This window comes from Trachypithecus francoisi, unplaced genomic scaffold (assembly GCF_009764315.1).
Source record: "Trachypithecus francoisi isolate TF-2019V2 unplaced genomic scaffold, Tfra_2.0 Lachesis_group12, whole genome shotgun sequence".
Classification (NCBI taxonomy): domain Eukaryota; kingdom Metazoa; phylum Chordata; class Mammalia; order Primates; family Cercopithecidae; genus Trachypithecus; species Trachypithecus francoisi.
In genome coordinates, this window is record NW_022681457.1 from 51,847,491 (window position 1) to 51,991,669 (window position 144,179).

Below are 144,179 nucleotides of genomic sequence, written 5' to 3' on the forward strand. Positions count from 1 at the left end.
ATTCAACCCTCCCCAACCCCAGCGCCAAGTCTTAATAGCAGAGTTTTAGTCGACTGGATCGACTCCTTCGCCCAGGACGGGTGAAGGTTCCTGAGCTTGCCTCGCAGTTGATTGGCAGCTGCGCCTGCCCGGCACCGAACCCTGCCCAGGTGGGCGCTTGACAAAGCATTACGGCGATGGTGATGTAGGCTGCCGTTCTTCCCCTCCCAAGCACCTGCTTGGCATCTGGCAGTCGCTCGCTGCCAGTCTCCAACCCTGGGCCACCTCCCTCGCCACACAGACCCGGTCCGGTCAGGCGCTGCAGGGCGACCGGAGAAAGTGCTCACAATCACATGGAGGCCCGGGCCCGCCCCATTGGCTGCGGCCGGGCCAGTCGCGGCGCTCGCTGGCTGCGGTTGGTCCCAGAGCTGCAGCGCCTGCACTGGCCCGGAGTCCATGTTACGCTTTGTCTAATTCCCTTCGTTACAGAGTCATGTGCTGCTGCTCCCGTCGCCGCTGCTGCCGCTGCCGCCGCCCGTGGTGCCCCGGGTCCTCCGCCGCGCTTCGAGGTGGCAACCGCGGGCGGGGTCGCGGGAGCAGGGTACAGGGCGCAGCGCGCCTTCGCCGCCCCGGCGCGTCCCGGTGCAGCCGCCGCCCGCCGCGGGTGATGCCGCCACCTCCGGCCTCAGCATAAGCCGTGGCTCGGCGGCCGAGCTGCCCCCCAAGGTTGGTGCGCACCTCTCCCGGGAGGGGCTGGGGGCTGCGAGGGAAGGCGACGCGCAGGTGGAGCCGCGCCGAGCCGAAGCGCGCAACCCTGGCGCAGGCGCCGCGGCCCGAGCTGAGGTTGCGGCCGGGAACTCATTCGGGGACGTCCGAGGGTCGCGAGGAGGTGGTAGCGAGCGGAGTGGGCTCCCGTTTGCTGCCCCCAGGGCCTGGGAGATTGTTCCGCTTTCTGCAGTCTGAGCGTCGGTCGCTTCGGCCCCGGGCTGCTAGCCCTGCGGGAGGGGAGTGCGGCTGCCTGGCTCCTGGACCCCTCGCGCGCGTTCCCTTCTCTTGCCTCCCTCCGCCCAATCCGAAAGGCGGGGAGAGGTGGTTTCGGCTCCGCTGGTTCCTCCCGGAGGTGGGTGTTTGGTGTCTGGCCTTGCTGCCCCGGTGTCTATAAGGTGAGCTCTTTAACTTCTCCAGAATCGCCTCCCCTTCGCTTCCTTCCTGTGCCGGGTGGGCTGCGCTTGGAGCCCAGCGGGCGGGGGAGGGAGGTGAAGGCCGGCGCCCCGCCCCCCGCGCCTGTGGGAGGGAGGTGGGGGCCCGCAGGTGCACCCAGCCGGCCGCGGGCCATCTCCGGGTTGGGTACCGGTATAATCCGCTTCTAGCTTGTTTGGAGGCGTGGGCTCTTGGGAGCGGGACTTCTGCTCAAATCCTGTCCAGGGGCTTGGAAAGGAGGAGAATTGGGGGTGGTTGCCAGGAGGACCAGCACCTCCGGTTACTAGAGGGTTTATAGGGGCCTTCTCCTTTCCGTCGCCCTTTACTAGGGAGTATCCCTTGCAGATAAATTGAGATTTTTTGATTTCTTAAAAAGCCAGCTGCAGTGAAGAAGAACTGCTGCAGGTCGAGGGGAAGAGAGGTAGGTCCTTGCTGGAGAGGGAGACGTGGGCTCTGAGGTCCCAGGAGCACGCAGTTGGGGTGAGTGTGGCCGAAAGTGTAGAGGTAGGGTTGTGGGAAAGAAACAGCCAAGGTGAGAGGGAGGGCGCACTCAGGATGTAGTCGGAGAGATGGGGAATAGGTACGGGGGAGTCCTAGCGGAATGTGGGGCCCAGCTGGAGCCACTTGGGCTTATATTTGGCTCCTCGTTGCCTCGCAGATTTCCTGCTCTTGGATCTTGAAAAATATTTTTTGTTGGACAAAGAAAACTATGAGGACATATTTTGGAAGAGAGATAGGACTGAAGAGCTGACTTCTGGAAACTTTCCTTGGCAGCTTTGGTAGTAAAACTCCGTTCAGGCAGCGTTTATTGAGCACCTATTACGTGGTTTGTACTGGACTTTGGAAGAGTCTGGACAGGCAGGGAATTCCCGTTTGCAGTAATGGTGAGGGCTGTCTACCTTATAAACAACCAAGGGGCCCCTCCCAGTGCCAAGAATGAGAGTGATTCAGACCTTCCTCGCCAAAGCATCTGGGACCTCTGCTTCTTACCTGTGGGAAGAACCCTGCACCACATCCCGTAAATGGGGTGTTCAGGCAGCATTTATTTTTACAGTCCAAAAATAGTGACCAAACACCTACTGTCAGCTAGGTCAGAGTTGGGGTTCTTGCTTCACCTGTCTTGACACCAACTAACTAAATCCCTGTTAAGATCCAAGTGCAAGATGGGGAAGAATCTGAGATGAAAATTAGGTGTTTAAAACAGGGGTCACGAAAGTTAATTTGGGGTGTTTGATCTCTGTAGGTTACTTATGGAGCCCCCCATAAAATGATTAGGTAATCTATGGAGCCAGGGAAAAATTCCACAATCTTGAATTGGCACAGTTTATTTACATATTTGAACACTTTGTATTAGATTTGTCTCGTTTTTATTTAGGGTGTGTGTGTGCGTGTTGATTAAAACCTAACAGATTAGAAGGTTGGAGAGGAAACTGTCCTTAGATGACCCAGCCTTCCATTACCATGTGGAGTAGCATATGATGCAACAGTTAAAGTATTGAGCCATATTCATATTGTTTTCTCCCTGCTGTGTTTTCCAGCATTTAAAAAACGTGGTAAAAACTTGGCCCCTTTTTTTCTCAAAATCGCTAAAGTTTAATGGAGAAAAAAGAAAAAAACTAGGCCCCCTTTTCCCTTAATTTTTATATTATGCAGAGTTTTTAAAAAATAATTTTAGAAAATTCTGATGTGTTTGTCATGTCCAAATAGTTAAATTGTTTTGGTAGCTATAGTTTGGAAATTAGACTTGATTCCTTTCTCAGTACTGCAGACAAAATAGCTATTAAAGTCAAAAGTTTGTCAAAACTTTGTAATCATGATTATTATGTTGTTGAAGTGGTAGCTTGTAAAGGATTTCAGTTATTTTTAATTGCAGCTGGTGTTTGACATTCTAAGAAACACCAGTTAATATTTGTTGAGTGCCAGCAGGAAGCAGAGAACTGGAGTGGGTGCTGTGGGATCTTAACAAGGCAGGAGAGGATTCTCGTAGTAATCACAGAGAGCAGATAAGACAGGCACACATGAGGATGCCAGCAGAAGCAGATAGTTATAGTTGTCTAAGAATCCAGGGTGTGTGGAACCAGATGAAAGTGTATGAAGTATGTTGAGGGAGGAGTGGAAATCTGAATTGACTTTTGACAGTGGTCAGGGAGGTGGAACAGAATATATGACTAATAAAGGAGGGTAGAGGGAACCTAGTTAGTGAAAAACTTAACCACAAGTCAGTGGTGTTAATCATTTGCCTCAAGACCAGTGGCTCTCAAAAGTAGGCAGTTTTGCTTCTCAGCAGACCTTGAGGAATGTTGGAGACATTTATGGTTATCATAGCTAGGCGGCAGGTGCTGCTGTCATCTAGTGGCTAGAGGACAGGGATGCTACATAAGCATCCTACTGTGCACAGGACATCAACCCCCTTCCTCCTAAACAAAGAATGATCCTGTCCAAAATGGCGATAGTGCCTGCCCTTACATCTCAGAATAGGTCTTGAAGGGAGGTGGTTCTTGACATGGGAGGAATAATAACATTGAGCTTAGGGAGCTGATGTGGGAGACTTCTGTGATCAGGTCTGGTGTGAGTAGGGTCTGGGCAAATCCTTATTGAAAGAAAGGGGCAGTTTGGAGGGAGATCATAGCAGATGAACACAGTATGATAGTGGAGTAAGTTGAGAATCATAGAATCAGAATTGGCATTTTAGAGGGGCCCTGTCCAATTTATTGATTTTAATAAATTCTTTCCCTTTCTAGGTAACCTTTGTTTAAATAACCCCAGGAACTGTGGACTTCTTCTCCTGAAGACAGGTTATTACACCTTTGGACTGTTTGTTGTATTATTACTTGAGCTGAAGGCTGTCTCCTTGAATTTTTTTTTCCAATGATTTTATTCTTTTGGAGCTGCCTACTCCCTTTGAATGCACCAAGAGAATATGATGTCCCCTTACCCCCAGTTGGTTTTCCTAATGCCAGCTAGTCCCAATTCTTTTCACAGTCATTTATTGGAATGTGGTTTCTCGGTATCTTCTCAGTTTATCAGCATCTCACATGGAGAATCAGGAATTGAATATGTAATTGAGATGTGATCTGGCCAACAGAGAGTACAGTACGACGGCTGTCTGCTGAGACCTAGGCATAAATGTCTACTTACTGCACCTTAAGCTTACAACTGCCTTTGATTTTCTTAGGCAGTGCTGAGCACCAACTTCTTTATTAGATAATCATGTTTTGGATAGTCAAAACCCCCAGATATTTGCTCTGTAAGCTGTTGCATCCTGTATTTCTTCGGCAGATTTTTTTTGGAGAAGTTTTTGTTGTTGTTCCTTCTCAATGTTATCCTATTTATTTTGATCCAATCTTCTAGCCTTTGACATTTTTGAATTTATGTCTTCTAATTATATCAGAAAGGAATGGAGGATGACTTTGTTGAAAATGGTAGTCAGTTAGTACTATGTAAAACTCAGTAGTTTGGGGGCACTGTTGGTCTTGTGTGAGAGCTGGGATCACTGAGTGATGGAGGTGAGTTCTAGGGCTAATTAGCCCTTATTTTGGGGGCTTTTGAGAAATAAATGCCAGGCCACATGGCATTTAGCTCTTGAAATGTTTGCACCTGTGGTACCATTTTGAAATTGTTCGAGTCTGTTGCAAGCTTCTGAAATCTGAATTCCTTCCTCTGGGTCTTTGTAGTTCTGTTTATGTATCTGGAAGAGAGTTTCTAATGTTTTGTGCAAATCTGAAGCTTGTGGGGTTAGAGTTGCTTTTGAAAATTGTGAGAAGGTAGGATAACTGGCAAAAATCAACTATGGACTTGGTTCCCACTCAGGCTAAGCTTTGTTTTCTTTTTTGCTAATATGCCTCAAATGTTTAGTGATAGAATTATATTTAGGGAAGGAGAGAGGAATGAGGTTTAGAAACAAACCTTTTTCTCAGAGCTTGGCTTTAACTTGTCATTGATGTAAGTTCATACTTGATCTTACAGTCTTCACTGCAAAGACATTAGGAAATTACCATTCCCAGATGTCTTCTGAAGCTGGCAGGCAAGAAATCCCGGGTAACTTAGTGCCAAGTTCTCCAAATACTCTAGCTCTATCCAATGAACTAGATTTAATAAATTACTTGATTTGGGTGGTAGCTATTTCACAGTGTTGAAGGAGAGCTAGAGGAAGATTTCAAATCTCATGGCCAATGTGTGTGACCTCTTTGTGATGAACATCCATTGTGCCCCAATCCTCTGTTAGTGTGTTGGCTGTCCAGATGGTGCAGTCTACTTGGTTTCCCTTCTCTACCAGTCCATATGGGAAACCTCTTTATCTCCTCTGGAGATGAAGGATAATCCAATGAAAAGAAAAGATGGCTTCTGAATATTTGAGGTTTTTTTTGAGGGGAAAAGTATTGCTGTCCTTTTATATTTTCGAAGGCTGTGTCGAAGTTGAAGTCTTAGAATTAAGGATGCAGTTGTGTCATTTTGAATAGAAAGACTATTATAGCTGGAAGGGATTAACCCTTAAATTTTATAGTTGAGCATATCCAGGCACAGGGAGGTGATGTGATTAGCTTAAGTTTACACATATAGTGACAGAGTAGGCATTAGAATCTGTCTGCCTTAAAGACCAACAATAAAGGCTAAGGATCAGGATTTCTCCTCTGCTTAGAGGTGTGTAAACAGTGGGGTCCCTTGGGTCTTATTTATATAATTGATCTAAAAGAAGGAGCACACGGTGGAATTTCTAAGTTTGCAGATGACAGCTTTTCTGGATTATGAAAGGTCTAACCACTGGGGATTTGCTCCAGGGAAATCACACTAGGATGTATTAGTCATCAGAAGATTTGCAGGTGAGTTTCTTGTTGGCTAATAGGTGGTTGGGTATTAAGGGGGAAATTATAGAATTTTCATAGAATGGTGTTTTGTTGGATAAACTCAGGGAAGGGCTTTGAAAATACCTTCATGTTGTTGTCCTGACTTGCTGTTGCAGAAAAACAAAAACCATGAAATGCTAGGCTTCATCAAAAAGATTCTGGGGCTGGGCATGGTGGCTCACTCCTGTAATCCCATCAGTTTGGGAGGCTGAGGTGGGCGGATCACCTAAGGTCAGGAATTTGTGACCAGCCTGGCCAACATGGTGAAACCCCATCTCTACTAAAAATTAAAAAATTAACCGGTTGTGGTGGTGGTGCCTGTAATCCCAGCTACTCTGGAGGTTGAGGCAGGAGAATCACTTGAACTCGGTCGGCGGAGTTTTCAGTGAGCTGAGATCATGCCATTGCACTCCAGCCTGGGCGACAGAGTGAGACTCTGTCTCAAAAAATAAAAAAAAAAGGTTTTGGAAAAAAAAACCAAAACGGAAAATACAGTCTTAATTGAGTTTTCACACTGTGTTTTTTCCCCAAAGTCATGGGCACCTAACCTTCAGAAAGACACTCGAGCTGGAATGACCATTGTAATGATACCTGGAATATTTGGACATTGCTGTTAGAATGTAAGCTTCATGAGGACAGGGTCCTTGCTCATCTGTTTCTCTGATAGAAATATTAGGATTTCTAGCACCTGGAAAGAGTCATCTGAGAGGAGATGGCATGGAGGCCTGTGAAGCCACAAGGATAGGGCCATAGGCAGCCTTGGTAGTTCACTTTATTCTAATAAGTCCGAGTGTGCTATTTTAGTTGCCTCCTTGTCTTCATGCTCCAGCACTCTGTCAGTGTGGTGTGGGCAGGGATTTATCTCTCTTGTTCCCTAGTGATTTTCTAGTGCCTTGCACATGGCAGACCCTCTATTAGTATTTGTCACCCAGAGGAATGAATGAAGAGTTATACCTTAAAGCTTTACAAGATGTAAATTCAGGATGAATGCCAAGAAATATGGTTTTTCTCAACCCTGGCTGGCATCAGAATCAGTCTGGGGAGTATTTTTTAAATACATATGTTCAGACCCTTCCCCATGCCTATTGAATCAGAATCTCTGGATATGGAGTTTAGTTTTGAAAAGAGCCCACCCTGCCTCCAAGTAATTCTCATGTGCACCTCGGCTCAGAACCACCGTCTTAGTAGTTGTGCATGAAGGCTGGGTGCTGACTGAAGACACCTTCAAATGGGTTTGAAACATTTGTGGCCAGCGAGCCCATCATTGGTTATTAAGACAAAAGAGAAGCTTTAAGGATACGTCAGTCTTCTTGGAAGGTGTAGTGACCCCAACAGCACATAGTCCGCCATGGCCCTTGGTTCCTCTATGAGATAGTGCACCCTGGGCTGGATGGGTGATGGGACCAACTCCCAGTTCATCCTTGAGCAGTCATTTCCAGAGTGGGTCCCTGATGACAGTTTTACCAGCCCATGAAAAAATGAGAAGAGTAAAGACAATGCAACAAGCTTTTCTGTTTCAACTTTAGTGCTAAGTTTATTCAATTACAAGAGTCTGTTTTTTTGTTTTGTTTTGTTTTTGTTTTGTTTAATCTTGGGTTGTCCTTCCTACTGGAGGGCTGGCTTGTTTTTTCATGTTATGAAAGACTGGTGATGGTTTTTTGGTGTCATTTCTAGGTCCAGTTTTAAGCTGGCAATTTTATGATAGTCTTTCTTTTGACATTTTACTGGCCCGTGAAATCAAAAGTCTGGGAACTACCACTGCTCTGAGGTTTTCAAGAGGTCTGTATCTACCCCTTGACACCTGCTATTGGGGAACGCTCATAAATACGGTGTTAGGTTCCATTACAAGCATTTTTTTTTTTGAACATTTTTTTCTTTCCTGTTATGCTTGCCGGTAATAGTTAGGAATAATGCCAGAGAAAGCTTCACTTCCCCAGCAACACATAAATCCCATTGCTACATCTTAGCATCAACAGATAGCCAGCACTGCAATGAGTTCTACAGAACAAGGAGAAGAAAGGATGTACAAGAAGACACCTTTTTCTTTGATGGTCATTGGCCGCCAGAAAGGTGTGTCTCAAAATCTCTTGCGCTATAGAGACAGGACAGAACTCTTCAGACCGGGTATAAAATGCCATCAGTCAAAATTCTCTTCACTGATTGCTTACAACCAAATTTTAAGAAATATTAGAAAATTAAAATTTTTGGAAAAATGGTCCCCCTGATGCTTGCAGTGGCACTCTACTGAACAGGCTTTTAAAATCAGTGTATTCTCAGATATGGCTACTTTTTTGTTTTAATATTTAACTTATCTGGTTAAGATGTACTTGGACAATGTATAGAACACTTAAAGTTATTAATAATAACAGGCACTTATTGGTTGTCCAAACCTATGCCCTGGAATTTACATGCATTCTCATATATCCTCAAAACAATTCTGAGTGAAAGGTAGACTTATTCCCACTGTACAAATGAGGTCATAAGGCTGGAGAGGTTATGTAATTTACAACAACGTCACATAGAAGTGGCAGAGATGGAATTTGAAACCAGACTCATTTTATACTAGACTTTTATATTTTAAACCAGACCTTTAAATATTTTGTACTATATACCTATTCTCTCTTTTTTTTTTTTTTGAGATGGAGTCTCACTCTGTTGCCCAGGCTAGAGTGCAGTGGCGCGATCTCAGCTCACTGCGAGCTCCGCCTGCCGGGTTCACGCCATTCTCCTGTCTCAACCTCCCAAGTAACTGGGACTACAGGCGCCCGCCACCACACCCAGCTAATTGTTTTTTTTTTTTGTATTTTTAGTAGAGATGGGGTTTCACCGTTAGGCAGGATGGTCTCGATCTCCTGACCTCATGATCCATCCGCCTCGGCCTTCCAAAGTGCTGGGATCACAGGCGTGAGCCACTGCGCCTGGCCTCAGTATATACCTGTTCTCTTATCTACTCTTCCCTTTCTCATTTCTGCACATTTCTTTGTATTTATTTTATAACACCTATGATACCTTGTAATATTTCTGTTACAAGAAAAAGAGAATCAGGTTTTGAGGTGCAAAGGTACCAGATAACTCCGTCTGGTTCGTGCTGCATGTTTGAAGAGTAGAGCTGTAGTGGCATTCCCAGCATTTAGGCTTCCAGGCCAATGCTCTTGTCATCCCAAGTTGGTCTTAGAAGTATCAGCCTATTGATAAAAGTACTTGAATGAAATTTTATCCTGGAATTGAGAGGGTAACTTTAAATCACTTAATTGTTCTGGTGTTTTCTCTAGCCCTGTTCTCTTTTGTCACCCATATTGATGATAGAATGCCGCTTGTAAAGTACATCTTAAGCACCCTCTTCCTAGTTAAATCTCACCCACAATAACTACTGTGCATAAACATATCATGTAAAGATATACCTAATATTTGCTAAGGTGTTATGTCTTAGCTGAAAAAACTGCTATAACAAATGTTTGCTGAATAAATGCCATAAATATATTCAATAAAAAAACTATATCCTCAGAGTAAATGAATAAATAAATATCCATATATCTACATCATATTCATAGGCTGTTTCATTTGTACCTTTATTTTTTAAATGCAATAAAATTATGCTTCATTATACTCAAGTATAGTCTCTTTACTGGAGCGAATTTATTCTGTTCAAGTTTTACTTTAACAATTGTATTATTTATCTTAACATTTAGCCAGTAATAAAGTACAAAGTGGGAAGTGGGCTGCAGTTTTATATATCTTGCACAAAACACCCCCTTCCTACGAACACACACTCAGAGAGAGAGAGGAGAGATGCACTTGTTCTTCAACTTAGCTCTCTTAAGATATTTTTCTATTCCAAAATAGTTTATCTTTCACCTGTTCTAAATTATTTTCCTTACAACTTATTTATACCTGCTAAGTTCTGTACCAAGCAGAAGTTAGATCTGTAATTTCTGTGCTAATCAGAGTTGGATACTAGCAGTAGCCTGAGGGTCTTGAGCAAATAGTATGCCTCAGAGATGATTTATGGCAGCAGGCACTCGCCCTCCAGGTGGGGTCATCAGGAGTGGGAGGCCCATCAGAAGTGCATTGTTGCCGCGTGTGGGCTGGTATTGCCAGATTTTCTGATTTTTCACTGTAAGCCAGAAATCTGGATTATTGTGTGAAATCTGATTTTAAAGGTTGGCTAATTCAACATTTTAGAACTTCCTATAAACCAAACAAAATAGCTTTGTGAGCTGGAGACAGCCTCTTTAGGCCCTTAGAGATAGCCCTTTCATGGCCAGATAAATGGAAGCATAGGGTTTGAATAAAAAGCACAATACAGGTTTTTTTTTTTTTTGAGATGGAGTCTCACTCTGTAGCCCAGGCTGGAGTGCAGTGCTGTGATCTTGGCTCACTACAACCTCTGCCTCTCGGGTTCAAGTGATTCTCCTACCTCAACCTCCTGAGTAGCTGGGATTACAGGTGTGCACCACCATGCCCAGCTAATTTTTGTATTTTTGGGAGAGAGGGGGTTTCGCCGTGTTGGCCAGGCTGGTCTTGAACTCCTGACCTCGTGTGATCTGCCTGCCTCGGCCTCCCAAAGTGCTGGGATTACAGGCATGAGTCACCACACCTGACCCACAATACACTTTTAAACATTAATTTAAATGGACATAAAGCGAAACTTGATTTCATCCTTTTCTCCCCCAACCCCAAACACAAAGCAGAGCAAAGCAAACCCCAAGCCTTGTACTTTTAATGAAAATTTCTGACCTTTAAATGTGGCGTATTACATCTGGGGTGATTGCATTTGAACAGTTTTTCTGGCCTGAGGAGGAATAGGTTTAGGGAGAAATAGGTAGATTATGCATATAAAGGGGGAGAGGACAGGTGGGAACACACAGAGAGAGAAGGAAGGGTAGAGTAAAGAGATCATCTACCCCAGGAGATACGGGAAGATTTGTTCATATATTAAAATTGATTTGGGGCAAATGGGGAAGAAAGAGAAAGAAAGAAAAAAATGTCAATATTTAGAAATAGTGCAGAATCTATATTGGCATGGTGCAAAGAGTGCTATTATTTTGCAATTCCTAGTGTATCATGTTGATGTATACTGTGGCTTCTCCAAAAGGGGAATTGGAATGAAAAGGAAGGGAAAGAGTTTATGTCAGAAGGAAGACTAGGGAGTGAGATAAAGAAGAGGGGTCCAGAGAACAGCTGATAGCAAAAAGTAAACCAAGAAAGCTGGAAAATGTTTGCATTGTGGAAAGATGGCTATGTTAGAGTACACAGCATCACTTTTTTCCCCCACCCCAACTATGACTTTGTGGGGGTATGCACAGCAGTCCCTAGGAAAAAGATGGTTTGGAACACCAGCTTGTTTTGCTTTTGAAGGGCCAGACTCCAGGGTCCCTTTGTGTGAAGCAGTGTCAGCGGGCTGCGTCTGCCCTGTCAGGGCACACTGCTGGGAGGACATTGTCCACTGGGTTTTAGCCCCTCTCTACCATCTGGGTATCCTGGTGCAGGACAGGACCTCAGACCTTTACTGTGACCCCAATAGTGCTCCTGTCTTTAGTTTTATTTGCTTTTCTGGGGAAAATCCAACATCGTTTGTGTAATTTGTTGTACATACAGCCTCTTGGAAAGAGAAGAGAGTAATATTTGAATAGATTTCTGCTACTAGCAGAATCCTGGTCTGAGAGGATTTTTAAAAGCATTTTGCTCTTAATCATCCCAAGTATATAGTACTTTGTTCCTGGAATTTCAGCATTTTCTGGTGGTTGGCGGTGGGGGGAACATCTTTTGATCCATCTGCAGGTTTTATTCCAGTCCTAGGACTGTCATCCCCGTATGATCTGAGCTGTGTCTTTCTAGACTGGTATAACTTTAAATTTCTGATAGTTTGGTTGCTTTTTAGAATAAATGCATTTTAAAATGTCCCCTCCTATTTGTTACTTTAATGCAGTAAGGATCTTTATGGATTTTTTCCCCCCCTTATGGAAACCATTTGTAATACTGAGAGAATGGGTTTAGGTTTTCTTGCACTGTTGTTGGGAAAAAGAAAAATTCTTCAGATTCCACTGCTCGGCCTTCTAGGGACTCTACTCTACAGATGGAAATCCTGGAAGATCCTATCAGGAAGTGAAACTTGTAAATAATCTTTGTGCTCATTTGGGGCATTATGCATTAACAAGTTGTATAAGAAGTCTTCTTTAACCTTCTTATAAAATGCACTTAAAAAAGAATCCAGTCCTAGTGACTAATTTGGAAATAAGACTGGGAAACACTTCACCATGTGCCAGGCACTGTTTGCAGCACTTTACATATATTAGCTCATTTGCTTCTGACAACAGCCCCGTTTTGTAGCGGAGGAAACCAAGGCTGGGTTCTCTACTCTGGCTACTACTCCCAATCACCATGAGCAGCCAAGGTCATTACAGGAAGTAGCAGAACTGTGATGTGAACCCAAGCTGCCGTGGCTTCAGGATCTGTGCTTTTTAGGACTGCTTCGTTGCCCCTTGAACTCCCTTACAACAATGACGAACACAAATTTGCTTTAGAAACGTCTTTTGCCTTCCACATTACCTCAGTCTTAAAGTCAGCATCAGAGTTTGGTTGAAAAAAGAAAGAAAATTATATTCCTTCCCTGATCCTGCCTCCCCAAACCAAATGAACAAATGAAATCATGGAGACAGTTTTCATCTAGGAACAGAAACCTGACTAAAGGATCTTCCTGGAACACCATACTAAAATGCTGGACTGATCATTACAAAGGCTGTAGTTGGAGCCTTGTTGCTGTGACAACCCGCATCCTTGGCACCAGAATTGTTTTTAACAGCACAAAACCCATCTTGTTTTACCTTTACCTTTACAACTGGTGGATTTGGTGAGCCTCTAAGAGCACTTTTTAAATTGCTTTTTCCAACCTATATAGAGGCAGTGGGAAGGACCTAGGATTTGGAGCTTAAAAGACTTGAGTTCTAGTCCCAGCACTCTCTTCTGTGGACTTGTGTGACCTTGGGTTTCATCTCCTGTAAATGGGGGAGGGGACAATCCAATAGGATTGGTTTGGTGAGGATAAGAGGCTATTATATATGACAGTATTTTATTCACAACAATAGCCATGTGTGTCTTGCAGTGAGCTGACCAGCAAGTCCTTTGTGAGTCTTGGAATGCATTTTCCATGGGTGGGTGGTGAGGTAGGTGGTTGGGGAAGGTTTGTGTTGATCTGAACCCCTTTTCTTTCCTGTTCTCTCCTTACCTGTATTCTAGTGTGAATGATATGTGGGTGTCAACTCAGTTTTTGGCCCAAATTCCTTTTCCTTGGTTTTCCCCCCTCCTACTTTGGGCTCTCTTCCAGTTTGCCTACAAAGTGCTATTTGTTGTAAGGGTGAAACAGGCAATTCTCTGGGCAGCGACACTGTGGCTGCAGGCAGTTACTGTAGTTCAAAGCAAACAGCCAAGCTAGAGTAGGAGGGACACTGACAGGGCTTGTTCATTAGAATTTTGAACATTAATTTTTGAAGGAAAGAAAAGAGAGTACAAATAGAATAGGAATAGAAATATGAAATTTTCTTTATAACAGAACAAAATTGGGTCAGGAGAAAGGACTTTAAGAAATCACTTAACATTTATCATTGCTTTGAAAGCAAATGCTTTTTCTGAGTAAAAGTAAATGCTTTTTCTGAGTAAAAGCAAATGCTTTTTGAGCATTTACGTTGTCTGCAATGCACTCTAGTGGGATGGGAAACAAAAGTTAACACTAAATATTAACAACAGCTATCATGTTAGTGCATTTCAGGTGGTCCACAGTGGGCCACTTTTCATGTTTTATATCAGCCACGAAGGTTGGTGTCATTGGTGTTCCATTTCAAAGATTATAAAACTGAGGCTCAGTGTGTTTAAATAACCCACTCAAGATTACAGTGCTAGTAACTAGCAGGGAGAGCTAAACTTTGACCTAGGTCTCTTTCTCATCCACAGTATGAAAGATGAGTAAGATATGCCCCTGCTTTGAGGAGAAGACCTGCATGTAAACAGTTTAGTATAATTCAGCACAGTTTACAGTATATGTTGTAATTCTTGTGAGAGCTAAATTTTTTGGACATTTGCTCAGGAGACTGAAAGATCAGGGTGGTCTCACAAGGAAAAAATACCTTGAGTAGGGCCTTGAAGGATGACAAAGATGGTGACAGGTAGAGAATTGATGGGAGAACTGAGGGAACATTGGAGCAGCAAAGCATGGAGATGTAGAAGTACAGAATGTGTTTGGGGAATGCTGCTGGGATGGACTGAGGGATGGAGGAGGAAAGCAGCTGGATACGTAGTTTGAGACAGATTACAGAGGGGCCTAGAGTGTCCTGCTGAGGAATTTAGACTTCACTTGGTTGCCTTTGAATAAAGGTTATTCTATTGAAGGTTCTTGAGAAGGGAAATAATTTTGCCTTGATCTCTGCCTTCAGCAATTCTGGTGGTAGCATGGAGGAAGAAGTAGAGTGTCTGCAGCGGGCTTTCGCCAACTAGACTGCATCTAAGAATCACTTGGGAGTTTCCTAAATGTGCAGATTCCAGGAGCACCCCTCCACCTCTGTGATTTCAGTGGTTCACATCTGGGGAGGGGCCTGGGAAAGTGTGTTTTGAGGGCCCTGCAGGTGGTTCTGCGGGCAGCCTGGTGAGGGAAGGGTTCTAGAGGGCATTGGGGCATTCTAGAGAAAGGTCTAAGCTGAAGCTAATTTTGAGTTTGTCATTGTATGGATGATTTTTTAAACCATGGGAGGGGGCCAGTCATCAAACTTTGTGGAAGATCTGTCTGTGTAGGTTCTACGGTTTGCTTTTTGTCCTGTGTAAGTATTAATCAGTGATCTCTCAGAGCATTGTCATTTGACTGAAGTTTTTCACATATATTTCCTATTCAAATCTACAGTGTGGGATGACTCTAATCCTTATGCCTCTGTGCTAGATTTCTCTGTTTTTGTTGCTGTTTCTTTAGAAGGCAGAGGAATATATGGGATTTTATTGTGGGCTTTACCTATCTTCAATGACAATTTCTTGAAGAGCATGAGCTCTAGAGTCTACTGCCTAGGTTTTTACTCTGCCTTTCCAGCCATAGGACCATGGGAAAGTTATTTAACTTTCTATAAAATGAAGATATAACAATATTTTCCTCCTAGGGTTAGTTGTTAAGGATAGTTTATATAAAATGCTTAGAACAGTTCCTGGCACATAGTTAACACTCAGGTGTTAGCTGCTGTTGCTGTTACTATTGTCATTAATTCTGCAGATACCCAAAGGTATTCCTTGCCTGCATTGCTCATATATTGAGGGCTTCACCTTAAAAAATAACTGTACAAATTATGATTGAGAGTAGTAAGGGTGATATATTAGAAAGTTTTAATTATTTAGTGACCCTCTTTCCTTTCAGAGCCTTTTATTTTCTAGAAACATATGCTTTCTTCCCATAAACAAGCCTGCTAGGATATACTTAGAACCCATATCTGGGCAAGAACCTCTTCCTGCACGTTGGCTACAGAGCTAATAGTGCTCAGTTCTTCAGTCTCAGGAGCTGCATGCATGCAATGATGTTCACTTTTACATTTCCTAGGGCCCAGCCTGAATATAGGTCATTTTGTTTTTTTCAAATGTTTCAGATCTCTCTTACTCTCATTTGTTTGTTCTAAATCAACCGCTAACATTTAAAATACATTTTTGCTGGGAGGACAGATAGTTCCACCAAGGAATAAGCTATTTCTCAACATTAAAGAAATTAGAAATTATAATTTATGCTTAAAAAAATAATGTTAGTTCAAGTTTTAGCTTGCTTCTCTCTCCCTTCTGTGCTGTTCTTTGTCTTGCCATGTGTTTGCAAACCATTCTCATGACCTTCTGCCTGTGCGGCATATTTGTAGTGGGGCCAGATTATACATACGCCACTGACTTTTTCATCTGACCTCCTAAACTCAGCCTTTGAGCCCCTGCTTTTCTTTGGGTTTTCCTAGCGAAGTCTTGTTGAAAGGAATATTATTTCCCATGGAACTTTACTGATAGTGTATGGAATAATAGGATCATGCTCTGTGAAGTTCAGACCTGAAGTCTTAACATTTTAAACATGTATCTATTTGCTATTGCTTACTTAGTTCAGTCTTGGCATTTTAGGTCTAGAGGTGGTTACTACCCGTTGGACATCCATAGCCACTCCCTGCAAATTAAAGGGGACACAAAAATGAAACTGAACTCATGTTTTTCTTTACCTCTCTGCTAATTTAACTAAGTCAATTGGCTCGTCCTCATTTGCCCTCTTCACACCTCCCAAATTAATGTTATGTGCAAATTTGATTAAAACAGCGTAATTTCTAAGTTACTTTTGAATAGGGATTGAATTCCACTCCTTGTGGCTCTTTTCTTCATCATACTGGTAGATGTAGCCAGTGTTTTTCTTTCTAGCCTGCTTAACTTGTGTGGTTCTTGGAACAACATAAGTTTTAGTTGATTTAGGATCCTGATTTTACAGGACGCTGTATCAACTGCTTTACCAAGATCAAAGTACATGGGTTCACTGCATTCCTTACAGTTGCTAATTCAGTTGTGCTGTAGCCAGGCAATCCTGGAGCCTTGAAATCCAGGATTCTGGTCAAGGTGAGGAAGCAGCCCTTCCTCCTGGCTTTTTCATTCTGCAAATATCTTTCCTTTCTTCTTAATATTTATTTATTCAGCAATGTGGCCCAGGCTCTGCATCCCTGAATTCCTAAAGCTTTCAGCCTGGTGCCCCTATGACCAGTGGTTACATTCTTGCTACAAACTGGAAAGTCTCTGAGCCCCTCACCCCACTCCTCCCCACTTCTTTTCTTCTGCTGTATTTATGGCACTGTACCTCATGAACTTTCACACTAGGGAAAGCAAACTCAATCCAATTGGGTCTTCTGGGTAAGAAAATGTGTTGGTTAAAAGTAGATTCTGGTCAGCCAGGCTACTGAAGGTTTAGTATTTACTAGCAGTGTGACTTTGGGCAAATTACTTAACATCTCCATGTCTGTTTTCTCATCTGTAATATGGAGGTAATGATAACTCCTACCTCATAGAGTTGTTGTCAGGAATAATTGAATTAATACATGTAAAGTGCTTGGCATTTATTAAACTATGATTAGTTAAAAAGTTGATGAACAAGCTATTAAAAGTTCATAATAAAATTTCTGGAGTTTTCAGGTACTCCGTTTCTCTTTCGTGCTATTTGCCTTGGCTATTCCACTACAGGCAAAGGAAAGGAGGTGAAATTTAAAGTATCTAATTTTGTAACCTTAAATTATTCAGGAATTGTTTTTCTTCGTGTAGACTCCACTATAATGTATAATGGAGAATTGTATTCAAGATATGATGTCTGTGACTTACTCCTTATGAACTCTGAAAGTCATTTTTAAGAGCACTTCTTAATAATGAACATTATGTTTATTTGACTTTCTAGGATCCAACCCTTTTACATTGTTGGGCTTTTTAATATATTATTTAAAAAACAAGATTACCCAGACCAGGCATGGTGGCTCACACCTGTAATCCCAGCACTTTGGGAGACCGAGGTGGGTGGATCATTTGAGTCCAGGAGTTTGACACCAGCCTGGGCAACATGGTGAAACCCTGTCCCTTAAAAAAAAAAAAAAAAAAAAAAAAAGAGAGAGAGAAAGAAAGAAAAAGAGAAAAATTAGCTGGATATGACGAGCCCCTGTAGTCCCAGCTACTGGGGAGGCTAAGGTGGGAGGATTGGTTGAGCCCTGGAAAACAAGGCTGCAGTGAGCTGAGACTGTGCCACTGCACTCCAGCCCGGGCAACAGAGTGAGACTCTGTCTCAAAAATAAAAATAAGATAAATAAAATTGCCCAAAGAGAATTAAAACAATGTTTCAAATAAGGAAACAGATGCTCCCACAGAAGATTAACAGACAAAACATGCTTTGCAAAGAAGAATGAATTATAGGACAGTACTTCGTCTACATAATACACATCAAAACCAACAGTCATTAAATAACCCAAGGCCATTCATTCCTGGCAGTCTGTGCTGGGAACATTTTGAACAGTCTTTTATACAGGTATTTGCATTTAGTCAGAATTTTGGGGTATCTTACCCTTCTTTCACAGTATTATGCTTAGTAAATCCCAGTACATCAACCAACATGTCCTCCTTTACATGCATTTTTTGCATACTAATTGAAGAATGAGAGAGGAAGCTTGGAAAAATGTGTTAAGATTTTGTTTATCACAGTTTGGTCAGTGGATCTGTCTTACTATTTTGTAGAATAATATCCAGCTGCAGCTCAAGTGCATATTTTACCTGATTTATATCTACTTATATTCCTATGGCTTAAAGTCAGTTGGCCTATTGCAGAATTACACGTTTATCCTTTACACTGTACCAAAATCTGGCGAGGTGATGACGGTGTATGATGCACTTGAGAGAGAACATTGCAAGTTATGTTTTTAAGGTGGGATTTTTTTCTGAGCAAAAGATACGTAGTGCAGAATAATATATCCACAGCCAAAATGCACCCACTCATTTCTATTCAATTAAAAGAAGGAAGAACAGACCCAGGTGAGTTTTCGCTCCATTACTTAAGGCTTTGAGAATATCGCTTAACATCTGTGAGCCCCGCTGCTGCTTCTGTAAAACGTTAATAATAATATCTCCCTGCGAAGGCAGTTCTGAGAATTCATTGAGGCAGGGCCTGTGAGGGTTTGTCCTATGTAATGTTAGTAATTTTGTGCAAGGCGTGTGGGTTCATTGCGTGTGTTTGGAAGCTGAGGAAATTGGAGCACTGAGCTTAAGAGAGATACCAGCTCAGGCCTGTAGCCACCCTGGCCCTGTGTTTCTGCCTTGTGACTGCATCTTCTAAGTCATGCTGTGGGGTGCTTTAAGTAGTGCTTTCCTTATTGCTGGCTCAAAGCCAGGAAACTATCTTACAGGCATATATTTTTTTTAAAGATGATTTGCAACCCCTTGCTGCATTTTGTCATGTGAAATGACACTTACTCTGGTTTCTTAAAGATGGCTAATAACCCTCTATGGGTAAATGCCAATCAGGCCAGCCAGTTGGCTCTGAGAAAGGCTTCCTTGAAAGCCACAGTTCAGGTTTTGCAGAGGCCAGGAGGTGAATGTGAGTGCCAGAGACCTCCTTCCCAGAGAATCCTGTTGCATGTGCTACCCCAGAGGTAAAGACAAGGTAGGGACACTGCTGTGAAGACTGATAGTGCAAAGAGGGCATCTCTTTAGTCACCAGACAGCTTGTCATTTTTTTATTTTCTTGTTTGCAAAATCTGTGTGTAATAATCACCAAGAATCCTGATATTCACACAGAGAACTGCTTGTGCCAAACATTTTTTAACCACCAAACTAAGATCTTTCTTTTTTAAAATGAAGAAAGATAAGCAGCATTGTTTTTTAGAGATGAGTTTATCATCTCCTCCTCCACACCCATTAGTCCTCAGAAAAGCTGTTTCTTGAAGCTGAATTTGGAGCTTCTAAAATGGCTTTCACAGTGTTGCTGTCTTCATCTGGGGATTATGGTACTTAGGGAGTGGAGATTTTCAAAGTGAACCTTCCACATTTTTCCAAAATCTTTTGTGGCATCATTTGTGCCTACCTGAGAGTGCATTTTTTCTTTTTATGAGGTTGTGATTTTAATTTATATATACACACATGCACACACACACACACACACACAAGCATAACAGCGGCTATGAGAAAGAAACGCTTCTCCATGAAACACAGAAGGAGCGGGCGAATAGCTGACCTGGGGAAAGTATGAGGTGGTGTTCAGGCCTCATGGTAGTTAGGATTAGGAAATGTCAGGGGCTGTGTTGTATTCTCCAAACTGTAAACTTTGGGAGTCCTACAGAGTGAATGTTAATAAATATTTTTGATAAGGAGAAGGGTTTGGGTTTATAGGGAGCCTAAGAAAGAGAAATGTTGCTGCCCTTCCCCACAGCTGGCCACTGCTCTGGAGGGGAGAGTATTACACATTTGGGCATGGACATAGCAACATAGGTGAATACCATTGTTAGTCTCCCACCAAATGCTCTTCTGTATTTTGTTAGCTATTAAACCATACAAACTTTCCTATATATCATTAAATTATCACTCAGTACAGTACTTGGACAAAATAGGAATAGTCTACTGTTGACTGTTTCTAGATTAATGACTTTGAATTTTTCCTAAGAGAGATTTTAAGAAGTTAGATAGTCTAATCTCATGAGTCCCAAATATAAAAAACAAAGGCTCTGCAGGTTTAAGTTTTCCTTTGCCTTTTCTTAAGAATTTAAATATTTTTCTTCAGAGGTTTTCCTTTGGGCTTTTAGATAATGAGTAACAGAAATGAAGGAGGGATACCAAAAGTTATTTCAAAACATGATTGTATCCTTAAAAACATGGTAATAATTGACAGGGTTTTTTAAATGAGAGAAGTTTCTAGCTAAATGTCCTGCTTCACACCCCCACTCACCACATTGAATTTCTTTGTGGGAAATATGTGGTGGCTCTTTGGGAAGAAGTATTAAGTTTGTGAAAAGAGATGAAGAGTTGCCAGGACCACGGTAAGCAAAGGACTGAGAGAAGGAAAAAGGTGGACAGAGCTAGACCCTAAAAGGATGCTAAGATCCCTCGAGAAGTCTTTTAGTAAGAAGCCCTCATTAGACTGTGAGTGCCTAATGGACAGGAATGCATCTCGCTGGTCCTTGCAGTCTTCTTCCCGGCCCCTGCCTTTGTACTTGAAGGCCATGGTCATCTGAGTGCGCTACAATTCAAGCCTGTGAGGTGGAGAGAAAAGGGTGGGCGAGGTATAGTTCATTGTCTTAGAGGCCTCAGTATTGTCAAGACTCCCCCCACCCCCCTTTTTTTTTTTTGAGCGCACAAGACTCTTAATCACCTTTTCATTTGTGTTCTGTTTCTTGGCCTGCATCGGGAGCTCATAGCAGCATGCTACTGACAGGTGATTGTGAACTAAGTGTTAAAGCAGAAGGGAACAGAAAATGAGGGAATGTCAACTTGAGGCCGTGTGTATTTTTGTGAACAGCATTTACCACTTTCTTAAAGAGTCCCAGTTAGAGAAAAAATAATGCAGGGAGCAAATTTTAGCTCGTTAGGTTCTGAACTGGACAGACTTTGTACCTTGGCATATGAGTAGCCATTCTAGAACCTTTTGAACTTTTGCCACCAAGTAATTCTGAAAAGACTGATAGCCAGCAATAGATAATGGAAAAAGCCAGTGTCCTCTGCCCGAGAAATTAAGGTATGTATTGTTCAGGTGGTTAAAGAAACTGCCTAGCACAACAGCAATAGCTGGTAAGTGGCAGGATCATTCAGAGGAAGGGATGGATCACAGGATGGTTGCTGTGCTGAACTTTCCCCCTAGAACTCATGATCGTTGGCCAGGCATGGTGGTTTACGCCTGTAATCCCAGAACTTTGGGAGGCTGAGGCGGGCAGATCATGAGGTCAGGAGATCGAGACCATCCTGGCCAACATTGTGAAACCTCATCTGTACTAAAAGTACAAAAAAGTTATCTGGGCATGGTAGCGTGTGCCTGTAGTTTCAGCTTCTTGGGAGGCTGAGGCAAGAGAATCACTTGAACCCGAGAGGCGGAGGTTGCAGTGAGCTGAGATCACGCCACTGAACTCCAACATGGGCGTCAGAGCGAGGCTGTGTCTCAGAAAAAAAAAAAAAAGAATTCATGATCATTGTAGGAATTCACAGTGTAGGGGAAATGGTGCAGATTTTATAATCAGGAAAGACTTGTATTCAGTTCTCCATTTGACCACTCTCTAGCAGAGACATGGGAACAGTTACTTAATTTCTCTGACTGTTTCCTCACTTGGGAATAGGGCTTTTGCAGATCTGTTGGAAAATATTAAGGCCAAGAGGGGTTTAAAATGTGAAGTTGTCTAGCACTGAATAGGAGGAGCTTAATATCTATCAGTTCTTTTCTGCTTCAGTCAAAACTGAGCTTTATATGTAGAATAATTATTGTTTGTATTCTGTTCTCCATTTTGAGTATGGAACCATGAATGCCAACAACTTGATGATAAAAGCCATTTGTCAGAGATAGTCCTGTAAGCGCTTTGTAACCTGGTAGACTGTGCATGTAAGGGCAGGCAGGTTACAAATGCGAATCACCATAGCCGGCACACTGCATACAGCAGATTCTTAAGCCATCTGTGTAATCTTTTTAACACTATACTCAAGTCCACTTAAGTCAGAGTTCAACAAAATGAATGAATGTAATCCCAGGACTATGGAACTTCACGGTGATTACATAGCACAGAGAACTACGGAATCATTTTCTGGAAGAATGCACCATGCGATTATGCTCCATGTGGAAGTGGTATATGTAAATATTGGTAGACTGTGAGGATGAGGTTGAAAGAAGGTTGATCTGAGTAGAGATCCTAGGAGGAAGGGAGGATACTATGTAGTTTTGTTGTTGTTACTGTTGTTCTGCAGTTCCTGGCTGCTCAGTGTTGGCAGCTGTGTGCACGCTTTCTCTTTTGAGCCAGCGAGGCACAAGACAAGTAATTTCCCATCCTGAATCTCTCACAGCTGCTGAGCTGTAGTGGCTATACTGGGATGTGGCTGTTAACTTTGAAAATTTGCATAAATCTAGCCCCCACCCCCCTGCAAAGGCTCAGTCTTGTCTTTACACCTTCCCCGAGGTGATTATTTTCTGGGGGTAGGGGTGGGGGGTAGGGGGGTGAAGAAAGGAGGAAAAAGAAGGCCAACCACTCTGGGCACCGGCGGAGGAAGCGTGGAGTCCCTTGATCTAGGTCCTTGTAGGGAGGGGAGAACCCAAGCAGCAGCTGCAAACGGAAGGACTGTGAGCGAGCGGGCGGGCGGCTGGCAGCGAGGCCACCGGCAGGGGGGGCCCGGGCCGAGGCCGCGCCACCTCGGCACCACGCGGGCAGCCGGTGCGGCGGGGTCGCCGCGGCCAGGGGAGCGCTGGGTGCCTACCATGGCAGTTATGCAAGCGGTGGCCCCCTGGTCCTGGCTCCCCGCCGCCCTGCGCTCCTTCCTCCCCGCTGCCGACACTCGGATCTCTTTCGCTCTTTCTCTCTCCTGTGTTTTCAAACAGGAAGTGCACGGCTGTCTATAACGTGCTGCCGGGTCCCAGGATGGAGGAGTGAAGTCTCTCGTCGCCGCGGTTCCAGCCTCCGGAGCTCGCCCAAGCCGAGTCCCCAGAGAGAGCCCTGAGGGAACAGGGTGGCCGCTTGGTCCAGGTGCGCGGGGCCGGGTCTGGGTCCAGGGCGCGGGTGGGGAAGTCCATGGCACGGAGCGCTGCTACTGTCGGCTCTGCATCTCCAGCTCTGTACTGCAGCTTCACTTGCCCGCCCCCCACCACTGGCTTCTCACCCAGGGTGTCTGCCAAACTCTGGCTGCTGCCGGCCCTGGGTTCGGGCCGGGGGAAGGCCCTGGGCATGCACTGCGGACCCGCCTGCCAGGACTTTACTAGAGTTCTTTCCAGACTGGGCTGCCCCGGGCTGCGCTGGGGTTGCCAGTGCCCAGGGAGTCTTCCTGGAGCCCCCAGCTGCCCTCTCCACCCTCTCCTCCGACTGCTGCTGCTTGAAGCAGCAGCTCTTTGTTCCTCCCTTGCTGGTCTGAGGTCATGCACATAAATGTCCTGGGAGGCAGGGTAGTGTGAGGGTAAGGGGTTGGGACGTAGGGAAGAGAAAGAGGAGGATGAGTTGTGGGTGAAGTGTAAGGTGGACAGGAGAAAAGAATCTTAGTGTCCGTGCTCAGAAATCAGCTCTTCAGCTACTGAAACAGAGGACCCCGGTTCCTTGGTTTCTGTTTTGGGAAAGCCAGGCCATGCCAAACGGAGGTAATTAGTGATGCAGACACACACCGGAAAGGTAGGGACCAGGAATGAGGCACAGCAGCGAGTTCTGAGGTGTTTAGTCTGCTGTCTGGCTTGTTAACTCCACTGTGGTTTCTTAGCCAGGCTTCGTCGCCGAGACGGAAGGTACTTTAACATATGAGCCAGGCGTCTTTATTAATTCCGTTTGTCATCAAAGTAAAATTGAGAGTGATTTTTCTCAAATTCACCAGGTAGATTTTAATTTCACATCCACTTCGTGTTCCATCTCAAATGTTCATAGAAGGAGAATAAAATGCTAGGGGTGGTTTTATGCTACAGACGTTTTCCATCTTTATTTCCCTGGCAGCTCCTCTTTCTCCAGACTAACTCAGATTGACTTCTTCCCTCAGTGAAAGCCTAACCTTCTTTTACCGCCTGTTTATCTACCTGGTGAAACTCCAGTCTTGGGGAGGACACTAAGGGGAGTGGGATGGCTGAGAAGAATCAGTTTAACGGGATCATTATATGGCCTCAAATTAAATGTTTGAGTCCTATTAAGGCCAGTGGCATCTTCTTTTTATTTCCGAGGAAGGGATGTGAGCATATGACTAGAGGAGAGGAAAGTGAGACTGCCAAAGAAGGTCTCTCCCTGTAGCACAGAGGAAAAGTGTATCTGTGTAGCACAGTATCACATACACTGCATGCTTTCGCTTTATTGGGTAGCCAAGCCATCTAAGGAGTCAGGGTTAGGTGTAGAATTTACATTCATGACGTAGCATGCTGACTGTAGCATTCTGATGCTGAAAATTTTATAAAACATATTTACTACATAATTAAGTTTGCTTTGAAAGGAAAATTTACCAGGGTGGTACAAATTTACCAGCTTGAGTACAAAACATGTACTCATTAAGCACATGGCATTACGTAGCCAAAATGCACTATGAAAACTGAACAATTAAACTTATCCTTCCTAGACAGACATGGACTTCTTAAGTTTGAATTTAATTGTGAAATGGCTGTGTTTATGCCTCTTCTTGCCAAATACGTCATGAAAAGTGAGAAAGTAATCGAGAGAGATTCTTTTTATTTTGAGATGGATTTTCATTCTGTCACCCAGGCTGGAGTGCAGTGACGCAATCTCGGCTCACTGCAATCTCTGCTGCCTGGGTTCAAGCGATTCTCCTGCCTCAGCCTCCCGAGCAGCTGAGATTACAGGTGCACGCCACCACACCCAGCTAATTTTTGTATTTTTAGTAGAGACAGGGTTTTGCCATGTTGGCCAGGCTGGTCTCGAACTCCTGACCTCAAGTGATCTGCCTACCTTGGCCTCCCAGAATACTGGGATTACAGGTGTGAGCCACCACGCTCAGCCAGTCAAGAGAGATTCTTGAAAGACCTGTACAACCATAGTGTTTTGCATCTACTTTATTTATTTTTTATTTTATTATTATTATTTTTTTGAGACAGAGGAGTTTCACTCTTGTTGTCCTGGCTGGAGTGCAGTGGTGTGATCTTGGCTCACTGCAACCTCCGTCTCCCAGGTTCAAGCGATTCTCCTGCCACAACTTCCCAAGTAGTTGGGATTACAGGCACACGCCACCACGCCCAGCTAATTTTGTATTTTTAGTATTGATGGGGTTTATCTATGTTGGTCAGGCTGGTCTCAAACTCCTCACGCCGTGATCTACCTGCCTGGGCCTCCCAAAGTGCTGGGATTACAGGCATAAACCACTGCACCCAGTCGCTGCCTCTACTTTTATACCTATGTGTGTTCTTTGCACCCCCCCCCCACAGTTTATTAATTTATTTGGGGACTTTCTTTAGCATCTGTCACTCTGCTCTAAGATACAGTAGAACAGCTTTTGTGAGCCTCAAAATCTCTCTCCCGTTTAGGAACAGAGTCTCCTTCCATTCTAGTGATTTTAAACTCAGAAATCATAACTGGCCTTTAGATTGTCGTTTTTCTGTTTACACAGTATATATGATGATTTTTTTTTTTTACTCCCTTCAACAGAGGTAAACTCTTCTTGCTCCTTTCAGTCATGTGGTGAAGTAGGATTCATTTTCTCCAGTTTATGGAGAGAGGAAACAGGCTGATGAGATGTAACTTGTCAGTGGTCGTATTAGTAAATGGAGTTGTTGGTTCCTGAACAAGGGTCCTTTGATGTAATCCATGGCTCTTTTGTAGTCTGGAAAGCTGCTGCCTAAGGAAGAGGTGGCAGTGCTGATTCAGGTGGTCCTTTGCCATTCCAAAAGAAAGCTGGATTGCCCTACCGAATCTCCAGGTTGTTCCTTATTCCTCTTCACTCAGGCTCTGCCCAGAGCTCAAGGTTTGTTTTCGTTTTTAAAACAGTTTTTTTTTTCATACTTGAAATTTACACTTCCTGTGTGTCTGTGACTAGATGTAGCCGTGTTTGCACCAATGTGATTTGTATTCTGCTGCCAAAATTCTAGTAGTATATTTTAATTTACAGGTATCTTTTGTCAGGTTTTAGTGAGTAAGTATCTTTCCAAGTGATCAGATTACCATATTTTAATTTTTTAGAATTAAACAACCTCTTCTGGCTTACTCCTAGGGCAGTTTATATCCCAGAAAATTAATGAATTAGTAAATGATATATATGACTCTCCACTCCCCACTACTGCCACCGTGCACATCTCCTATGCTTTCATTCCAGCTCACGGTAATCCACCGAGAGGTTCACATTACAGAACAATGTAAGCAAACCCATGTAACTTTAAATTATGGATTAAATATTTTTGTAACATTCCTTAGATGTAAGTAAGTTTATTTCCTTACCTTTGTAGCACTTAAAGTTGAGGCTCTCTTTAGTTATGGTTTTAATGTTGCACCGTTAACTAAACTGTAAAATTATGGTTTAATTTGTTGTATTGCAAATTAAAGTTTGGAGTACATTTTTCATAAGTGTTGGATAAAATATCTGTTTTCTCTGCAATAATTGGAATATTCATAGTGGCCTATAACTTACCCTCTGTAAAACTGTGGTCAAAACCCTCAGGGAGAGGAGAAGGTAAAGGAGGAGCAAAACGGAGGAAATGAGAGCTCATTCTATTATAAGGGAGGAATGAAATGATACATGTATGGTTCCTTAATACACAGTGCACTGCCTTTTCTGTCTATTGGTGAGTTGCAGTGGCTTGTGAACTAGCCGTGTATCTCTTCCAACAGAAAGGCTAAAAATGAAACAGTAACTAGCTTTGATGTTAAATGCCAAGGAAAAGTTAATGGCCAAGAGGGGACTAGGAGTGGAGATAAATGCAAGTTAAGATTTCATTTTTTCAAAACTCTTTTTCCCTTCATGTATATTATAAAGTAAAAAATACCTTCTTAGTCAAATTGTAAACTATAATGCAGTGGCTCCTGACACTTAAAAAAATCAGGAAGCTTTTATTTAATGTTAAAAGATTTCAACGATCTTAACTGGTTCACTGTTTTACTTCGTATCTCTTATAATTGCAAATGTTTCGTGAGAGTTATTTAATATCACTCAGCTGAGTATATATTGCAAGTAATGACTTCATCATCTTCCTGTATCTGTAAAATAGCATTGCATATATGTATGAGATAGGGATTCAGCCTGCAGACCTCTTGCTATATCCTGAAGTCTACAGGTGGGGAATCGAGGCCAAAGTAAAACAACTGCTCCAGACTGAAAATGCTGAAATGGTGATGAAAAATGCATAATATGTAAGCCATCAGATTATAAAGATTCCCAGGTGGAATTTTTCCTCTTTGTTATACATTAAATGGATGATGTGTTAAGCCCTGATTTTAGATCTGGTCTTGTTTCTGGGCTGATTGTTTTTCATGGTCAGCTTTGAGATCTTTACAGTTAGTCATGGATAACTGGATTCTCTTTAAGAGCATTTTCCCTACCTTACTTCTGTGAATATCCCTTCCCTGTTTTTGTAGAGTCAGGACTCTGAGGCCAGTTTCAGAATCATGACAGTCATAGCCACCACCACCACCACCAGCCCTATGTTCATTTCCCAGAAGCTAAAAGAGGCTTCCCAATCTTAACCTTTACAATTTGTGGCAAGTTTAAGGAAAGGGAGATAGGATTTGTCCCTGTTCTGCAATGGGAAAAACTGATGTGTGAATTCATATTGAATTAGTCTCTGATTTCTGTGTGTGTTGTATGACATGAATATAAGTCATTCTGCTTAAGATAGGTTGAGCAGGGTGTGGAAATCTAATAGGGTTATTTCATGAAGTTCCTTTATTTGGTTAAAAGAAATCACTTCCTATTTATTGAACACCATATTTTTCAGGCACTGACAAATAGACATTGATTATCTCTAATCCTCCTGGTATTATGCAGAGTGGGTAATAACCCTTTTTTTTTTTTTTTTTTTTTTTTCTGAGACAGAATCTCGCTCTTGTCACCCAGGCTGGAGTTCAGTGGCGCAATCTTGGCTCACTGCGAGCGCTGCCTCCTGGGTTCATGCCATTCTCCTGCCTCAGCCTCCCCAGTAGCTGGGACTACAGGTGCCCGCTACCACACCCGGCTAATTTTTTGTACTTGTAGTAGAGACGGGGTTTCACTGTGTTAGCCAGGATGGTCTCGATCTCCTGACTTCGTAATCTGCCCGCCTCGGCCTCCCAACGTACTGGGGTTACAGGTGTGAGCCACCGTACCCGGCCAATAATCTTGTTTTATGTGAACAAACAGGCAGGCAGAGACTCCAAGTCACACAGACAAACTAAGGTCTGGACTCAGATCCAGATTTGTGCAGTCTCCAGTGCTGAAACATTTCTCTCACTGTATATCCTGCTTTCCTTGTTCTTAAACTAGCCTATGTAAAGAAATGATCATGGTTTGTTTAGTCTTACCTACCCTTTCAGCAAAGGTTAAATTAAAACTATAGACAATATGGAGACAGTACAAATAGGGACATGAAAGGGTCAACATTTTTATGAATATTTTTGGCTGGGTTAAGTTAAAATTGTAGACAATATGGAGACAGTATGAATAGGGACATGAAAGGGTCAACTTTTTATGAATATTTTTGGCTTCCATGTCATATGTATTCATTTTTTTCTAAGGAACCTAGGCATATGGAATTTATTGGCCTTCATGAGAGTTTCTTGAGGCAGTATTGACCACAAACAATATTGCTGGATCATAGGATATATGCATACTAGGAACTGCATAATTTTACTGAGAACTGCATATAGATAGTTGCCAACTTTATATCTCCACCAATACTGCATAATGCCTTTTTTTTTTTTTTTAACAAATTTCCTGATTGTTGCCAACCTGATAGATGTTGATTATACCTAATGGTTTAATTTTGCCTTTTTCTGATTGCTAGTGAGGCTGAACATGTCTTCATTTACTTAATTTAATTTTCCTTTTCCATGAATTGTCTTTTTATGTCTTTAGCCTGCCCTTTATTTTCTGTTGAGTCTGTTGCCTTTTTCTTGTAAGAACTTCTTGAGAGAATTTTTGTAGTATCTCTTGTGTATTCTAGAAATTAATTCCTCTTTGTCTTTAGACATTGTGAGTAACTTTCTTCTAGTGTGTCACTTTCCTAATGACTTTGTCTGTGGTGCCTTTCAGTAATAGCAGCAATAAAATCTTTAGTTTTAATGTTGTTATCTCATCACTTTATACTATTATTATGGTCTGTGCATTTTGAGTCAGTTAAGAAATCATCTCCTATTCTGGGCTCACAATATTGTCTCTCCTCATTTTCTTTTATTAATTTCAAAGGTTTACTCTTATCATTTGGGTTTTTAAACCATTTGGAATTTGAGATGTGAAGTATTAATCCAACTTTTATTTAAAAAATCTGGTCATATTGTGAGCCACGTTTCCCAGCACTATTTGCCAACTAATACATTCTTTCCCCACAGAGTTTTGGTGCTACCCCCCAGGATGTAAGTGCATATATATAGAGGTCTCTTTCTGAGATCTCTGTTTGGTTCCAGTTGACGTAATTGTATGTTCTTGGGCCTTTGATACACTGTTTTATTTATTTATTTTTTAACTTTTATTTTAAGTTTCGGGGTACAAGTGCAGGTTTGTTACAAAGGTAAACTTGGGTCATGGGGGCTTGTTGTACAGATTATTTTATCACCCAGGTTTTAAACCTAGTACCCATTAGTTATTTTTCCTGATCTTCTTCCTCCTCCACTCTCCGAAAGACCCCACTGTGTGTTATTTCCTTCTATGTGTCCATGTGTTCTCATCATTTAGCTCCCACTTATAAGTGAGAACATGTGGTATTCAGTTTTCTATTCCTGTGTTAGTTTGCAAAGGATAATGGCCTCCCACTCTATCCAAGTCCCTGCAGAGGACATGATCTTGTTCTTTTTTATGAATTTTTATGTTCTTTTTTATTAAGGAATACATAGTATTCCTTAGTGTATATGTACCTCATTTCCTTTATCCAGCCTGTCATTGATGGACATTTAGGTTGACTCCATTTCTTTGCTATTGGATACACTATTTTAATTGTTGCATGTATCTTTATATAACATGATCTTACTAGCATGACTTCTTGTTACATGTACATTTATATAACTTGACTTTACTGTTACGATTGATACATTAATACAAATTTAAAAGTTCAAGACTTTAAGATTATTTTGAGGCAGATTCCTTGCCCTTATTTGCATGTTAACTTTTTGCAGCTACACATTTTCTAAAAACACATTTCTAAAAGACACATTTTTCTAGAAATGTGGTTTTTTTTTCTCTTTTCTTTTCTTTCCTTCTTTTGTTAGCAGTTATGACTCCCTTTCATACTTGGTCATCTGTGTAGGACAGTGGTGTCTCACTTCAAAGGCTTGTCCTCCTCTATTGCTCTGTATGTGCCTATAGAGCTATGATGTACATTCCTGGTATGGCTTTAGAATGAATGTTTTATGAATGTGATGCTGTACTGACTGCATGGGTGATTACTCTTGAAAGTCTCTTAATTATAGATGTCTCTTTATTATTGGGACAACTTTGTCAGTTTCAGCTTGATTTTCTCCAAGTTTACTTTGCTCTAATCTTCTCAATTTAGTGGGTCTTATACTTCCCCCTGTCTGCAATTTATGTCACACTGAATGCTAGGTCAGTTTATTTGATAAGTGGGTGTTTGTGTGCCTTTGCAGAGTACAATGTATTTTCCCCTTATCTTTTTTTTTTTTTTTTTTTTTTTTTGAGGCTAGAGTCTTGCCGTGTTGCTCAGGCTGGAGTGCAATGGCACTATCTTGGCTCACTGCAACCTCTGCCTCCTGGGTTCAGGTGATTCTCCTGTCTCAGCCTCCCGAGTAGCTGGGATTACAGGTGCACACCACCGTGTTCAGCTAATTTTTTGTATTTTAGTAGAGACGGGGTTTCACCATGTTGCCCAGGCTGGTCTCGAACTCCTGAGCTCAGGCAGTCTACCTGTCTCGGCCTCCCAAAGTGCTAGGATTACAGGCATGAGCCACCACGACCGGCATCACCTTGGTTTTTAAAATGTGATGAAACCATGTTGTGTACATAGCATGGCATATTACTATAAATAAATTTGAAATCATGATGGGTCTCAAAACAGATATTGTGTGACAAGGTTAGGCTAAGACAAAGATGTTAACCTTGGCCAATAGTTACAGGATTACATAGATAATAGCTGTATTTTTTCTTTTTAGTGTCTGTAGTTCTTCAGGTGCTTTATGGACACAGGAGAGAGTTGCAGTCTTTTTAGTTAACTGCTGAGATTTATCAAGCTTGCACAAAGTCTGATAAAATCATAATATAGAATCCAAAACCTGCTGAGACGGATAAGACCAATATCTGTGGGCTGTTGGAATTGTTCTCTTATTGTTCTTTAAATGGGATTTATTAGGTATTCTCTTGAGTTTGATTATAACAGCCCTAGCTAGTGACCTTACTAAACTTACATGCTCATTAGAGGACTTTATCAGTATGGAAGTTCTCCATTTCTCATTCAGATTCCTCTGTGCTCCCCTTAGCAGCTGTCCTACAGCTTTCCCTCTTATTCAATTATTGTAATGTAATTGGCAGCCAAACTACTTCATCCTTTCAACAGGAGACATTTGCTGAGCTCTAAATTATTAAATCTTAGTCCCCGCCCCTCCCTGTCATCCCCCACCTCCTGTGTACCAGTCATTTTGTTAAGTTCTGAGGATGCAATGTGAGTATCAAATGGTGCCTAACCTCTGAAGATAGACTCATAAATCACTAACTGTAACTTAACTTTTTTTTTTTTTTGGGACAGAATCTCACTCTGTCACCCAGGCTGGAGTGCAATGGCGCAATCTCGGCTCACTGCAAGCTCCACCTCCCGGGTTCACACCATTCTCCTTCCTCAGCCTCCCAAGTAGCTGGGACTACAGGTGCCTACCACCATGTCCGCTAAATATTTTTGTTTGTTTGTTTTTTGTATTTTTAGTAGAGACAGGGTTTCACTATGTTAGCCAGGATGGTCTCGATCTCCTGACCTGGTGATCCACCCACCTCGGCCTCCCAAAGTACAGGTGTGAGCCACTGCACCCAGCCCTGGAACTTAACTTTTTTATAATTAAGGCACTTTATAGCAATATATTGTGATGGTGATGATAGAGAGTAGGGCACATAGGAGGGAGTGATTTGTTCTTTCTTGTTTGCGAGGAAGGAATTCCTGAAGGAGGTGATTTTGGTGCTGAATATTGAGAGGCTGAGATCATTTACCAGGCTGAGGTGGAGAAAGGACAAACAGAGTAAACAGCCCAGGTTCAGAGCCCCAAAGGGCTCAGTGAGTGCGGAACATGGACTATGAGTAAATGGAGCCAAGCGATGGTGTTGAAGAGGCCGGAGGTGCCTACTGGCTTGGATTCTTGGTCAAACCCATGTCTAGGGTCATGCATGTCATTTCTGGAAGTGCGAACTTTATCCTGACAGCATTGTGGAGTCATTAAAGGTAAAATAAATGTTCCAATCACTGTCTTCAGATATGTGAAAAGAAAGCAGGGAGCAGTCTAGTGGCTGCTGTAATAATCCAGGCAGACATCATGAGGCCCCAAACTAAGGTGATGAAGGTGAGAGAGGAAAGGAGAGACTGGATTGGAGAAATGCTTAGGAGAAATAACTCGTTACTGATTAGATGGAAAGTAGGAAGGAGTAAGAGGAAGGAAAAAGATGATTCTTGATTCTTCTGGTTTGAATGACTCACTGTCTGAAGGTGTCATTAGTAAGGATGGAAAACATAAGAAGTTGGGGGACAATCATGAGTTCAAGTGGAAGTGGAGTTGGGGTGTCTGTGGGGCATTCTTTTGATCTTCAGAGGCCTGAGCCCCAGTAGAGAAGTGAGGGCTGGAGACAGTTACTGAAGAGTGACTAGGATTGATCGTGGTAGCCATGAATGTCATTGAGACTCCACAGGGATGGCCAAAGGATCAAAGACTGAGCAGACAAAAGAAGAGGAAAATCTGAAAACAAAAGTGACAACACTGAGTCCCAGGTGCTTTTGGTTTGTTTTTATATATTATATAATTCTTACAACAATCTCCTGTGAAATAATTATGTTATTGTCTTTTACAGACAGGGTGTCTAAACCTCAGGTGACAACTTGCCACGCTGCCCAGAGAGTAAACAGGGAAAAGCCGTCAGGTCCTGTCAGGGCACAAGAAGGTCCGGTAGAGTGAAGATTGAATATAGGAGATTGGATCTGACAGCTAGGTATTCAGTACCCACTGAATCAGAGGAGCTCTAAAGCCCTAACATTGGATTGTCACCAGTGAGGAAAGAGGAGGAGTTGAGAAGTGGGGGCAGCAGATGGAGAGAGAGTGAGAGAGCACAGGCAGGAGAGCGAGCAGACGCACGCGGGTGTGTACACGTTTTTCTGCGAGGAATTGTGTGTATGTGTGTGATAGTGACTAGAGCTTAGAAGAGGAAATCATTAATGGAGTAAAGTTCCAGAAAAGATAGGGGGGCCAAGTTCTAGAGTACAAGCATGCTCAAAGGGGTTGTTACAAAAGGAAATTGGAATGTTTATTCCATTGGGACAGGAGAAGACAAGGAAGAGATATATGTGGCTGTAGGTGAATATGCAAGTGGATGGGAAAGAAGTTGAGAAAGTTTGTTCCTGATGGCTTGGATATTTTCAGTAAAGGAGGCGATGAAATCTGCTGCGAGTGTGGGGCCTTGAGGAGACAGCTGGAAGTTAGTAACAGTTACCTTTGTAAAAGGAGCCCAGTGCTTTAGGATGAGTGATAGCTGTGCATCATTGAAGGCCCTGTTGGGGTTTTGTCATTGGTGGTTAGGTGCTGATGGAGGATTTTTTTTTTTTTTTTGATAGAGTCCTGTAATATGAACAGCATGAATGACCTTTTAAAATAGATTGCACAGGCCTTGCCTGAAACATTAAGTTTGGATGGTGATTTAAAGATTGGATGGGAGGAGAGAAGGAGCAGCAGACTGAACGAACATTAGGGAACCTTAGTTCTAGTCCTAGTTCTTCCATTTAATGGAAGATGGGGAGTTCTTCCTCCTCATCTTTCAATGGAGGAAGTTGCATTTAATGTCCTCTCAAGTCTCCTGTAACTCTCAGAACTTCTGTGAGATTAGCACATCATTAGACAAAAATGAGTGGAGAAGAGAGTAAGAGCAACTAGAGTCCTATCACTTACCATTCATGGGTTCTTCTGATAGCAGCACTAATCCCAGAGCCTTTGGGAAGTTGACAGCATGAAAGCAGGACAACTGTCAGCTAACCGTACCCAGGTGTCTGCAGTTGTGTCTGTGCATGGCAATGGGAGAGGGGTAGCAAGTCAGAAAAGGGGAACGACAGGAGCATGAAGCTGTGATGGGATTTGTGCATGACGTAGACTGTGTGGATTTACCCTGTGCCCCTCCTGCTGAGTACCACGGTTCCCTGAGGAATCACTGGTAGCAGATAATTTAGTCATTTCATAAGAGGAGGTGATGCTCTTTGCATTCATCTCTATGTTGTTTCTCTGGTTGCTTTTTCTTTTTTTCTAGGCTGATTTCTCTCTCTCAGTTAAAAGTGTAGTATTGTAGAAGAGAATCGAACAGTTGGAGAAGGCTAAGTATTCATAGGATCTTATCTTAAGAGTCCTTTCTCCTTTCCGCTTCCATCTCTACACCTTGAATGTCTTTGCCTATAGATTTTGAAGGATTTCATCACTCTTCTGAGTTGGCTATGTTCTTCCTCTGGAAGGTGTACTTATTCTTCAAAGCCATTTAACTGTCTGAGCCCCCTTTTAAGAACAGGGATAACATCTTAAAGCCCTCAAGGTGTGGTTAGCATTAAAAGGTGAATCCAGTCAGATGAGTGGCTCCAGAGATTATTGTAATAATTTAACAAGCCTAAGCAGGTGATAGGACACTCCTTTGTAAATTAAGCCTCTAATCTTTCTTTATACTCACGGAGATTTGAGAGAAACCTGGGAATTTCCTTTTCCCCCATTAAGCTATTACACAACTTAATGCTTGGAAAATTCTTCACAGGAAGAAACAGGGTGTAACAGTTTTTGTGAGGCATCTTTTAAAAATTCACCCTTTTAGCTGAAGTCTGAGAATACAATTCCCTCTCCGCCCCCTTGCTCTAGTTTCTTTCTGAAAGTCTTAATTTCTCCACATAATTAAATACTCTTCAAAGTGAAAATAGTGAAAAAATTAAAACCACTTAAACTGAACGTTAAAACATTGTTCATAAATATGTTCTTCCATTTCCTGAGAAACAACAGGAAAGATTTGCTTTCTCAAAATAAACTAAGTAGCCTGACTATGAAGTCAGACCAATAGAGATCAAAGATTCACGCATCATCACACAATGGGAAATTTTTAGTCATTTTTCTAACCACAAAAATAAGTCTAATGCTAGTTTTGGGGGTTTGTTTTGTTTTGTTGCCTGTGGCATCAAGATATGTATGTGTAATTCAGAGTGTACCTTTGGCATGTTTGAAATGGACTTAGCCTAATGTGACTATCTAGTGTGTCTGAAAGAGCCTATATTCAAGATATATTTGATGAGTGTGAACATGCTACGTATGCAGCAATGGAAAATAACCTTCTTGGGCATTAAATTTAGGAAGAATATAGAAAACCAGCTGATTTTTTGTATCTGTTTAGCATCTAAAATTAAAATTAAACTTGCTAGATCAGTAAATAATTGCATAGCTATGTTAGTAGCAAAAGTTTAGCAGCTCATGTTGAACACTGAACCATATTGAAAAAGGCATCTGCTACAGTAATCTCACACACACACACACACTCTCAGGTAAGAATAATAGCATTTATTAATATTTCTCTATTTCCAGAAATAAGATATGAGAGGTTATTTCAAAGAAAAAAAGTAAATGCTCTTATGGTTGGCAGATTTTTATTTGTGGGATACAAGCAAGATGAGGGAGCAGTAGATGCATGCAGTATTCATCTATCATTAATTTGTGTCAAATAATGTGATTCTATATTCCTCAAATGGTGTAAAATAGGCCAACATTTTGTCTTTCACAAAAAGATAGAAAATCAGATCTCCAATTTACTGCTATGATCTCAGCTTCCTTTTCAAATCCCTTAGGTATTTTAAACCTAAGTCTTTATATTTAAAATGGGTCTCTTGTAGATAGCATGTATTTGGGTCTTGTTTTCTTTATCTGCTCTGACAATCTGTGTCTTTTAATTGGTATATTTAGGTAATTTACATGTAAAGTGGTTATTGATATAGTTGGATTAATATCCACCATGCTCGTAACTGTTTTCTATTCATTGCATGTGCTGTGTTTCTACCCCCACTTTACTGCCGACTGTGGTTTTAAGTTAACATTTTATATAATTCCATTTTATCTCTTCTTTTAGCATATCAATTATACTTTCTTTTTAAAAAGATTTTACCCTAGAGTTTATAATTGATTTTAGGTTCTTAAAACGAAAAAATACACCAAAACATATGTATGTGTATGCATAGAAAAAAATTTGAAGGCTTTACAACAAGACATTAAGAGTCATTATCGGGGCCAGGCGCAGTGGCTCACGCCTGTAATCCCAGCATTTTGGGAGGTGAGGCAGGTGGATCACCTGAGGTCAGGAGTTCAAGACCAGCCTGACCAACATGGAGAAACCCCATCTCCACTAGAAAAATACAAAATTAGCTGGGTATGGTTGCGCATGCATGTAATCCCGGTTACTCGGGAGGCTGAGGCAGGAGAATCGCTTGAACCTGGGAGATGGAGGTTGTGGTGAGCTGAGATCACACCATTTCATTCTAGCCTGGGCAACAAGAGTGAAACGCCATCTCAAAAAAAAAAAAAATAATAATAATTATCTCTGGGTGGTAGGATTATAGATGATTTTGACTTTTTATAATTTTCTGTATTATCTGATTTTTTAAAAAAATAACAAGCAGGTATTTTATAATCAGAAACAACGAAGTTCTTTCCATTTTGGTGAGAAAGAAAGAGGTAAACCACAGCATAATAAGCTGAAAATCTGTGGTTCTAAAATGTATACTCTCTCTCTGCTTCCATCTTGAGATAAGCACATTATCCCATAATAACGGCACTCCACTGGTGGGAAAAAGGAAAGGGGTTGACTGCTTTTAAGCTAGCATTGGAAAGGTTGTCAGCCCCTGTCCTATACCTTCTGTGCCTACACAATGCAAATTGAATCTTCAGAATGACTTGGAATCAGTCCACCCTGTGGTTTGACAAAGTTTTCTACATATGTAAAGTTAACCAGGCCCCACTATTTCTGCAATTTTTTTTTTTTTTTTTTTGCCTCTTCACTATATTTCAAGAAAACCACTTTAAAGTATAGCCTTTACCAGGCATGGTGGCACACGCCTGTAATCACAACACTTTGAGAGGCTGAGGTGGGTGGATCACCTGAGGTCAGGAGTTCGAGACCAGCCTGGCCAACATGGTGAAACCCTGTCTTTACTAAAAATACAAAAATTAGCTAGGCGTGGTAGCAGGCACCTGTAGTCCCAGCTACTCAGGCTGAGGCAGGAGAATTGCTTGAACCTGCGAGACAGAGGTTGCCGTGAGTCGAGATCATGCCACTACACTCCAGCCTGAGCGACAAGAGTGAAGCTCCATCTCACAAAAAAGTATAGGTTTTCATGACAACTTTGTAATACATTTTTTGTTTGCTGTTATGATATCTCTCCTTTTGGGTGAGGTGGAGAGGGGATGTCAGGTAGTATCTGCGGTAATAGGTGAAGAGATTATAGCTAATGGGAGGCTGTTGGTCCATCTGGATTTCAGGAAACTCACCTCCCCAGCTTGTGGAATATTAAGAGAAAATTACCATTACTGTTCTCTTTATGTTAATTATATCTTCTGAAGTTTTAGAGGTTTACATATAAACCAAACCCAAATTAAGGTTTAAGAAAGTGGCATGGCAGCCGGGTGCAGTGGCTCACGCCTGTAATCACAGCACTTTGGGAGGCTGAGGCAGGCAGATCATGAGGTCAGGAGATCGAGACCATCCTGGCTAACATGGTGAAACCCCATCTGTACTAAAAATACAAAAAATTAGCCAGGCATGGTGGTGGGCGCCTGTAGTCTGAGCTGCTTGGGAGGCTGAGGCAGGAGAATGGCGTGAATCTAGGAGGCGGAGCTTGCAGTGAGCCGAGATTGTGCCACTGCACTCCAACCTGGGCAACAGAGCGAGACCCCATGGCTTAGTGTAAACAGATGAAATGTTAATTTCTTTTTTTATTTTATTTTATTTATTTTTTATTTTTATTTTTATTTTTTTTTGAGATGGAGTCTCGCTCTGTCGCCCAGGCTGGAGTGCAGTGGCCAGATCTCAGCTCACTGCAAGCTCCGCCTCCCGGGTTTACACCATTCTCCTGCCTCAGCCTCCCAAGTAGCTGGGACTACAGGCGCCAGCCACCTCGCCCGGCTAGCTTTTTTTGTATTTTTAGTAGAGACAGGGTTTCACCGTGTTAGCCAGAATGGTCTCGAACTCCTGACCTCGTGATCCACCCGTCTCGGCCTCCCAAAGTGCTGGGATTACAGGCTTGAGCCACCGCGCCCGGCCGAAATGTTAATTTCTTTAAAAATTGTTTTAGTACTAATGGACCTCGCAGGTATTTTCAAGAAGGTGATAAGCTTTGTAAATATAATTTTAGTAGCCTGTAAAATTTGGACTTTTTTGGTTGTTGTTACTTACCTGCTGCATTAAAGTGAACAAATGACAAGTGAAATTTTTTTGAGTCTTCTGAGAGAAGGAAGTTTATAAAAGCAAACACCTTTTTCTGTACCTCCAGGTGAAAAATTGTAAGCCTCCATTTTAATATGGCTTATTATTAGAACAAGGAAATTTCATTTAAGACAAGAAATGAAGTCAGAGTTATATTCTGTTTAAAACTAATAGAATTAAGTATTTTGACATAAATAAAACAATTAGAAAACTTACAAAATAAGTGTAAAAAGAATTCATTCACAATACACTGATTATTACAGCTATGTTAAAGTCTACAAATATTGAACACAAAATATAAACAATTGTTATTTAAGGGATTATAAGTAAATTTAATAAATTTTCTTTACAATATTTTTGAGGTGAGGTATAAGAAGTAGAGGGGTCAGAAATCAAATTTCTGGAATGCTTATTAAGATAAGCTCGAAGTGTAATTGAATTTTTAAATTTGCATTACAAGTCATAATAGTAGACTATTCGGTAGATGTGAGGAGTAATGGTAGGTAATAGCAAAGCTAGGTAATTTGACTCTTTTTTTTTTTTTAACTCATTTTCAAATGAGAGACTGCATACACGGAGATAGCAGTGTCGAACAAGGATAAAAATTCTAGAAGTTGTTACTATCTTAACACACTTATCTAAGCATTTACTGTTGGCCTTGGGCCTTTGACTTGCTGACATTGGACCCTTCCCTCTGTTTTTAACTTGTCGAAATTGTCATTATAACATCTGTCCGCCTCTTTGTTCCTCAGGTATAGCTGTGAAAATACTTGAGTGAGAAATGGTTTGGGGTTAAGGATTGTGAATGGGAGGAAGAAATAATCCTCTCATTATTTTCAATACAGGAAAAGAGGATTATTTGTAACCCTGAGCTTTTACCCCAAAAGAACATAAAGTATAATAAGTGATCTTTGCTTTTATAAATGTGAACCATAATAACTACTCTTGGGAAAGGATTGGTAGGCCCTATTTTCTACTTACCTTTTCATCCATTTATTTCATGATAATTTCTCTATGTTTCCTAATCATTTGCTCTTTGAAAAAAGTGAGAGCTTGTGATCAGTCCTGCACGGAAGCCAGTACACGATCTAGATATTAGAGCAGTGCATTGACGAAGAGGCTGCCTTCCATTTTGTGCTTCCAAGAGGTGGTTGTAAACAGGAAAGTGAAAATTCTTTGTTTTTTTTTTTGAGACGGAGTCTTGCTCTGTCGCCCAGGCTGGAGTGCAGTGGCCGGATCTCAGCTCACTGCAAGCCCCGCCTCCCGGGTTCACGCCATTCTCCTGCCTCAGCCTCCCGAGTAGCTGGGACTACAGGCGCCCGCCACCACGCCCGGCTAGTTTTTGTATTTTTTTTAGTAGAGACGGGGTTTCACCGTGTTAGCCAGGATGGTCTCGATCTCCTGACCTCATGATCCACCCGTCTTGGCCTCCCAAAGTGCTGGGATTACAGGCTTGAGTCACCCCGCCCGGCCGTGAAAATTCTTAAGTGACAAAAATTACTTTGAAGTAAGTTTCTCTGCCTCTTTTAGAACTTAATTCTAGATGAAGAATTAGTATATTTTGGAGGGTGGTAACAATAAGACCAAAAAGCAACGTTTTTACAGCAGTCTCAGAATATCTATTTGCCAAGTGTTATTTCCACTTTATGGATGGGGCCTAAAAGCCAGAGAGTTTGTTTGACTTGAAGGTCACTAGTTAGATGAGCCTGTTACTAAGTAAGTTTTCACCAGTGCTGAGCAAGAAAGCTTACAAATCTCCTACTTAAGGCAGGCTTATATCTGAACCATTCCAAGATAAAGAAAATGTACAATTTAAGCTTTTCTGGAAGAAAGGAAAACCTCAACACTTTCTGATCTTTCTCAGATCAATAGCATTTCAAACTAAATCTTTTATGCGAAAAGTTAATTAAGGCAACTCTGATTCCTTTCTTAACAGAAATGGTTTTACATCATCCTCCATGAAGGAACTAACCAAAGACAGGCCCACCTTCTTCCTTCTCCTTAGTAAGTTTATTGATCCCAGGGCTCTTTAGTCTTATAAGTCCAATTTAAAAATATACACGCAGCCAGGCACAGTGGCTCACGCCTGTAATCCTAGCACTTTGTGAGGCCAAGGCAGGTGGATCATGAGGTCAAGAGATTGAGACCATCCTGGTCAACATGGTGAAACCCTGTCTCTACTAAAAATGCAAAAATTAGCTGAGCTTGGTGATGCGCGACTGTAATCAAAGCTACTCAGGAGGCTGAGGCAGGAGAATTACTTGAACCCGGGAGGTGGAGGTTGCAGTGAGCCAAGATCGTGCCACTGCACTCCAGCTTCGTGACAGAGCAAGACTCCATCTGAAAAAAACAAAAAAACGCATTTTGTACATATTTTTAAGATTTTCTTTGAAATTCTTTTTAATGTTCTCCATTCCCCCTTTTAAAGTTACTTAGAAGGGCTGTTATAGGAAACCTCATTTGCTGCAGATCTGATAATCTTCTGGGATAAAGATAGGTAGAAGTTGCTGGGAGACATACTTTAGGTTAATACAAGGAACAAATAAACTTCAAAGCCATGCAGAGCTGGACTGAATTGCTGGGTGCTGTCCAGGGCCTTAGTATCAAGGGTACTTTTGAGAGTCTGTCCATCGTTGGCCAAGGAACTAGAGAGATTTGAAACTTCATGGGAGGGTGGGGCAGAGATGCTCTCTAAGGTTACACAGTGTGTACATACCATTTAGTCACAAGCTTTGTGCTAGAAAAGCCCATGCTTAAATACCACCTCTGCCCCCTACTAACTGTGTGACCCTAGGAAAGTAAGCTAAATTCACTAAGCCTCAGTTTCCCCCTCTTTAAAATGAGGTCAAAATGATAAAAGGATTATCGTGTGACTTTAACATATGTAAGGCACTTGGTTTAGTTATTCCTTCCCACTGACTTTGTGATTCTGTAGTTGTTCGTTCTGTGCTTTTTTTCGTTTCTTTCTTTCTTCTTTTCCTGCTCTCCAGTTCATTCACTGTAGAGCCATTAATGGTTTTTTCACCTTGTATTGTCCTCTTCTTTATTAATACCTGTGCTTTAGGGCCTTCTAGTGGTGCCCAGGGATTCCCTGAGCTTCTTTGGTAGCGTCACTGTCCATGTCGCATATCTGGACAAGTCAGCGAAGAGGTATTGGTCCTCTGTATCCTTTGGATTTGGCATATGAGCATCCCTGAAGACTTTTACAAAGCCAAGATTCATTGCTACTTTAACTTTCCTGTGATGTGTACTATAACACGTTCTGCTCCATGAAAGCATCAGATAGCAGTTGGATATAGATGGAGAAAAAGAGTTTGTACAGGGACTTACAGATGTAGAAATCTGTGCTGGTGACATTTATTTTTTCTTCATTTAAGTTTCTGTTTTTGGAGCCAGGCTTCTAATTACAAATAATTGTGTTTGACAGAGAAGAAGAATATCAGATGCAGAAGGGCCAGAATGATTCATAGTCTTTAAGGGGAACATTTAACATAACTTTGGGGACTAGCTATAGATACTAAAGGGGCAACATAAAACATTTATTCATTACAAAGTGTGTGAAGACCCTCTTGCTTGGCAGAGTGATGTCATTTAGAAAAGTGGTAGAATCTCATTCATACACACTTCATGACTAAAAGAGCTGGTTATAACCATTAGATCGTTAGAGCTAGAAGGAGCCTTTCAGGTCCCTCTATGCAGTGATTTTCTTCTATTAATAATAAAATGGAGATCAGAAAAGTGAAGTGACTTTTTCCTTGAAACATAACTCTTGATCCTAAAAAAGGCAAGTCAGGGAGATGTGGGCCCTAACTTTGTTGTTATTTTCTTACATCTAGTGTACCACTATGACTCCAGCCTCTGGACCTGGGAGTCATTTTGTTGTAGCTCAAAGAAGGCTATATATATACCCTGTTAGCTCATAGTGCTTACTAAGGTGTTAATGAAAAAGTTTTTGTTCTTCTTAAGAGATCCGTCTTTTGTCCCTGTTAAATGATGTTATGAAATTTTTGGTTTATTTGATTGCTCTAGGTTAGGAATAGTTGAAGTAGGCAAATCTTTGGACAGTTTAGTTCTCCTGTGTTTAGCACTCTTTGTATTTCTTCTGTGCTGGATGTATTTATGTTTTTCATTCTTCCTGTGAATTAACTCTGGGAGATGGGTATAACTGTATCCATTTTTGTCAGATGATAAAATGAGGCTTGAAGTGCTAAAACAACTTGTTCCAGGTTATACAGCTTATAAACTGGAACTGGATCCCAGATGAGTTTTCCAGAGCACATGTTCATAATTGCTGTCCTTTTTTTTTATGTTTCCTGCTTCCCTTACTACCTGAGTAATGGGGGAACAGGATGTAGAATTGAAGATTTTACTATAACAAATGATCCAAGGAAGATCATCTGGCTTGATCCCTTGGCTTCTAGCAGATAGGGTGTTTTCTCCCATGATTTCATGGATGAGATATTCAGGGCCTTGTTTTTATTTATTTTTTGGTTTTGCTATTTCAAAATAAAAAGGCTTTTAGTTCTTTGTTATTATAAAAGTAATAAATTCTCATGTAAAGAAAATATAGGAAATAAGGAGAATTAAAAATGACCTTTGCAGTTCCCTAGTCAGATGATGAAGAGTGGATTCAGATAGCTGTATCCCTCACTAACTGTTTGACTGTGGGCAAGTTTTAAAGCCTTTTCATGCTTCAGTTCCCTGTATGTAAAACCAGAATAATGATAGTGCCTGCCTTTTATAGTTGTTATGAGGATTACATGGACTCTTATTTGCGAAGCATTTAGAACAATGACTGGCACATAGCAAGTGCAGCACAAGCGTTGGTTGGATAAAATAAAGGGCTGCCCATGTAGATAGTCTTCTGGTCCATGGTACCTGGAGGAAGAGGCAGAGGCAGACCCAAAATGTAGATCCTGCAGTACACAAGTAGGTAATGGGCTGAGCTGTGTGTTAAAGCAGAGGCAGGGGAAGGTGGCCTGGGAACCTCAGTTTCTATTTGCCTCCTTAGTGATCCTGATAACCTGGAATATTAATAAACTTCTGTCCCTCACTTTCAAGATGCTAACAATGATTATGCTTCTTTTTTTTTCCTCCTAGCTTTCAGAGAGCCCCTGGAAACTAAGCATGTTTATTTGAGATTTTTCTGTTGCAGGGTAGGCCAGACATGAATTTCCTTTCATGTGATATTTTCTGTCGTCTGTGTTAGTTTAGTTCTTCCTTTGTTTTCTTGTGTTTTGGTGTGAAGAAAGAAGATGCCCTGTTTATAAAGTCTTGGTGTCTTTCATGTATCATGCATTCTTAAACTAATTCCAGTTGCTCTGACCCTTTGAGATTTTAAAATTGCTTTGTTCCGGTTTTTAAGTACTTTTGAAATATTAAAAATGTTCATGAGAGAGTGGGTCATGGGAAAAATTTCCCAGGGTTGTTTGTTCTTAGTAAATTGTGAATTTGCATGGAGAGGTTTTATGCTGCGTTAAATTCTGCCAGGTGCAGTGGTCACTTGAACTTGAGTCTGATTCTTTTGATATTTAAATCCCTGTTTTTATGGCATAAAGTGCAGAGCTGGAACCTCTTAAAACTAAATGCCTGCTATGTTGAGCTCTTACCCCATTGTCCCATCAAAGAAAGGTCTTAAGTAGTACTTGGGTTTGCATTGAGGCACCATGTCAATAGTGAAGATCAAAGGATTCATCTTTTCTGTTTTTTGTCTTTGTTTTTTTTTTTTTTTTTTTTTTTTTTTTTTTTTTTTTTTTTTTTTTGAGACGGAGTCTTGCTCTGCCGCCCAGGCTGGAGTGCAGTGGCCGGCTCTCAGCTCACTGCAAGCTCCGCCTCCCGGAAGACTTTCCAAAAAGAACATAGACTTGTTTTGGATATTGCCGCCTCTGGGTGTGAGTGGTTATGCAAGTCAGTAGTATTTTTGTTTTTGTTTTTTAAAAACTGTTCATCGGCCGGGCGCAGTGGCTCAAGCCTGTAATCCCAGCACTTTGGGAGGCCGAGACGGGTGGATCACAAGGTCAGGAGATCGAGACCATCCTGGCTAACACGGTGAAACCCCGTCTCTACTAAAAAATACAAAAAACTAGCCGGGCGAGGTGGTGGGCGCCTATAGTCCCAGCTACTTGGGAGGCTGAGGCAGGAGAATGGCGTGAACCCAGGAGGCGGAGCTTGCAGTGAGCTGAGATCCGGCCACTGCATTCCAGCCTGGGCGACAGAGCGAGACTCTGTCTCAAAAAAAAAAAAAAAAAAAAAAACTGTTCATCATAGATGCAGAGGTAAGACATTGCAAGAAAAACAAAAACTTTTTCAAACTTTTACAAAGTAGTCTTGAATGCAGGTGGTCCTCAGTTTACAATGATTTGTAATTCTTCCGTTGTCTTATGAAAGACACTGCTATTCACCAGTTACCATTTGAACATTTTCTAGAATGTATCCTTCTCATTTAACTCCCAGATGCAATGAATTGCCAAGCGCTCTCAATTCTATCTTAATTTTATCTGGTATCTCTTGACTGTCTCCTGTGTGCCGCTGCAGTCCGCAGCTCCAGCTGCAGCCCCCATCATGTCTTGCCTGGACTGCTGCAGCTGCCTCTGAACTCCAATGCTCTCTATACATTGGAACCTTATGTCATTGACCTCCTTAATACCATCCAGTGACTTCTCGTTGTCCTTGGAAGTCTTTGATAAGCAGTTAAAATCCAGAGTCCTTAAGACATTGAGACCTTGCCCCAGGAAATCTCAGCCTCCATCTCTAGTCTAGAGCACTAGCCTTACCTCTCCCCCACCCCTCACCATCTTCCAGACACAAAAAACTTCTTTCTGTACTTCTTATTGGCAAAGTTTTCATGACAACAAGCCTTGACTACAGGGTATGTCTGATGCCTAGCACACTCTTTCCCCTTATGCTCCTTCACTTTTGTTTGGCTAACTCCTGTGTTTTCTTTTGGTCTTGATGTCCTTCCAGAAGCTCTGTCTAACCCCTAAACTGGATTAGGTCCCCTTGCTGTTTCCATGGAACATTTTACATCTCCAACATTTCACTTATTACGTTGATTTGCCTTTTCTAATAGATTTCAAGCCCCATAAGGGCATAAATATGTCTATCTTGTTTCCCACTGTATCCTAATACCCAGCACACAGTAGGATCTCAAGTGTTTTTGAATGAATGAATATGGTCCAGATCATTCCCGTATTATTACTTGTAGTAGTGCTTAGCACACAACCTGTGAATGAATTTCATTCCTTTAAAGGGAGTTTTCAAAAGCCATTTTTGTTGACTTTACTTTGCTTAATTGTACTAAATATCTATAAACATGAAATAATATATATACTTTCTGTGCTTATAGTCCTTGTAAAATTATTAAAACATTTTAAAATCGCAAATACAAATAACATTTTAAAACCATTAAAATTTAAATTAATAAGATAAATGCTTTTTTGCCAAAGCTAAATCACTTATGTTGATTCTTTAAAATACAAAGTTGTTTCATTGGGTCCAAATGTGTACTTAATGCATATGAGTCTTTTGACTGATAGTAGTAGTGCAGAGAATACTTATTTGCATAAATAAGTTATTGAGAAGCACATTATGAACTTGAAGACCTTGCTTGCTAGCTCAGGACTATCAGAACTTATCAGACCACAAGTCTGCCGGTGAATAGTTCTTTAGTTACAATTTTAATGATTTTAATGACTTACAACTTTTTTGTTAGAGCTGTAAATGTCCTGTTCATTCAAAGTTCATTCAAAGATGATGTTACCATTTCAGAATTACTGACATCAACTCCAAATATATATCTAATTCAACTATTGGCAGAATCAGGAACAGGAATATGTTTGTAAATTTTAGTTCTTATAGATATGGAAAATTTTTAAGGTTTTCAGCATGCAGCCAAGTGTCAGACAGTTGAAGGAAGTCAGTAGATTATAGGAATGACTCATTCAGATTATTCTGAAAACAACTTGAACAGAACTCTTTGTTATCATTGCCTCCTCTTTATAATTTTTGAGCTGCTAAAATAAAACCTTTGCTCTACAATACCTTCATGTGTAGCACGTACCTTCATGTCATTTGACCTTCCCTTGGTGTGTTTCTGTGGATTATGTGTCAAGTCTGCCTCTGTCCTTTCCTCATCAGCCTGAAGCAGTTATTATAGTACATTCCTTCACTGTTTGTCATTTTATGGTGCCATGAAATCAAAGTCTTGCTCAATGACAGTCTTAAATTACATTTTATCGTTGCCGGGTGTGCTTATCAGCACCCCAGGAGTACTAATTGGTGATGAGGAATGCTCGGTGATGTGGCAATTATAAATACACACCTGGGCATGGTATTGCTAAGGGGGTCATTCAGGTGGTCCAGTGTGCATTTATATCAGTTTCCTTTAGATTAACATTGAGATGAAAACACAAATTGAAAGATTATTCTGGAGAAGTCATAAACTTTTGAATATATCAGTAGTTTTTTAGAGATCGTTAGACCCCTGTTTGAGAACACTTGCTTGTAGCACTCATAGCAGACTGTGTACAAAAATACAGCCAGATTATTGTGTTTCTGGAAGTGTTCTGGCTTTTGTAGGCCATTCCTTTAGTTCTCTACTTTTCGTTAGCCTTCAAACCTATCCCTACATCTTACAAAACCCCTTCTTGGTGTGAGGAATGTCAAGCTTTGTTTTCTGGTCTCACGAAGGCCCGATAGGCTCTCTGTTGGGGTCGCTCTCTGGCTATTTCTGGTTACCTAGGTAACCCTGCAACCCTGCCCCTCAGGAGAATGGAGAATACACACCTGTTGAGGAGGGAATGTAGAGAGCAGGACAGCAAGGACAGTGAAGGGCGGCATGAGAATTTCAAGTATATCAATCAGATAGATCCTTATACTTAACATTAAAAGGAAAAATTGGTGTAATATGGACCCTAAAGTTCAAGGTATTTTATTAAGCCAAACAACATCAGGGTAGCAAGTCACTTAGTATTTGCATGTATTTTTTAACTGTTTTATTGAGATATAATTCATATACCATACAACTGGCCCACTTAGAGTATATAATCCAACAGTGTTTATAGTACATTTAGAGTCATGTGACCATTACCACATCAATTTTAGAACATTTTATCACCTGAAAAGAGACTCTGTCCCCAGTAAACATCATTCTCCACCCTTTTCAATCCCACCAGCCCCTGACCAACATTAATCGGTAGTTTTGCCTATTAAGGACATTTAGAATAAATGAAATAATACAATATGTACTTTTTCATAAATTATGTAGTCACTTTTTGACTGGCTTCTCTCATATTTTTAAGGTTCAGCTACGTTGTAGCATGTGTCAATATTTCATTTCTTTTTATTGCCGGATCATACCCCATTGTATAAATATGCCAGATTTTTAAAGTGTACCATTCTGTAATGTTAAATATATTCACATTGTTTTGAAACAGATCTCTGGGACTTTTTCATCTTACAAAACTGAAACTATATACACCACATTTTGTTTACCCATTCTCATAGATTGGGTTGTTTTCCACATTTGGGCGGTTGTGTATAATACTGCTGTGAACATTCGTATGCCCGTTTGTAGGTGGAGATATATTTTCATTTTTCTTTTGTGTATTCTGCCTAGAAGTGGAATTGAAGAGCTAGTCATCTGGTTATTCTTTAACATTGTGAGGAACTGCCAAACTGTTTTCCAAAGTGGCTGTACCATTTTGCATTCCCACTGGCAATGTCGTTTTTGACTTGCATTTTTCTAATAACTAAGGATATAGAACATCTTTTCATGTGAAGACATTTAATTAAAATTTTTTCCTTAAAACAATGTTTTGCTAGATTCTCAGCGTTATAACTTAGGAAGGAAACATCCTTTTGGAATTCTTCAAGGATACAAATTGTAACCCAAATTATGAGGATTGAAAGACGGAGAGTAAATGGCTGCCCTCATTGTAAGGACTGACTGTTGGCAGGTTAGGATTTAAGTAGAAATGGTTTAGCAGTCTCATTTTCAGGAACATACTAAATGGAGTCCTGAACTTGGTTATCTATGATAAGGAAAGGAGGAAAGAGAAGAAGAGGCAGATGGGCCAATGTAAGCCATTCCCTGTCAAGATGCTCAATTACTAGCACAATCAAGCCAAAGAATGGCCTTCAAATGATGAGAAAATACATAAGTCATCTATACATTTTCTAGTACCTTGTTTGGTGTCTGGCACAAAATATTTATTCTGGATTTTGAAGAGGATAGAACCTTCAGTGCAGCCAACACACCAAGAGTTTTGAATCATAAAATGTAAGGATTAGAAGCTAGCGATTCCCACAGGGAACATTATATTAAGTAAAAACGAACTACACAAACCATCCCTGGGTTAAGTTCTTAAAGCTACTGGACCCCGTCAGGTTATGCAAATTTCTTCAAAACTGTGTCTGATCTCTCCCATGACTCCCACAACACATGCATAAAAGGTATATGCGAATTCCATGACACCAATGAGGTTTATTTATGTGAATATACCTCAGCATATTCCCCCACCCCCGCCAAATAAAGCACATCAATTTTTTACAGTAATAAAGAGCTAATTGTTGAGTTCTAACTATATGCCAGGCACATGCTAAGCAGCGTGCATTGTGTCATTTAATCGACATAGCAACTCAATGAAGTTGATCCTACTCTCATTCCCATATTACAGAAAAGGAAATTTAGGTTCAGCAAGACCAAGTAATTTGCCCAGTGTCATACCAGCTCTAAAGAGGCTACAGGAGGATTCTGGGCTTCTGGTCAGTGCTCTCAACCACTGAACACAAAAATGTCTTTCTTATTCCTCTTAGTCTGCTGTAGTAATTGGGAGGATATGGAATGAGAACTTTATAAATATTGACACTGTGTTTTTTTCTCTTTTTTTTCTTTTGTTTGTTTTGTTGTTGTTGTTGTTGTTGTTGTTTTGAGACAGAGTCTTGCTCTATTGCCCAGATTGGAGTGCAGTGTGGTGATATTTGCTTACTGCAGCCTCCGCCTTCTGGGTTCAAGTGATTCTCCTGCATCAGTCTCCCAAGGAGCTGGGAGTACACATACACGCCACCATGCCTGGCTAATTGTTATATTTTTAGTAGAGATGGAGTTTTGCTATGTTGGCCCGGCTGGTCTCGAACTCCTGACCTCAGGTGATCCACCTGCCTCAACCTTCCAAAGTGCTGAGATTACAGGCATGAGCCACTGCACCCAACCAACACTGCATTATTTTAACTGAGATTTTGTGATTGCTACCTTGGCCTGTGCTAACTGGAATAACCAGTTTACAGAAGAACATAAATGACCTGATGGAGCTGAAAAACACAGCACGAGAACTTCGTGAAGCATACACAAGTATCAATAGCTGAGTGGATCAGGATCAACTTAATGAAATAAAGCGAGAAGACAAGATTAGAGAAAAAAGAATAAAAAGGAACAAACAAAGCCTCCAAGAAATATGGGACTATGTGAAAAGACCAAATCTATGTTTGATTAGTGTACGTGAAAGTGACGGGGAGAATGGAACCAAGTTGGAAGACACACTTCAGGATATTATCCGAGAACTTCCCCAACCTAGCGAGACAGGCCAACATTAAAATTCAGGAAGTACAGAGAACACCACGAAAAGACTCCTCGAGAAGAGCAACCACAAGACACATAATCGTCAGATTCACCAAGGAGGAAATGAAGGAAAAACTGTTAAGTGCAATCAGAGAGAAAGGTTGGGTTACCCATAAAGGGAAGCCCATCAGACTAACAGCGGATCTCTCAGCAGAAACCCTACAAGCCAGAAGAGAGTGGTGATCAATATTCAACATTCTTAAAGAAAAGAATTTTCACTGGGCGTGGCGGCTCAAGCCTGTAATCCCAGTACTTTGGGAGGCCCAGTCGGGCGGATCACAAGGTCAGAAGTTTGAGACCAGCCTGACCAGTATGGTGAAACACTGTGTCTACTAAAAATACAAAAATTAGCCGGCCATGATGGCGCGTGCCTGTAGTCCCAGTTACTCAGGAGGCTGAGGCAGGAGAATTGCTTCAGCCCGGGAGGTAGAGGTTGCACTGAGCAAAGATTGCACCACTGCACTCCAGCCTGGGTGACAGAGCAAGACTCGGTCTCAAAAAAAAAAAAAAAAAAAAGGAATCTTCAACCCAGAATTTCATATCCAGCCAAGTAAGCTGCCTTTTAGTTTTTCTAAAAAACTGATAAGGATGCTGGGCGTGGTGGCCCATGCCTGTAATCCCAACACTTTGGGAGGCTGAGGTGGGTGGATCACAAGGTCAGGAGATAGAGACCATCCTGGCTAATGTGGTTAAACCCTGTCTCTACTAAAAATACAAAAAATTAGCCAGGCGTGGTGGCACACGCCTATAGTCCCACAGCTACTCTGGAGGCTGAGGCGGGAGAATCATTTGAACCCAGGAGGCAGAGGTTGCAGTGAGCTGAGATTGTGCCACTGCACTCCAGCCTGGGCAACAGAGCAAGATTCCATCTCAAAAAAAAAAAATATATATATATATATAGAAACTAAAGTGTCTCCTGGCCTCAGTTTTCTAAGTCAAGAAGAGAGTCTAGTTAAATTTTGTGTACTTTTACTACAGCTTTCCTATCTTTTTGCAAAATTTTCTCTTAAGTTGGTGTGTTTAGAAGGGAAACACAATAAATATTTTGTCACTGAAGAGATGAGAGACATTTGACACCCCCTTCCCATCTTCCCTTCAAAATTCAACCTGATAATGCAGAGGCTTTCACAGCCAACTAGTCCCAACATTGTCTGTAAGATGCTTCAAGATCCAACTTAAAGGAAAACAGACATGTAGGAGACAGGGACCAGGGATACTTGGAAATAGGTACCCTTTCTAATTTAGCTTTGTGAACATGTGTTCAATTTGGTAGTTTTTAAGCTAACAGCATTGTGCGCATTTTATTCTTGGATTTAAATTTGGGTAATTTCTGTAGGACACTGAAATACCTTCTACCTAGGCATAGAATTCAACTTTAAATAATTCTACTTTAAGTCTGTTCCTGGGATGAGGTACTTAGTAATACAGTATTGAAGTGGTAGATGATGAAGTTACTTCCTGTAGTGTTGTTTCATTCATGTCTCAGGTTGCAAAGTTATGTAAGTTGTTTACAGCAAAATACTAGTGAGGAAAAGTTCATTTGCCACCGCTAGAAGGTACAGACTCCCCGCACTTAGTGTGATGACTGTCTTTGGTCTTTTCTTGCAGCTGTCTTGTTTATAGAGTCAAATTATCTTACGTCTATCTGGGGTTAAATGTCACAGTCTCATGGGTAATGTAACATAACAAAGTTTATATTTTGTGCTTTGTTAAAGAAAGCTAGTAGGTAATTACTTGCGGTTGAATCGGTATTTGGAGACTCATTAATGATTACTTGGGTGAAAACACACCCAAGCCCTTTTTTGGTAACTGCCTGCGCATAGTGGTCTTTTGGGGTTCAGGTATTTAGCAGATACCCCCTTCCCGCTCCTAAAAATATACATTTATTTTATATTCTGTTAGACTTAAAAGTATATTTGAACAGAATATGAAGTTTATGATTCTTAAACTATTTGCATTTACATATGGTATAATTACTCTTAGGTCTCTGATGGTAATAGACATCCATTTTTTTTCATTGATACTCTTGTTTCTTTCTCCTGTTTACAGGAATGCTAACAAAATACCTTAACTATCATCTCAAAAGTTAATGATAAATGTTAATAAACTTTGTTATAGAACTTTTTGGTGATTTGCAATTTGAAAATATTTGGCAAGCCATAGTACATAGTACCTGGAACATATAGTGAATGGATTTATTTCAATACCTTCAGTGACTCTTTTCTGAAAAAGTCCATTAAAAATCTTATGAGGCCTTTTTTGTACTTTTGCCTTTTTTTGTTGTTGTTGTTGCTTGTTTACTCCTAAATACTCATATTTGTCCACTTTTACTTTTGGGTACTTACAGCTTTTACCTTCATTTGGCATTGGGGCCATTATATTTCTGTTGACCTAGTATTGCTCAGTTTCTTGGATGATCTCTTCCTCATTACCTGACAATCTCTAGCAAAATTTCAAACTTATGTTTTATAAATTGGGATATCACTTTCCTGAGAGTGTATTCGGTCTGCAACTTAAATGCAAGTTCTTTTGGGACAAGTGCCATCATTTAAATATAAATTATTCATTGACAGTAGCAAGCATTGTGCTAACTATGCAGTACTTTCTCAGGAAGTGCTCATTGAGCTGCCCTGTGTGCATGATGGCCAGCTGTGCTATCTGGGTGTGGAACATAGAGAGCGTTCTGCTGGCTGTTTTCAGAAATGTCACATATCTCTTCCAGGGCAGACCACTCATTGCCAAGGCATACGGTCGAAAACTGCCCAGTGGGGTGAAAAGCAAAGGCAGTTGGTGCTTTCTTTACTCTCTATGAGGATCTTTCAATGGCAATGACCAGGACTTCATTCTGTTATTTGTTATAGAAGAAGCAAAACATGAACCAACCCAGTCATATTCTGTACCAAACACATTTGTGGTCCATTCTGCTTTCCCCAGCTTTGGTTTCTTCATTTCACATGTCCAAGAGAATTTTCTTAAGGATAACCGTCTTGGCCGAGAGCGGTGGCTCACGCCTGTAATCCCAACACTTTGGGAGGCCGAGGCGGGTGGATCACGAGGTCAGGAGTTTGAGACCACCCTGACCAACATTGTGAAACCCCGTCTCTACTAAAAATACAAAAATTAGCCGGCACGTGTAATCCCAGCTACTCAGGAGGCTGAGGCAGGAGAATTTCTTGAATCCAGGAGGCGGAGGTTGCAGTGAGCCAAGATTACACCACGGCACTCCAACCTGGGCGACAGAGCAAGACTCTGGAAAAAAAAAAAAAAAAGATAACCATCTTATTAGAAATATGTCTAAGTGATAACGAAGTGTCTGTATTTAGCTATTTAACTTTCTTCTGGGTTCTCTCTGCTTGCTTAGTGTGACTGCATTTCCCTGAGATGAATGCAGTGGGTTTTTGCAATCTTTCCCCAACTTTGCCCTTCCCCTCTTAGATGAAGGTACATCACTAGAGAACCTGCACCATTGTGTCTCCTACACCGTGTCAGGTAAACAATACGTGATTAGTAATGTGTGTGCAAAGCTTGCAGGAATGCTTTTAAGAAGTCTAACTCTTAATATTTTGCTTAATTTCCACAAGTTTAGGATAGGATTAACGTAGAGCTGAAATTAAGAGAGCATCTTGGGGATTTTAGATAGGAATAGTTTGTGACCCAAAATGAATAAAAATTGGTATTACAAGCAGACTTTTAATCCAGAAAATTTACTTATTCTGTCCAGACTGTGAACAGTTGTCTTGTTCTCACCAAAGACAATTTTGGTGAAATGTTCTTAGAAACAATGTGTACAGGCTTCTGTAATTGTACAGAGGAGAGATCATAGAGATCCAGGGAACATCAGGATACTAACTCAACCTGTCCTCTTTGAAAAATTTGACCCCCTCCCCTGTAACTCAACAACCCCTCAAAGCTGTCAATGCAAAGTTGCAAAATAGCAAAGGCTTCTATATCAATTTCTGTGTTACAGCCTTCTGTTAAGAGAAAGCTGGGAGAAAAAATATTTCTAAATGTATAATTGCATATATACACTTTTTAGATTCTCCTTGTATTTTTAATGCCCTAATACTAGAACGTTTTGGTAAGTTTAGTTCTTAAACAGAACTACCAAACACAAAAGCAAGCTGGAGGCAGCAAATGACTAGGTGGATATTGAAGCTCATGACTTCCTTTCAGTGGCCTCCTCTTTGTACACAGCTCCATGTTTATGTCCAGATTGACTGACTATTGATAGGTTCCAGATACACAAAAATGGACACTTTAGAAGCGGGGTGTTATCAAAAACTAACAGCTGGAGAGTTAAAATATGAAATATATCTTTGTCATCATGTAGGATTGAAAACTATCATAATTTATTGAATCAAATTTATGGCATGTTTCTTGTAAACCTAAATTTTATAATCCCGTCTGTTAAGTTGGTTGGCAAAGCCTGAATGTTTTCCCTTACATTCCTGAAACAAATTTATAACGTCAGAGAATCAGCCATATCATAGCAAATTTAGAGTGCCCTTTGATAATGAACGACCTAATAGGTTATTAATCTTTTCTATGGGCAGTGTTTTTTTTCCTCATCAGCTGCCTAAAGTATTTGGGAAATTGTATCTTGTGGGAGTTGCTGTTCATCAGGAAATGCTTGTTCATAGATGTTAGCCAGACCACATGTAGCAGTAAATGTTATTTGTCACTATGGAAACCAAAAATCACAAATGGGATAGTCTTAAGTGTTAAGCATTCTGCTTCCTATGGCAATAAGTCATACCCAAATTTGGTTCACTTCACTCAAGTATTTATGGAGCACTTACGATGAAAGGGTTTGTAGGTACTTTGTTTAATGAATACATTTCTCCTATACAAAGCTGAAAACATCATAAATGGAAAAACTAGGAGGAAGAGTTGCCAGTTTATGTGGATTATCAGGCTCAAAATTGTAGACCCCTAAATTGGGAGGCAGAAGACTAGAGTTTTAGGTGTGGTGAACTAGTCCTCTAACTTCTTTGCAACTCAGTTTTCTCATCTATAATGAGATAGAGTTGGACTCTGTGACCTCGAAGTGTGAATCTATTTTCCTTTATTATTCCTTGAGAAGTAAGGAACTATTTGTGTGTGTGTGGTAAGTGAGGCATAATATTTGGATTCCATTATGTCAGGAGTAATGAAGATTACTATTACCCTTCAGTGACTTTATCACCTAAAAAAAGAACAAAAACCCATGCTTACTAAGGATAGGGTCCACATGTTGCCATTTATCTATGGATTCTGCCTTCCTCTCCACTCAGTATGTATTGACAAAGGATGTCATTATTATCTAGCAATGATGAGGTATTGCAGTAATCTGAATTGTAGATGTTGGATTGACTTGTAGCCAAAAGGTGGCATTTAAGGAGTATAATTGCTGTTCATAGATAAAGGTAAGAATAATGACTTAAGCAGTAATCCAAAGATGTTAAGAAGCTGGTGGAAGAAGAGGCTGGCTGAACTGATGAGTTAGAATGTTTATTCCTAAATCCATTTAATTCTTAGTTCTACTGAGACTTTACCATGATCGTCATTGCAGTAGTTCCTATACAGTGGGAATATGTTCCTGTAATGGGAATTTGAATCACTTAGTGTTGCTGATCTGGTTGTGTCTGGACAAGGCAACTTCTCCTGCCTGTTGTCTCCTTATTTAATGGGAGGAATATCTATCCCATCCTTACTTCTCAAGAATAATATGGGGATAAAAAAAATACCTATATAAAGTATAAACCAATATTATTTTGTACAGGTTAAGTAACCAGGTAGAATCTTTTGGAATTGATTGAAAACACAAATGCCTTTTTGACAGGCATTGCTGTTGGATTTCTTTTAATATGGGAGAAGTTTACTAGATTTCAAGTTTTAAAATATGCATGTGATTAAAAGTTAGAAGCTCTAAAACATTTAACTATCTGGTCTTTACAAAATATCATAATAGGTGTCCATTAAATGTTCTTCATTCACTCGTTCATTTATTTTATAGTTTTTGATCATTTGCTGAATGCCAAGCACTGTTTTAGAAGCCGCATTATACAGTTGTGAATATAACAGAATCCTTATCTTTATGAAGACCGTATAGTAGATGAGTCTGATAAGCATGCATTTCATGGATATCTATTAGATATCCTTTAATAAGTGCTAATAACAAAATTAAGCAAGATAAAGAGATAGAGCAATGAGAGAAGGGGGTGTTACATGGTCAGAGAAAGCCTTTCATATACAACAGTGTAACTTCCATCTCTTTTAAGGTCTTCTTTATTTCTATATGTTGTCATCTGACACTGTACCCAACACATAGAAGGTGCTTATTAAATGTTCAATGAAATTTTTATATATGTAACAAACACTTATAGAGCACTTACTCTGTGACAAGCAGTGTTCTAAGTGCCTTGCAAATATTATTTTATTTGATTTTCACAAGAACCCTTTGTATACTGTTTCATTTCATGAGGAAACTGAGGCACCAGAATGTTAAGGAACTTGCAAAAGGTCACAGCTAATAATGAATGAATCAATTTGTAAAGGAATTTAAAAAATAAAGACTCTGAAATGTTATTAGTGCCACTGATGGCTTTCAGGAACACCAGATAGGGTGGGACTCTGTACTTTGGGAGCATGTTGGGTATGGAGCGTGTCAGCCCCTGAGGTCCTTTTGAAAAGCTCCTAATACTGCTGCCTCCCAGGCCAGGCAGATACGACTCTTCTCCAGGCTTCCATCCCCTCAGAGCTCTTTCCTGCTGAACCCGTTGGAAGCTTCAGTTGTGCCTTCATCTGCTCTGCTGATGCCTGGACTTCCCTGGGCTGAGGTTAAGTGATAGCTTTTTCTCTGTGGTTGGGGAATTACAGCTACTAGAAAAGAATTTATCCTCTTCATTCCTTCTCCTACCTACTATTTAAATGGCAAGTAGTGTTTTTATACTGTCATCCATACACTCCCAGGATTAAAACCGCCATGGGGCTCATTTACTATACAGATTCCTGGGCTCCACCTCAGACCCATTAAATCAGCCTTTGCAGATGGAGCCCAAAAATCTCTATTTTAAGCTTCTTAAAAACTACGGAGTTAGAGGATGTGCACCTCCTGTGTGAAGGGAAAGAGATGAAATAAGAAAAGAGAGTTACATAAGACAGGTTTCTCTCCACAGAGAGTGCAGAGAGGTTCTATAATTCTGATGCAATTATTTCCCTGCCTGGTTAGGGCAGAGAGGTGGCAGGGTAGTGGTAGATCAGGTATTAAGGGAAAATCCATGTGAAAACTCCAGAGTCATTTAGAATAAGGGTTAGTTAACCGTGGCCTGCAGGACAGTTGCCTGTTTCTGTAATAAAGTTTCTTTGGAACATAGCCACATTCATTGGTTTATATATTGTCTGTGGATGCTTTGCACTACATTGATGGAGTCCAGTAGTTGTTACGAAGACTATGCTGCCTCCAAAGCCTAAAATAATTAGCATTCAGTCCTTTATAGACAAAGTTGGTTGGATAGCTGACCAAGTAACTTTATATGAAGATTGAAAAGTTTCTATCTGCTCTCCAATATGGTAGCCACTGGCCCTTGAAGTTTGGATAGTGAGCACATGAAGTGCTGAAAATGTGACCAAGTAACTGAAAGTTTCATATTATTTACTTTTAATCAATTTTAAAAATTAATTTAAACCTCAATAGCCACATTTGACCTGTGGCTACCATGTTGGATAATGCAGAACTAAACTGAAGCTTTCAGATTAGGATTGGCTGTAAAATGTCAAATGTGACAAGGGTCTGCTTTAGGCCTCTGGGAAGAGGGAGTCTGAGGAAAGGAACATCTAGATAGGATGTATTTTAGAAGAAACTTCAAACAGTTCTTTCTCTCTCTCTCTTTGTTGTTATTATTTTTTAAATTTGTGTTTATTAAGAGTTACTTGTGAGGATCCAGTTCTGCCACTTACAGCTTTTTGACCTTGGTCAAGTTACTTAGCTTCTCTCTGCCTCAATTTCCTCATTTGCAAAATAAGGATAACAACAGTACCTTTTAAAATGTTTATGAACTTTAAGTGTGTATGTGCTTTAAAAATACCTTGCACGTAGTAAAAGCTTTGTGAGTGTTTGCTGTTCTTAATTATTGTTATTATTATTTCATGATTTTGTGGCCTAATCTAAGAAGATAATCCTTACATATTTGCCTCACTCCCCCTTTTTTGTTTTAAGGAAAGTGGATTCTGAATTCCAGGGTAATCTGTATATTAACCTGGCTAATGCAGCCTGTTCCTAAAATGTGGCTAATGCAGCCTGTTCCTAATTTAGGGACCAGCTGTGGTTCATCTCCTTCCACACAGGTTCATTACAGTTAACACAGTTGGGTCCAGCATGTGACATACATGGTATGGTATTGTCTGGGTTTTATTGATGGTCACTGTAAACTTTTATCGATAAACGAAACTCTTCAAAAATAAACTAGGCATTTTTATTTAGAAGCAGACTGTTTCTTAGTGTTAGTTCTTGTTCCTAAGCAGAAATCATAGTAATATTTGAAAGGAAGTATGTTTCTATTTTATCTTGAGATGTGTCAGAATCTCCTAACATGAGTATGCTTAGTGGCTTTCCTTTTATAGACGCTGAGCAGGACTGGCAGGAACCGTTTAAGAGGTGTGAGTTCCCGGCCGGGCGCGGTGGCTCAAGCCTGTAATCCCAGCACTTTGGGAGGCCAAGACGGGCGGATCACAAGGTTAGGAGATCGAGACCATCCTGGCTAACCCGGTGAAACCCCGTCTCTACTAAAAAATACAAAAAACTAGCCTGGCAAGGTGGCGGGCGCCTATAGTCCCAGCTACTCGGGAGGCTGAGGCAGGAGAATAGCATGAACCCGAAAGGTGGAGCTTGCATTGAGCTGAGATCTGGCCACTGCACTCCAGTTTGGGTGACAGAGCGAGACTCCATCTCAAAAAAAAAAAAAAAAGAGGTGTGAGTTCCCATTGTTTGTGTAAATGATAGCAGTAATAGAAATTGAAAAGTGAAAAAAATTCAGAATCATGTCACTATGGATTTTTTAAATCCAGTGGCTATTTCTTAACTCTTTCATCTTCAGTATTTTTTACTAATTATCTAGTTCCGTAGACTTGCAGTGGATAAACAATATCACTTAAAAACTTCCCAGAAGTTAGTGAGTGCAGCTTCTTGAAAATCTGCTTTTTAAGTTTTCTGGGACAGCAATGATGTGACAATACTTTTTAGTGCCCAGATCTGTTATCCAAGGCTCAAACAGCAGAGTGTTCAGCCGATATTATGTGCTCAACAGTTGCTCATCAAGCTGCCTTTTTGATCTGTAAGATGGCATTGCCAACACCTCTTGATTAGCACATAATATAAGAAGGCGGCCTTGGCTAGATGGCAAGAGGCATTTTCTTATGCAAATAGTCCCATTCTTTAGGCCACATTGTTCTGTTGGTTGTCTTTTCTAATTCTAGATTGTGTTTGAATATATCTGAGATGCATTGAACTTGCTTAAAGTTTCCATGGACTCATTATACTTAGAGCAGAAGGAATGAGAACATGGTCATCTATTAATATCCTCTAGCTTGAAACCATCTACAGCCTGAAACTTTAGTCATCTTAGGGAAGGAGGGTATGGAAGTATAGAAGTCTCTGATGAGGGCCAGGCACGGTGTCTCACGCCTGTAATCCCAGCACTTTGGGAGGCTGAGGCAGGTGGATCACCTGAGGTCAGGAGTTGGAGACCAACCTAGCCAACATGGTGAAACCCTGTCTCTACTAAAAATACAAAAAATTAGCCAGACATGGTAGTGGGTGCCTGTAATCCCAGCTACTCGGGAGGCTGAGGCAGGAGAATCACTTGAACCCAGGAGGCAGAGGTTGCAGTGAGCTGAGGTCACACCATTGCACTCTAGCCTGGGCAACAAGAGCGAAAATCCGTCTCATAAAAAAAGAAGTCTCTGATGAGATGTGGCCCGTGAGGGACTGGATTGCCCAGTAAGCACAGCTGTTTGGCTGCAGGCCCCATTTTTCTGTGCACATCCGTGCACCCCCCTGCTCTGTATCTCCCTGCTGCATTTGCCTGCTAGACTTTATCTATGCTTTTCTAGCATTCTTATCTACAGCCGTTGACACCCATTTATATCTCTTCAGCTGAAAAACAGTAAGCAATGGAAGAGTTTGTCCTGCTATAAATTCCGTGTGTGTTCTTCCCCTTTTGTTTGGGGATGCAGCTTGCAGTTTAGAAGGGGGTTCCAGTTATCAATTTCCTAGGGGTATAAGCCTTATTAATATAAATTGCAGAGCTAGAATTAATGAGGAGAGATTTTGAGCAGACCCATGTCAGCTCACTGTAAGGAAACAATTGTTGAGAACTAGAGCTGTCCAATAGTTTGCTATCGAAAGTCCTTGGAAAAGCTCAGATGATTCTGGTAGGGATGTTGAAATGGATAGGAAGTTGGTAAGATGGTTTTGTGTGTTGGGATATTGTATACTTCAAAGATATTATAACAAAAATACTTCCTTGGTCAGTCTGTTGTGTTACCTTATGTATGATATTGTGTACAAGAAACAATTTCTTTTTTCCTAAATCATAGGTGAATGAGACTATCAAATGCGGCACACTAGTAGACACCATTGTTCTGATGATGCATGTTGTATAATCGTTTCTTCCCTACAAATTTATTTTAAGATGAATTAACAATATACTAGTTATAGTATACTTGACTGTATTCGGTAGTTATTTGTTTGGGACCTGCTGTACCCATCACGCTGTGCTGGCTTCATGAGGGATAAAAGTATAAATATGGTGCTGCTTTTGCATTCTAATTGGAAAAAGAGACATGTAAGTTAGCTAGAATATAAATGAAACTATGAAATGTGTTAAAATTGAATTACAAAAAGGTAAGTAGGAGCCATGTAATTCTTCCTGGAGCAATCTAGAGAGGTAGTGTGGACTGAACTTCAAAAGAAGTAAGGTCGAAAGAGGCAAGGATAATAATTATTAACATTTCTTTGGTGTTTAGTATGTGTGAGACATTTATCTGTGTGCTTTGCATGTCTCTACGATGTTTGGTACTGTTACCCTCATTTTACTGATGCGGAAATTGGTCAGGGGCAAGGAGGAAATTTGGTATAGATGTGTAAGCAGGGAATGTTGAGTAGTCTACTGTAGCTGACTGTAGAATTTGTGGGGACAGGGAACTGGATAAGAGATGAGAAATGTAGACTAGGGTCAAATTATCTAATCCAAAATAAAAATTTGACTTTCCAGATTCATTTCCAGGATCATCTGAGGCAAAGTGTTTAATGCAAAATACATTGGCATTGGAGTTGATGAGCTTTAGCTTCCAGGGCTAGACTGTAATAATGTGAAATCTCATTAGGTTGGACATTTGTCATAAATCAGAAAGAAGAGACCTAGGTTTGATTTCTTTTTTTTTTTTGGCCTACCATTTACTTGCTGAGTGTTCTACATTCTGCAGAGATTTAGATTCTTTATCCATAACGTGAGAGATAATAAAACTTCCCCATTAGTATGTGAAAGTTCTATGCTTGGTGTCTTATATGTATATAGGAAGGATGTAATAAATATTAGTGTATCTAAATCAGAAAATAGGATTTAAAACAGCAACTCTCTCCCAACCAGCTAGATACCCTTATATATATTTCCTTTGTATCGCTCTTCCACCTTTCGAATTTAACACCTTATTTCTTTTTGCATGGACTGTTGTACTAGTCTTTGAACTCATCTTTTCATTCTGTTCTAAATATAGAATGTTAGATTAATTTTTTCAAGCACATGTTATTGCTAACGTATATATGTCACTGTATTACATAATGTAATACAGTGTACATATTACATGATATATGTAATACATAATATATTTGTTACATAATACATGTCACTAGCACTGGAATCTAAAGCTCATCACTCCAGTGCCAGTGTATTTTGCATTAAACACTTTGCCTCGGATGATCCTAGAAATTACTCTGGAAAGTCAAATTTTTGATGGCACTCCATTTCCCACAGAATGAAAAGCAAGTTTTTACCTATGGGTTCTAACTATTCCATTATTAATCTCTTCTGTTTACTGGCCTGTCTCATTTCCAGCTCCATTTCTATCCCTAATCCTCCCAGTCCAATGATTTCTCTTTTATGGTTCTTTACATTTTGGACATTTTTCATCCAGTCCTCTATTCAGCCAGCAGGAAGGCTGGTAAAAGTGGGAGTATGTGGAAATTCTCCTTCGATTTCATATTCTTTGGAAAATACAAAGTGCAAGGTTTTCCAGCTGAGGCTGGGGAGAAGATTTCTAAAGAGAGGAGAACGTATGAAATAGTCATCTAAAAAAGGGAAGAATGATTACTTGGGAAATATGCTAGGATTGCCAGGCTAACCTGAGGACCTACCTGAGATTAGTGGTCATAAGTTTAAAACAGTACTTGTCAGTCAGCATAGTGACTGATTTTCTCCAAACATGTTCAGCAGCCCGGGTACCGTTGCAGAATAGGTGGAGATTTGGACTTAACAAAACTGTGGTTTGTCAGATGAGTAAGATGGAGAAAAGAAGAAGCAAGGGGAGCTATGGTGTAAGGAAGGAAGGAAGTGTTTATAGTAATAAGGCAAGTGGAAGGGAGGACCTGGGGGGGCTCAAGACATGAATGGCATGAAAAGGCATGATTACACCTTTTCTTAGGCATGAATTGTGATTTCCATCCATTAACCTGGAACAGCCTCACTGAACTTCATTTTTAGCTTCTGTTTTTCATTTCCAAATTCACAGTTGAGTGATTATTGGCCTGATGACCCTTGGCCCAGAACAGCAAAGCCGTGCTGAGGGTGCCCCTGGCCATGAAGTAAGAGATGGAGTTGGCCCTGTTAACTTTAACTCTGCGAGCTGTTCATGAGTCTTCATCTGGAAGTGGTTCATTCATATCCACTGCCTTCGTGATGGAGTAATGCACTGGGAGGGGCTGGGACTCCTGAGGCCCTGCCCAGCAGAGCAGCTGCCAGAGAGAGGAAGAGAAGGCCTCATCACCATCAGAGTTAGGACCAGGACCTATGTTTCTTGTTATATACTGCCTATGGAGCTTTTGGATGCACCCTGGGACAGGAGACTAGAAACTCTGGCAGTTGTTTGAGAAACAAGTTCCTGTAGCACAGTAGCTATGGCTATTTAGCATACGTTTGTTAGGTCCTCTCATGCGCTAAGCCCTGTGCCGGGCCCCAGGAACACGAAGGTGAATAAGGTAGAGATATCCCTGCCATCATGGTTATTTATTTCTTGCTGCCTACCATTCATTTGTTTCATTAGCTTTGCTGTTTGGGTACTACATGCCATGCACTGGACTGGCTATTGGAAATTTAAAAAATTGATTAATGTGAGTCTACTCAAGGATAAGCAGAGAAATTATAATACCTTTGTATTTACTCTGTGAGATACCCTGCAAGTGCTGAGTCCACAGATGGTAAATGCTGTGGGAGATAATGAATGCAGAAAAGGGCTCATCCCCTGTCCTCAGGGAGGTTATAGTCTATCTAGGAGAAGAAAACCACCCTACCTCCAGAAGCATATCCCGCTATTTAAATTTTTCACCGTGTCATTATTTGTATGTCAAACTCCAAGTGTTTTTGTATTCCCAGCAGAGTTCTAGTGCCAAAGTGCTAATAAATGTTGATTGATTTAATGGATAAATAACTGTATTGCAAGACAGAAATTGACATGTTGCTATAATAGAGAGTAGTTCTTTTAGAAAGAGTGACATTTGAGCCAGGCCTAGGAAACTACGTGGCAGTTCCACATGAGAAAAGAAGAGGCATGCCAAACACCAGAAATGGCCACTTGCTAAGCCCAGGAAACAACCTGGGGTTCTTCCTGGTAATGAGCCTAGGGCATATGGAGAAATGTGGAGAGATTAGGAGAGAAGACGAGGGCAGATAGTGGATGGGGCTTCAACTGCCAGTCAAGGGAGTTTAGACTTTATTTAGCAGGTAGTGGAGTTTTTAAAGAGGAATTCCAGAGCTGGGCGTGGTGATGCCTGCTTGTAGTCCTGGCTACTGAGAAGGCTGAGATGGGAGGATCCCATGAGGCCAGGAGTTTGAGGGTATAGTGCATGATCACACCTGTGAATAGCCACTGCACTTTCACCTGGGCAACTTAGTGAGACCCCCATCCCTTAAAATATGTGTGTATGCGTGCGTGCGTGCGTGCGTGCGTGCGTGTGTGTGTGTGTGTGTGTGTTAAGGGGGCAGTATTTTCAGAAACTTATTTCAGAGGGTACTTTGAGAAACTACTTTTGATAGCAATGTAGTGGGCAGATTGGAGCAGTTAGATCCAATCTGATCTTAGTTGGACTAAAATAGGATTTTATTTTTGAGAATAGGGGAGATCCAAGCATGACCAGAGGGTAAGGGGAAGGAACCCTTGGGTTTTCTGAGTGCAGGGGCACCCTGAGATGGTAAGGGAGGAGGAGATGAACAGCACACCTCACTGGGGGCCTGGTCAGCACTGGTATTGGAACCTCTCAGTAAAGAACCTGCTGGAGAGAGATGCCCTGGAGGAGCTGGCCTAGGCTGTGGATTCTGGGCCTTTAAGGCCGTTGTTAAAATCACTAACTGGGGGTTTTCAGCTAGGTAGGGAAACAAGAAAGAAAAAACAGGAGGTGCTAATGACAGACCCCTTGCATGCTCCAGAACATCTAGCATGTTGTTCAAGTGGTATAATTGACATATTGACGATCAGACAGAAAACGCAGAGCACTGAATGTTCGTCTCTTAGGACCCTAATTACCTCCTTTGTAAAACAGCCCGTCAGATTCTGTTCAGCACTAGCAGCCTGTGAATCTGTCAGTGGAGAGACATACGGACTTTAGAAAAGCTGGGTGCTTTCTGAAAACCCAAACAAATACTCACTACCAGCATCCAACTCAGGAAGGGCATCTGATCCTATCGGTGTGGGTACTTTGATCCATTTATTTTTTATTTATTATTACTGATTATTTGTAGGTAAAGTTTGTAGGAAAGCAAACCAGCTAGATTAGAGTGTGTTTCATGTTAATCTTTTCTTCCTTTCTCATTGCTGAAGAAAGTAGGGCCCGTTGTTTGAGCAGCATCTAGTCATGCTACAGCCTGCACCTAAAATTGCAGATGGGCTTTTCTGCAAGAATCTTTAATGTGTGAACACAGATTCTTCATTTGTTCTTTATATCTTTTTATAAAAGAAAATGATGTCACAGTAAGTATTAGGGTGGGCTGTAGACGAGGTAGACTTTGTGTGTAATGGAGCCCTTTCTATTTCCTGACATTAGTCACTGAAGGAAAACGCCCACATAATAATAAAAATAATACCTAACATCTGTTCAGCACTTTGGAGCTCCCACTTGCCATATATATTCACATCCAGATATCAGAAATCATACGTGCGATGTTACACTCTAATGAAAGCAAAGATACGTATTGAATATTTAGGGGCATGCAGTTATTTAGGTAAGGATTTATGGTGAAGAGCAGGTTCCTTCTGTTTTTTTCAGGCTTTGACACTGGGGAAGCGATAGAGTGGATAAGAACCATGGAGTGAAATAGATAAACGTGAGTTCAAACCCCAACTCTAGAAGCAGGGTGACCTTTACCAAGCTGCTTAATGTCTCGAAGATCCCAGCTTTCTCATTGGAAACTAGAATTATCATTCCTCTCAGACCTAACTTGACAATGGAAAGAAATTAGGTTTATAAAACTCAGATATGCTTGGAACCAGAGAACGGCACAGTAACTGGTAATAACAATTACTTAAATAGTATACTGTTGGATCTTGGCATCAGGAACCTTTCCTTGCCTTTGTGCCTTATACCCAGACTGTTACAGTTCCCACCTACATTTCTTTTAAGATGCTGCGTTTGCACTTTCTACCTCAGTCTCACTGATACCATGCTCCATATTGCCTCCAGCTAAGTTATGGCAGCAACCTCCCAGACAATTGCTGGTATCTTTCATCCTCCCATCTCCCCACAACCACACCACAGATCTCATATACCATGGTATGACTGTACATTCTTTTTTTATTTTTTTTTTTGAGACGGAGTCTCGCTCTGTCCCCCAGGCTGGAGTGCAGTGGCTGGATCTCGGCTCACTGCAAGCTCCGCCTCCCGGGTTTACGCCGTTCTCCTGCCTCAGCCTCCCGAGTAGCTGGGACTACAGGCGCCCGCCACCTCGCCCGGCTAGTTTTTTGTATTTTTTAGTAGAGACGGGGTTTCACCGTGTTAGCCAGGATGATCTTGATCTCCTGACCTCGTGATCCGCCTGTCTCGGCCTCCCAAAGTGCTGGGATTACAGGCTTGAGCCACTGCGCCCGGCCTGACTGTACATTCTAAACCTGTTTTATGTTATTGTGAATCTGTACCATCTGTCCGCTGCCTATATATTTATTTATTGCCTATTATATTTATTTAATATAAAACTACACTCCCTTTAAATTTTGATGTCCTCTGACGTCTGGCAAAATCTTACCCTTTGACTTTATTTCTTCTGACTACTCAGTACAAATTTTTGGCTTCATTCACACCAGTGATCTTAACCTTAGACATGAACTCAGTTCTCCTCAGTGCCTTTTTTCATGGTGGTCTTTCTACCTAAAATGCTGCATATAGCATTGTTTATAAAGTATGGATGCATGGATACATGTATTATGAGTCATAAAAGAAACATGAGGGCCCAGAGACACATTTTCCTTTTAAAGAATGAGGAGGAAATTCATATCTGGACACATTCCTCTGCTTTCCATTTCATTTCCACCTTGATAATTAATGTCCTGACATGTTAGAATACATTAACTTAATAATGATGTGAATACATCCTAGTAAGGATAGTACCAGCGCATTTAACAGCCTGAAAGAAGAGATTTTTAAGTTAGGGTGTTTGAAAAGGGCAAAAAGGCAATAGTAAGTTTCCTATATATGTGCACTAAGAAACATCTGTCTGGACCCCTCAGAGAACCCTTATTCTACTGTTCTGGTATTTACTGTCTTCCTTAACTTTGTTTTCTTTGAGGGAATAAGCACGTTGTGCTTGGGCATCAGTGAAGATCTGGTGTACAGAGCGTGGCCTTGCAGTCTTTCTCTTTCAAGATCCTCAGTTCCTCAAACCATGGCTTCAGGCTGCAGGCTGTGGAGGCAGAATAGGCAAGGAGTCATTTTAAGTTCACTCCCTGGTTTCCTTTACATCAGTTTTCATAAGATGTAACCTGATGTGTCTTGGACATATAGACAAATGCTATTTTGCTTAGTCTTCACAATGTAAAAGTATTCTGGTTTGTTGAGATGCTTTACCTCACTTACTTGCATTTTTCCTTCTATTCCTTTCCTCCTTAAAGAAAAGTTAAGGGGTGAGAGAGGGGAGAGGAATAGTAATGGGAGAATCTGTTCCATATCATACCTTATCCATGATGAATCTCATTGCCTTCGAAATTTTTCCTCCCATTTTTAAGAGTGTAGTGCCTCATCCATGTCAGTTAGTGGAAACTTAAATATCCTAAGATTTATCCTTTGCCAATTCATTTAATCTCTGAAGAGTGAGAGACTCTTCTCAAGTCTCAAGACAGGGAGGTGCTCTTCTCAAGAACCCCAGACAGGGGAGGTCGTTTGTAACTTCTTAAGGGATGGAAGTCACATTTAGGATTTTCTTTTTCCTCTAAGTTTCTTCATAGAAGTTTAAGTAGTGGAAGAAGGATCTAGTAACTCTTATACTCTAGCTCACTCAGTAAAATTTTTCCTTATCCTTTAAGTGCTTGTTAAATCATAGTAGCAATTAAGAGGCTGCTTCTCTCTTTCTGTTAGCATTCATTTATTGTAAAGACAAGAACATCTTTTTAGAAACCGTAAAGCACTTAATAATAAGCAATTTAAACAAGGTGAGAAGAAAGAAACGTTTTCCTCAACTTTTATCTCAAAACATCTGGTGCATTCACAGCCCATAAATTGGCAGTAACGGCAGCCTACTTAATAAAATGGAAATATGCGTGTGAGGTTAATCAGGTCAAATACAAATATGCATATGTAGAATGATAACTTCAAAGAAAACTGCAAATTTATTCATAGCAAAAAGTGGAGGGGAATGCCATAAATATTAACAGTGGTCAGAAACTTACCTGATTTTTGATTCTTTTACTTCTATGTATTTATATTTTCCAAATTTTCGTTATTGAATGTCTTTAACTTTGTAATCAAAAAGTCACTTTTTAAAAAGACATTTTTTAAATGCGGCATATTAATGCTTTAAAAAATGTTTTAAAAAGACATTTTTAAAAAGTGATGCCAAATGATGGATGTGTGCTGGTTTGGTGACTTGTTATTTAAATTTTATTTCTTAGAAGAAAAAAATGGGAGAAAAGTGTAAAATGTGGGAGAATAAATGATTAAATGTGACTTGTTGAATATACTGTTCGTTTACATGGGCATAAATCTGGAAACCTCAGATATCTTGAAGGGTCACAAAGCGCCGATTTATTTGATTAAGTTAATTAATACACATGAAGTGCTTTGAGCAGTGCTTGGATATGATATGCTCTTTATTATTATTATTATTTTCATCATTATCACCCTTGGACACTAGCACATATTATAATACCTTATACGAATGGTAGTATTCACTAAATGCTTGTCGAGTGAATTTTTCTAGACTTTTCACAACTCTGGTCCATTTAGTAGTTGTGTCACATTTGGACTTTGATGCCCGGAACTGAACTGAACACAGAGTGACACACATGATCTGACAAGCGCAGACTGTCTCCTCCCCTGTCCTGGTCATTGGCCTAGTAATGGTTTTTTGATGAGCAAGTCCCTTTGTTGCCTCATACCAAGCTTTCAACCTGTGAAAACACTGAAATAGCTCATAGATGCAGTAACTAAACTAGTTCTCTTTCCCTGTACTCTTGAATTTTTGAATCAAATTATTAACTTCCCTGGTAATCTAACCTTTTTTTTGGTTTGGCCCCCCTTCAGCCTATTAAGGTGTTTTTATTGCTAATTCTTTCTATCCTATATGCTATCCTCTTAAGCTTTATGCAATCAAAATTTCTGCAGCAGTATAATGAACTTAAAATATGGGATAGGACGAGAGCCCTATGGCATGGCATTCTTCTTACTATTTTCTCTATAATAACCTCAGTTATTTAGTTTCTTGGCTAATGACAGATTAGGGAACCACAGGGAGGGAGGTTTCTTAGAGAGGGATGGACTGATCATATCCTGAGTTTATTATCTGATGCCACAGGAGAAAACCGAAAAGATGTAAAAAGGCACCAGGGGAGACGTGACACTATGCATTTGTCAAAACCCATAAAACTTTACAGCACATATATGGAACATTAATGTATCCAGATTTTTTAAAGTCATTTAGGAGGTTGGAGGATCCCAGGATGAAATTCAGACTATGACAAAAGAATCCAACTGTATTACAAAGTACAGGATAAACTCACTGAAGAAAGTGAATGCAAAAGGGTACTAACCTAAGTAACTTAAGAACTATATGCAAGCACTATATTCGATAAAGTTGTTTCCCATGAGGATGTAAGTTAATGATTCTAAAACTATTATATATGTATACTGGAATTGAATAATAAGTAAATGGATAGTGGATCATGAGGGCCTTGTTTTCTCACTTTGGAATGGAAAGTTATAGATAAGCAAGGAGAGAAATGATCCACGTGGTAATGGATTTGAATTGGAGATAACGGTATGAATTCATGTTTAGCTTGATATAGATACAAAATACAAAGAAATATTTATAGATATGTGTATATACTCAAGTTAGTACACACACAGTTTCTTTGTTGTGTCAGCTGAGAGAGCCTAAAACTAAAAGCAACAATGTCCCAGCAGCAACAAGCATACCTTGCATCCAGATCTTGGTTTCTAATACCATTATCCTGTAAAAGCAACCAGGACTCCTGGCCGAATGACGGATTCCAGAGTCTAGAGCGGGGTCAGGGAATGTGCAAGATGAACTTGGAGTATCTTGTAGTGCTGGAAAGTAAGGAAGAACTTAAAAAACCCACAATGACGAAGTTCTATCAGAGGGACACAGGACACAGGAGATACTGAAATAGCTCACAGTGGCCAAAGATGAAATAATTTGAGCAACAAAATAAAGTAGTAATGAACTGTAACCCAAACTATGAAATATGTACTCATCCTGATATAAATAAACGATTGAATCAATAAATAAATGAGGGAGACAGATAAATCTGTGCAGAGAAATTCCAAATGACTTATGTAGATTTTCCACCCTCAAAGAAGTGGGTCATAATAACTTGTCATTTCCTTAAGTGTGGGCTGTGTGTGGTGACTTCCCTCCAAAGAGCAATGTGGGAAGAGGGAGGAATCTGACAAATACTGCTCTAGTCTGGTGAACAAGGTTAACATCAACAGTGGTAAGTCAGGCTAGTATTTATGCTTGATATGATGTGATGAGAATGGCACTTTACCTCTGGGGTCTTCCTCCCAGAAACTCGTAATTTCAGGTTAATCATGAGAAAGACATGAGACTAATTCCAGCTCGATGGTTGGTCATTCTATAAAATACCTGACCAGTACTCCTCAAAACTGTCAAGGTTATCAAAAACAAGGAAAATCTGAGGAACTGTCTCAACCAAAAGGAGCCTAAGGAGATATGAGTAATAAATGTAATATGGTATCCTGGATGGGATCCTGGAACAGGAAAGAACATTAGGTAAAGACCAAGGAAATCTGCAAAAAGTGTGGGTTTTAGTGGATGATATATTTTTATTGGTGTGTGAATTGTGACAAATATATGATATTATTAATGGGTAGAGTACGTTATAACTCCTGGCAGTAACCTCACAAATTTCCTCTAAATCTAAAACTATATTGTTTAAATGTTTGTTTAATAAAAAGAAAAAAAAAAAGGCAGGCTGGACACAGTGGCTCATGCCTGTAATCCCAGCACTTTGGGAGGCCAAGGCTGGCGGATCACTTGAAGTCAGGAGTTGGAGACCAGCCTGGCCAACATGGTGAAACCCCATCTCTACTAAAAATGCAGAAATTTAGCCAGCTGTCTTGGTGAGTGCCTGTGGTCCCAGCTACTTGGGAGGCTGAGGTAGGAGGATCACCTGAGCCTGGGTGGTCGAGGCTGCAGTGAGCCGAGATTGTGCCCCTCCACTTCAGCCTGAGTAATAGAGTGAGACCCTGTCTCAAAAAAAAAAATAGGCCAGGCGCGGTGGCTCACGCCTGTAATCCCAGCACTTTGAGAGGCCGAGGCAGGCGGATCACGAAGCCAGGAGATCGAGACCATCCTGGCTAACATGGTGAAACCCTGTTTCTACTAAAAATACAAAAAATTAGCCGGGCGTGCTGGCGGGCACCTGTAGTCCCAGCTACTTGGGAGGCTGAGGCAGGAGAATGGCGTGGACCTGGGAGGCAGAGCTTGCAGTGAGCCGAGATCATGCCACCGCACTCCGGCCTGGGCAACAGAGTTAGACTCCATCTCATAAATAAAATAAAATAAAATAGGCCGGGTGTGGTGGCTCATGCCCATAATCCCAACAGTTTGGGAGGCAGAGGCGGGTGGATCACGAGGTCAGGAGATCGAGACCAACCTGGCTAACACAGTGAAACTCTGTCTCTGCTAAAAATGCAAAAAATTAGCCAAGCGTGGTGGCGGGCGCCTGTGGTCCCAGCTACTTGGGAGGCTGAGGCAGGAGAATGACGTGAACCTGGGAGGCGGAGCTTGCAGTGAGCCGAGATCACGCCACTGCACTCCAGCCCGGGCGACAGAGTGAGACTCCGTCTCAAAAAATAAATAAAATAAAAGCCTTCAGGATTCCAAAAGCATTGTAGGAGAGGGCGGCATACCACACCCTAGGAGCCTGGGAGCTTCCATGTTTCAAAAGTGTTGATGGATGCTCTTGATAATGGAGCTGAGTCATCAAGAATAGGTTCAACTTTGTCCTGAGAACTAATTCAGGGATGTTCTCACTACATTTTCCTGGTTACAGCCAACTTTTTGGTATTTATAGCCCCAGGCTTTGTACGCTATATCATTCATACAGTCTTTTTCCTGACGTGGTTTAACCTAGGAGTCTCAATATGTAGAATTCATGTCTGAGTCAGCCTCTCCTTATCCCCTTTATCTCCTGGCAGAATCTCTGGTTCCTGGCTCAGGCACATCCATGTTTTTGATTTTTGATTTTGGAATCTTTTTTTTACTTAAGAAGTCACAAAAATAATACAGAGTTCTCCAGTACCCTTCACTCACCTTCCCTTATGTTAATGCCTTACATAACGTAGAAGAATTCTAGAAACCAGGAAGTCAGCATTTATACAATACTGTTAATCAATGTAGAAACCTTATGCAAGTTTTGCCAGTTTTCCTACTAATGTCCTTTTTCTAGTCTAGGATCCAATTCAGAATCCCACGTAGTACTTAGTCTCCTCCAAGACATGATGATAGTTCCTCAGTTTTTGTCTTTCTTTTTTTTTTTTTTTTTTTTTTGAGACGGAGTCTTGCTCTGTCGCCCGGGCTGGCGTGGAATGAGGGGATCTCGGCTCACTGCAAGCTCTGCCTCACGGGTTCACGCCATTCTCCTGCCTCAGCCTTCTGAGTAACTGGGACTGTTACAGGTGCCCGCCACCACACCCAGCTAATTTTTGTATTTTTAGTATAAACGGGGTTTCATTGCGTTAGCCAGGATGGTCTCGATCTCCTGACCTCATGATCCACCCGCCTCAGCCTCCCAAAGGGCTGGGATTACAGGCGTGAGCCACCGCACCCAGCCTCAGTTTTTGTCTTTCATAACATCAACACTTTGGAAGCATACTGGCTAGTTACTCTGTACATTGTCCATCCATTTGGGTTTTCTGGTATTTTCTCATGATTAGATTGGGGTTATGCATTTTTGGCAAGAATACCACATAAGTTATGTGTTCTTCCAAGTTCGTCATATCAAGATGCACATGATGCTGATATGTTTTATTACTGGTGGTGATAACTGTGATCTGTTAGTAAAGATGATATCTGCCACTCCATTATAAAATTACTGTTTTCTCCTTTGTAATAAATATCTTGTGTAGAGATACTTTGAGACTGTGCAGATATCCCGCTTCTCATACTTTTGCCCACTACTTTCAGTGTTTATCGATGTCTTGTGCCTGCAACAGTTATTGCTGCAATGTTTGCCTAACAGTGATTTTTGTCTTTCCATCATTTCCTTTACATATATTATTTGGAATTCTACTAAGAAAGAGCTGTCAAGGTGCATTCATTTTTCATAATAATGATAACTACAATAATGTTGATTATAATAATAGTATGCAACATTATTATTATGACTTGCTTTGTGCCTGGCATAGTGCTAAGTTCTTGGTTTCACTTTTATAACACCTTCTTAATTAGCTCATCTGTCTGCAAGAGTTATGTTTCCTGGAGAACCCTCTCCAGCCTTTGCTTTCCCTTTGTTCCTATAACTTTCATTTGCCCCTCTGCCGTCATCCCCCTGCCCTCTGTGGTAACAACTCTGGGTTCTGTTACTCCACACTAGATTTTGGTCTCTTATCTCTGTGTCTCCGGTTCCATGTATAATGTCCATCACGTCATAAGTGCTCAGAAACTGTTATTGAATGAAATAATTTGTTTTGAGCCTGTGTAACCCCGGTTCGTCCTACCTGAGCATGCTACATTGTTCCGTTTCACATTCTGATAATTGTTCTTTAGTAGTCAAGCCATGTGTTTGCACCATATGAAGCTCACAATGATAGAATGCTGGATATTTCACAGTTGTGCTGCTGTTAAGCCAGGTGTCCTGAACGCCCTTTCTCCATGTTTGAGTTTTTAAATTATGCACGAGGCTTTAGTTAAATATCATCTTGTTTGTTTTATCCTGCCTTTTCAACCTATGGAGATCTTTTTGATACCTGATTCTGTTCCCCAGCCCATTTGCTATCCTTTTCAGCATTGTGTGATTTTAAAATTTTCATCTTCCAAATGATTGATAATAGTGTGGGATAAGGCAGGACCAAGTTCCCTGCTTGGCATTATTTAGCACTCTAGGTGCAGTGGTTTGACTTGTACGGAATCTACAGAACTGTCACTAGATTGATATTTCCGTTTTTTTATTTCTTTTGAGACAGAGTCTCGCTCTCTCACCCAGGCTGGAGTGCAGTGGCGCAATCTTGGCTCACTGCAAGCTCCGCCTCCTGGGTTCATGCCATTCTCCTGCCTCAGCCTCCTGAGTAGCTGGGACTACAGGCGCTCGCCAACGTGCCTGGCTAATTTTTTTTGTATTTGTTAGTAGAGACGGAGTTTCACGGTGTTAGCCAGGATGGTCTCGATCTCCTGACTGCATGATCCACCCGCCTTGGCCTCCCGAAGTGCTGGGATTACAGGCATGAGCCACCGTGCTCGGCTGTAGATTGATATTTCTATCAAATTCACAAGGTTATTGTGTGTAACTTTGTTAAAACTTTCTTGAAATCAAGTAAAATTCAATCAGACAAAGTTTATTTGGAATTACATGTCCTCAGCTCTTAGTTGACGTGTGGTTAATTTGTTCTTTCATTCATTCATTTATTAAACAGATCATCTATAAACATCTATATGACAGGTACTGTCCTAGGTGCTGAGAATAGAGTGTGAACAAAATAGACAAGATCTCAGCTTATGGATCCATAAGCAACCAAAAACATAAACAAGATAATATAAAATAGCTGTAAAAGCTATGAAGACAGTGAAATGAGATGGGGCTAATCAGGAAAGGCCTCAGTGAAGAGGCGCCAGCTGAGCTAGGGCAGGAGTGATGAGAGGAAGGGAACAATGAGAAGATCTGGGGAATGAACAGTCCTGTGGAGGGATGAGCATGTGCAGAGGTCCTGAGATACAGGTGAGCTTGGCATATTCAAAGAACTGAAGGGCAGCCAGTGGGCGAAAACATGGTTATAGCTTTCAGTTACTTGAAAAATACTCGTATCACTTTTTTCCTAGAAAACATCTAATTTCATGCTTAAAATTTGACTTTATTTGCTCATTTAACTAGGAAAAAAAAAGGTAGACCAGAATTACAAGAAAATTAGCATATTTCCCCAGGAACAAAGTATTCTGAAAACAAAACAACAGAAAATACTGGAAATTATGCATTTTCAAGATGGATAAGAATGCTCTTGTTTCCCCAAGCATACATTTTTTTCCCTGAAGTAGATACAGTGGAACCCATCTGTATTGTAATGGGACATACATTATTGTTCTGGATGCTTTAATATCTAATATTTTAGAATGTCTTTTATCCTGGATAGTAGTGTAAAATGCCTTGAGACATGCAGTTGGTTTTTAGACTTAAGACCCTTTGATGATTGCAGACTTTTTTTTCAGTAGAGCATAGTGGAAACTAAAGAGTTTGTTAGATATGTATCTGGAGTAATTTAATTACCATTTAAATTGTTCTCTATTTGCTGACAGTTGTTGTTGTGAGTTTTTGACTGACTTGAGATTAAAATGTGCTAAACCCTTACCTGATAACTCTCGTTAAAGCAATATATGCTGGAAGCAGAGGGCTCTTGTTATGGTCTGATTGTTTATGTCCCCCACAGAATGTTGAGATCCTAACCCCATTGTAATGGTATTAGGAGGTAGGGCCTTTGGGAAGTAATTAGGGCATGCGGGCTCTGCCCTCATGGATGGGATTCATGCTGTTATAAAAGGGACCCCAGAGAGCTCTCCTGCCCTTTTCTCACCATGTGAGGATAGACAGGGAAGTCAGCTGTCTGCAATCTGGAAGAAGGCCCTCACCAGACCCTGCTGTGTTAGTATCCTGATCTTAGATTTCCAGATTCCAGAACTGTGAGGAATAAATGTTTGTCATGTAAGCCATCCAACCTGTGTAATCTGTAATAGCTGTTCAGACTAAGACAGCCCCATACTACTCACTCTTCATCTTAGAGTGAGCCGAGCACATAGCATTCTTGGCATCAGCAGCTCAAGGGCATGAAGGGAAATGCTTGAAGATGACTGGAATGTAAAGTAGAAATGTGATTCCTGTTTATCTCTGAGTGTTAACTTTCAGAACATAGGAAATTGAGATGCTCCCTTAAACATTCTTTTACATAGCAATTTAGGGAGGCAAGTTGAATTTAAGTCTTTCAAGAAATTGGACAGAGTCGTAGCCCGTTGGGTTTAGAGGTAGTAAAGAAAGGTTGCTGACATTAATTGGCTAAAATGAATGGAGAACAGAGTAAACCAAGAAGATAGCGTTCATGTACATTATCAGCACAATATTGAGTAAGCTGAAATATAGAAAAATAATGTATGCTTACTATTATTTGAATGTGAGCGACATAAGTAAATTTCATAAAGGGAATATAAGTCACCACTCAAATAGTTGTCTCTTTTCTTTCCTTAAGATACAAGTGTTCCATATCTTATAGGTGAGGACAGTATTGGCTGACGTGATATGGAAAACTGTGTCAAGTTTGGAGACAGCCATAGTGTTGAAAGTTCTTAGTGCTTTCAACACTATGAAATAGTGCTCATGTTCTTTCATTGCCAGCTTCCATGACCCAAATGTGTCTATAGGTGAAGGTCTCCCACCCCCACCCCACTCACCACTCAGTAAGCAAGCAGACTGCTATCTCAGTGCCTACAGTGAGCAGTGTTAATTGACTCCTGTACTTGCTTGTCTGAGGACAGATAGGTGTGCTAGATAATTAACATTTTTTAGAAACAAAATTATTACATTATCCTAAAAATAAATCAATGTACTGGGAACACATGCAGGACTTTTATATTACTACCCAAGAAAAGATAAGACTACTATATTCATATAATATATTATGAAGTCTGTTAGATGGCTTTAAATTTGTTCATTTTTCTTATTTGACAAGAGTTTTAAATCCCTATGTATTTACAGATTTGGCAGACTTGATATGCTTTCTTCAAGCTATCATTATAAACAAGCAAATGGCTCAGAAAAATTCACCTAGGTAATTTTATCTCAAATATCTGCTTAATTTCAAAGGCAACTTGAGTTAGCCCTGTGCAAACTCAAAACACTGTGTGTAAATATATGTGCAATAATTTTTTTTTCTGTGTACCACATGTATCTTCTAAGTAGCATAATGTTGCTTTTAAAGGTGTACCTGTTTGTTTTTTTACTTATCTTTTAATTTTCTATGTGAACAAATTTGGCAGATACTTTTAAAAATTAAAATATCTTCAAGTTTCTATTCATATATAACATTTCATTTTAGGCAAAAATTGAACTTCTGAAAAGTTGTTGAGACCTTGAACTTCTCTAAGCTAAGTTATTTTTAGATGTCTTGAAAGAACTCTAAGAAGTTGAATAATCATACCAGTTTTTTCATGATTTTAGTAATCTCTTTATCATGTTTCTTAAAGCAGTTTACATCTATGTATAATTTGTGAGGCCCAGGATAGAATGTCTCTGAGTCTGATACTCCAGAGTAGCATACTCAGCTCTACAGGGAAAACTTTCCCATGGAAACATCAGAAAAGGAAAGGTATGACAGCACATGTTTATTAAACATATTGCATAGTATATATATTATGTCTCCTCCTAACAGGCAAGCATTGGAACCTTTATTAGACATTGTCGTCTTAATATAATGTAATGTACACAAATACATCACTAATAGACAAAAAATGATACATGAGTTTTAGGTTTCCAGACTAACCACCCAAAATCTATGGCTTAAGTGGCTTTGTATAAATTCATGACCAATAATGGCATATTTCCAGGGCTTGGAGCAGAGTGTAGGGAGAGGATCAGCCTTGACGATTCCTCTGTGGGTGAGTGGGAGTGTAGAGGGGCGGATGAGGATGGTAAAGGATAGATGGGAAGAGGCCAGGAGGTGGGGAAGGGTTGTAAACTTTCAATCTGGAGAAGCCCTTAGAGATGATGTCGTCTGACACCACCATTGCACAGAAGGGGAAGTAAGATACGAAACATTTATGTGCCTGGCTCGTGGTCACGTAGCCAGTGGCCAGGCAGGACCTACAATGCAGGTTTCTGACTCCCAGCACACTTTACACACTGGCAGTTTGCTAAGAGTAGCTGAGAAATACACACAGTGGCTTGGCAGGGAGAGACAGGCTGTGAAAAATTAACACAGGTGAGGGGTGCTCAGGCCGAGGATAGGGCAAGCTCCTGTATGAAGATCAGGGTTTACCACCCCTGGAGGACAAAGGTGGTGAGAACCCAGCTCAGAGGTCAGGACTCTAGTCAAATAAATTAGCATTCAGGACTGAGTCCAGTCTAAGAGCGGGAAATTGCCATACCACACTAGTGATAATACTATTTACCCTTTCTTTCTCGCTCTCTGTCTTTCTCCCTTTCTCTCTCTCTCCTCTCTTTTCTTGTGAATCATAGTTGTTAATAAACAAGCTCAATCTATATAGTGAGAAATAAACCTAAATAAACATTCACATATTCTCAAAAAAATTTTACTACTTCTTGGATACTTATTGTGCATTAGACATTAGGCTAGACACTTTATTGCAGCATAATCATTTAATTTTCATAATAATCACTTTGCAAAGGTGTGGTGGTTCAGTTTTTGCAGAGAGGGGTGCTGATTGATATTCAGAGAGTTAAATGATTCACTTGAAGTCAGCGGAGTGTATTAGAACCTATTCATTACATCGGGACCAGAGGGGCAGAAGGAAATCCAAAGGAAGAGAAGTATGCAGATGTGTTCATATACACATTTTGATGATAACTATTGATGTATGTACGTCTCTCTTGGCTATACTGTAGGAATACCTTAAGTAATTCAGTGGCAACATACCTTCTTGCTAGTATTTTAATAGTATAGATCTGTTAATGAATTATCTTAGAAGCATTATACTTGGTGTATTATGTTGCTTTATGGTTTCATTTTAAGTTGAGTATTAAGGGAATAAGTATTAAGTAATAAGAGTATTAAGTATTTTAATCGGAACCCTGCCAGTGCTTTATCTAGAGGCCTGTTGCCATTTTTGTCTTCTACAAAATTTTTGCCCTAAGAAAGGTGGGATTATGTTTTTTCCTAGCAGATTGAGTTGGTATAGTATATTCTTGGTTATCAAAATACTTACATAGCTTTTTTTTTTTTTTTTTTTTTTGAGACGGAGTCTCACTCTGTCGCCCAGGCTGGAGTGCAGTGGCTGGATCTCAGCTCACTGAAAGCTCCGCCTCCCGGGTTTAGGCCATTCTCCTGCCTCAGCCTCCCGAGTAGCTGGGACTACAGGCACCCGCCATCTCGCCCGGCTAGTTTTTTTGTATTTTTTAGTAGAGACAGGGTTTCACCGTGTTCTCCAGGATGGTCTCGATCTCTTGACCTCGTGATCCGCCCGTCTCGGCCTCCCAAAGTGCTGGGATTACAGGCTTGAGCCACCGCGCCTGGCCACTTACATAGCTTTGAGATTTTGAATTGGTAAATATTCATGGGGTATTTAAAAGCATGATACATACTGCATATGTTAATCCCATTAAATTGGATGCTGTGTCTATACACACACAGGACCTAGGAGGACACATCAAACTGTAAACTGCTTGTGGTTGTGGATAACTTTATTCTTTGCTGCTTGTGTTTTTCAGTTTCCTATCAGGCATATATTAACCTTTTGTAAAAAAGGAGGTTATTTTTAATAACCTGAAAAAAAATTATTTGCTGTAAGTTAATAATTTGCTCTGAGAGAGGACACCATGATTTGAACTGGTCTGCCTTAGCCAAATCTCATTTGATTTCTGCAGTGCTATGTTGCCCACCCAGAATCACAGATAAAAGTGGTGGGCAGCAAAAGTGCAATGGAGGTGGAGGCTGGAACAAGGTGCATCCCAGTGAGTGCCTGGTACAGGGAAGGAGCAGCATGGTTATAGTGTAATAATTGGAGGCCACCTCTCCTAGCACAGCAGATAACAGAAGGAATTCCCACCTAACCCCCATACTCGCTCCTGAGCAGCTGAATAAAGATGTCTCTGATATGTGGCTGAACCTCTGTATGTGATTTAGTGCCCACAGGCAGCTGATACTGGGAGGAAAAATCTTGGGTTCCTATAACTTTTAAAACATTGAATATGAGCCAGTAAGCAGTCATTGGTATACTGCAGTTATTGTATCAGAGTTAACTGATGCTGTAGTGAGGCCACCACATTTATCAAATCTAAAAGCAATTCATGGGAGCATGGTGAAAAATGGAAAACCACAACCTGATGAGGAATTGTGAAATATCTATGTGTGGATGTTTAGCCTTGTACTCCACCCCTAAGGGGAAGGGAAGGAAAGCATTATTCATTGAGCATCTCACAGTGTTCCAGATATTAGATGCTTGCCAATCCTCACAAATTCTACAAAGGAAGTACTATTACTTCCTGTGGATCAGGACATTGAAGCTCAGAAAGAGCTCATTTGCTGTGGGTCACATAGCTAGTAAATGGATTCACTCCCAGATATGCCTGAATTCAGAGTCAAGTGGAAGAGGAATTAGGCTTAAATCTGAGTGGCCCCAGCAGCAAGGCTAGGATCAGTGAGTGTAAAGGAGAGATCGGTTAATTTCATAGGATGATCCAAAAGAACTTTCTTTCTTTTTTTTTTTTTTTGAGACGGAGTCTCGCAGTCGCCCAGGCTGGAGTGCAGTGGCCGGATCTCAGCTCACTGCAAGCTCCGCCTCCCGGGTTTATGCCATTCTCCTGCCTCAGCCTCCCGAGTAGCTGGGACTACAGGCGCCTGCCAACTCGCCCGGCTAGTTTTTTCTATTTTTTAGTAGATACGGGGTTTCGCCGTGTTAGCCAGGATGGTCTCGATCTCCTGACCTCGCGATCCACCCGTCTCGGCCTCCCAAAGTGCTGGGATTACAGGCTTGAGCCACCGCGCCCGGCCCGAACTTTCTTGTAATAAGTGCTATTCCCGAAATCAAGCAAAGTACCTTAAAACACAGATATACATACACAAACAGCTTTACTAAGATTTAATTTACATACTGTAATATTCACCTGTTCTAAGCATACAACTACAAAGTGCCCGTCATTAGAAATGTTTGTGCAGAAAAGGCTGGAAAATCTCCCAGATAGAGTAGAGGAATGTTGTGTTTCCATCTCTATAAAAGCCGATGTTGAGTAACTCAAAAGCAGTGTCCATACTGCGATGTGCTGAGTGGCTGTTTACTTAAGTGTTTTAAATGTCGATGGATGTAAAGGAAAGGAAAGTTCCAAAAGGTGTTCCAGTTGTGCTTTTCATCTTAAATTTGGGTCAACGGGATGAGCTCTTAAGCTTCGGAAACACCCAGGCCTTTAAATCTGGCTGCACACTACAGTTGCAGAGCAACTTTTCAATGATTCAGATGTAGACTCAAGGGCCTACCCTAGGTCCACTAAGTTGGCACCTCCGGGGGTGTGGCCTAGCATTACATTAGTTTTTGAGGCCACCCCGCATTATTCTAGGGTGCAGCTATGCTGAAACCACTTTCTTTGGCTGAGGAGAGGCTCAAGTGTGCCAGAGGGTCATGGACGGTCAAAGTTCCAAACCAACCCCATCCTGCCGGTGACCCCTCTTTTCTGCCTGGTCAAATTAGCTACATCCAAGTTACTTCTGGTTTGCCAGCCATTGCTGCTGTGCCATGTCTGGCTCTTTGAAGATGTCTGACAGTGTTGGCAGTTAACCAGAGACAGTTTTGTGACCTTATAACCAGATCAACTTTGTATCTAATTCATGTCCACCAGACATTTCTGCAGAGCTTTAGGATGGAGAGGACCTTGAGGAAAGAATTAATGTAAGCTCTGTCAACTTAGCTGATCATCGTTCCTGCTTTTAGAATAATTTGAACAATTATAGTCACATTTGAAAATTTTGTGTATCTGTTCTTCATTTGTGCAGGTCACAATGTATAGGCCCACATCAAAGGATCAATGCTTTCAGATTTGTCTTCTATGTGGAACTTGTATGGTTAAATGATTATAATGTAGTAAAGTGAAAATCTATTCTGGGAGCTAGAGGGTGTCAGAACTGATGGCCCCTGGGGATCCTTTGAAACCTCTCTGAGCTTGTTTCTTTGTCTGTATAATGTGACCAACAATTCCTGCCTTGCAGTATCACTCTAGGAATTCAGCTGAAGGATATGTGTGATAATGTCTTACAACTATGTATTTATTGTACCCCTTCCATATACTGGTCCGTGGGGAAACAAATGTGAATGAATTATGATCCCTGTCCTAGAGAATCTTACAGCTTTAGTGAAGGAGATAGACTCAAAACCAGATAATTGTATGAGAGTATGGAGGGGCAGAAATGCACAGGATACTCTGGGAGCATCAAGGGAGGATTAAAAGGACTGGGTTATTGGTGTAGAGATTTCCAGGAAGGCTTCCCATAGGCACTGGTAGCAGGCAAAGACAGGAAATTAACAAGGTAAAATGGAGAAAGCTGGGTACTTCAGGCAGAGGAAACGCAATGGGCAAGAGCCTGCGGATGAGAAACTGGTAGAGGGATGATGAGTTACTAATGCTGATGGTGTTTTATTCAATTCTTGCTTTTCCCTGGGAGAAATGACTTTTGGGTACAGTGCATCAGGGAAGATTCAAAAGGTAAAGGTGGTGAGAGATGGAGGTTAAAAAGTCATCGTCTGTTTTCTTCTTAGTTTGCCTGATTTTGTGTAGGTATTTGGAATATACCTACACAGAATGAAGCGGAATGCAACTGAGTGATTTATGTCCATCATAAAAAAACTGTGACTAAAAATAAATCTTTGTTCAGGCCAGATGTAGTATATGTTTACCATTTGAGATGGGCATCGAAGCATAGTGGCACTTACTGGAAGTATCTCTCAGAGAAAGGAGGCTGATTTTATAAAGAAAGTTTGTAGCTCAGGAGGTCTGAAAGCTAAGAGTTGGTCCACAAAGCACTGAAGATAAGCTTGTTGAGCCTCTCAGTCATTTTTGTCTGTTCCAGTTTTTAGGCAGCAAAACCACAGCAGCATCTCATCAAGACTATTTTTAATGCAGCTGTCTCTGTTGGTTTATGTGTCTTATCCTCACCCTGTTTCCTTCACAACTGTACCATCTTAGGAATCAGGAATCACAAAGCCAGGTATCCAGTGGTGATTTCAGTTATTTGTCATGGTGAGTGGAGGCCAGAGGGGTCAGGGAATGTAAGGGGTACATAACTCTTGTGCTGTGGGCTTTCCTGCCATACGTTGTCAGGTGTACTCCACAGCATCCTGATACCAGCCTCTGCCCTGGGAAACAGACTGTGTGTGCCCCATGCATTTCTAGTCCAACAAATCCTATCAGAAGACCAAATGGCTTCATCAGAAACAGAGTGACAGCCTCTTCTCTTTGCCTCTTCTGCTGACTCTGTTAACAGGCAGCATTGGGGCAGGAGAGCCTGCAGGGCCTTTCATGGCTGCTTGAGTTCTCACCTGTTTGCCTGAGCTCTGATTCCTCTGCCCTGTAAGCGTAAAGGAGATGTGCTGAGTGGAAAGAGCTCTATATAGGCAGCCAGGAAGCCAGATTTCAGGTCCATCTCTGCCTCTAACTGGCAGCTTTGCCTTGGGTAAATCATCAGTGGGCAATAGTTTCTGTCCTGTAAAAGGAAAATATTGGGTTTAGATTGTTTCTGAAGTTCTCTCCAGATTTAACCTGGCAGGAATTGAAATTGCTAATCTTACTCTAACTGTGCCATTGCCCAGTCCCCAACTGTCCTCACCTCTGCCTCACCCTTTCATTTCCACTGTCTCCTTCATACTTTCCTTTCCACCTGACGTGTCCCTGCCAACTCCATTCTTTCATGCTTGCCTCTCTGTATCTGGAGGAAATCCTTTGGTGCCCAAGCAGGCTAGATTACCAGATATGCAGACTAAACGTGTTTGGGGCACCAGAAGGCAAACACCGTGCTCATATATGTTTCTTTTTTAAAAATAATTTGATATTTGCTACTTAAAAAAATAAAGCAGTGATCATGAGAAAAAGCATACCTTAGCTGAACTTTCTTATACTTATTTTATGGTTTATTATTTAAAGTTGATTTCTGTTTGGAGGAACACTATATAATCTTTGCAGTACTTCATGCCTCTGAAGGCTTCATCTTCTTCCTCCTCCTAAACTTGTTGAAGTCAGCCTTTTCACCCAAGCCTCACAGAGGTAGGGAGGTGCTTGCTGCTTTGCTCTGCCCTTTTCTCTGTACTGGCCTCATCTGTGCTGCTTTTAGTATAGTTAACACATTTCTCTATAGCACTTTCTAGGTGAGCATCTCCATGTTGGGGGCTAGGCCCTGGGGCAGAAGTAGACCAGGGAGAGAGGCACAAGGTGTGAGACACACTCATCCTCCTCTGGAGTTTATAATTGAAACATATGTTTTCTCCACAACAATTAAATGCCAGAAATGGCCGTACATATTTGAAGGAGTGCAGAGCAGTCTCTGGAAGATGCTTCTGCAGCAGGGGCCTTGAAGAGAAGATGGAGGAAAGTTTAACCATAATAACAAAGTATGCATATCTGAATAGCCTGCTACTTTATTTCTAAGCCCTAAATCCCATGATTGTGGACTGTTGGCTGTTTCCCATTTTCAGAGCTGCCCCAAACCAGTTTCTCCCAGACTCAGGCATTCTCTCTCTGTGTCTTCATATCTCTTCTGAACTGACTTTTGTCCTTTGAGCCTGCCCTCTCTGATAAGCTGCGGTAGCCACTGAGAAGAATGACCAAGTTGAGTCCCTGAGCCCACCTAATAAAAGGATGTTTTCTTTTTCTTTTTCTTTCTTTCTTTTTTTTTTTTTGAGACGGAGTCTCCCTCTGTCACCCAGTCTGGGGTGCAGTGGCGCGATCTCTGCTCACTGCAAGCTCCACCTTCCGGGTTCACGCCGTTCTCCTGCTTCAGCCTCCTGAGCAGCTGGGACTACAGGCGACCGCCACCGCGCCCGGCTAATTTTTTGTATTTTTAGCAGAGACGGGGTTTCACCGTGTTAGCCAGGATGGTTTTGATCTCCTGACCTCGTGATCCGCCTGCCTCGGCCTCCCAAAGTGCTGGGATTACAGGCGTGAGCCACCACGCCTGGGCAATAAAAGAATGTTTTCTAATGGGTTCAGTGTGGTTGCCTAGGGGGAACATTTGACTTTTGTATAGACAGTAAGTAATCCCCATTTCTTTCTTTCTTTATTTTTTGAGACGGAGTCTCGCCCTGTTGCCCAGGCTAGAGTGAAGCGGCGCGATCTCCACTCACTACAAGCTCCGCCCCCCGGGTTCACGCCATTCTCCTGCCTCAGCCTCCCGAGAAGCTAGGACTACAGGCGCCCACCACCAAGCCCTGCTAATTTTTTTTGTATTTTTAGTAGAGATGGGGTTTCACAGTGTTCGCCAGGATGGTCTTGATCTCCTGACGTGATCCGCCCACCTCGGCCTCCCAAAGTGCTGGGATTACAGGCCTGAGCCACCGCGCCCGGCCCATTTCTTTATTTTCGTAGTCTGGTTAATCCCATGTCATTGCCTTTGAAGTTAAGTAAATTGACTGCTGAATGTGCACTGGGCACTGTGCTAAGTGGGGACATGTATGGGCTCACTAAATCCCCACCACAACCTCTGAGATGAGTGCTGTTGTTTCCCACTTACTGAGAAAGGCAGAGGGAAACAGAGATGTTAGGTAACACACCTGACATCACACAGCTAATAAATGAGAGCCAGGATTCTTGGCTCTAGTAGTGTGACTCCTGTGCCTCTTCTCTTAACCATTGCACTGTATGTTCTCTGACTGCAAAGGCAGAGATGGTAGAGTTGTGGGTGTGCTGGGGACAGCATGGGGAAAGTAGTAGCACTCTCCACTTGAGTTATTGAACTGATTTTGAGTTTCTTTCACAATGAAAGTTGTTTGAATTGTTAATAAGAGGAAATTTTAGAAAACGCTTCACCTTGAATATATTAGGCTGTATCTCTTCTCTGTAGTGGCATCTTTTCAATTCTCTTCATCACTTTTTTTGTTCGCCTATGTGATCAAAATTAAAGTTGTCTGCTGTGGATGCCTTTTCAATGAGGTACACAGTATCACATTGCCACATGTAATTTCCACTCAGGTGACACTGTTCTCACTGCTGAGAGAAATGGTAGGATTAGCAGAAAGGGTGGTACTAGACATTTTATCTCCCTTAATCTTCAAGCAAACATGGTTACACATATTGGAATAGTCTTTTCAGGATTCTGGTGGACTTGGTTGGTTTATTTTAAGGATGACAGTTCCCTCCAGAAAGTTAAACATTATTACATCTGCTGCTTTACCACACTTACTTTTTGGGGTGTTTGCTGATGTTCGTAACTAGTAATAACTGTGATTCATAAAAAGGAATATCTTATTTTATGAACATTTCAATCTGGTGTCTTGAGTTGAGCCCAGAAACTTTATAACTGGCTCTGAATTGATTTCTCCCTAAACATAAATGTGTTTTTTGAGATCTGTTAATACCTCTGGTATCTGATATTTGCATATCATTTTATTTAATGATTCTAGAAGCTTGGAAGGCTGCTAAAAGTCATTGTTTTCGCCTTTGAGAATAATTATCATCCTGGAATCCCCAGTTAGACTGAGACCACCTAACCTCCCCCTACTCAGGATTCAAGCCAATTCTGTCCAAGGACAAACCAGAGAGGGCCTAAAGAATTAAACTGGGCGGGGCAGGATGAAAACACTAATAGTAGAGATAGCTTTCTGAGCTATTTGGAAGGATTGTCCTCACCCTCTCCCAATACTTCTGTCAAAGTTAAAAACATTTCCCCTTACTTTGGCTCCTTCGGGAGTCCCCAGGCTCAGTTGCAGTTTTCATTGCAGCTGTAAGTGACCATCTGACCACTGATGCATTCAAGAAAGTTGGACCTTCAGGCTCTTTTTGGAGTTAATGGAGCATCCTGTAGTTTAACAGATGTGAAACTGTTTTTAGAGATATCAGCTGCCTGCTGGTCTGGTTCCTGGGCTGTGCCTTTTTGGTTCAGCCCAGGGGAAAGGAAGGAAGGAAATAAAATGAAATTAGTTCATTCACTTTTCTTCCTTAAAAGGACTGCAGGAATACAGGAGAAGGATCAGGGACATCTGAACTCAGTGAATTAACTTGTTCTTCTGTCTGCTCCAGGTTATTTCATCTGGTTCTTGTTGACATGCTTTACCTGGAGCTCTATTGGCCACTCCTGCACTGCACGGGTATTAGGACCAGACACTGTAAAGCTGCAGGGAGGGATGTGAACACCTTATCATCCAGAGTCATGACTTAGTAGACAACACGTCAGTTTTATTATGAGACCTAAGTTTGAGTCCCAGTACCACTACTATTAGCTGGGTAATGTTGGGCAGTCTTGGAATTGAACTTTTTGAACAGTTTTTCCCCTAACTTGAAGCTGCTAATAACACTTACTTTACAGGATTGTTGTATGGTTGTGAGAATGAATTAAAATGATGACCATGTTAAAGTCACTTTGTAAGCCATCCAGTATCCTTGCTGTTATAGTTCTATGCACAGCTGATTATTTTAGTTGCAGGCAAACAAATTTTTACATGGAAATACTTGATTTTGGAGATTTTAAATAACCCTTTCATAAAGGATTGATAGTTTAAAATAGTTGGTCAGAAAAATGAAAAGGAACTTGGAAAGAAATGTCATGGTGCCCTTCAGATTTATTTCAGCACACATAAAAGAAGCTTGCTGGCCGGGCGCGTTGGCTCAAGCCTGTAATCCCAGCACTTTGGGAGGCCGAGACAGGCGGATCACGAGGTCAGGAGATTGAGACCATCCTGGCTAACACGGTGAAACCCCGTCTCTACTAAAAAAATACAAAAAACTAGCCGGGCGAGGTGGCGGGTGCCTGTAGTCCCAGCTACTCGGGAGGCTGAGGCAGGAGAATGGCATAAACCCGGGAGGCGGAGCTTGCAGTGAGCTGAGATCCAGCCACTGCACTCCAGCCTGGGCGACAGAGTGAGACTCCGTCTCAAAAAAAAAAAAAAAAAGAAGCCTCCTAAGAGTTAAGTTTTCACCTGTGTCGTTTGGCTTAGAAAATAGTTTGAAGAAACTTTCCATGGGGTTAATGCTCTACAAGGGTCAAAAACCTATTTCCATGTGCTAAGACATCAATAATATTTTTAATATGGCTGTTTCTCTTTTGAATATATGTTAATTGTTTCCCTCTAAGAATTCACACGGAAATTGGATATCATATTTTGAACTACCTCCCAAGACTTTTGTGGGATGGAATATGGTCAAATACTCACTCATGAACAAATAAAACCAAACAGATTTGTTTCTCTCTCACCACATTTTTGCACATATATCTTTGATAAATATTCACTGAAAGCTGTAAGCTACACAAAGCAAGGAAAACTACTCACTATTGAAGTTGGAGGGAGCCAAGTGAATAACTCCTCTTCCATGCCCAGATTCCACACCAGTTAGAAAGATAAAGGAGTCAGGCTGGTAAACAGCAAAATATCATCTTTATTACTGATGATGCATTTTGGAGAATAGAGCTTTGGGTCTGCAGCCAAGCGGGCCTCCAGAAATTTTATCCCTGAATTAGATAAAACTACCCACCTTTTCTTGGCATGCCAGGATAACAGAAGCTGGTACCCTGCAGGGGAAAGCTGGCTACCCCCAGCAGGAGAGGAGTCCAGCATCCATGACCTCTGCAGACAGGCAAATCTCAAAGAGAATGAAGAGGAAGAATTAGTGAGGGGGCAGCAAGAAAGGCCAGGTGTATTGTGAGGAATTCTCTCTTGGCGATGTAACATGAAGAAAATGAGTAAGTGTCCTCTCACCTTAACACCTGCAGTAGGGTCTTCAAAGGTAGCTGAGACCTGGCCCCTGCTTACCAGGGACATTGAATGGGGAAGGAAGAGAAGACACCTCTACAATTGTATTTGAACAGTTGTCCTCCTCCACAGCTTTAGGTAAGGCTCTAAATGCAAATGGGAGCACATTTTTACGGGGCAGCCACCTTGTTCCCTGGTGTTTTAACTGCCCCTCAACTGATGTTTACTTCCCACATCTGAATCTTCTTTCAAGCATCACTTTTAGGCTTAAAAAAATCCCTATTTGACTAAAAAAATGAGAGGAACGATTCCTTATAAAATGCTAAACAGAACTAGACATCTGGTACTGTACACACTGTAGCCCAAAGGTGAATTTTACCCTCAATATAAGCAGAGTATGCTGTATGGCATCAGCTCAAACAGAAGCTCGAGTATTGCTGCTACTGAAGAACGGAGAAAAGTAGAGCCGCTATCATCACTGAAGGGAATTCATCATTGTCCCTGTTAGTAATTTCATAGCTTTGGAAATCAGTTTATAGTACTTAACTGACACAGCCCCAAAATCCCACCCCTGACTCTGCCTTTTCTACTTTCCCCAACCTGTCCCCTTTCTAAAGAACAAGCTTTTGTGGAATTTAAAGTAGACTGTGACTGACCAGGTCACTGCTTGCTCACAATGTCTGTCCTTTGTGTTGGCTTTCTCAGCCAAACTTTTGGGAGCCAGTTGTCACCCAGGACCCAGGGCTGGCATTCTTTGGAAAAACCTGCCTGTGTGTTGTGCCAAGTTGTGTTAGCCACTCCATGTTATTCTTAGATGGGCTCTGGAGTGAGACCAGCCTGTGTGCGTGCATTTGTGGTAGGCACTGGATAAGAACTGGAGTAATGACTCCAGAAGTGAAGGGTCACAGCTCGAACCTGCTGAGTCATCTCAGCTCAGCCTTGCTGGCAAGGCCTTCCAGGCTGCATATAATTTGCTTTTCCTGTTCATTGCATTGCAACCTGTCAATGGCTATTTTCTGAAGGTCTATAGGGGCTCATGTAGAAAAGGAATAGGTCTGGGTGGAGGCCAGGAATCTGAATGTGTATCAGGTACCCTACTTCATCTTAATTCAAGTGTTAGTTTATAAGAAGCACGTAAGAATGGGTAACTCAAGCTCCGCCAAACAAATCTGTCAGCATTTACTCATGCAGGAAGGCTATTGTCATGTATCATGTTTGAACACAAAGGGTCCTAAAGGGCTTCCCATCCATCTTTCAGGTGCTGGGCTTCCTGTCTTCCACAGTGTCTTTTTTTTTTTTTTTTTTTTGACACTGAGTCTTGCTCAGTTGCCCAGGCTGGAATGCAGTGGTGTGATCTTAGCTCACTGCATCCTCCGCCTCCCGGGTTCAGGTGATTTCTCCTGCCTAGCCCCCTGAGTAGCTGGGATTACAAGGCACAGACCACCACACCTAGCTAATTTTTGTATATTTAGTAGAAATGGGGTTTTACCACATTGACCAGGCTGGTCTTGAACTCCTGACCTCAGGTAATCCACCCACCTTGGCCTCGCAAAGTGCTGGGATTACAAGTACAAGCCACCGTGCCCGGCCACTCTGTTATTTTAAATCATGTATTGGCTATGAGCAGATGAGGAAGAGGAATCACACTGTGTGTTGAGCTTACTGACAACCTTTCTAAGCCTTGTTTTTTCAGAGTTTTAGCCTGAAAAGGGACATTGATCCATTTGTAGTCTGATTTCCTTCTTTTCTCAGTTTACAAAGAAATTAGAGGAATCCTTTCATGAGTCCCCCTACATTAGTCATTTCCTGCTTTGTGATCACACAGCACTTTGTTCATACTCCATATTTTAAGTAAACACTGTTTTGTAATTAATGTGTTTATATGTCACTTCTTTCCACCATCACCACCAGCCCCCTTGCGCCAACTGATTTCTTCAGAGATGGAACCAGGTCTAATTTATGTTTGTCTCCCCCCAACCCCGTGACAGATAGATGAATCATGTTGCCTGGAGAGGGTAAGGGATTTGCCTAGAGTAGCAGCCCTGAAATGTGAGTGACTTTCATAACTCCCAGCCATGTACTTATCACACGCATGTTGCCAGAAATGTTGTTAAATGATGTGAATTTGTGTGAAGGAGTTAGGACACAATTTTCCCATTATGTTCCTCTACACTAGCTCGTTTATAAAACATTCATAATAGTGATGATGATGATAATGATGATGTCATCACCACCCACCCAATTGTATCATTTTAAGGATCAACTTATATTTGTGAAAGCTTTGCAACTGGCAAAGCCACCTTATGCCGGTATATAGATTGCTGTTGCTCTAGTCTGTTATTATTTCTGTGTAATTTACAAAGTATTTCATATTCATCATCTGACTTCTCATTACACCTCTGTGAAATAGATGGTCTCATCATTTCACAGACACAAGAACCGAGGCTGAGCGAGACTTAAGTATTTCAACTGTAATCATAAATGGATGAAAGAAGACTAGAACCCAGCCAGCCCTCTTGCTTTCTTCCAGCACAGCCACCAGAACAAGGCTGCAGAGTCCCTCAGGGGTGTTGTCATCATCATCTTCTGTTGAATCTGTTGCATCTTCTGTTGTGTGTTTAGGTCCTCAGTTCCCTAAAGCCCTCCTGGGTGAGCCCAGGAAAGAGACATCTCCATGAGAAATGAGAGTGAGACCCTTCTAAGACCAGTTATGTATGTGTGTTTAAGTGCTAGTCAGGTTTTTCATTTTATCAACACGCAGGGCTTGGACACAGAATGCTTTATAAGACAAAGCAAGTTTGATTTTGAAGTGGCCGACCATTGTCCATGTTGGACCAGCAGCAGCAGCATGTGGATATGTGGGTCCAGGCAGGAGGGGCTAACCTCTCCATGGCTTTTGTCTCAACGGGGAGTTCCCTACCGTGACTCTCAGAGGAAATGAAGGATGATAAATCCAGCTGCTGCTTCCTGTTTCTATAATTTGGGGATTTATTTTTTTAAAGGGTAGAATGCTTTATTTTTAAACCAGTGGAAAATACCCTCAATGTGTTCCTTGTTAGTATTTCCTTGAAATCTAGATGCACTCATTTGAGCTTTAAAGGAATGTGTGTGTGTGTGTGTGTGTGTGTGTGTGTGTGTGTCTGAAATTCCCATGATGCTGCCTGAGATGGCTGTCTTTCAGTTTTTCAACAACAACAACAACAGAATGAAAACCAAGGCCGGGCGCGGTGGCTCAAGCCTGTAATCCCAGCACTTTGGGAGGCCGAGACGGGTGGATCACGAGGTCAGGAGATCGAGACCATCCTGGCTAACACGGTGAAACCCCGTCTCTACTAAAAATACAAAAAAACTAGCCGGGCGAGGTGGTGGGCACCTGTAGTCCCAGCTACTCGGGAGGCTGAGGCAGGAGAATGGCATAAACCTGGGAGACGGAGCTTGCAGTGAGCTGAGATCCAACCACTGCACTCCAGCCTGGGCGACAGAGCAGGACTCCGTCTCAAAAAAAAAAAAAAAAGAAAAGAAAACCAATTAAGGCAGATTTTACTGGGCAGGAAGCTCTATGTGAGATTGATGACAGTATGTGATTTAGAAGAGGCCTGTAATTTATATCTGTGGTATTACTATCTCTCAGGCTATGCTTGTGCAATTTAGGTCTGGTGTTTCTTCTGCTTGTGATTGTGTCATTAGTAATGAAGACCTGAGTCATTTAGGAAACACACTGCCTCCTCACATATCATTGTTTACAGACAGTAGCTGTTTGGTATAGATGATTAGGATGCAACTTTTGGAGTTTGATTATGTAGCCCCTGACTCCATAACTAAAACCAATAGGTAGAAATATATTTTTCCAGTGCCATTTTTTTTTCATTTCCTAATGTAAGAGACAGAGAATGTATATGGGGTTCCAGTGGTACATCGTTCAGGAGCAGCATAGGAAATTTATTATCTGGCAAAGTAGAATTTTAATAATCTAGCAAATATACCAAATCCCCTCATTGAGTAAGAATCTTCACTCTAATTTAAGTCCCTTAGCCCCTTCTTTCATATTCTTAAAATCATAGCTAAGGTACTATTCTGCTTATAGTGGGTGATTAGTACATATTTTGTATTTATGAACCAGTAGGCCTAAGTGAGTTGTTTATTCTTTTTTTTTTTTGAGACGGAGTCTCGCTCTGTCGCCCAGGCTGGAGTGCTGTGGCCGGATCTCAGCTCACTGCAAGCTCCGCCTCCCGGGTTCACGCCATTCTCCTGCCTCAGCCTCCCGAGTAGCTACAGGTGCCCGCCACCTCACCCGGCTAATTTTTTATATTTTTTAGTAGAGACGGGGTTTCACCGTGTTAGCCAGGATGGTCTCGATCTCCTGACCTCGTGATCCGCCCGTCTCGGCCTCCCAAAGTGCTGGGATTACAGGCTTGAGCCACCGCGCCCGGCCTGAGTTGTTTATTCTTTTAAGAATTACGGTTACACTTTAATTAATTCAGAATAAAAAAATAAATCTTCACAGCCTAAATTTAGTGAAGAGATTATACTGAATATTTGGTCTGACTTTGTTAATAACTTAAAGTTGGTATTATTTCTTTGTCTCATAGTAGTTTGTAAGGATCAGATTAGTTGGAATCCATGGACTTGTCTTTTAAAAAGTGAGATAATGATAAAGACCTTAGGTAATATTGTTATTAAATGACAATTGGGTTGTTGTTTTGTTTTTGGGGCTTTACTCCTTGTGCCCTTAGGCAGCCTTTGACTACCAGCATTTTGTCACCTTCACTTTAGGGGTTCCTTCTAATGATTTTTTTAATTTGTAGAAGCAAATTTAATTTAATTTGAGTTAATCTCTAGTTTAAAATAAGCTAAGGGGGCAGGTAGGGGCTTCGTAGTGTCAGTCAGATCTGGGTTTAAATCCTGGTCCACCTTGTATTAGCTGTGTGATCTTGGTCAAATTACTCAAACTTTCAAAACCTGTTATCTCTCAGTAAAACTGAAACAGTAATACCACTGCTTAGGATGGATAGGACAATTTAATAAGCTCAAGTATGTAAGTGGTTGGTTATTCAGGAGGGGTAGGGGTAGTTTTCTTCCTGTCTTCCCCTTGCCTATTAGCAGTAGCCTCAGTGTTAAATGGCAAGATACAGCCCAAGATTTCCACGTAAAGACATCAGCAGTGCACAGCTCCTCCCCTCATCTTTGTCCCTGTATACCATGGTCAAGGAAATGAGAAGTAAACTAGCTTGTGTAGGCCACTGACACTCTCCTTAGAAATACTAAATATTTCTTTTCCCACCTTCTTCTTTTCAGTGTAATCTAACTTGAGTTCTCTGAATGCTTGACCTTCCCAGGACATTTCAGCGGGTGAGAAAGCCTGACGCTGCTTGGATTACTTGAATGTATACAGAGCTACTCACTTATATGTCCATGCGTTTTGGGTTTTTTGTTTGTTTGTTTTTTGTTTTTTTTTTAGTTATATAGTTTGTGGAATTATTTTGCAAGTTACCTTTTTGCCTTCAGACTTTTCAAAAAAGAACATTTTAAAATTTTGTGATAGGATAAGCAGTATGGTGGTTAGCAAGGTTAGTGTTTACCAGTTTGCTGAAGGGAAAATCAAACAACGTATGTCCAAACTCTGTTTAAGAATTTCCATGGGATTCTGAATTCCTCAATCTCTGTAGTTTTATGAAGTCATAGCAACATGCCGCATACTTGAGTTATAGCTCCTTGTAGAAATATGTTTGTATAATTTGACTTTATGCTCAAAATAAGAAACAAGTAGCCATTAAAAAAAAACATCTTGGTACTTTCTCACCTCTCTACTCCTTTCCCATCCTGAAAAATACACCCTCCTATCATGCCTGCCTCCCCTTCTCACTGTTGTAGCCAGCCTTTTGTTTCGTCCGCAGCTGAGGTTTGAGAGGTGAATATTCACTTTCCCACATACCCTTGCACATTGTGAGCCAGACTTCTTCACCAAAAGTGCTGAGGCCCAAGTGTCAAGTGACTCTCAGCTGCCAGATCCAGCAGTCACTTTTGCCCCTTAACATGCATGACTTGCTTTTGACACCTGCAAAGCTGCTTACCACTCTCTTCCTGAAGGGGTTGCCTCCTTTGGCTTCTAGGCCAACATTCTCTTCATAGTTCTTCTTGTCCTCTGGCCCACCCTTCTTCCTCTCTGCAGAATCCTTTTCTTCTCCCAGTTCCCTAAATGCTAGTGATCCACTGGATTCAGCCTTTGGCCTTTTTTCTCTGTGTATGCTCTCCTTGGATTATCTCATGTTGCATATATAGATGAGTCATAAATCTGTAAATCCCAGATCTTTCTCTTAGGATTCAGGACAACCAACTACTAGATACCTTGACTTAAATTTATTATACCAGTACCAGCTATTCCAACTGAAAAATTGAATTGAGTGGAAATCATGTTGATTATAGAGTAGTTTTCTCCATCTCCCTGCCTCCAGTCTTTCCTCCCTTCAGTCTTGCTTCTACATTCCTGGTAGAATTCTTTTTAAAACGGAATTGTGACCTCATTGCCTCACTTGTTAAAACCCTTCAGGGGTTTCCTTACTGTCCCTTTCTAATTAGGATCTTACAATATTGAACTTTCCCTGAGTTGCACTCTGGAAAATCGTCTCCATCCTTCAATTTTCCAGCCCTCACCCCTACCCCGACCCTTTGGTGTTCTGGGAAACCACAAAGGACTATCTTGCTCTCCAATATTCTGAGATTAGACCCATCTCTGTCCTTCCTCCTGACTCCGAGATGATCCTTGTTTACCTGCCTCTATAAAACTCCAGACCCCTTCCTTTTCTTTGAGACAGCCCTCATTAATGTTTTATTGCAATAGCTTGAAGAAAATCACCTCCTTAATTGTCTGGCGCATTTTGTCTCTCACAGGTCTTCCCTTGTTAATTTATTATAGTTATTATTATATCATGTTATGTTCGTTTGTAATATCTCTACATTATATTATTTATAATAAATTACAATATATTGTTTATAAATTATTAGTATAAAATACTATTTTATGTTTATACTTTCACTTTCAGTCCTTAGTGTTTATAAAATACTTGTATTTATAAACAAAGATCAACTATAAAATAAGTCTGTCCCAATATTTCTATTTCTAGATGCTTTTAAGAGGTGTTTTTTAGTAGTTGGAGGTTTTATTAATTATGTTACCAACTAAACTGCTGAGACACCCAAATAGAATGACTTAAATAACATAGATGTTTATTTTCTCCTCACAGAACAGTCCAGATATGAGCAGCCAGCAACTGGCAAGATAGCACTGCTGTGCTACACACATGATTTCTAAGGTTGTCCTGCTGTCCCCATTTCTAGCCCGCAGGAAAAAAGGAAAAGGACGGCCAAGTCAAGTAGCCTTGTCTTTATGAAGGTTACCAGGAAGTTAGTTGAACTGCTTCTTACGTTCTATTGGTCCCTCTTTATTAGGTGGCCACACCTGGCTGCAAACGAGGCTGGGAAATGTTCTCTCTAGATGGGCACCTTTGCACCCAAATAAACTGGGTGGTGATGGTGGCAGGTGTCTGTTACCAAATAATGGTTTTGGGGGCACACTTAGTAGTTATCATAGGAATGGAAGACTATTTTGATTAAAAAGTCAACTTGGGAGGAAATGAGTGATTAAAAATAAAAAACATCTGGACCTACCCTAAAAGCTTCAGTACTTGCCATATATAAGTAACAAGACCCAATATTTCTTTTTTCCTTCTAGAAAAGTACGCCATGCAGAGTTAAGAGTATGTAAATTTGAAAGACAGTTTGTAGCTCTCATCCTCAACCAGTGCATTTGTGGTGAAAATGGGTGGCATAGGATGCAAGAGCATATTACAGACAAATGCTTGCAACGTGGAATCCTCTCTACACTTTTTAGTCTCATTACTTACATTTTCAAATTCAGTACAACTTGTGATATCAGTTTATCACCATCTTCAAAATATTTTCTGAAAGATAATATTGATATATTTTCTAAGTGGAAGAATTATTCCTTTCCTGCTCTCTTGTATTCCTCACTCTCAAATGTGTTACATAATTTGGGTCAATTTCCTGGCTGATGTTCTCTGGCATACTAGTAACGGAATGAATGTATGCTTGCCGACATGCAAATCCTCTCAGCCCATGGTACAGGGCAGCCTCTAACCATGAGCAGCTTCAGCTGTTTCCTGCTTTATGCAGTACAGATACTGTCATGTTGTACATATATTCTGATATGGAAAAGTGTGGGAAATGCTATTTTCATGGTTTGTGTCAATTGCCTCTCTTTTTGTACTCCAAAGTTTTTACTAGAAAATAATTGTAATATGTAACATCCTACCATAGTAAAAGGTCAGTCCCCTTCTTAAAGAAGTAAAAATTGTCTTGCTATGTTATCCACTTTGGATGGACTATAACTGTAAAATATCTAGGATATGATGTGACTACAGATTATTTGCCTAAAAATATCTAGACTTGTGTTTATATATCAGCCTTAAATAATGGCATCAGACCTTTCTAGCCCATGTGGCCTATAATTAGGGTGACAGTAACAACTGGTTTTTCTGGAAAAGTCCCTGGTTTTTGTTTACTATTATTGCTTATTGCTGGTCTCAGTTATCACAGTTCTTTTTGCATTTATACACTTTATTGCCTTTTAAACAATTTTTACATATAGTGAAGACAGGGTCTTACTATGTTCCCAGGCTGGTCTCAAACTCCTGGGCTCAAGCAATCCTCCCAAAGTGCTTTACTGCACCTGGCTGTGTCATTTTAGATATTAGCACTGCTTACCCTAAATAATTCTGGCCAGAATGGTGGTAGTAATCCATGCTCCATCTTTTCCAAACTAATCTAAGCATGGGTGGATCTTTAAGCTCTTGGAGGGCAAGGACTGTATCTATCTTGCTCTACTTTGTGTGTGTGTGTGTGTGTGTGTGTGTGTGTGTGTGTGTGTGTGTGTGTGGTGTCTTCAGCACCTAGCACATTACCTAAGCTAAACATTTGTTGAAAATGTAAATGATTGTGAGCTTGAGGGCTTCATGACAACACAGTTGGTAAAGTCTATGATGGGCAAGATACGTTGTTGCCAACTACAGATCTTAAATACCTGACACAGTGTGTAGTGTTTAGGAATGAATAGATTAATGAATGGTCACCTCAGTCTTACATATTTCTTAGCATTTGCAGCCTCTGTCTAAAGATATTGAGGTCCATCAACACATTAGACAATCCTACAATTACAGTTGTAACATGTTGTATATAAAGTCCACAAGCAACTGTTTCTTGGTTATAATGATCTGTGTTTACTGTTTTTTGATTTTATGAGGAAAAAAGATGGCATTTACTCCAACAATGATCACCTCATAGATAGATAAATTCTATCACTTGTAAGATTTAGACCTTAATTTATAACCAATGTATGATATTTTAGGCAGGAATTCCCAGTGAATGTGCCAGGAATGGCTACTGGATGGCTGAAATATCCACTCCTTTGGGCAGGGCCAGAGACCCTTTCCCTGATTTTATTCGCCCTCCTTAGTTTACCCCAGGGCATATATAAATGTCCTTTCCTCTATGGGCCATGAAGTGAAACAGATTGGGAAACACTGTTAATGACCTCTACAACTAAAATAGCAGGTACTTAAATAAATGCATTGGCACCCTTGACATTTGAGTATGCAAAAATAATTTTTCAAAAATGTTGGGCCATTTTTTGAGAGTTAAATAGATGTGCTTTATCAGAAAGTAAATATCCAAGATTATCCAAGTCAAAAACCATAATCTTCAAAGAAGCAATTCATCTAAAATAAGTAACAACATACTGAATTAGAAAGCATGTTCTCACATGAAGTTCACAAAAAAGTCTCACAAAAAAAGAAAGATAGTATGTTTATTTATATTTTGGACCTTCCCACCACAGGAAGGCTTAAGTGTGTTTACGAACTGCAGGCTGCTCAATTGCGATTCAGTCCTACATCTCTAATAATGGTTTATTGCAGAGGGAAGTGTTAGAAATTATAGCATCATAACAGTGGCTCTCTACTAAAATTCTGCTAGTTAAGATAATTTGGGGAAAGGGAAGAGACCATTAATTCCAAGCACACCTTAGTTTGTGAAGGGCTTCCAGTTGAATATCCTATCAGATCTGTTTTTCTAAAGATCATTTGTTATTTTCACAAGAGCTGCACAAGTAGATGCTAAGTACTTAGAAACAGAATTAAATAAATTGAATATGAATAAAACACTTGTTTGCTTTATCAAATCCTTTGAAATAGAACAAAAGTTGTATTTAGCCAAGTTTACCAATTTATCGATAAGTCGAAAATAAGGACTTGTTTGTATTACTTCAAAAGGCCAACCCTTCAGGGGAATTTTTATTTAGCTCTAAAATGTTTTCTCATGTCAATAATGAATTCCACTGCAATAGCAATTATATTGTCATAGGTCATTAATGATTTTTAAGTCTTCATTACGCTTCAATGAGATTGAGATTAAGATCTCTGTAATATTTGACTGATGTATACTTTAACTCTCTGTCTCCTCATCTATTGGTTTTCTTGCTTTTCTGCTCTCTCTTTTCTTCATTGATTTTTTTTTTCTTCTCAAAGCCTTCATGATTATTTTTCCCCCATCACCACCTCATTTCAAATCCTGGGTTTTCCTCAGGGGCCCCCACGTTCTCCAAATTTTTCTGGACATTTAAATCCAATTTTGGGGAGTTGTTAGGGTAGGAACATTCAATGAGCGGGCCTACCATGTGTTCAACATTACACTGAGTGGTGTATGTACCTTGTCACAGTTGGGTTTTATTTCCATTTCACTGATAAGGAAAGTGAAGGCCCAAGTTTACACAGTGATGTGAAACATTACCTGTGTTCCTATTTTACAGGTAAAAGGTGGAAATAGGGGTGAAAACTCAAGCAAGCTAACTCCTTAAGCCACATTCTTATCCAGTATACTACCAACTTAAGAATTGAGGCCGGGTGCAGTGGCTCAAGCCTGTAATCCCAGCACTTTGGGAGGCCGAGACGGGCAGATCACGAGGTCAGGAGATCGAGACCATCCTGGCTAACCCGGTGAAACCCCGTCTCTACTAAAAAATACAAAAAACTAGCCGGACGAGGTGGCGGGCTCCTGTAGTCCCAGCTACTCGGGAGGCTGAGGCAGGAGAATGGCATAAACCCGGTAGGCGGAGCTTGCAGTGAGCTGAGATCCGGCCACCGCACTCCAGCCTGGGCGACAGAGCGAGACTCCATCTCAAAAAAAAAAAAAAAAAAAAGAATTGAATTTCTAGTTTAAATTAGCTCCATAAAAATTCTAGGCTATTTGTGTATAAATTATTCCATGTTAGATATCTTTATACAGGTGTAAACTATTTGCCCTAATTAGCCCATAAATCTATCCATTTTACTCAATACCTTTTCTACCACTCACAACCTAGTTTTAAATACGTACATATATCCTTTGCCTGGAGTCAAGCAATAGCTGCTTTCCTGATCTTACATCTTCCCTCAGTAACCTGTATGCTAAGCCCAGAGTAATCTTCTAAAAGGCACAAATTTAATTTTCATCAGCTTCCAATCTGCAGCTAAAAACACACCAGTGACTTAAAACTGCCCTTAGTTTGATAACATCAAACTACGCTTCTAAGCATCATCTCACACTGCATGTGCCTGTGACTCTTAATCTTTGGGCACTAGCCTTCTTTCAGTTCTTTGTTCCCTCTCTCCACAGGGCCTTTGCACATTCTGGGCCACCATACCCCTATACTGTTTCTTCACACCTCTCTTCCATCATGATTTCCTCAGAAAATTCCTCCCTGATCTTGCCAACTGGAGGAAACACCCCGTTATGCACTTTCGTAGTACCATGCAACCAGGAGAAGGTCCAAACTTCCTGGGATCTGAAATTTATGCAATTTGAGGGGCTGTCTTTAAGAAAAATACATAAAATTAGAGATACAAATATGAGTACAGGGCCTTGGATGCGGACAGTGTGAGGATAGGGTCCTGAGCTTTAACCTTCTTTCACTGCATGGCAAATCTGCCTCAGCCTGTACTTCTTGTTGGTAGCTCTTCACATTGATGATTTAATTTATGTACGCAACTAGATGAATATTTCTTTCCACTACACTATGCACTGTGTGAGAGAGGAAATATGTCTGAATTTACTCCCCACGCTTTCTCCAGGAATTTGCATAGTGTTAACGCTTGAGTATACAGTATATATTTCTTAGGTAAAGGAATAAATGAGCAAATGAATAATTAAAAGAAGACTTAGAGTTAATGCTTATAATGCCTTATAAAATTGGCTGAATTTTTTGGAACCCAAAGCCAAGTGGAGAACATCTGGGTTCCATGGCTCATACCATTTCATCATGAAAGACAAACTTCTCAGTACCAGGTGGTAAAGATGAATGCTGATAGGGTTATTTATATAAAGCACCTTATTCCACACAATGAATAATAACCAGCAGTTGTTATTCAGTGCTTACCATGTGCCAGGTACTTGCTCAACACTTGCACATGGTATTCTGCCTTAACACATATGGCATTCACCACTAACTCCGGGGTTACTCTCAGTCAGAATTTCTGCCTCCACTGAGGGCAGAAAATCCCATGCAGGACAAGGAAAAGGAGGCCTGAGGTGCTGGCACCTTCAGTGTCTCAAGGGTCCTCCCCCTCTGGAGCTCCTTCCTCTCTGCCATGTTATATCACCTGTTACGTGCTAAAATGGTGTTTACTTGCCACTGCCCCAGAGATCATACTGGCTTATCACCTGCCCTCTGCTAGGAATTAGTTCTTGGTATTATCTCCTAGTGAGGGTATGCCCAAGCTTACCTTTGTCTTTGTTTTCCTGTAGAGTGCTTAATTACGAGCCAGACTGCATACAGGTGGTCTATCGGAATGACTTAGCATCAGAATGACCTGTTAAAAAGAGTTCTAATACGTTGCCCAGCTGGACATTGAAAAATGCCTGTCAAAGTTGATCATTTTGACTTTGGTATAATTAATAGTGACCTTTTCTCACTGCCAGTATTTGGTTCAGGTTGGGTGCCTTCTGAGCACCCTTCTGGAATGCTGTACAATTGTGAGTGATTCATTCTGTTAACAAACCTTTATTAAGTGCCTAATCTGTGCTGTGCCCTGAGGATATACTGATAAAAGAAACTGTCCTCCCATTAGGTGGAGGCATGGAAACCCAAGAGGAGGAAGAAAGGGAGACAGACAGAACTGACAGTTCTGCAAGTGTCATGAGCAGCCATTGTCTGACTTTGCATTCATTTCTGGTCCTACTGGCTAGAATCTCCTAATAAACGACCAAGTAATCCTTTTAACTTAGTAAGCTACCTATCCAAGGATTAGAATTTGTATCTGAGTATTTTTCTCTCATACTGACTTTGAGAACTTTTTGAGGGTTAGTGAGGTAAGCATCCAGGGCAAGGTACTCAGGTACTTTTTCCAGTAATCTGTACCAAACCAGGAATGAGGACTGACAGGCTCCCAGCTGTCTATCACCAGAGCACATATTTATGGATTTATGATCAGAGAGTCTTTTGGTCCCAAAAAATAACTGGAAAAGAATGTGGCAACTTCCTGGGACCATGGAAAGCTGCTTGGTTGTCAGGGATATGCTATGCCAGGTATATGCTAGAAGAAATACTATTAAATGTCAGTAAACTTAAAAGGAAAATGGTCAGGTTTAATCTAAGATGTCCATTTTGCAGATGGAAAGAAGCAGGAAATTTAAAAATGCAAGCAAAGCTCCCAATAGAAATCCTACTAACTGTCTCATAAACTGGATGAAGTTAGGCGATAACGTTGAACCAAATTCTTCACTCAGTTTGGGATGACTTTCTCTGGAGCCTTTATTAAGGTCTCTTAGCTGCCAGACTCTGTTTTAGGGACTAATGAAACTATTGTCATTATCCCTTGCTCTTTTTATGTTTCCTCTAAGTTGCTTTCTCAGTAAGGACAGCTTTTGATTTTTTAAAAAATTATTTCCCTTTTTAATCCCCAGAACCCTATAGCAAAAACTCCGTAATTATTTGTTCAAGTTTCTAGTAGAGGGTACACTAAGCGGGGTCTATAGATACTGAAGCTCTTGTGAAATTCTGCTGGCCTGAGTTCATGATTTAAGTGAATGCTGGTGATAGCTTATAGAAGAAACTGAGATTGTGTGGAATAAAATGTGGAAGCCATTGATTTTAGAGCCTGTTTTTTATTGTTCTGTGACTAACATCTCATTTGTAAGCCCTCAAACGTGGGCCTTGACTTTTAGAATTGAGAGCTAGAAGTAAAATCAAATTCACAACAGTGTACTAACACATTTTTGTTAATTCCTAAGATACTTTGCTTTAGACCTATTAACATATTTAGAGTTCTGTTCCTTAGCTCTGAAGCAAATTTGCTCTGTGAATAGCACTACACTAGGGAGAAATCCTAAAAGAGACACTAAAATGTAATTTGTGTAAAGTTCTTTTTATATTTCATAAGTTATGAATTTTCTATAGTCTTGTTCTTTTAGGTGTTAAATGGATTTATAAAAAGCTTTTGGTGGTTAGAAAAGTGAACGGTTTTTGCCCAATGCGAACTCTGAGATCAGTTTTATGTAAGGAGTGTTTCTTAAAACCTTGAGATTTTTTCCGTAAAAAAAATTATTTCAGTTATTTTTGAGGTATCTAAACCAAAATAGCATTAGAAAGGAACTATTTTTAAAAGTTTAATTTCTTATCATAATCTTTTAAGAGGGAGTGACACTAGTGACTTACTTTTCATTTCTGTATAGAGTTATATCAGCTATAGAGTATTTTGTATGCTTGTAATACCCATAACTATGAACACTTAAATAATACAGTAATACAGAGGCCTATTGGAAAAAAACTAAATCATTCCTTTTTCCCCTATTGCTTCTGAAGCATTTGTTATTTTCTTTAACCATATAAATTTTTGATATCTGATTTGGGTGTTGTGTGTATCTGTGTGTACATACACATATGTGCTTACGCGTTTGTTGAGTGTTGAGGAAGGCTTATTGTAGAGAGGTTGTAGCTCGTTATAAACTGTAATTTGTTCTCATTTGATTTATTTCAATGAAAGATTTGAGAATTTGATCCTCATAAGTCTCTTACATGTTCTCCCATTTGCCCAGGTTGACCAAGAGGGCTGACTTTTTTCCCTGCAGAAAGAAAGTGAAAGTTGGTATTTGATTAGGTAGTTAATTCATGCCTACATGGAAAATTACAGACCAGATGTGGTGGCCCATGTCTGTAATCCCAACACTTTGGGAGGCCAAGGTGGGTGAATCACCTGAGTCCAGGAGTTCAAGACCAGCCTGGGCAATATGGTGAAACCCTGTCCCTACTAAAAATACAAAAAATTAGCTGGGCTACTACAGAGGCTGAGGTGGGAGAATCACCTGAGCCCAGGAAGTTAAGCTGCAGTGAGCCAAGATCACACCACTGCACTCTAGCGTGGACAACTGGAGTGAGATCCTATTTCAAAAAAAACAAAGCAAACTAAAAAAGAATAAGTATAATTGAGTATTATATTGATTATATTAATCAAGCCATTTGCTGCTTTATACATTAAACTCTTATTTAAATAATATTTCAAAGCCATTTGGCTTCCTTCTTTTAATAGGGGTACTAAGACCTCCTAGTGCAGATAAACTTTTAAAGTTATTTTTATTTTTATTTTTATTTTTATTTTGAGAGAGAGTCTTGCGCTGTTGCCCAGGTTGGAGTGCAATGGCGCAATCTCAGCTCACTGCAACCTGTGCCTCCCAGGTTCAAGCGATTCTCCTTCCTCAGCCTCCTGAGTAGCTGGGATTCCAGGCACCTGCCACCCAGCTAATTTTTATATTTGTAGTAGAGTCAGGGTTTCACCATGTTGGTCAGGCTGGTCTCGAACTCATGACCTCAGGTGATCTGTCCACCTCAGCCTTCCACAGTGCTGGGATTTCACAGGTGTGAGCCGCTGTACCCGGCCAACTTTTAAAGTTTTAATTTAGGTGATTATATTCTGTTTTAATGCTAGGATTTTCTTGTATTGCTCATAACAATCTCATAAATATATGTTTTCCAGCAGTCACCAAGCTACCCACATTTACCCTGGCTAAGAAATGTGAACAAAGAGCAGGATTTGAATCCAGGTCTCTTGGGCATCAGAGTTGTGCTCTTTATAGTACCATTTGCCACCTCTTCATATAGCTAATTTTTTTGTTGTTTTTGGAGATGGAGTTTTGCTCTTGTTGCCCAGGCTGGAGTGCAGTGGGGCAATCTCGGCTCACTGAAACCTCTGCCTCCCGGGTACAAGCTATTCTCATACTTCAGCCTCCCAATAGCTGGGATTACAGGAACTTGCACGCCTGGCTAATTTTTTGTATTTTTAGTAGAGACGAGATTTCATCATGTTGGCCAGGCTGGTCTCGGGCTCCTGACCTCAGGTGATCCACCTGCCTTGGCCTCCCAAAGTGCTAGGATTACAAGCATGAGCCACTGCGTCTGGCCAATAATTTTAATTTAAACACATCTAAAAGAATAAATAAAATTGAATGCCAAATGTTTATCATCAGTCATTTATTCTAGGATTACTCTATGCATATGGTGCTACATGCTAGTTCAAAAATTCAACGAATTACCCTAGTCATCTTCAGTTAAAGATTAAGACAGACTTTTCTTCTCAATGATTCTTTTTTTTCTTTTTTAAATTCAGATTCCGCAAACATCTTTGGGGACTTACTTTGTGCCAGACCTAAACCAGGTGTTCTAATACATTACACTATGAGGTGGTTTTTATTATTAAGATTTTACAGAGGAGGCATGAATGTTAGAGAGGTAACAACATAAGCAATCTTTTAAAAACATGCTTGAACTTAGAATGTAGTCTAGCATGAATAGCTACAATAGGCCACAACCATATCTACCTTCACTATCCTATTTCTGTTGAAAGGCAGTTTAGGCAGTAAAAATAAACAAAAGTTGAGATCTGGTTTATTTATTTAACAGCTTTATGGAGATAAAATTTACATACCATACAATTTACCCATTTGAAGTATATAATTCAGTGTTTTTTAGTGTAACCACAGGATTGCCCAACGACTGTGTCTTCTGATTTTTAAACTGTTATTGATTTTTTTCATTACTACTAACCATATGTTTGAATAAGAAAACAGGATCATAATTCTAAAATGATTTAGATTCAACCCTGTTATTTTCAGATTTAGTTTTTTTCAACCAAAGTCCAATAACTTTGCCTTTTCAGTTCTAGTACAAAAAGCTTTCTTGACTTCTACGAGAAATGTTTGCTTGCAGGAATGTTAAACTGATTTTCATGTGTGCCATTGACCAAGAAAAGCTTTGGAATGTGAAATCTGCTTCCACATAATGTAATTATTTAAGTCTGTTGCAATAGTCATACTATAAAGGAGAAATCAAAGAATATATGCAATTAATACTTAATAAATATGCCGTTCTCAAGTTAAAAAACAAAAATCCCTTGATAACCATTTATAGCCATTCTGAGTTCTGATTCACTAAGGAGATCAAACCTCAAGATATGGATAGGATGCAGAGAAACCAGGTGCTGTTCTCTTCTCTCATTGGCTTAACTTCACATTAGAAAGAATCATATTGTTATGATGGTCATACTTCCCAAAGCAATATTTAGATCCGGTGCTATTCCTATCAAACTACCAGTGTCATTTTTCACAGAATTAGAAAAAACTATTCTAAAATTCACATGGAACCCAAAAAAAAGCCAAATCGCCAAAGCAATCCTAAACAAAAAGAACAAAGCTGGAGACATCACATTACGTGACTTCAAACTATACTACAAGACTACAGTAACCAAAACAGCATGGTACTGATACAAAAGCAGACACACATACCACTGGAACAGGACAGAGAGTCCACAAAATTACACACATACAACCACCTGATATTTGTGACAAAGTCGACAATAACAAACAATGGGAAATGGACTCCCTATTCAATAAATGGTGCTGGGATAACTGGCTAGCCATATGAAGAAGATTGAAACTGGACCCCTTGCTTTCACCATATACAAAAACTAACTCAAGATGGATTAAAGGCTTAAATGTAAGACCTAAAACAATAAAAACTGTAGAAGAAAACCTAAAAAATACTACTCTGGATGTTGGTCTTGGCAAAGAATTTATGGCTATGTCCCCAAAGGCAATTGCAACAAAAACAAAAATTGACAAGTGGGACCTAATTAAACTGAAGAGCTTCTTCACAGCAAATTAAACTATCAACAGTTAACAGACAGCGTACAGAATGGGAGAAAATACTTGCAAACTATGCATCTGACAAAGGTCTAATATCCAGAATCTATAAGGAACTTAAATCCACAAGCAAAAAACAATCCCATTAAAAAATGGGCAAAGGACATGAACAAACACTTCTCAAAAGAAAACATACATGCGGCCAACAAATATATTAAAAAATGCTCATCATCACTAATCATTAGAGAAATGCAAATCAAAAAGACAGTGAGATACCCTCTCACACCAGAATGGCTATTATTAAAAGGTCAAAAAACGCCAGATGCTGGCAAGGTTGCAGAGAAAAGAGAACACTTATGCACTGCTTGTAGGGATGTAAATTAGTTCAGTCACTGTGGAAAGCAATGTGGAGATTTCTCAAAAGAGTTAAAACAGAACTGTAATTCAACCCAGCAATCTCTATTGTGTATATACCCAAAGGAAAACAAATCATTCTACAAAAAAGACGTGTACTTGTATGTTCATTGCAGCACTGCTCACAGTAGCAAAGACATGGAATCAACCAAGATGTCCGTCGACAGTGGACTGGATTTTTGTATGGTACATACACACCATGGAATACAATGCAACCATAAAAAAAGAAGGAATCATGTTTTTTGCAGCAACATGGATGCAGCTGCAGGCCATTATCCTAGGCAAAGTAAGGCAGGAACATAAAACCAAATACCACATGTTCTCACTTATAAGTGGGAGCTAAACACTGAATACACATGGATACAAAGAAGGGAGCAATAGACACAGGGGCCTGCTTAATGGGGGAGGGAAAGGAGGAGGGTTGGGTTGGAAGGCTCCCTGTTAGGTGCTATGCTCATTACCTTGATCAGGAGTCCCCAACCCCTGGGCCACAGGCTGCTACTGATCCATAGCCTGTTAGGAACCTGGCTGCACAGCACGAGGTGAGCAGCAGGAGAGGGAGCGGAGCTACATCTGTATTTACAGCCATTCCCCATTGCTCACATTACTGCCTGAGCTCTGCCTCATGTCAGATCAGCAGCAGCATTAGATTCTCATAGGAGCATGAACCCTGTTGTGAACTGTGAATTCAAGGGATCTAGATTCTGCTATCCTTGTGATAACCTAATGCCCGATGATCTGTCACTGTCTCCCATCACTCTCAGATGGGACCGTCTAATTGCAGGAAAAGCTCAGGGATCGCACTGATTCTACATTATGGTGAGTTGTATCATTATTTCATTATATATTACAGTGTAATAATAGAAATAAAGTGCATAACAAATGTGATGCACTTGAGTTAGCCCGAAACCACCCCCCTCCCCCATCCATGGAAAAATTGTCTTCCATGAAACCAGTCCTTGGTGCCAAAAAGGTTGGGGACTGCTGACCTTGGTGATGGGATCATTCATACACCAAGCCTCAGCAACTAGTTTACCCATGTTACAAATCTGAACCTAAAGTAAGTCACTTGAGGATCATAATGTACTTAATATACTATATTATATAAATATGTGTTCAATATACTTTATACACATACACACTCAGTATATATGAAAACCTACTTTTGTTTTCAAATTGCTTGTTCATCGTTAATTCAGTTGATGGTTGAAATACCCCCCTGGTAGGAAGAGCATATGTCATTATCCCCATTTTTGGTGGGTAAAATGGTATAACAGATGCATTAATTCAAGTCCTGTGGCTGACATTGCTGGAAAGTACTGGTTTTCTGCCTTATGGCCTGGGCACTTTCTTAAGCCTGTAGTTAACATCCATGCTTTGATTTCCATACTTTGGCTTACCCATGAGATGTGATATCTGTACAGGCATATACTAGACCAATAACTGGGATAGCATTAAAATTATTTGTAGTTTCTCTAGCACATCATTTATCTCATGCTATGCCTTTGCCCTTGCTATTTCTTCAGTCAAAATTGTTTTCCCTCCTCTCCCCACCACCTCATGTCTCACCCTTCCTTCATCTCAGCTCAAAACCACACCTCTCTGAAGTTCTCCCAGTAACTACATGCAGACTTGGGCTTGCCCCATCCTGTGCATCTGCTATACTTTCTATTAACTTCATATTACTTTGTATTAAGGTCAGAGCAATGCCCTCACTATTAGGTTGGTGCAACTGTTGCCATTAAAAGTAGTGGCAAAAACCACAATCACTTTCACACCAACCTAATATGTTGTCATTGTACCCTTATTTCTTATCATCCTGCATTAGACTGGGAACTCCTTGAGGGCAAGGATCTATATTAGATCATCTCTGCATTCCCCTCCATGGTGCTAGGCACAGGGCTGGTGTCTTTCTTGAATTCCTAGTGAATGTCAGGAAGGGATGGTGGTGATTACATAATTTCATTGCTTTGTCACCTTTAAGCCAAGGACAACCGTGAGGAGTTTCCTCCTTCAATAGCCAACCCTTAGCCAATAACACAGCCATTGGATGATTCGTGGTAGAGAAAAATATTTAGAGATGAAAGATGCATTAATTAGCTCAGAGAGGTCATTTAAGCTTTCTGAGCCTCAGGTTTCCTCATACTGTTGGGCAGTAGTAATGCCTAGACCACTGGGTTATTATGAAAATAAATAGAGATCTTGTATAGGAAAGTAGCTTGCAAACCGAAAAGCACTGCAAACATGAGAAATAAAGAAGAAAAGGTAATCTGGTAGGAAGAACCTGTGCTTTGGCCTTAGGTGGGATTTTCAATCCAGACTCTGCTACTAATTATTTAATGTCCACAACTTCTGTGAGTCTATTTCTTCCCCTCTCAAGGGTAAATAACACTTTGGCTGCTTAGAGTAATGTTGTGAAGGTTAAATAGGATTCAGGCAGTGTTCCACTGTGTTCCACCTGTGTACGCTCAACTTTTTCCACCCAGAACTTTCAGATATTGTATGTTCCTTCCTCTGCACCTTCTTTTCTATGGCAGAATCAGTCCTTTGTACTCCAGGGAAAGCAGGCACCTACTCTCAGGCTGGGGAAATAAATAGTGAGGAGAGATCACCAGAGGAAGAGACAGGCTTCCCTGGCATGTAATCCCAGCCAGCAGGGATGTGCCTTGGGACAGGGCGGAGGCACAGCCTCAGTGTCATGTCACGGCGCATTCCTAGGACAGCTGGTTCTGCGGCAACTTCTTTTACCACTTCCTTTGAAACTTTTTATTGAAGTGAAAATGTACATACCAAAAACATTTTATTGAAGTGGAAGCCTGAGTGTACAGATCACATTTTATAAATTGAACACACCCGTGTAACCAGATCATTCATTCTTGCCTAGTGTTCTATTTTATAAATATACCACATCTTTTTTTTTTTCTACAGTTGATAGGCATTTGGATAGCTTTACAATTTAGAGCTAATACAAATGGTGCTGCTATGAGCATTCTCATACATGTTTTTGGATGCATATATACCCGTGTTTCTTTTTTTTTTTTTTTTTTTTTTTGAGGCGGAGTCTCGCTCTGTCGCCCGGACTGGAGTGCAGTGGCCGGATCTCAGCTCACTGCAAGCTCCGCCTCCCGGGTTCACGCCATTCTCCTGCCTCAGCCTCCTGAGTAGCTGGAACTACAGGCGCCCGCCACCTCGCCCGGCTCGTTTTTGTATTTTTAGTAGAGATGGGGTTTCACCGTGTTAGCCAGGATGGTCTCGATCTCCTGACCTCGTGATCCGCCCATCTCAGCCTCCCAAAGTGCTGGGATTACAGGCTTGAGCCACCGCGCCCGGCCCCGTGTTTCTTACAGGTATATACCTAGCAGTGGAATTGCAGGATCATAGAGTGTGCTTATGCTCAATTTTAGTAGGTAATACTAAAACATTTCCCAGAGTTTCCCAACATTGACACACTCACCAGCAGTATTTGCGTTCCAGTTGCTCCAGCATCCCTACCGGCACTTAGTATTATCTGTCATTTTAATTTTAGGAATTCTGGTGGATTTTATAATTTCATACAACATTTGGAAATAGAGCCACTCTCTTAGCCCCCCAAAGCTTAAACTTTTGTACATTTATTTTCCGGAATGTGCGCTGTATAAAACTGGGAAGTTGTATCAGATGTAAAGCTCCTAGTACAGTGCTTGCCACGTGGAAGGAAAATGACAAGTGACAGCCACTATTACTGTCACCATTATCATCATCCCTAAATGCCATCTATGTTCTTCAAGGGTGAGAGTAGGGCATGGTGGATTACAAAGGTGAATAAGACATATTCTCTGCCTACAAGGAGCTCAAGATCTAGTGGAAGAGATGGAGATTAGAAACAGATTTTGTTTTTGTTTTTGTTTTTGAGGCGAAGTTTTGCTCTGTTGCCCAGACTGGAGTGCTGTGGCACGATCTCGCCTCACTGCAACCTCTGCCACCTGGATTCAAGTTCTTCCTGCCTCAACTTCCTGAGTAGCTGGGATTATAGGCGCCTGGCACCAAGCCTCACTAATTTTTGTATTTTTAGTAGAGACGGGGTTTTGCCATGTTGGCCAGGCTGGTCTCAAACTCCTGACCTCAGGTGATCTGCTCACCTCGGCCTCCCAAAGTGCTGGGATTACAGATGTGAGCCACCATGCCCGGCCTACAAACAGATTATTATTAAACAATTTGATAGCAATTTGAAGGAAAAGGTAGTGCTTGAGCTAGCACTTATTAAGGAAACGTTCAATAGAAAGAAAAAAGAGAAATGGGCTGGAGAAAACAGCAAGGGCACAAAACTTCTGGTGGGGGGTGGCAGAGTAGACAATGTGCTGGAAGAGAGGAGCTCATCTGAGGTTGGAGTGGTCGTGCGCTATCTGTTATTCAGTATTACCTTTCTTGCAGGGAGTCTGGGGCCAGAGCTGGTGACAGCGTGTGAAGTTACAGTACTCTGTATTCTGTTGCTGTGCCCACTGCCACTACCTTTGAACTTTTCTTTTCCCACTGGGAAGGTGGACAGCCTCTTCTGTTTCGTGGGATCAAAGCCTGTCCTGAGTACAAGGTGCTTGAAAACTACCATTGACACTTCAACAGCTGCAAAATAACACTGGTTGCAAGGATCCAACAATGTCTCTGCTGTATGGTCCTTTAACTATTTATTTTTATGCTGAGACCTGGCTTAGAGTGTTCATTCTTGCATAGATCAAGGTTGCTTTGTGGTAGCAATTCAGTTTAATAACATGCTCCTCTGCCCAATACCATCTGTAGATGTTAATAAATGTTCTTAAGGAATTTTTAGGATGCTGACGATGATGATCAAGATCTCAAAATCATTTCATTGATTGAGCACCTACTATGTGTCAGGCATTGGATACCTAGCACAAAGAAGGAAGTTGGACATAGTGCATGTCTTCATTGAATAGGTAATCCAGTGGGCGATCAGACAAGTAAATACAGTGTGGTAAGAGCTGTGATGGGCGGGGGTACAGAGTTCTGTGAGAACACATCAAAGAAGCACCTCACCCATACCAGGGGATCAGGGAAAGCTTTCTGGAAAAGGCTGCAGAAACCTGATAGCCTGGTGAAGAGGAGTAGGGAGGAAGTAATCAAGGCAGAGGAAACAAAGTGTTGGAGAGGCTGAACACAAGGGAGAGAATGGCTTGTTAGAGAAACTGGCAGAAGTTACTGGCCTAGAACAGAGAGAACCTGGAGAGTTTTTACCGAGGGACCCATGGCAAGATGGAAAAGGGATTAAAGGAGGTAAAGACTGGCAGCAGAAAGACCAATTGTGATAATCATGGTGTAAAAGACAAATAACCAATGTCCTCAGTACACCGACTTTCAAAATTCACTTCTCTCTCAATCTGCCAACGCAGACATCCTGGTCTCCCTAGAACCAAATACAACTACAGTCATATGTCACTTAATAGGGATACCTTCTGAAAAATGTGGTGTTAGGCAATTTCATTGTTGCGTGAATATCAGAGTGTACTTACACAAAGCTAGATGATGTGTGTGTGTATATGCATGTATGTATGTATTCATATGGAAGACCAAATTCCCAACATCATTACTGAATATCAGTCCTTTCCCCTACTTCAGGAGTCTCCAGTCCCCAGGCTGCAGACTGGTACCTGTCAATGGCTGTTAGGAACTGGGCTGCACGGCAGTAGGTGAGCAGCAGGAGAGTGAGCATTACTGCCTGAGCTCCACTTTGTGTCAGATCAGCAGCAGCATTAGATTCTCATAGTAGCGTGAACCCTATTGTGAGCTCCGCATGTGAGGGATCTAGGTTGTGCACACCTTATGAGAATCTAATGCCTGATGATCCAACCAAGATGAAACAATTTCATCCCAAAACCATCTCTCCCCGCGACGCCCATTTGTGGAAAAATTGCCTTCTACAAAACTTGTCTGTGGTGCCAAAAAGGTTGAGGACCACTGCCCTACTTGATCTGTAATGCCAGTGTTTAGTGCTCTGTATCAGGTTTCTATGTACTTCATTATAAAATGGAGTCTTGCTCTGTCACCCAGGCTGGAGTGCAGTGGCGTGATCTTGTCTCACTGCAACCTCCTTCCTCCTCCCGGGTTCAAGCAATTCTTCTGCCTCAGCCTCCCAAGTAGCTGGGATTACAAGTGTGCACCACTATGCCTGCTAAATTTTTGTATTTTTAATAGAGATGGGGTTTCACCATATTGGCCAGGCTGGTCTCAAACTCCTGCCTCAAATGATCCACCCACCTCGGCCTCCCAAAGTGCTGGGATTATAGGCATGAGCCACCATCTTGTATCTTATGGGGCCACCATCATATATGCAGTCCATTGTTGACCAAAACACCATGATGCAGTTCATGACTCTATTTAAAAAGTAAAGAAAAATCCTATTTGAAGGAAATATTACATGCAAAAAAAAAAAATCTATTGTTCGTATTACTCATGCAGATGGCCCTTTAAAGCCATGGTCCCCAGGTATGATTGTTACATTGTTTGCCAGAAATAAACCTGTGCAAGGTGTACTCTCTAGTCTCTGTACATGAAGTAAGAGTCATTCTGTATAACCTGCAGCTTGATGCTGTGTTTTGTGCATTCTAGATAGGAACTGAAGAGCTCAAAATGACATGAGGTTGAGCTGTTTCTCATTTAGTTTAGCTTGCTATGATTCCAGTAGCCTTTCTTCCTGCTTACCCAAGCCATTCATGAAAGCAAAACCCACACAAGATACAGGAGCTCAGAATAAAAGGGGTTCAAGTGGGCGTGTTATCTCCCACTTCCCCAACTAAGGTACAAATGGTTATTTTGCTTTTTTTCACTTCCTTGGTAATTTTTTTTTTTTTTTTTTTTTTTTTTTTTTTTACAAACACTGGATACCAGGCATTTCATACTTAAGCCCTGAAGTCTGGGAATGTGATTTCTAACAATTTTATGTTTGGAGTTCTTAGGCCTATGTTTACCTGCTTACATAAGAGGTATTTTGCTTACAAAACTAACTACAGATGTGATCATTGCTGTAGTATTCATCATATTTTATTAAGAAATATTATGTGGCCGGGCGCAGTGCCTCAAGCCTGTAATCCCAGCACTTTGGGAGGCCGAGATGGGTGGATCACGAGGTCAGGAGATCGAGACCATCCTGGCTAACACGGTGAAACCCCATCTCTACTAAAAATACAAAAACGAGCCGGGCAAGGTGGCGGGCGCCTGTAGTCCCAGCTACTCAGGAGGCTGAGGCAGGAGAATGGCGTAAACCCGGGAGGCGGAGCTTGCAGTGAGCTGAGATCTGGCCACTGCACTCCAGTCCGGGCGACAGAGCGAGACTCCGCCTCAAAAAAAAAAAAAAAAAAAGAAATATTATGTACCTGCTCTGTGCAGTACTAGGTATGTGGAATGTTTTTAGACAAAAATAAACAAATAAATAAGACCTGGTCCCTGCTTTCAGAAACTTAATTTAAAACAGAGCAGAATCAAAGTACTAATGCCTTTTTCGTTGTGTCATCCAAGGAAGACACGAACAATCAGTCACAGTACCGTTACCTACTGAAACCAGAATCGGCCTCAGAATCCTCCTCAACACAGCATTCCAGACAACCCATGAATAGATAATTCATCATCCTGGCCGGGCGCGGTGGCTCACCCCTGTAATCCCAGCACTTTGGGAGGCTGAGGTGGGCAGATCACAAGATCAGGAGTTCGAAACCAGCCTGGCCAATATGGTGAAACCCTGTCTCTACTGAAAATACAAAAATTAGCCAGGCATGGTAGATGCCTGTAGTCCCAGCTACGCGGGAGGCTAAGGCAGGAGAATCGCTTGAACCAAGGAGGTAGAGGTTGCATTGAGCTGAGATTGCACCACTGCACTCTAGCCTGGGCGACATAAATAAATAAAAATAAAACATTAAAAATTCATCTTCCATCCTTAATTTAAAAAAATAGATGCATTCCCAAAAATCTTGGGTACTCGCCTTGGTTTTTATTGCTTTGTCTTTTGCTAGTTTTTAAAGAAATAACATGATAAAGCAATATGAATATGGAAACCCAAGAACCTCCCAAGAAAACAACATATGGTAATGTGGTTTTTCAAGAAGTTGAAACTTGAAACATTCAGTTCATGTGCATAATTAGCGAAGCCATTCCCATTACTTGCCACTATAAATACTGTTTTTCTTGGTTACTTCTAGGATGATTGCCCTCATACTTTATTATTTGTATAAACTAGTTTCAGTGCTATAAAGCTACCAGCTGATAGTGAATAATAACCACATTTTCAAGTTTCCTGGCACCGGGGCTTCATTCATGGCTGCTCGGGTCACCTGCTTTGGTAGAGATCATGTGTCTTCCTAGTGCTGACTTATTCAGCATCACCGTCATTGATTAATTCATGGCCACCTGAGTCTTGAGCTGTCTTCTCAATCCACAGGCTTTCCATAGGACTGCATCAAAGGCCAGAGTTTCAGCTATATATATTGATAAATCCCAAGTGTGTATAGTAAGACTCCTCCTAAACGCTAGACCCTTAATTTCAAGTGTTTATGGACACTTCCACCAGAGTGATTGGAACTAACATAAACAGCTAACAAACAGTTGTGGCCAGAGGGTGTGCTAAGAGTGTCACAGTCATTACTTAATTTAACCTTTCCAACAACCCTCAGAAGTTTTCATCCCTCTTATACAGATGGGAAATACAAGGCTTAAGGAATCACACCATTAGTAAGTGTTAGAACTAAGTCTGGAACATAAGACTATGCAGAGTTTAATGGTATTTAATGGTATACACAGACCCTTCAATTTTGGCTTGTACAAAATAAGAGTCATCCCACTCCTCGACCTCCAAATTTCAGTCTTAACCTTAAATGAGTCCACAACAAATGCCATCCTGCTGTCATATCCTCCTTCAAGGTCCACTAAGTAACCACTATGGACTTGGTGCAGTCTGTCATTATTTCTTACCTAGAATGCAATTCTTACTTATTCTTTCCCTCTTCCATGCACTAGGAGAGAAAAGCTATATATTCCCCTTTTAGTTTATTTTCTACTACATTTATATTGGATAAAAATGTAGGACCTGAATGAGAAAACTTTAGTTTGGAGCAGGCATTTTTTCTCATTTACTCTTTTCACTTGCATCTCTAGAATAATGTATTTTGTCTTCTTGTTTTCTAGGAATGTTTACCCTTGCGGAAGTTGCATCACTTAATGACATTCAGCCAACTTACCGAATCCTGAAACCATGGTGGGATGTGTTTATGGATTACCTGGCTGTTGTTATGTTAATGGTAGCCATCTTTGCAGGAACCATGCAACTTACCAAAGATCAGGTGGTCTGTTTGCCAGTATTGCCATCTCCTGTAAATTCAAAGGCACATACATCACCAGGAAATGCCGAGGTCACCACCAACATCCCGAAGATGGAAGCAGCCACCAACCAAGACCAAGATGGGCGGACAACAAATGACATTTCCTTTGGGACATCTGCTGTGACACCTGACATACCTCTCAGAGCCACATATCCTCGCACAGATTTCGCACTTCCAAGTCAGGAGGCAAAGAAAGAAAAGAGAGATCCAACAGGTCGAAAAACAAACTTGGATTTTCAGCAATATGTATTTATTAATCAGATGTGTTACCATCTGGCCCTTCCGTGGTATTCTAAGTACTTTCCATACCTTGCTCTTATACATACTATTATTCTCATGGTCAGTAGCAACTTTTGGTTCAAATATCCCAAAACATGCTCAAAAGTAGAACATTTTGTTTCAATATTAGGAAAGTGCTTTGAATCCCCTTGGACTACAAAAGCGTTGTCTGAGACAGCATGCGAAGACTCAGAGGAAAACAAGCAGAGAATAACAGGTGCCCAGACTCTACCAAAGCATGTGTCTACCAGCAGTGATGAAGGGAGCCCCAGTGCCAGTACACCAATGATCAATAAAACCGGCTTTAAATTTTCAGCTGAGAAACCTGTGATTGAAGTTCCCAGCATGACCATCCTAGATAAAAAGGATGGAGAGCAGGCCAAAGCCCTGTTTGAGAAAGTGAGGAAGTTCCGTGCTCATGTGGAAGATAGTGACTTGATCTATAAACTCTATGTCGTCCAAACAGTTATCAAAACAGCCAAGTTCATTTTTATTCTCTGCTATACAGCAAACTTTGTCAACGCAATCAGCTTTGAACATGTCTGCAAGCCCAAAGTTGAGCATCTGACTGGTTATGAGGTATTTGAGTGCACCCACAATATGGCTTACATGTTGAAAAAGCTTCTCATCAGTTACATATCCATTATTTGTGTTTATGGCTTTATCTGCCTCTACACTCTCTTCTGGTTATTCAGGATACCTTTGAAGGAATATTCTTTCGAAAAAGTCAGAGAAGAGAGCAGTTTTAGTGACATTCCAGATGTCAAAAACGATTTTGCGTTCCTTCTCCACATGGTGGACCAGTATGACCAGCTATATTCCAAGCGTTTTGGTGTGTTCTTGTCAGAAGTTAGTGAAAATAAACTTAGGGAAATTAGTTTGAACCATGAGTGGACATTTGAAAAACTCAGGCAGCACGTTTCACGCAATGCCCAGGACAAGCAGGAGTTGCATCTGTTCATGCTGTCGGGGGTGCCCGATGCTGTCTTTGACCTCACAGACCTGGATGTGCTAAAGCTTGAACTAATTCCAGAAGCTAAAATTCCTGCTAAGATTTCTCAAATGACTAACCTCCAAGAGCTCCACCTCTGCCACTGCCCTGCAAAAGTTGAACAGACTGCTTTTAGCTTTCTTCGCGATCACTTGAGATGCCTTCACGTGAAGTTCACCGATGTGGCTGAAATTCCTGCCTGGGTGTATTTGCTCAAAAACCTTCGAGAGTTGTACTTAATAGGCAATTTGAACTCTGAAAACAACAAGATGATAGGACTTGAATCTCTCCGAGAGTTGCGGCACCTTAAGATTCTCCACGTGAAGAGCAATTTGACCAAAGTTCCCTCCAACATTACAGATGTGGCTCCACATCTTACAAAGTTAGTCATTCATAATGACGGCACTAAACTCTTGGTACTGAACAGCCTTAAGAAAATGATGAATGTCGCCGAGCTGGAACTCCAGAACTGTGAACTAGAGAGAATTCCACATGCTATTTTCAGCCTCTCTAATTTACAGGAACTGGATTTAAAGTCAAATAACATTCGCACAATTGAGGAAATCATCAGTTTCCAGCATTTAAAACGACTGACTTGTTTAAAATTATGGCATAACAAGATTGTTACTATTCCTCCCTCTATTACCCATGTCAAAAACTTGGAGTCACTTTATTTCTCTAACAACAAGCTCGAATCCTTACCAGTGGCAGTATTTAGTTTACAGAAACTCAGATGCTTAGATGTAAGCTACAACAACATTTCAATGATTCCAATAGAAATAGGATTGCTTCAGAACCTGCAGCATTTGCATATCACTGGGAACAAAGTGGACAGTCTGCCAAAACAATTGTTTAAATGCGTAAAGTTGAGGACTTTGAATCTGGGACAAAACTGCATCACCTCACTCCCAGAGAAAGTTGGTCAGCTCTCCCAGCTCACTCAGCTGGAGCTTAAGGGGAACTGCTTGGACCGCCTGCCAGCCCAGCTGGGCCAGTGTCGGATGCTCAAGAAAAGCGGGCTTGTTGTGGAAGATCACCTTTTTGACACCCTGCCACTCGAAGTCAAAGAGGCATTGAATCAAGACATAAATATTCCCTTTGCAAATGGGATTTAAACTAAGAGAATACGTGCACAGCGATGTGCAGGAACAACTTCCTAGATTGCAAGTGCTCACGTACAAGTTATTACAAGATAATGCATTTTAGGAGTAGATACATCTTTTAAAATAAAACACAGAGAGGATGCATAGAAGGCTGATAGAAGACATAACTGAATGTTCAACGTTTGTAGGGTTTTAAGTCATTCATTTCCAAATCTTTTTTTTTTTCTTCTTCTTCTTCTGGGGAAAGGGAAGGAAAAATTATAATCACTAATCTTGGTTATTTTTAAATTGTTTGTAACTTGGATGCTGCCGCTACTGAATGTTTACAAATTGCTTGCCTGCTAAAGTAAATGATTAAATTGACATTTTCTTACTATATCACCTTTTTTGAGGGGTCTTAATTTACTTTGCTTAATTGGTGCAATATTGCTTTAACTCAGATCACTAAAGACAGATACATCAAGTTCAAACTTATAAATTTAGATTTGCTAAAATACTGATTGATTTCCTGTTTTAATTTAAAGTGCCTCAAGTAAGCACCCCTCACAATAGTTGACTGGTACTGCTGCTCCTGAGCACCTCATGTCATAGATTTTATACTCTTACAGGCTTGGAATGCAGTAGAGGTATGTGGATTGTTAGGGGTTTTGTTTTTTAAGAATAAGTAACAAGAAATAACACATTTCTTAATAATAGCTTTTTTGACATAGTTTGGACGTGTGATTATATGGTACATTTTTCTGCCAATAACATAGGGTTGCCAATAAATAGAAAATGTTTTCTAAAAATAAATTTTATTACAACAAAATAAAAATTTTAATGACTTATTAACAAAACCTCCAGTATCACCACCATTTGGAAGATAACACAGAATCACAAGTATCATTTAATTTCTTGCCCTTTTCAGTGTTGTTCTGGTGTTGGTGGGAAAATAATAGGAAATGTAGTTCATTGGGTAGGGAAACTCTTATCTGTCCCTATCTTAGTGACAAGCTGTATTTTCTGTGTTTGCGTGCAGCTAGGAGGAGTCATAGCCAGACAAATGCTAGGAGAATACACTTTTTAGATAATGATTTCCTTCTTTAACTGACCAGTATCTAATCAATCTCAGAAAAATCAAAAAAATTCCCTGCCAGCTGTTTCATAGGCCTCCTACAGGACTCTTTTCAAGAGAATAGAACAGTTTGGCACTCTGACAAAGCAGTGTCCTCTCGCTACAAAACTGGACTCAAACACTGGACTTTCATCACTTCTAAGCACAACTTGAAGGATTTTGCAGAGAATGGGCAAAGATGGACTCATATCTTTGCTTTCCTCCCCAGAACTGAACTCTAGGAGTGCTGGTCTGTGGCCAGTGGAGGTGAATCTTTGCCTACAGTAGAGCCTGTGAATGCTCTGAGAAGTATTCTCACAAATAGAAAAGGCTGCAGCCCCTGTAGCTGAGTTAGGAATTGATGCTGGCTCTGGCACCCTGGCCATTCCTTCTCCTCAAAGGCTTGAGGTAGGGGGCTAGCTTATTAAACATTTTTTTAAGCTTAAGTTTGAATAATCAGACAAAAAGCAGTGGCATATTTTCAGTACAGCAAATTCTCTTCTATGCATCTTCCAGTTGTCTCAGCATTCATTAATGTATTCACTGGTATTAATGATGTACCCTGGTGCCTTTCTAATACAAGGAGCAAGGGATTCAGTGTTGGAATAAGTTCTGGCCACATGGAGGTTTATATAGTAAAGTAGAGAGATAAATATTAATTATGTAAATAATAGAAGTGTTTAATTACAATTATAGAAGGTGTGGGTCAGGTGCAGTGGCTCACACCTATAATCCCAGCACTTTGAGAGGCTGACGCAGGAGGATGGCTTGAGCCCGGGAGTTTGAGACCAGCCTGGGCAACATAGCAATACCCCATCTCTACAAAAAAGTTTAAAAATTAGCTAGGCATGGTAGCATGCACTTGTAGTCCCAGCTACTTGGGAGGCTGAGGTGGGAGGATCACTTGGGCCCAGGAGTTCGAGGCTGCAGTGAGTTATGATCGTGCCATTGTACTCCAACCTGGTGACAGAGCAAGACCTTGCCTCAAACAAACCAAAAAAAGTGTACAAAATCTGTGTAAATGAATAATGGCGGGGGTGGAGTGAACTTAAAGAAGAGCTTCAGGGAAGTTTTGTACTTGTAAACGGTCCTGAACATTTCCCTTCCACCAGCCATTTGGGGCACTGTTCTCCCTGCTTGGTAATGCCACCACCTGAAATTAGCACAGTCTTTTTAGAAGGATGCCACTCCATCTCAGTTGTGAGATAAGGAGTCCAGATCTTAGGATCTTTGCTTTTAGGACTGGAAAACTTGTCTTCCGTTTGTTAAAACAAAACAAAACACCTTATTGAAGTATAACTGGCATATAAAAGGCCCTACATATGTAAAGCCTTTACATATATACCTTAAATGTGGTAGCAAACTACATCTCAATGAGCTGCCTTTCTTAAAACAAGTGTATGTTGTTTTTGAAGGGCAGGTGTGGCAGGACGCCACAGTTCACTTTGCTTTTCAGAGAAGAGCCATTTTGTAGGAACCACAATCTATGAGATAATCCCTAAATTTGGCCACTGGCAGCTCTGCCCATAGGCTCCTGTTTCCTAAACACTACTTGGGGTTCAGTCACTTAGAACTGGTTGGTGTTAGATGCCTTCAAACAGTATCAAGGGGTACCTCTTCTCTTACCCAAATTGCTGTTGACTATCAGCCCTTACTGATTTCCTTGAACTCTGAAAAGTTTAGGGTCAGTTGATTTAAATGCCACATTCCATGCCACTGTTTGCAAATAGGAATACTCTAAAAGAGAGTTCCTGAGAAATGCTGACTCATTTAACAGACTTTAAATATACTGAGTTTTGATGCCTCAGCAACAGAAAAAGAGTTGTGGGCCCAAATAGACTGTCAACCTATGTGTCCTCTTGAATTTATGTTGGCGTCGCTTGGACCAGACATGGGAGAAAAACAAGTTAGTATGTATAAGATTTGGCTTAATATTTTCATATCTTTCCATGAAGTCCCTTGAGCACCAATCTGAAAAAGAGTATTTAAAGTCTGTTTTTAAATATGCCGGCCGGGCGCGGTGGCTCAAGCCTGTAATCCCAGCACTTTGGGAGGCCGAGACGGGCGGATCACGAGGTCAGGAGATCGAGACCATCCTGGCTAACACGGTGAAACCCCGTCTCTACTAAAAAATACAAAAAACTAGCCGGGCGAGGTGGCGGGCGCCTGTAGTCCCAGCTACTCGGGAGGCTGAGGCAGGAGAATGGCGTAAACCCGGGAGGTGGAGCTTGCAGTGAGCTGAAAACTAGCCACTGCACTCCAGCCCGGGCGACAGAGCGAGACTCCGTCTCAAAATAAATAAATAAATAAATAAATAAATAAGCCATATCTGGGTGAGTCTCACAAAGTCTGAAAGAACTTGGTTTACTTGTGGCTGTTTAATTTTTTCTCACTAGCAGTCAGTTGGCTTGACAGAGAGGATTGACTTTTTTAAGGGTTCAGAAAGATGAGCCGAAATTGTCACAGGGACCTCATTCTTAGTAGTACAGATTTAGTAATTTAATAGTAGGCAGGAAGAGTTCATTCTATAATTCATGGCCGGCAAAGTCCTGACTGTTTGACTTTTTTTAATATAAAGAAAGAAGTCATATTCTTTCTTAATATCTGTAATACTTTCTCTGTCTCCCCTGGTCTCTACTTCAACCAGTAACCAAACTCTCTAAGTTGCTGATGGCAGCAAACTCCAAAGTGCCCTTGAGGCCAACGCCCAATAGTTATTTCCATTCACCTTGTTGAATAAAAGCCAGAGTACTTGTCCTCTTGCTAAGATTTCTGGCAGCACTTGCGTCAGTAATTCATTCCAATAAAATGGTCCCTTTATCAACTGAATCCCCGAACAAAGGCTGTACTAACAAAAAGCTCCTTTCATGAAAAAAAGAAGGGGGGAAGAAAGAGCAAGCCCCTGGAAACCAGTTTTCAAAAGTCCTCTAACTTGTGACTGCAACACGAAGAAGTGGCCCCATCTGATCCTGGCCAGCTGCGGCTCTCTTAAAGCAAGGGCTCCGGGTATTCAAGGTGGTATCCGCTGGGGCACAGGGAAGGCTGAAGCCAAGGGGGCAGAAGAGCAGCAGTCCAGGAACCATCTGCCTCTCAAGCCTGGCCTAGCCTAGCCTGGGGTGACAGTCACAGCTGAAATCATGGAAATAAGTCCCTTCACTCACAAAGCCAATGTCCATTCTTCATCCTTGTGTCTCTGGACATAAAACGTATAAACTGTTCCCGGTAAGCATCGCCTTTCTTGTGGAAATTCATGGGATTATTTGCTGAGAGTTAATCCTGAAAAGTTGCATTCCATAGTCTCATCCACCCCCCTCCCACTGCTGCGGGACCCCTGATGGTAGAAAGTTGCCCAGCCCCACCTGCTGTCACTGTCAGCTGTCCCTCCTTCACTCCTAAGATTCCAGGCTCTGGAGTGAGAGTGCCTGGATTTGAATCCTGCCTTGGCCCTAGCTGTGTGACTGTGCAGAAGCTACTTACCTAAGCCTCAGTTTTTTTACTGTAAATGGGAGTAGTCATAGTACCTACCAAATGGGTTTTATTGTGTGTGACAATTGAATGAGGTGATTCATTTGAGGCACTGTGCCTTGGGCAGTAAGTACTCAATAATACTGTTACTACTTTTATCTCCAGAGACTGTTGGCCGTCCCTAATATGCATTCTCTCCTTCCTTGGTAATGGAATTTTCAGTGGACACCTGGAACACAATAAAATGTGTATTTTTAAAAGCCAGGCAGTGGTCCTTGCCTGTAGTCCCAGCAACTGTGAAGACTGAAGCAGGAAGATCACTTGGGTCCAGGTGTTCCAGTCCAGCTTGGGCAACACAGCAAGACCCTGATTCTTTTTAGAAAACAAAACAGGCCAGGAATGGTAGCTCACACCTGTAATCCCAGCACTTCGTGGGGCCAAGGCGGGTGGATGGCTTGAGGCCAGGAATCCGAGACCAGCCTAGCCAACATGGCAAAACCCTGTCTCTACCAAAAATAACAAAAATTAGCTGGCACAGTGGTGCATGCCTGTAGTCCCAGCTACTCAGGAGGCTGAGGCAGGGGGATCGCTTGAGCCCAGGAGGTAGAGGTTTCCGTGAGTGGAGATCGGGCCACTGCACTCCAGCCTGGGTGACAGAGCAAGACCTTGTCTCAAAACAAAATGAAAACTATTTTCCAGGCTTCCTTGGGGCTAGATGTGCCATGGGGCTAGGATTTAGTTAAATTCTAGCCAGAAGAGTGGGAATGGAAGTGGAATGTGGGATTTCTGGATTAGGACCTTAGAGGAAGGGCATATCCTTTCCCATTCCTGCTGCTTAAATTGCACATATAGAAATAAGCCCAATTTAGACTGTGCAGATCAGGGCAACAAATCAGATGTGGCACAGCAGCACAATAAATGTCTGGGCCCCTGGCAACTTCAAGAAACAGGGTCATATAAAGGAAAAATAAATCTGTGTCCTGTTTAAGCCACAATTCGGGGACTCTGATACATGCAACAAATCCTAAAAACCTTGCTACTCAAACCCGTGGCTGGATAGCCATAGCAGCACTGAGGGCTTGTTAGAAATGCAGAATCTCAGTTTCCTTCCCAGACATTGATTGAACCAAATCTGTGTTTTAACAGGATGGTGTCCAGGTGATGTATAGGCAAATTAAAGTCTGAGAAGCATTGTCCTAAATAACACACCTACGAAGAACAAATCAGTCATCAGAAAGTGTTTCTTCCCCCACTGGGTTATGCCTCTCCCATCAGCCTTCTGCTGGGCTCTAGTGGGAGAGGGAGGAATTGGGGATTTTGTTGGTGCTTGTGGCTTAGACCAACTTCCCCATCCCCATTTGCTCCTGCTGGCAGTCATGCTTTTCATGTCACCATAGCAACTACAGAGCAGAAAAAAAAGTGACAGCCACTGTGGGCTGCTTGAAGAGGTGGTGGCAATATAGGTCATCTTCCCAGTAGTGTGAGGTTTTGAAGGTCTATGACTGCCCCAATGGCATATGCACTTGTACTAAGTTAGCCCTTCACTCATTGACACCCTTCACGTGCCCAGGTAGCTAAACTGCCCCATTCTGTTAACCTTCAGGCTGAGTCTGGCTTAGTTGCTTAAAGTTCAGTCAACCATGGAATAGCCTGCCCATTTTGAGCCTTTTCAGAATGCTTCTGGGAAACTGCCAAATAGCCCAGCATGAAAATTAGCTAGAGTAGTTTTAGGGGAAAGACCTACTCAAAGGAATCACACAGGTATTACACCAAGCTGCACAGATAAATATATTTTTTCAATTTGCCATTGAAAAACTATAAGTAATAGCCACATATTTCAGTACTTTAAAATGAGTTTCTCCACTTTGGGAGGCCGAGGCGGGTGGATCACTTGAGGTCAAGACCAGCCTGGCCAACGTGGCCAACTCCATCTCTACTAAAAATACAAAATTTAGCCAGGCATGGTGGTGTGTGCCTATAATCCCAGCTACTCGGGAGGCTGAGGCAGGAGAATCACTTGAACCCAGGAGGCAGAGGTTATAGTGAGCCAAAACTGTGCCATTGTATTCCAGCCTGGGTGACAGAGCCAGACTCTGACTCAAAAATAAATACATACATAAAAATTTTAAAAATGAAATGAAGTTCTGCCTGAATGAAAACTTCAAGATGTATCTCCAAGGGTTTAACCCAACTATTCCCTGCAGCTTAGGCCTGTTACCTATTCAGCGTTGGTTATGATGGAAACATCTGGTTACTCTCCTGATGATAACCCTTCATCTTCCTGAAGATGGTGTATAAATCACTCATCATCTCCACTTCCCAGAATGTTGTGAAGATTATGTCAGCATGGTGCCTAGCGCTCCCTGGAGATAAATGTGCATAATCAGAGTTTCCTATTAATTTATCATCATGGTAGGAAATTCAGTTAAGAGAACATTTTCATCTCTGCCTTAGAAGTAGCTGACACATGAATTCAAGTCTACACCTTCCACGTATCAATCCTAAGTAACTGCTGTTCTTTAGGGGATTGATTATATGTTTTCCAGTTTCCATTTCTGAAGATAGAAGATGGTAATTGAAGTGAATTGGGCTGGGTGCAGTAACTCAGACCTGTAATACCAGCATTTTGGGAGGCCAAGACAGGCAGATCACCTGGGGTCAGGAGTTTGAGACCAGCCTGGCCATCATGGCAAAACCCCATCTCTAGTAAAAGTCCAAAAATTAGCCAGGCATGGTGGTGCATGCCTATAGTCCCAGCTACTCAGGAGCCTGAGGCAGGAGAATTGCCTGAACCCAAGTGGCAGAGATTCCAGTGAGCCAAGATTGCACCACTGCACTCCAGCCTAGGCGACTGAGCAAGACTACATCTCAAAAAAAAAAAAACAGTGAATTGGACAATATAAGTCCAACAGTAATGGCTCCGACTCTATGCCAGATGGGCATTTGACCTGTATCACAGACAGACAAGGAAGTGTGAGTTACTTCCATTTTATAGATAAAGAAACTGAAGTTACACAATCTGTCCAAGGTCACCCAGCCGGCAGGAGACAGGGGCACTGCTAATCAGGCAATGTGCATATCTTATCTCATTGAATCCTCACAAGATCACTAACAGAAAGGCATTATCCTCATCTAAGAGATGAACAAACCTAGAGAATTTGACCTGTCTCATTGACCTGTCTCATTTTCATATTGAAAATGAGAAATTGACCTGTCTCATTTTCACATTGTAAATAGCAGTTACTAGTCTCTGATGCAGGCACCTCTACAACCAGAGAGGTGTTGCTTATGCTCTTCCACTCAAATACCCAGCAGATGACTGGTGCTCTGTCAGCAATTCAAAAAGATGTTTTGAAATCTGTGTTGACATCCGGTTACATAAATATGCCCCAAGCTAGGATTTTTCTTCATTCTTTAGCCTTAGAGAGAAGTTTTGATGTGTCTCAGCATCTGTCCTTAGCATTACAACTTGTTTCCGCTGTTAGGCTGTTGACAGTCATGAAAGGGCAATCCACCCAAGGTAATGTAATTATTTTCCCTCACTAAATGTTAAAAGCATGACCATCTTTACTCATGGTCATTTACTCAGAAATGAGAAGGCTGTGTCTCAGCTGTTTGATGCAGAGTCAGTGTGGTAGAGAGTGACATTCAACAGATCCAGAAAGGTGGGTGCAGGAAAACACTGTAACATTTGCTAGGCCCTCTGGGCAGATGTGACTTTTCTTTCCAGCGTGGCATTTCAAACACGGATTCTTCGGCTATTACCAACCCATGCAGCAGCAGGCGCCTGCATCACCCTGACCTTTATTTTTACTGGATCTTTTCCTTTTTCTGTTGATGGTCACCGTACTCCACCATCTGGTCTGGAACAAGAAATCAAATATTTGTGGTCCGCGGGGAGGAAGGACCCAGCTTCACATGGAAGAAACTGCTTAGAATAGAGGAAGAATGAAGAAAGTTGAGGAAACTAATATTCCCACCCCTGCTGGTACATATGTACCCTTTCCAGATTTGCATTTCAAAACGTCCAGGAGGTTTCAATTTTTTTTTTTTTTTGGCCTACCTTCTTCCCTTATCCATTGTAATCTATTCTAATTCCTCACCCCAAAAGAGCTCAGTTTGGCAGAGTGAATTTTAAACAAAACATGAATTGTTAGATGAAAAGCATTTGTGTGTGTTTTATATCTTTGACCCCTTGTAAAGGTGAGCAGAGCTTTTACAGGATAACACAGTTTATATACAATCAATACAAGCAGGAGAATCTTACCGTTCACCAGGACTAAAATTACAGTCAGTAGTGACCAAGAAAAGTCTGCCGAAGGAGCAATAAAGAGCTCAGAGGAGGCCAGGAAAGATGTTTTAAAATATTGTAAACAGTTATTCCATTATTTACAGAATAAAATTAGCCCAATGACACATTTTAAGTATGGCCTCAGTTCTTCTGCCAGCCAGAGTTAAAGCCATAGCAAATAACACGTGTGCTCAATTGCAATGAATTGAGACCTATTGCAGTTGCTTTTGAGAAGATTACAAGAGGTTCTAAGTTGGTTCTACTCATACTGAGTTTTTAGTTGCTAAAATCCTCCTCATTGTATGAAACTAAGTTAATTTTCTTAGCCTAAGACTTAACTCTCTGTATAAAAAGCCTCCTGCCAGCAGCGTGACCACCTACTCTTTGTCGTTAGACTGTGAAGCTGCAGAATATGGTGGTTAGAGTTTAAGCTACTGGAACTGCCTCCTTAAAGGCAAGTTACTTAACAGGGGTGTGTTTTTGCTTTCTCATCTGTGAAAAGGGGTTAATGATAATATTTACCTTGTAGCATAGCTGTGTATATTAAATGAGTTAACACATGAATTGCTTAGGACAATGCCTGGCATGTTGAATGCTTAATACATTTAAGTGGTTTTTATTAATAATATTTCTATAATATTTGAGAAATGTATCCATCATTTAAGCCTGGAAAATAAAGCTATTCAAATGGAAGATTATATAAGAGATAAGGAAATGGACACTGCCCAAGTAAGAACTAATTTTGCCTTTCTCTCAAAAGACAGCAAAGACAAGTCACTGGTGATTTAATGTCTCACAGACATCTTTTCATACATGTATTACTTTGTGTATTTTGCTTAGCAAATCAGGGTATTCAGACATTGTAATACCAAGAACCCTCTTGGGTTGGTTATGATTCTTTGTAAGTTAGTTCTCTAAACTTGGGTCAGACCCAGTGACCTACTGGCAAAAGACCTGAAGACAGATTTTCAAAGAATAGCTTCAACGAAGTCTGACTTGGGGTTATTTATTGAGTCTTTGTCTTAGCCTTCTTGGTGTTGCTATAACAGAACACTAAAGACTGGGTAATTTATGAAGAAATTTATTTTTCACAGTTCTGGAGGCTGGTAAGTCCAATATCAAAGTGCCTGCAGCGAGGACCTTCGTGCTGCGTCATCCCATGGTGGGAGACAGAAGCGCAGGAGAGCAGGAGAGCCAGGGCAAGAGAAAGAGGGCTAACTTCATCCTTTTATCAGGAACCCACTCCTGCAACAACAGCATTCATCTGTTCATGAGGGCAGAGCTCCCATGAGCCAATCACATCTTAAAGTTTCCACTTCTCAACAATATTGCATTGGGGATTAAGTTTCTGATACATAAACTTTGGGGAACACATTCAAGCCACGGCAGTCCTCAATAAGGAATGTTGACTGTTTTTGCTGGGCAGGGGATAAGGAATTTGCTTCTGGGCTGACCAGTAATTTTTATCTCTTTTTTGGTTAACCTGAAACTTAGACTGGTCATTGGGACTAAAAGTGTTCTACCTTTTTAGTCTATTAAAAAAGATGAAAATTCATCTCTATGACCACAGATATTAATAGTTGGTCATTTGCTTTCTTCAGAGAATTCATTTGGAATATATTTATGTTCATAGTTTTAAAATATACGATCCATAAAAGCCCATGTTTACAGAACAGATGACTAAGGGTATGATTTGCAAAACGAAAATAATGTTTTCTTCTATTCATCAGGGTTAGCTCCTCTAGAACTCAGAAAAAAAAATGGTTATATACGATGTTTAGGAAATGAAACCATTGGTTACAGCAAAGCATACTTGCAGCACTTTTAGAATGAGCGCTTTAGACAGAATGCTCATTTTAAAAGTACTATCCAGTCAGGTGTAGTGACTCACGCCTGTAATCCTAATGCTTTGGGAGGCCGAGGCGGATGAGTCATTTGAGCCCAGGAGTTTGAGACCAATCTGGGCAACATGGTGAGCCCCCATCTTGACAAAAAAATAATTTAAGAAACACTAGCTGAGCGCAGTGGTGTGCGCCTGTTGTCCCAGCTACTCAGGAGGCTGAGGTTGGAGGGTTACTTGAGCCCAGGAGGTTGAGGCTGCAATGAGCCAAGATCGCACCACTGCATTCTAGTCTGGGTAACAAAGAGAGACACTGTAAGTAAGTCTATGGCATTTTGTGATGGCAGCCTGGGTCTACTAATACAGAAGACATACTGAAGCTTATCTGAAGTTGCAAAGGCAAGCTGGAATGCTGTGATACTGGAGCACAGTAAATGAGGACAGAATTAAAGGACTTGGGGTCAGAGAGATAAAGGGGTAAGTAAACTTAAAAACAGATAAAAAGGGGGGGCGCGGTGGCTCAAGCCTGTAATCCCAGCACTTTGGGGGCCGATACGGGCGGATCACGAGGTCAGGAGATCGAGACCACCCTGGCTAACACAGTGAAACCCCGTCTCTACTAAAAAATACAAAAAAAAAAAAACCCAACAAACTAGCTGGGTGAGGTGGCGGGCGCCTGTAGTCCCAGCTACTTGGGAGGCTGAGGCAGAAGAACCGCGTAAACCTGGGAGACGGAGCTTGCAGTGAGCTGAGATCCGGCTACTGCACTCCAGCCTGGGCGACAGAGTGAGACTCCGTCTCAAAAAAAAAAAAAAAAAAAAAAAAAGACAAAAAAAAAACAAAAAGAAACAATCCACCCAGGCTTGCATTGAGCATCTTTAATCATTCCTCCATCTCTTTGCCTACTAAGGAAGGATGAAAAAAAGTGTTTAATCACCTGCTCTTTGTCATTGGAACTGAGAAGCTGCAGAATATAGTGGCTGCTGGAACTGCCTCCTCAAAGGCATGTACCTAACATGAGCCTTAGCGTCTGCTTCCTCATCTGTGAAATGGGGTTAATGATGGTATTTTCCTTGTAGCATAGCTGTGTAGATTAAATGAGTAAACACATATAAAGTTAGCTTTTACAAGATAACACAACTCAAATAACCCTCCCATTGCAATTTTAACACTGCCAGTTCCAATCCACAGTTAGATGTAAATGATGATGAGATATAAAGGGTTATCTGAGAAACTGAGATCTCAACTTTACTTGAAGATTCAGTTCAATCTGTTGCATTTTTAAACCTAGAAACAGACCATGAGGCATGCAGGACTTAAATAGAGCAGACTTTTGCTGTTTTATTATATTAAATATCAACCCTCCACTCCACTAACTCTTTGTTTTTTGTTGTTTTTTTTTTTTTTTTTGAGACGGAGTCTGGCTCTATCGCCCAGGCTGGAGTGCGGTGGCCGGATCTCAGCTCACTGCAAGCTCCGCCTCCCGGGTTTACGCCATTCTCCTGCCTCCGCCTCCCAAGTAGCTGGGACTACAGGCGCCCGCCTCATCGCCCGGCTAGTTTTTTGTATTCTTTAGTAGAGACGGGGTTTCACCGTATTAGCCAGGGTGGTCTCGATCTCCTGACCTTGTGATCCGCCCGTCTCGGCCTCCCAAAGTGCTGGGATTACAGGCTTGAGCCACCGCGCCCGGCAACTCTGTGTTTTAAAATAAAAAAAAAAAAAAAAGCCTTTTAGAATTCAGTTGTGTCAACAACAAAAAAGGGCGGGGGTGGGGGGTGAGATGGAAATGGGGAAACTGGGAAAGCAGAATAAGGAGAATGGTCAAGCCAGTCATTTCTTCAAGAAATATTAATCGAGCTCTTCATATAAGCCAGGCAACATACTAGGTTCTGGGGTAAATCAGATGTATTTGATCCCTAGCAAAACATGATTCAATCCATGCTTTGTTTTCTGTTCTTGCCCCTACCCCTTACTCCCTTTCCCTCAGGTGCCATTCTGCAGAGGTGCAATTAAGAGTGGGAGTAAGCCTGGCTAATATGGTGAAATCCCATCTCTACTAAAAATATAAAAATTATCCGGGTGTGGTGGCACTCACCTGTAATCACAGCTACTTGGGAGGCCAAGGCAGAATTGCTTGAGCCCAGGAGAGGAGGCTGCAGTGAGCTGAGATTGCGCCACTGCTCTCTAGCCTGGGTGACAGAATGAGACGCTGTCTCAAATAAATAAATAAATAAATAAATAAAGGGAGTGCATTGCAAAGAATACAACAAATATCTAGGTTCTCAAGTAATTCTAGGATGGCCTTCGGGGACTTGTACTTCTAGTCAGCTACAATCTCTTCTTCCCACCCTTTTATTTTTTTCCCCCTCTTCTCCCTTTCCTTTTTATCCCACAAGTTAACATTAAAGGCCCCAGCTTATACTTGTTTGCTCATTCTTACGTAGCCTTCTAAGTGTTCTGATTTCTTTTCTCCCGATTATAAAAGTAACACATGTTCATTGTTACACAAAAATAAAATATTGCAGAAATGCATATCCTTTGAAAATATGTCCCTCCGCCCCTCAAAACTCCGCATTGACTTTTCTTTTAACTCAAAGAGTAAAAGGCAGAATTTTTCAATGGCCTGTGGATTTGCACCCCACCTTACTTCTCTGACCGCATGTCCTCCAATTCTGTCGTTATTTACTGTGCTCCAGTATCACAGCCTTCCAGCTGGCCTTTGCAACTTCAGGTAAACCTCGGCACAGCTTCTGTATTAGTAGCCCCTGGCTGCCATTACAAAATACCATAGACTGGATGGCTTAAACAACAGTAATTTATTTTATCACAGTTTTAGAGGCTGGAAGTCCAAGATTAAGGTTCTGATCAATTTGGTTTCTGGTGAAATCTCCCTTCCTGGCTTGCAATCAGCTGCCTACTTGCTATGTCCCCAACATGGCCTTTTTCCATGAGTGCATTGGGAAGATGGGGACTTGGGAGAGCTCTGTGGTGTCTCTTCTCATAAGAACACTAACCCTATAAGGTAAGACCCTATCCTTATGACCTTATTTAATCTTTATTATTTCCTTATAGGCCCCACCTCCAAATAGAGCCACACAGGGTATTAGGGCTTCAAAATAAAAATTTGGGGAGAACACATTCAATCTACAACTGCTTCCTTCTTCAAGTTGTATCTTCTAAGTATCACCTTCCCAAAGAGGCTTTCTCTGGCCTTCTCTTAAAAACACTGATTTATTATTTCTAACAATTCTGTGGGCCAGCTGGGTTCCTGGGGTCATCGAGGGAGGCTGCAGTCATCTGACAGCTGGATTGGGACCCAAGGGTGTAAGATTACCTCACTTGCATGGCTGGAGCCTTGGTGCTGATGTTGGCAGGGCCTTTCTTTTCATGGGTATCCCATTCTTCTATAGTCTAGTCTGGGATTCCTTAAACAAGGGCAACAATTTTCAAAAGTGGAAGCTTCAGTTTATGACCAGACTGGTCAACATAGCCAGACCCAGTCTCTACAAAAAATAAAAATTAGCCAGTCGTGGTGGTGCATGCCTGTAGTCCTAGCCACTTGAGAGGCTGAGGCAGGAGGCTCTCAAGCCCAGGAGTTTGAGGCTGCAGTGAGCTTTTATCATGCCATTGCACTCCAGCCTGGGCAACACAGAGAGACCCTATATCTATTTTTTTTTTTTTTTTTTGGAGATGGAGTCTCACTCTTTGACCCAGGCTGCAGTGCAGTGGCATGATCTCGGCTCACTACAACCTCTGCCTCCTGAGTTCAAGCGATTCTCCTGCCTCAGGCTCCCTAGTAGCTGGGACTACAGACATGCACCACCACGCCTGACTAATTTTTGTATTTTTTAGTAGAGACGGGGTTTCACCATATTGGCCAGGCTCGTCTGAACTCCTGACCTCAAGTGATCCACCCTCCTTGGCCTCCCAAAGTGCTGGTGTTACAGGCATAAGCCACTGTGCCCAGCTGACCCTGTACCTTAAAAAAAAAAAAAAAAAAAAAAAAAAAAGGTGGAAGCTTCAAGATCTCTCAGAGCCTAGGCTCCTGACTGGCAAGTTAGGAACAGCAGAGTCCATTTCGAGGGTGTGCGGATATAAGAAGGCATGATTTACGAGGGACCACTATTGTAACAATGTGCCCTACCATCCTATTTAAAATTGCAACCTCACTCTTACTTTTTTCTCATAATTTTTTTCCTTGGCTAACTACAAACTCTATACGAAGAGAGATATTTATTTTTGTTCTCAGATTTACCTCCAACACCTAGAATAGAACCTGGCCTGTTGTAGGTGCTTAATAAATATCTGTTAAATAACTGAATACATTCATTTGAAAATGCTTTCCAGAATGCATCATTTTAGATCTTATACCTTTCTGCATGCTTTTACTGTTAAAAAGCACTTTCTCATAAAAGATCTTGTCTTAATTTTTACAACAACCTTACTAGACAGGCAGGGCAAATATCATTGATCCCACTTTATAAATGAAAAAAACTGAAGCCTAGACAGGGGAATCATTTGCTTAAGGTCATAGAGCTGATATGAAGTGAGCTTGTGACTTCACATCCCAGGCTTTCTACTAGCCATCATGCAACCCCAGGAGAAATGCCTTCCCACTCCATTCTGTTTCCCTCCTCAGGGCTTTGTGCTTGGAAAGCTCTGTGAACGGTTTTCATTGGCCGGCGAACTTTGTGCCATGGGGCCAAGAGGAAAAGAAAGCATTTTTCATTTTTCTGATATCTCTTCATGGAGGCCAAAACCTAAAGGTCTCAATGATCCAGAGTCATCAAGACACAACAAGGTGTCAGGATCATTCTTTATGGACCTTGTCCCGGGATTGTGTTACACTGTTTGCATAAAGTTAAACTTTAAATTTGTGTATCTAACCTATGGTTACCAAGCTGTTCTGGTCTGGATAAACCTTGATCTCAGCCTGGAGCAAGCAGAAAACAATCTCCTTTCAAACTTTGTGCTGCTGTTCCACCTTGAAAAGGTTTGGTTAACAAGTCAATCTTAATATTAAAGAAAAGTGATACCAGACTGGAGAAAATACTCAACACAGTACATTCCAAATGTACTTTGATAATTTTGGTGGTGGTTAGAAGCTCTGGTCCCTTTAAAGAAAGCCCCTTGAGACAGCTTGCAGACTATAGCTAGAAGCAAGTTAGAAGTTTGAGAAGTCATTTTCTTTCTTTTAAAAAAAAAGTTTTTTTAGAGACAAGGTCTTGCTGTGTTGCCCAGGCTGGAGTGCAGTAGTGCAATCATAGCTCACTGCTGTGTCAAACTCTTACTCTCAAGGGATCCTCCCACCTCAGCTTTCCCAATAGCTAGAACTATGGGCATGCAACAGCACGTCAAGGGGCTAATTTTTTTTTTTTTTTTTTTTTTTTTTGTAGAGACAGGGTCTTGCTATGTTGCTCAGACTGGTCTCAAACTGCTGGCTTCAAGCGATCCTTCTGCCTCTGCCTCCCAAAGCTCTGGGATTATAGGTGTGGGTTACCGCATCAAGCCGAATAAGTCATTTTCTAAACTAAAAAGTTTTATCCTTTCTCCTTCATTCTTTCTCTTGTCACAGTGTTTTTAATTGGTTATCAAATATCATTCTAAGTAAAGAAAAGAATTTAAATTATTAGCATACATTTTACCACTTATCTGTATATTGTACAATGTTCTTTTAAAGTGCAAATATGGCCAGGCACAGTGGCTCACACCTGTAATCCCAGCACTTTGGGAGGCCGAGGCGGGTGGATTGCAAGGTCGGGAGTTTGAGACCAGCCTGGCCAACATGGTGAAACCCCATCTCTACTAAAAATACAAAAAAAATTAGCTGTGTGTGATGGTGGGCGCCTGTAATCCCAGCTACTCAGGAGGCTGAGGCAGGAGAATCGCTTGAACCTGGGAGGTACAAGTGAAGGTGAGAAAGAGAAATCAAGAATGTCAACTAGATTTATGTTTTCATCAACACATACCAGGTGACACCATTTCCTGAGAAGCAAAACAACAACAAAAATAACAACTTGTATTTCAGACAAATGGAAAAGGAAAAATTATGAAGAATAACTTAACTTCTAAACCATACATTTGTATGTATGCTGTTACAAATTTCATTTAGAATCTGACGTTAAAATGAAGAGAGAAGGGCAAATGCATCTAAGACTTTAGAATATTTTTGGTAACAATGTGTTAGGTAAAAAAAGAATATCTGGATAAGCGATGTAACTACTCTAGTAAATGATGTTTTACATTATAATGCAAGTTAAATAGACTATTTTGCCTATGCCTGGAATTTTCCAGTGGAGGTAGATGATTTCTTAGAACAGGGATGAGTGGAAAGTTAGGGTATTTCTGAAGACCCACTAGTAACATAGCAGTGTTTCTCCCTCAGAGATTGTTCCCTTTTTGATTCCTATGAATAATTCTGTCATTTGCAGGAGTTTAAGAAAAAGTTACATTTTTTTTTCCAGCTATGCCTCTAACACATTTTTCTGGCACCGTTTATAAGCTCAAATTTCCAGTTGAAAGGATGGTTAAGATTGAATTACTCTTCAAATTCCTTTTTCCTTTCAGAGTTGTTTTTCCTTGAAGAAATCTCTTTGTCACTATCAAGGTTAAGTGAAGTCACTATTGAAGGAAAGAACAGAAGGAATTTGGAATGTTTTTCTATTAACTTCTGAACCACAATGACCTATTCCTTGAGAATCTACAGTAGGGCTTAGGGTCTTTCAGATAAGTCATTTTGGAGAAATGTTTTCTCCTTTTGCTGTTAGGTTGACATGGCAAAAGAAATAATATTATTTGTGTTAACCTTTGTTCTAGTATGTTATTGCTCAAAGCAAGGTTGTAGAAACCATGAGAATTTTGCCTAAATGATACAAAATTACATTTTCACCACCCTGTACTGCACATGGCAGATATTTAGTAGGCATTAGTTGAATTACAAATTCCAAGAATCTGCTAGAAATCGTAGATTGGTTCCTTTCATCTTGCAGGTAGTGAGATGCAAGAAGAGGATTTGAAAGCTTTTAGCTCCTAGGCAAAAAGTCACATGTTGTTTAGAAATCTCACGATTTCCTCTGAAACTGATGACATCAGTTTTTTAAGGATACTTTATAGAGCAAGGCCCTGAATCTGAAACCACCTTTGCAGAGATTATGACAGAGAGACACGTCTAGCACGGTTGACTCCATCTTGCTTCTAGCCTCACAGCCTGGCTGTCTTTCCTCATTGCTGGGCATAGAACAAACTAACCATGGGAGGAAATTAGTCATAGTTTAACTTTTTTTTTTTTTTTTCAATTAAATAGGGATGAAGTCTTGCTATGTTGCCCAGGCTGGTCTCGAGCTCCTGGCCTCAAGCCATACTCCCATCTTGGCCTCCCAAAGTGCTGGGATTACAGGCAGGAGCCACCACTCCCAACCTGTAGTTTAACTTTAAAGCAAGATGATAATAGTCCTTTTCCAAAAGTAATCTCCTCTTTGTTAAGGGACTGAAACCACCTTTGTAAGACTGAGAGACCACAAGATTAAGATTATGGGAGGGGCCTGAATTCTGCTAAACTACAGGCATATTTTATAAAATCCTTACTGATCAGCAGTCATGTGGTCAGAGTTCACAAGATTTGTGACTTCCTCAATTGCTCCTGTAGCTAACATCACTAATGTAGAACCTAAAATTGGTCTTTTGAGATACTTTTCAGATTTTTGCATTCTAGCAACTGATTGAGCCCACCTAGACCTGAGGCTCAGGATTCAGCCAGTCCTGTGGCCCCACCCGGAGGCTGACTCAGTGCACAGAATTGTTTTCCACACCCCTGTGATTTCGTTCCTAACCTATCAACAGCAACCCTTCCCTTGCTCACTGCCCACCAAATTATCCATAAAAACCCTGGCCTCTGAGTTGCTGGGGAGACTGATTTGAGTAATAACTTCAGTTCTGCCTGGCTGACCTTGTGTTAATTAAACTCTTTACTGCAATGATACTGTCTCAGTGAATTGCATTTACCTGTGCAGTGGGTAAGAACCTGTTAGGCAATTACAAATCCATAAACATAGCCTTTATAATTATCTTGCTAATTCTATATGCAAACTTCTTTAAAATTTTTTAAAATTATTTATTGTTTTTATTTTACTTTATTTTATTTTTATTTTAGAGAAAGACAGGATCTTGTTCTGTCACCCAAGCTGGAGTACAGTGGCATGATCATAGCTCAAGTGTAACCTTGAATTCCTGGACTCAAGTGATCCTCCTGCCTCAGCCTCCTGAGGAGCTGGGACTGCCAACACACCTAGCTAATTTCTTTCTTTCTGTGTTTTTTAGAAAAAACAGGATCTCGCTATGTTGCATAGGCTGGTTTTGAATTCCTGGCTTCAAGCAATCCTCTTACTTCAGCCTCCCAAAGTGCTGGATTTACAGGCCTGTGAGCCACAGCCACCCCACAGAAATACAAAGTACCATCAGAGAATACTACAAACACCTCTACGCAAATAAACTAGAAAATCTAGAAGAAATGGATAAATTCCTGGACACTTACACTCTTCCAAGACTAAACCAGGAAGAAGTTGAATCCCTGAATACTACTCCAGTTACATGTAAGCTTTCAAGTTTCTATTTAGTTTGCTTGGCAGGATAAAGGAGATCTTCCCCACCCCCACTCCATCTAGGGAGAGTTTTTAGGATCAAGAAACTCTATGGTAGGAAGTAAACAAACATTCTCAACTGAGAGACTTTTGTACTGAACAGGTCCAGGAAGACAACAAAAACTCCTTTACCACAATAATATAATAGAGTGAAGTGAAAAACATATTAATAAGCTGGAAAAAAAAAAAAAAAACCCAGACATGGGGCTGGAGTACATGCCTGTCATCCCAGCTACTCAGGAGGCTGAGGCAGGAGAATCACTTGAGCCCACTAGTTGGAGGCCAATCTGGGCAAAATAATGAAATTTCGGGTCCAAAAATTTAAAAAGCCTGAAAAATACTTTGCTTCTGTGCTACTGACCTCCATTGTCTTTGGAAGGTGAGCAATACTGATTATGGTAAAATATTTGTCCTTAGGTATTTCAGGAGGAAATTGGCCCCAGTCATCAGCCCTCACTGCCCAAGGGGGAAAGGCATTTCAAGAAGTTCCACTACAAGGCTAGCCACATTCCTCCCATTTTAGAGCTGGCAGAAGGATAAGCCAAGGGAATCTGCCTTTAACACTCAGCAGAAGCCCAAGGCATTAATCTTTGCATTTAATAAGAAGAGACAGCAGCAACTGGGACCACTTTCTCTTGTGGAGAATGGGACAGAATGGGACAGATTTCTGGGGCAAAGGGATGGGTTCATTAGAGAAGCAATCTCAGGCCAGGCGCGGTGGCTCAAGCCTGTAATCCCAGCACTTTGGGAGGCCGAGACGGGCGGATCACGAGGTCAGGAGATCAAGACCATCCTGGCTAATACGGTGAAACCCCGTCTCTACTAAAAAATACAAAAAACTAGCTGGGCAAGGTGGCGGCGCCTGTAGTCCCAGCTACTCGGAGGCTGAGGCAGGAGAATGGCGTGAACCCCGGAGGCGGAGCTTGCAGTGAGCTGAGATCTGGCCACTGCACTCCAGCCTGGGCGACAGAGCGAGACTCCGTCTCAAAAAAAAAAAAAAAAAAGAGGCGGGCGCGGTGGCTCAAGCCTGTAATCCCAGCACTTTGGGAGGCCGAGACAGGCGGATCACGAGGTCAGGAGATCAAGACCATCCTGGCTAACACGGTGAAACCCCGTCTCTACTAAAAAAAAACTACAAAAAACTAGCCGGGCGAGGTGGCGGCGCCTGTAGTCCCAGCTACTCGGGAGGCTGAGGCAGGAGAATGGCGTAAACCCGGGAGGCGGAGCTTGCAGTGAGCTGAGATCCGGCCACAGCACTCCAGCCTGGGTGACAGAGCGAGACTCCGTCTCAAAAAAAAAAAAAAAAAAAGGAATCTCAGAGGGAAGATCGAAGTGTAGGACAGCAGAAACCTGGGGAGGCAGAGAGCAAGGTAACAGCCATTTGGATATCTTGTAAAGGTCTAAATTATGAGTCCTTGTCCTGTCTGCTCACCTCCTTTCTTCCTATGGTAGTAGGGAGCAGGTTACTCAGAGAGGGTTATAACTGTTGGTCCTCCTCTTCTGAGTGGTTTTGCAATGCTTATCTACATTTTTTTGGAAAAAAATTAGTGTCCAGAGGGTGTTTGAGCTTGGGGAAATGGATGTGTATGTGTGTGAGAAACAAATAACCTGATCACTTGGTGGTCCCTGGCAGAGATGGGTCCGAGAGGGATACAGGCCCGACTCTCCCCCATAACTAAGATAAGGAGGAGTTACTGGTTTGGGGGCTCAAAACAATGCCCTAAAGTATGATGCTTTGGCATGCCGAGTACTTTGAACTGAAGGAGATTACAAGGGCCTCAGAAGCACCATATTTCTGACCTTCTCCCACCCTCCTATCTCCAGACTCTCTTTCTCCCTTGAAGCAGCTCATAAAACTAGAATATGTCTTCCTCAAGATGGATCCTAGAAATTCTAACTCCTCTCCCCTGAAGCAGGCCATAAAACCTAGAAATGTCACTCTCTGACATTCTCCCCTCTTCCCTGAAGACTTTCATGTGACACGTGTCTTGTCCGATACCCAGAGAAAGAAATGCTACATAGAGGGCCAAGAAGCAGCAGAACAGACAGGCCTTGCTGCATTCCCCTCAGTTGGTTTCTATTATGACAGCATATCCTTGTTGTCCAATCTTATTTCTACATGACTGTCCATTTTGTCAGCAAACCTAAGCATAAGAATACCCAGCTTTTCCTGGGTCTTTGGGTCTTCATTTCTGAAGTCTCCCATGTCATTGAAAACTTTATTAAATAAATGTATCACGCTTTTCTCTTGCTAACTTGTCTTTTGTTATAGAAGTGTCTGCCGTGACCATTGTGATGAGTGACGAAGGAGTATCATACCTGTTTGCCCCTCCACAGGCTAGCAGATGAGCCCCTGATCATAGGAGACAAGCTATCTGCTTTGCCTTGATTAAACCTGGAAAACTAGCAAAACTTGTCCACATAGCAGAATAGGAAGGCATTTCTGACACACCTGGGTCACATGAGATTTAATTGTTTTTATTAGAAGGCCTTTTGTGAGGACTTGCAAGCAGTGGGGAAATTATGTACCCAACTACTATTTCTTTCACAAATGCTAATTAAATGCCTTTAGGTGGCAGACTTCTTTTTTTTTTTTTTTTTTTTTCTTGAGACGGAGTCTCCCTCTGTTGCCCAGGCTGAAGTGCAGTGGCGAGATCTCTGCTCACTGCAAACTCTGCCTCCTGGGTTCAAGTGATTCTCCTGCCTCAGCTACCTGAGTAGCTGGGATTACAGGCAGGTGTCACCACACCTGGCTAAGTTTTGTATTTTTAGTAGAGACGGGGTTTCACCATGTTGGTCAGGCTGGTAGGTGGCAGACTCTGTGTCAGGTTCTAGGCAAATTAATTGTTTTTGGTCTCTAACCTTAAAGATCTCATAATCTACTGAGGAAGACAACCATGAAGAGATAATTCAATTTAATTCAACTGGATTGAAGACAAGACTAAGAAACAAAGACTGGTCAACATAGTGAGACCCCGTCTCTACAAAAACTAAAAAAAAAAATGAGCCAGGCACAACAGTATGCACCTGTAGCCCCAGCTATTTGGTAAGCAGAGGCAGGAGGGTTGCTTGAGCCCAGGAGTTTGAGACTAGCCTTAGCAACATAGTGAGACCCTGTCTCTACAAAAAATTTAGCCAGCTATGGCAGCATGCATCTTTAGTCCCAGCTACTCAGGAGACTGAGGCAGGAGGATTGCTTGGGCCCAGGAGGTTGAGGCTGTAATCTGCATGATCAGGCCACTGCACTCCAGCCTGGGTGACAGGGTGAGAGCTGTCTAAAGAAAAAAAAAGAAATGAGATGAGTTAGTCCACCTAAGAGATGATAGAGATCTGAACTGATGCAGTGGCAGGAAAGATTCAATGGGACAGGCAGGCTGAGAGATATTTCTGAAGTAGATGCAAATGGATTTCATAGGTAATTGGACACTGTAGAATGGGGGGGTGCGTGTGGGGTAAGAAGTTCTTGGACTCCTGTTGGGTAATTCTGACTTCACTTATTTAAAATAATAATAATAAACTTGAAGTTTAAACATCGATATTGCCAAAGTGAAAAGAAACATCTGAGAAGGCAGTCTAACTTGCTTTTGTTGTCTACTGCTGCACGTGGTCATGTTTGATTCAACTGACAGTTAAAGGATTTTGAACCTGGGCCCTTCTTGTGGGTTCCAAGGCAAGCCACAGCATGGCACTTACATCCGAGGAGTGTCAAAGCTGTCCCTGGATGTCACACCCTAGGCTATCACAACCAAAGAGAAGACTCAGCACAGTTCGGGTGAGCCAAGGGTCAGGGAGAGACTGCAGCCATGACACCAGGGCTTTGAGTATTCTGTGTCATGAATGAGGGTGTTGTTTTGCCTTTTTGGATGAGTACATGTGTGTTTTGGACAGTTTGTAGATTCTGGCAGTCCTAGAAAGGGTGGGGCAGGGGACTCACCTCAGAAAAGGGAAGAGAACAAAGAGTAGGCAGAATTACTTGTTCAACACTAACAGCAAATACACCATTTTCCTCCTGCAAAAAAAATGAAACAAATGTCAAGATGAGGAAGACCCTGATCAGTAGCACAGTGAAGCGGTTGAAGAGTATGGGCTGCAGAGTGAGATTCGCTGAATTCGTCCTTAGTCTTGAGATCCTGGACTGATTACCCAAGCTGTCTGAACCCTAACAAGAGCCTCGGACATAGTAAGTGGTTGGCAAATATTAGCTTATACTATTCTAAGTAATTTTGGGCAGGAAAGAGAAATCAGACAATTTTTCTAACCCTGAACGGGAAGCTGGGAAAAAATAGCTTTCAAAACAACACTGGAATAAAATTCCAAAAGCATAAGCAACTAAACAAAAAAAAGGGCCGGGCGCGGTGGCTCAACCCTGTAATCCCAGCACTTTGGGAGGCCGAGACGGGCGGATCACGAGGTCAGGAGATCGAGACCATCCTGGCTAACACGTGAAACCCCGTCTCTACTAAAAAAAAAAAAAATACAAAAAATTAGCCGGGCGAGATGGCGGGCGCCTGTAATCCCAGCTACTGGGGAGGCTGAGGCGAGAGAATGGCGTAAACCCGGGAGGCGGAGCTTGCAGTGAGCTGAGATCCGGCCACTGCACTCCAGCCTGGGCGACAGAGCGAGACTCCGTCTCAACAAAAAAAAAAAAAAAAAAAAAAAAAAAAAACAAAAAAATGTAGCTAAATTGGATATCTTCAAAATTAAAAACTTTGTGCTTTAAAGGATATCATTAAGAAAGTGAAAAAGACAACCCATAAAATGACAGAAAATTTGTGCAAATCATTATATCTAACAAGAGGCTTGTGTCTAAAACATATAAAGAACTCTGGCCCAGCGCAGTGACTCACACCTGTAATCCCAGCACTTTGGGAGGCTGAGGCCGGCGAATTGTTTGAGCCCAGGACTTTGAGAACAGACTATATTTGTGTACTGTATCCTGTAATTGTATTGTATTGTATTGTATTCATATGGTGAGACCTCATCTCTATAAAAATTACAAAAACTAGCCAGGCATGGTAATGTACACCAGTAGTCCCAGCTACTCAGGAGGATGAGGTAGGAGGATTTATTGAGCCTGGGAGGTCAAGGCTGCGGCATTCCAGCTTGAGTAACAGAGAGAGACCCTGTCCCAA

The 144,179-nt window shown here is 41.2% G+C and overlaps 1 protein-coding gene across 15 annotated transcripts; it reads left to right on the plus strand.

Annotated features, from left to right (window-relative positions):
- Positions 1-447: 447 nt before the first annotated feature.
- On the plus strand, positions 448-120,100 carry LRRC8D (leucine rich repeat containing 8 VRAC subunit D). Of its 15 annotated transcripts, XM_033225524.1 has the most exons (6): positions 1,007-1,142; positions 1,509-1,600; positions 1,838-1,958; positions 3,921-3,974; positions 23,089-23,233; positions 117,156-120,100. In XM_033225524.1, the coding sequence occupies exon 6, from the start codon at positions 117,158-117,160 to the stop codon at positions 119,732-119,734; it is 2,577 nt and encodes an 858-aa protein (XP_033081415.1). In that variant the 5' UTR covers positions 1,007-1,142; positions 1,509-1,600; positions 1,838-1,958; positions 3,921-3,974; positions 23,089-23,233; positions 117,156-117,157; the 3' UTR covers positions 119,735-120,100. The 15 variants fall into 15 exon arrangements, 11 of the variants coding, with proteins under 11 accessions (XP_033081413.1, XP_033081421.1, XP_033081422.1 ...); XR_004440685.1 differs by lacking the exons at positions 1,007-1,142; positions 1,509-1,600; positions 1,838-1,958; positions 3,921-3,974; positions 117,156-120,100 and adding exons at positions 448-705; positions 33,662-33,668; positions 33,986-33,993; positions 41,479-41,489; XR_004440687.1 differs by lacking the exons at positions 23,089-23,233; positions 117,156-120,100 and adding an exon at positions 5,146-6,280 and having other exon boundaries at positions 1,034-1,142.
- Positions 120,101-144,179: the final 24,079 nt, after the last annotated feature.

Excerpts from the sequence above, each read along its gene's own strand:
- LRRC8D (XM_033225522.1), top strand. The coding sequence starts at position 117,158 with ATGTTTACCCTTGCGGAAGTTGCATCACTTAATGACATTCAGCCAACT.